At 47.6% G+C, this 125,804-nt stretch overlaps 1 protein-coding gene across 1 annotated transcript; it reads right to left on the bottom strand.

Moving 5' to 3' along the window:
• Positions 1 to 7,180: 7,180 nt before the first annotated feature.
• Positions 7,181 to 62,268, bottom strand: NDRG1 (N-myc downstream regulated 1). The gene is made up of 16 exons (XM_004602444.3): positions 62,131 to 62,268; positions 47,746 to 47,826; positions 44,382 to 44,417; positions 32,833 to 32,938; positions 29,405 to 29,525; positions 27,382 to 27,444; positions 26,557 to 26,617; positions 24,248 to 24,334; positions 22,019 to 22,075; positions 19,397 to 19,500; positions 17,928 to 17,984; positions 16,461 to 16,512; positions 15,291 to 15,338; positions 13,903 to 13,938; positions 12,695 to 12,746; positions 7,181 to 9,092 (listed from the first exon to the last, which is right to left on the bottom strand). Exons 2-16 carry the CDS (start codon positions 47,806 to 47,808, stop codon positions 8,851 to 8,853), a joined length of 1,185 nt encoding a protein of 394 aa, XP_004602501.1. The 5' UTR covers positions 47,809 to 47,826; positions 62,131 to 62,268; the 3' UTR covers positions 7,181 to 8,850.
• Between the last annotated feature and the right edge of the window lie 63,536 nt (positions 62,269 to 125,804).

The raw sequence follows: 125,804 nt of genomic DNA, 5'->3' as shown, positions 1-125,804 counted from the left end.
GATAAATTCACTGCCCAGCTTCTTTGAGGAAGGAAGGGTGTCTTACTCTGCTGAGCTCCCAAACCCAGCCCAGTATGGCGCAATGGTGGCTCAGCAATCTGAACAGATGAGCAGATGGCTGGAATAAGTGAAGGGAACAATACATTTGATATCTTCTAGCCAAATCCCTCTTAAACATTATACTGAACAGGTTATGCTATTATAATAAAGTGAAAGTGAGATCAATTCCAATAATATACAATTGTTCAATGAAATGCTTCCAAGAACACCTCTGTTATGTGGCTGAAAGGTGCCTCATCCAAAGTGATTGTGGGCTTTGCACTCCTGAGAGCCTTGGAACTGTCCCACCTGAGTCTCTTCAGTATCCACTAATACATCCTGATTCCTTTCCAGAAGAGAGAGAAGGAAGGAAGGAAGGAAGGAAGGAAGGAAGGAAGGAAGGAAGGAAGGAAGGAAGGAAGGAAGGAAGGAAGGAAGGAAGGAAGGAAGGAAGGAAGGAAGGAAGGGTGGGAGGGAGGGAGGGAGGGAGGGAGGGAGGGAGGGAGGGAGGGAGGGAGGGAGGGAGGGAGGGAGAAAGGGACACTTCCATCCTGAAGTGTGCTTTTTTCCAAAGTGGCAAGTTCAAATTTGGTCATGGACTTCTATGGATGCCTCAGATTTAGACGAATGTATAGAATTTGGAAGAAATTTATGATGATATCGGGGGCTAAACTTTTGGAAAAACAAATTTGGGATAAATGGCCCAACTATTATTATCATGGGAGCCATGAAGATACAGGTGCAAGAAATGCTAGTGCTAGAGTAAAAGATAAAAATGGTATCACTTAATTATTAGGATAGGCAACCTGATTATTTTACTGAGAAGATAAATAAGGCTCTAGTAGAAATACTAGTGTTCTCTGCTACTCCGCTGATTAAATGAATGGAAATGCAGAACCATCCTCTGTATTTGAGGTCCAAGTTCTGAGTCTGGATTCTCTCCAAATGCAGAACTGCTGGGAAAGCTGACACATAGGTTTCATTCTCTCTCTTTTTTAAAATTTTTATTAGTGAATCACCGTGAGGTACATTTACAAACTTATGAACTTTCGTGTTTGCATTTCAGTCATACAGTGATCGTTTATCCATCCCTCCACCAGTGCACATTCTCCACCACCACTGTTCCCAAAATCCCTCCCACCACCCCCACCCCATCCTCCACCACCCCACCCTGCCTCTGTGGCAGGGCATTCCCTTTTGTTCTTTCTCCTTTTGGGTGTTGTAGTTTGCAATAGAGGTATTGAGTGTCCATCATGTTCCGTCTATGGTCTACTTTCAGCACACGTCCTTCAACCTGAATGGGTCCTCCCAACATCCTCTACTTGGTGTTCCCTTCTCTATCTCAGCTGCATTCTTAAAAATGCCTCCAGAATGCCATAGTAAGCCCAATTTGTGCTTCATTGACTGTTAACAAGTCAATTTTTTATTTAAAAAATAAGGAAGAGGAAGATGCTTGGTTTATTGAGAGCAATGAGATAAATATAAGCTTACCCACAAAAGAGAAGGTAGGAGAATTAAGAATCAGATAGAACATATGGTCTATTAAGTCACTCAAATCTGGGTGGGACTATCTAACAGAAAGACAAACATCCCCACATTCAATAAAAGCCTTAAGGGAATTGGTTCTGGGAACTAACTGATGTTCTCCAATCCCAAGACATCAATAGGTGGCCACATTGATCAGTGAACTGTTTTAAATGGCAGACAAGGATATAATCCATTAAAAAATGGTTGGATAAGACTTAAGAGTGTGTTGGCTCTCTTATCTATGAAACAAGGATAAGGCATCCTCATATACTAAGAATGAGAATGGAAACAAAACCATAATATGCAATAAATTTACTGATATTAGAAGAATTATTCATCTGTTTATTTAATAAAATTGCCCTGCTATGTGCTGAGCACTTGTGTGAGCCATGGAGAAACAAATATAAGAAATGCTAGTGCTGGAGTAAAAGACAAAAATAGTAACAGTTACTTGGAGACCTTGCTACATAAATGTAAGGGGAGCCGTACAAATAGCATCAACAGGGTCATAAGTGATTGGACAGTAAGTGTACACCTCAGATGAAGTAGGCCAACTAGGTTTTTTCCCCTTAAGTTAGACAAAGGCCCAATTGTCTTTGGGTCCAAAAATACCCTCACTGCATGCTTTGTAGATGCTAATAAATATGACTTAGAAGAAAAGAGGCTGATCTGTTTACTAAGCCCCACCTGAATCCCATACCTGCAATAAACCAGGATTTACTATCTACCTTAGAATTCCAGGTGGGACACAACTGAAAGATTTCCATGCAGATTTAGGTGCCTAAGATATATGTAACCAGTTTAAGTGATATGAAGCCATAGATCCAATGACCCCAATCAAGGAAGGGCGGTGAGAAAAGTGGCAAATGAAGGTGGTGTTAGGGTCCCTACAAACCTAATATGTGGCAGGTCCCGGTGCACACTTGGTCTTCCAGCTTGGGCTGAAACCCAAGGTTCAAGGGCTAGAAACCAAAATAAGCAAGTAGAATTGAAATAGATATTCAGCTGGCAAAACAGCCATCTCTAAACAGCATCTGATGTCTACAAGCACGTCTAACAGTCCAATGCCTCCATGGAAGCTTGAGTCAAGTGTGCTGTCAGGGCAGTGCCAGGGAGCCCCCACGCCACACTGCCTAACACCCCATGATAAACATGCCTCCTATTTGGGCTAGGGCGGTGGGCCTTCCAGCTCCAGCTCTTTCTTGTCCTTCCTCTCATACAGGACCCCACACCAACAAAGCACTTTTGTGGAGGTTGGATAAACCTGAACTAGACTCGCCACCCTTGCCCATCGCCCCCTGAATCCAGAGCAGGCCTTCTTCACTTGCAATCCATGGAGAAAACTCAGGTGTTGGTGAAATGGTGTGTGTGTGTGTGTGTGTGTGTGTGTGTGTGTGTGTGAATCAACCTCTAGTTTTTCCTTCTGTATAAATGTGGGTAACAATCCCTAACAGTGCCAGGTGAAACCAGGTGGTTTCTTATCTCCACTGTGGCAGTGTAATCAGCACTTTGAAGTTACATGAAGACCTGCCTCCACCTCACTATTTATCTTACACTGAAGCATGTACCATCACGTGTCCCTTAATGATGAACCCCATATATGACTGTGACCCCCCCCATAGGTCGTAACATGTGAATTCACAAAATAAAATGTAGGGGCTGCTGCTGTGACATGTGCATTAGGTGGCCCAGAGTGGGGATGGGGGATAGGGGACACCACAGCCTGATGGTGAAAATGACCTGTTCAATGCAGAGTTGTTCACATAGTTAGAGAATATCTGAAGGGGCTTGAGGTAAGGACATAGGTGTGATTGATCATTTACATAGATCAACATTTGGCAGAGGAAATTCTCTTGGGGAGATTAACTCAAGGAGACACTCTGTCTCCCAGGGACATCTACACTGCTTTTATCTTTCCCTCTAGTTGTATATGTTATCAATACTTGCAGTTGTGTGGATAAACACAGTGAGAAACAAGGATCCCAAAAATTAGTTCTGTGGGCTCTGAGAGCAAGCAAGATTTCTTAACACTTAGTTCTCTGGGTTCTGAGAGCAAGCAAGGCTTTTACCATAAATCCCAGACTAAGTCCTTAGGTCAGTTCAGCTTGTCCTTCTCTATGGATGTCCTGTCTCTTAAGTCAGAACAGCTTGTATCAAGATCATGCATTTATGCTTTCTAGATTGTCTCATTTTTATGCCAGGGTAGCTTTGCCACTCAACCCGGCTCCATCCAGGGAAGTCCCACGGCGGAACTTCCCTTTTGGGGTGTTAGGAACTATAGCAACTGAAACCTGAGTCAAGTATTTTTGATCAAATATTTATGCTCAGGAGTAGGTATATTTCAGAATCAATCAACTCCGCAATATTAGGAGCAGAGCATTAATGGTCTTTCTGTGTTTAACTAAAGCACATTGCTCTATAGTAAAATATAAAAAGGCTATAGGAGAAATAGAAAAGCAGGTACAAATACACTTCAAGTACAAAGCAGTACAAATACAAAGTTCAGAATTACCAGAACGTTTGAGCTATAAGTAATCAAGACTGACTTGGGGAACTGAGACAATAAGAGGTAAAATACAAAGGAAAGTTTAAAGATAAACTTTAACTAAATTAGGGATGCTAACAAGGGCACAGTAAGCTTCTCTGGGTGAGGAAAGGGGCCAATTCACAGATGAAGCCTAAAGCACTTAGGTTTAGTATCCAACACAGAGGAAAAGCTAAAAACAGATTTTAACTAAATTAGGGATGTTAGCAAGAGCATGGTAAGCTTCTCTGGGAGGAGGAAAAGGGGCAATTTACTGATGAAGCCCAAAACACTGAGGGTTAATTTCCAACAGTAACATATGGCTTAGGTTTGATTATACTCAATGAGGTTTCCACAATGATAAAATTGCCTAAAGACACAAGGCCTTTAAATGACACATGAATGTAGTACTTCTCTCATTCTCTTCAAACATTTGGATAGCTGCATTCCACTGTAAGTGGTGTGTGCATGCATGTGTGCACTTTGAAGTTGCAGTGCTAGAGATTGAACCCAAGTCTCGTGCATTTAACCCAAGTCTTGTGCATTGAACCCAAGTCTCGTGCATGGTTTTCCACTGATCCACATTCCTAGCCCTCAGTGGGTTCTTTCACAATCTTAAGTATTTTATTTTATGCATTTTACAACTCTTTCTGCCATGCCCAACACACATGATCACTGGTCTGGGTAGACGCTACAGGTTTCTCACAAAGATATATCCCTTCTGTCTTCTGTGCTGGTGTTCACTCAAGTCCCCTGGCAGAAACACCTTCTTGATCTTTCTGTGCTGAATTGATTGTTCCTTGCCTTCCCAAATCTGCTGCTGAAAAGGCATCCTGAACTACAGCAATTCTATAGCTGCATGGTAAAACCTTCCAAGTGTTTACCTTTGAGGCTAACTCCACTCACTAACAAACTCTTCGAGGTAACTGAAAATTGTCTAGTGCAAATAAAAGCATGACGGTTTGCTCTTTATTTTTTTGAGGTAGCAATGGTTTGCAAAACTGTAAATGTTTAATTTTCAGGGGCTACTATGTAACCACACAATATTGATCACCAAGAAACCCAGATCCTTCCACCACAATCCTTTTGACCCTCTGTGCCCTTTCAACTACTCCCCTCCCCAGTTGATCACCTCACTTCTGTATTCAGCATCTAAGCATTCATTTCCATTGGGCATTGCCTATTTTACTTTGTTTTGTTTCTTTATATGCCACTTAAGAGTGAGATCATCCAGTGTTTATCTTTCTCCTGATTTATTTTGCTTAGCATGACACCCTCCAGTTCCATTCATGTTGTTTCACAGACAATATTTCATCTTATCTTAGAGCTGAGTCATATGTCATTATTTATAGACCGTAAGTGTATCCACTCATGTGTCAGTGGGCACATGAATGGTTTCCAGATGTGGCCCTGTAAATAGCACTGCAATGAATGTAAGCAAGTGCTTTTGAGTTAGCTTTTTTGTGCTCTTGGGATAGATGTCTAAGAGCGTCGTTGCTGCATCACGTGGCAGTCCTAATAATGAGTTTTTGGAAATCCCCAAACTGTTCTCCATAGGGGCTGACCCTATTCACATTCCCACTAACAGTGAGCTAGAGTTGCACGAAACCTTGTTATGAAAGGCAATGGGCTGCACCTGGCGAATTGTTCAAAGACTGAGTGTGAAGAGCACTACCTTAGCTAAGTGATCAAGCTTAAGTGGATGATAAATCCACTGTCTCACCACGTTGAGAGCGTGATATGAAAAGGAAGAGCACCCCATCCAGGTGTCTTTGTTCTCACCAACTCCCATCTCTAACTGAACCATGAGAAACACACCCTATAAATCTCAACTTGGCAGGGCCTGGGTCTCCAAAACGCCCCACCTGTATGTTTCAAAATTGCTAAGGTCATCCAAAGCAAGGTTAGGAAAAGGTTAGGGCGGAGGAAGTCAAGGAGATATGTTGATTTAATATGATAGGATCTGCTGAATAGGAGTTCTGGGACAGAGCATCAGAGAGGTAGGGAGAGCGGGTGATGTTCCAATCAGCTGGGACCTTAGCGAACAGTAATGTGCCTGTGTTGATTTCTTAGTAGCGGCACAGTTCCCAGTTATGTAAGATGGGAAGCTGACTTCAGGCTATATAGAACTCTGTGCCCTCTTTCAATTGTTGTGTTGATTTTGAACAGGTCTTAGATAAAAATAGAAGACTATTCTAAAGCCTGGTGTGTTTATAATTTTCTCTTAAATTATAGTCAAAACAAGCAAACTCTGGTTGTCAAAGAATGGTCTTTCCACATGCTTTTCTATGATAAATATAAAGTGAGAAAAAAAAAATCCTTCCCTCTAATTAGAGGTTGGAAAGCTTTAACACTTGATCATTGCTTTGTCTGAGCAGTGGGGCATTTGACATGCAACTGGTCTGAATTGAAATGGGCTATAATACACACCAGGCTTTCTTAGTATGAAAGAAGTAATACAGGGGCTGGAGAGATAGTTTAGTGGGCTAAGCACATGCCTTGTATGCAGGAGGCTCCCCGAGTAATACCAGGAATGATCAACAAACTCTGAGCCAGGAATGGCCCCAGAACACATCTCAGAGTAGCCCCATTTAAAAAAAAAAAAAGCAAAACAAAAATTAAACAATTGTTTTACTGATTCTGTCTATGGAATAATCATATTTTGGATGCATTAGCTTTAACTAAATGTATCGCTGAAGTTAATTTCATTTGTTTTTCTGCCTTTTTTCTGTCTTTTCTTTTCTTTTTGGGTCACACTCAGTGATGCCCAGGGGTTACTCCTGGCTCTGCACTCAGGAATTACTCTTGGTGGTGCTCAGGGGGACCATATGGGATGCTGGGAATCAAACCTGGGTTGGTCGTGTGCAAAGCAAATGCCCTACCCACTGTACTATCGCTCCAGCCCCCTTTCTATCTTTCTTAATGGAGCTACTAGAGCATTCAAAGTTCCATCTGTGGCTCACATTGTTTGTCCAGTGGATTGCTTCTCTCAAGAATAGGATTTTCCAGGAGAGGGACAGGCTGAGGGAGGCCCCAGGCATGATATCCATGATACCCATCCATCCCCGGGTGAAAAAAAGCACAAGGCACTGCAAAGTTACAAATTTATTGGTCCAGAAATAAATACAAATATCTCATTAAGAAACTCCTCTGGAATGACTTATACATAAGTTTTCTATCTCCTGTCCTGACCCCTGTTCTTTCGACCCAGTCAGGGGAAATCTCCCAGGTGGTAGGTGGCAGGTAAACTGAGTCACTGTCTTCTAGTGTCCTAAAAGGCCGGACGATCTCCTTCTATCAACTCTAGGACCGCAGAAATCGCTTGGCCCCAGCAGTTGATTCAGCAATGGTCCACTAACTCTGGTCCAACTTCCTCTAAAAAGACCCATGGTTAGCCAAAATGAAAAATCAAAAGGCAGTAGTAGCACAGGATCGGGCAACCTGGCTAATGTTGCCCAGAAATGTCAGTGGTGCCACCCATTCAACAAAAGGAAGTTAAAGGGGAAGAGGAGGGAATAAAAGCCCATAGGATATACATTCCAAGTCCTCACTGCCACTCTTCGGTGTCCCATGTGAATCCCCACCCCTTACAGGAGCAAACGGGGCCATCTGAAGATGGGTCAACATTAACAGAAATGTCCAGCTGTCGAGCTCAGGCTCAACCCCAACTGTCCAAAATTGGAAGCTGGATTTCACGCAGTCACACCAGATTCCTGGGAACCAGGCTGGGCTGGCCTGAAGTCATAACTGCACTAAATTCCATCACCTCTACAAGAATTCCTCACATCTAGGAACAGGAAGATCACTCCCACCCCCATGCCCTATCTCCCAAGGCCCGAACATTTATCACAGCCAAGCCCAGCTGTTCAAAATATAATTCCCCATGTCAAAGAAAGCAACTACCACTATAAATGCTCTCTCTCATGAACAATAAAAGTCACTCACTCATGGACTGGGGGTGGGAAGAAGGGGCCAGGGAGGAGAAGACAGATGAGCCAAAGCCTTAAATCCCAGTGTTTTCCAACCAGTTTCCATGCAGAGCCCGAACACCCTGCTGCATACTTTGTCTGCCCTTCCAGAGGCAGCCAGAAAAACAGACTTGTATGCTTTGGCATAAAAAAGTGGAGAGATGCACCCACTTAAAAAAAAAAAATCTATTATTTAATGTTAACTAAGCGGATTCCAAATACTGCTGGCCTCCACATATAAATTCCATCTTTTCCCAACTTCCTGTTTGGCCAAGTTGAAAGAGTTCCCCCACAATTTGCTGTTCTCCCCCTCCCCAGATCCGAAAGGCTTTTGTTTCCAGAAACTGGTTGGTTCTTGGCTTGAGTTGGAGAGGAAACAGGACGTAGGTGGGCCACACTCTCCAACACATCGCCCATTGAAATCAGGATGCGCAGGTCAGCCTAGCTGAAGTCTATGAAGTGTTGACCGCCGTGTTTCTTGTTTTTGGCAGTGTGTGGGGGTCTCTGCAGGGTGGGGGTTGTGGAGGACAGTAGCTCAGGCTGCTCACTCATGGAAACAGGACACTGAGGCTCCGTTTCCTCTGGTCCACCCACTCATCCTTGCCCCAAAGGGTGCCCTCAACGAACCAAATCTAGCTTTGTTCTCACCAGAGCTCACTCGTACAAAATAAGCTTTGGATTAATACCGAGTTATATGTGGTGTGGCAGGCGCGGGTGGAGGTACAGGAAAGGGCTGAAGGAAGGGAAGCTACAGCAATTCAGAGTTCAGGGGTGGCCATTCCCACAGGTCACCTAGCAGGAGACTTCCATGGACTTTGGCCCAGCATTGTTCCCGGTGGCGCCAGAGTTGGGGGTGATGTCCAGGCGGGCACCCTCACTGGTGTGGGAGCGGCTGCGGGCACCCTCGCTGGTGTGGGAGCGGCTGCGGGTGCCCTCGCTGGTGTGGGAGCGGCTGCGGGTCCCCTCCAGGGAGCTGACACTGGAGCCTGAGGCTGTGCGGGACCGCATCAGGCGGGTCATGCTGGCCGAGGGCACTGGGGAGAGAAGAAGCAGCGAATTAGAGCGGGGAAGAGGCCGGGAGCACTGCAGGCCAGCAGGAGTGCCTGCTCTAGACAGCCCCTGCTCTCACACCCATGTCCTGTCTGTACCCGGAGAAACCCGGGCGCCCTGCTCTCTGCCATTCTGCACCAGCTCAGAGAGGAGCACGGCACGCAGATGAGCAAAGACTCACTGCAACGGACACTGCCCTGGACAGCCCAGCGCAGCGTTTGAGTTCCAGCTCTCTCACTGGCTAAAAGGCTGTTGACTTTGTGAGTGCCCTTCTCTCTAGCCCCATCTGTAAAATGGGAAGATTCAGGTTAACCTCCGAAAGTGCCAATGCTTGGTGGAAGTCCACCAATGCACACTGTCTTCGATCACTGGCGTGGGGAGGGTATTTGAGGAAACTGATCCTCTGGGCTCAGCCATGCAGACCCTGGGTAAAGAGGCTAAGACACATGGTGAGATTGGAGGACAGCTCTCCATTCTCTCCCAAGAACAGAGATTCCCAGAATGATCGAGTACATTCTTTAGGGCTTACTACGCCCTCATGCATGGCAAGTAAACAACAAAAGGGGGAACAGAGACAAAATAATCTTCCCATCTCTACAGGGTGGAAGAGAGTCATCTCCAAACTTGATAACTCTCATGACCTTAGAATGTGGCCTTATTTGGATACAAGGGCCTCGATGAACCAAAGAAGAGGGCATAAAGGATGCAAGTGAGCACTCCAGAGACACTGGGAAGATAAAGACACAGAGCCCGTCACCATAGTAGCCAGAGAATACTGGGCAGCCTCATCCACCAGGAGCTGGGAAGAGGCAAGGAAGGATGCCTTCTAGGACCTTTGGAAGAGGCATGACCCTGCCTACACATTGATCTGAATGTCTAGCTTCTAGAACTGTGTACTGAAAGAGCATACGCTGCCAGAGTTATAAGTTACCCCATTAATGAGAATTTGTTAGGGCAGCCCCAGGGAATGAAGGCACTACTCAACTGAGGCATTGCAGCACATGCCACATTAAATAACCATCAGTGCAGGCAGGTAGCGAATTCACATACATGTCAGGGTACCATTCTGTGCTTGTGGGTAGATGTGGTGGTTCACAATGACAGATACCCACAGACAATTAGGGCTGACCATACTTAATTCTTTCCTCAAGATCTAGATTTTGAGGAGCTGGAGCAATAGTACAGTGGGTAGGGCATTTGCCTTGCACGCGGCTGACCCGGGTTCGATTCCCAGCATCCCATATGGTCCTCTGAGCACTGCCAGGGGTGATTCCTGAGTGCAGAGCCAGGAGTAACCCCTATGCATTGCCAGGTGTGACCCCAAAAGAAAAATAAAATCTAGGGGCTGGAGAGATAGCACAGCGGGTAGGGCGTTTGCCTTGCACGCGGCCGACCCGGGTTCAAATCCCAGCATCCCATATGGTCCCCTGAGCACGGCCAGGGGTGATTCCTGAGTGCATAGCCAGGAGTAACCCCTGTGCATCGCCAGGTGTGACCCAAAAAAGCAAAAAAAAAAAAAAATAAATAAAATAAAATAAAATAAAATCTAGATTTTGAGTCCCAGAAGTATGGGATAAACCCAAAACATATCCTATCTTTATTGACTGGAAATCTGGGTGTTTTACTGATCTCAGCAGACCCTGGCAATGATGAATGCCAAGGGACAGTCCTGCCTAGAGCAGCAGCTACAAGTAGGGACGAGGGAAGTAAGTACAACTGGCTCTTGAACAACACAGGTCTAAAGTGCACAGGGCCACTTCAATGGGGATATTCTCGTGAACAGATGATGCAAATGTGTGGGACCAATAAAATGCAGTCGAATGCTGCAAAGACATGGGTCTCCCTTCCTTATGATTTTCTTGAGAATGTTTTCTTTTCTCTAGTTTTACTGTAGAAACACTGTTTAATACATATAAATACAAAAGATGCTAATCGGCTATTTATGTGACCAGGAAGACTTCTAGTCAACAGCATAAGGTTAGTAGTTAAGTCAACAACCTCCTGTTCTCAGGTTATACTTTCTCCTTGGCTGAGGCCTCTGGGATGATGGCTGTGCATATTGCCTCCCCCAAAACCTTCCAGCATGGCTTTCTGGAAATAGAAGCTGGTTGGGTGGGGGTGGGGGTGGGTGGGAAGAAGACCTGCCTTTCACTTCCTTCCTCTCCAGAAAACACTTTGAAGGCAAAACCCAAAACCCAAGGCAGGTCCAAGACAAACACACTTGAGATCCACAGCCAGGAAGGGACTGTATCCAAAAGGCTGCCTGGAGGTTTCTCCAGTGACTGCTTCGGCACCCCCTGTTCCTAGAGGGACAGTGGCCCTGAAGGTGGGGGACCATAAGCAGATGTTTGCTGCTGAGGGCACCTGGGGACACGTCCCAGCCCCACCTGCCACCCAGCACGGCAGACAGCACCCATCCTGCTCCCAGCCTCACTGAAACTACAGCTGTCCGAGGCCCATCTCAAAACCGCAGTCAGTTTACCAAACAGACTGTTACTATTTTCGACGACCAAACAGTTTAAGTCTCAAGAAAAACAGAAGAGCTTAGCAGTTCAGACTTCCCAGTGAAGACGGGTACACAAATCATAATTGCCAACAGTGGGTGGAAAGAGTCCAAAGCGGTTCTGCAGAACTGGACACACGGCTGGCCTGGGCTGTGGGGGCTGGAACCCAATATTGTCTGCCCTGGTGGAGAGACTGTGTGTGTGTGTGTGTGTGTGTGTGTCGAAATGGGCCGGAGGTGGGCCCCACCAACCAGCTAGAACCTTCACACAAGAAGCCACAAGTCCTTGACTTCTGCTCCTGTTTATCCTTCAACTCCTAAACCAAAAGACTTAGCAAAGACATGCGCTGAAGTATAAAGAGCTTAATCGGCCACTTACACAGAGCTTAGTTTTCAATGACCCGTCCGAGGGCCCAACTGGGCTTCTCACTTAATCTCTCAAAGCCTCAGCTTTCTGATGTATGTGTAAGCCGAGGACGAGAGTACCTTGGAGGATTATGGTGAGGGTAACATGAGAAGAAAATCATTGAATGAGTCATCTTCAGCACATCACCACCATCGTCATCATGAACACCACAACCACAGGGAGTCTCTTGGGCATGGAACTGGGGACCTGGGTTGTGGCTCGGAGGGTAAGAGCAGGCCTACCTGGCATGCAGGAGACCCAAGTTTGGTCCCCTAGCAGAAAGAAAAAAATAATGGAAAAAAAAAAAACAACCCAAGCAACTGGTCTGGAGAACTGATTTAAGGGGCTGCCGCGGGATTTTCACCCTGGAGGCCTGCAGTGAGCCCCAAGCACCACCAGATGTGGCCCCCAAACGAACACCGCAACTTTCCTGCTGTGAAACAATTTCTGTCCAGCAACGGGAGAAGGCAGAACAGGGGCCTCACCCTGCAGCTCGGCCCCCACCCCTCAAGTCAGCTTCCCTGATTCTGCCTCCCTCTGTCTGCCTCCCTGGCCAACGGCTAAAGGCAAGGAAGGGGTTTCAAATATCCATCACGGCCTGGTTCAGAGCTTCACGTTTCCATCTCCCTGCCCTGCCCTGCCCCTTGCCCCACCCCTGCCGGAAACCCCATACTCACTGTAGCCCATGCCCTGCACGAAGTACTTGAAGGCCTCCGCAAGTTTGGCGGGCTGCAGTGGAAGAGAGTCTGGTTAGTCTCCAGAGTGCCCAGTTCCGCTGGCCCCAGGGGGTCATCACAATGGTATAGGTCGTGTGTGCACGTGCCTGGCACATGTCTGAGCCTGGTTCAGGCCCTGGCACCGCCCGTAAGCACTGCCTGGTGCACATCCCTGGAGGCCTGGAAGCACCATCAGGTGTGGCCCCCCGGTGGTCCCTGGCCCTAGCGGGGAGTGGCCCTGGCTCTCTGAGCAACACTTGGGAGGCAAAACAAACATAAAAGGGAGCCTGGCTCAAAACAGGGTCCACTGTGGTGAGAGGACAAAACAGAGGACAGCTATGGTCCTGTCTGGGAGATCAGGATTAGTTTTGGCTCAGGAGAGAGAGTTCAAACGCAGGTCACTTCCAGGGAGCTGCATCAAGGCGCCTGGCTGGTCTGAGCCAGGCTTGCTTGTGAGACCGAGGCAGAGCAAGCCCGCCACCCCCACCCCGAGGGGATCCGTGCAGACGGGGCTAGAGAGGAGAAACACCCAGAGCTCCCAAAAGGCCCAGATTTGACTTTGGGTCTGTAAGAGAGGCTGGGGGCCGAGTTCTGCAGTCCCGTGCTGGGTTGGTGAAAGTGGGGGGCCTAAGGCCGGTTGACGAGCAGCTGAACTTTCCTATGGAGGACACAGAAAACGGGAGACTAGGGGGCTACAGATAAACGGTCCTCTGGGGCCAGGCAGGTAGGGGTGGAGCAGGTTGGGAGGGAAGCAGCAGGGGTGCTTGCAGGGACTCAGGGGCCATCTCGGAGGAGGGACATGTGGGAGGGGAGGGGTATGGAGGTGAAGGGAGGGAGGGAAATGGACACAGGTGTGAGGTTCAAGTATGGGGGTGGGGGCGGGGTGGGGAGCAGGTGAGGAGGTGAAGACTGGTGTGGAGGTGGGGGACAGGTGTGGGAGGTGGAGATGGGGCGGGGGGTGGGAATAGGACTGTGGGTGCAGGAATGAAGGTGAGAACAAGGTCAGGGGCAGGCATGGTGAGGATGAGGTAGGAGGCGGGAACAGGTTGTGGAGGTGAGAATAGGGTGGGGGGCAGGCATGGAGGTGGGGGATGGCCTGGGACGTAGGCACAGGGCACAGGGGTGGGGGTGGCGACGGGCAGATTGGCGTGGGTCTGGCGCACGCTCACCTGAGATATCTGGGGCAGGCCGCCGCAGTCCGCCATCTGGGAGAGAGAGGGGTCGATTAGTGCTGGAGAGCGCATGAGGCAGCTCACCTGGGTGCCACGTGTCTGCTCTAGGGAGGGGACTGGCTGGGTGCCGGCCCCACCTCGTGAGGCCACTTTGGCTAGTGTCTACCCCAGTACCCGGCTGTCTCTTAAGCAATCCCACTCCTGCAGCGCCAAGCATGCCGGACCCCCTGGAGGTCCTGTCCACCAAGTCTCTGTGTCTCCCGGGAGCCCTGGGAGGGAGGACTGTCCTCTCGGAGATGTGACTTCTCTGCCCATCCTCTTGCAGCTAGGAGGGCAGCCTGGAGGCTGCAGAAGGGCTGACATGGGGTGTTTGGGATCTGGACAAAGGGATTCACAGGTCGACCCATGAATCACCCTCTCAGGACTGAAGCACAGCATCTGTCTTGTCCCTATGCCCTTTTCCAGGATTCTGGATGCAATCACACACACACACACACACACACACACAGAGTTAATAAAACATAGGGTGGGAGAGAGCATTAAATGGACAGGAGCACATACTGTGCATGCAGGTGGCCTGGGTTCAATCCCTGGTCCCATAAGCATTGCTGAGAGTCCCTTTCTGGCCTTCAGCTATGAGCGGGGAGCAGCCCCCAGCATGACCAGATGTGGCTACCAATAGCAACAAAGAAATAACACCGAAAAATAAAGCCTCTGGGGTGGAGGCTGCTGAGGGAACAGCAGGCTACAGACACCTGGCTTCCTGGGCCACCTCATTTCAGGCCTGTGCTTACAGGGGAGCTGCAAGGAAGATCCTGGTTTTGTATAGTCTCGGGCCAAGACTGCCCCAAATACTCTCTTGGCTTGAGTGGGCCCCACTTCCCAGCACAATGCAGACCCCAGGCCCGCACAGAACAGACACACAGACACGATGCTCGAATAAGCTCCACACACGTCAGCCCCTCAGTAGCCTTGGGCAGTGGTAGTTCTCCCCTTTGACAGAGCCCAACCGGGACGATGTTCTTGGCTGTTTGTGGGAAAGCCTCTTCTTGGACATTTCAGGGGTCCCAGAGAGGGAGTCTCTCATTTCTGCAGTCAGCATCCACTGGAACTTTGGACAAATAATTATGTTCTCTTATTTTTGGATGCCTTGGTCACACCCAGCTCATTGCTGGGGGACCATGTGGTGCTGCTGGGAATTGGATCCCCACACAGGCAAGACAAGTGCTCTATTATTCACCACCCCCCCGCCTGACACAGAGACAAAACAATGACTTCTAGGGTTCCTGACCACCAGATTTGTCTCAGTCAAGCACTTGTTGCAGGAAACTTAGGGGCTTTCTAAAGAAGACCAAGCCAAATGTCCAGCCCTCCTGCCCTTGTACCTTAAGGAGAGTGGTCTTTGTTGGGTCCAATTTTGAGTTGCATTCCACCTAGACAAGAAAAGTGAGAACAAATTCATTAACTTTCCTGCCTAGACCCCGAAACACACTTTCCCTCTTTTTCCTGACCTTCTGCCACTATCATCAGAAATGAGGGTTTCTATTAGCAGAGAAGGAATGTCGGCCTCGGGAGCAAACACAGATGGCTTTAAAATCCAGCCACACCAAGACTAGACGTGAGGCTCTTCCTCACTGAACTATAGTTTCCTCATCAGTAAAATGAAGATGGTGTTTTTCCAAAAGGGCTGCTATGCTCTTAGCTAAAATGTACAAGGTAGTCTGGAATTACTAGCTAATGAGTGTTCTTGTTTAACCAGTTATCACCAGGGATGCTACAGGTTTGTCAACCCTATGCCTGATACCTTATACAAGCTAATATATTTTTCCACAGTAGCAGTGTACATCCTAAACTGGGCAAAATACATACACATAATGTATTATGTTCAACACACCTACAGGAGAACCATCACCTCCTTTGATCTAGACAATATATGTCTATTGATGTGTCCTATGATTACATTCAACATATTGGAGAATGAAAAGCTCATGGTTCTTCAGGAGACTTTAGGTCTTTGCCTTAGCCATGTCATCTCTCTAGGTCTCTGCTTCATAGACCCCAAGGTGCCACGGGCCCAGTTTGGTGGATACTGGGAAAATAGAATCCTTGTTTTGCCTCGCAACATCACAAGTGAGAATTCGGGGTGAAATGAGCTAGAAAGCCTGGCTTATGCCTGGCTCTCCAGGTGCTTCTCTGCCCTGCCAGACAATCAGGCACCAGCTGCTTCTAAATGCACCCCCTGACTCCCCAGTGGGAGAAGGGTCTCTTGACCAGGAAGCCAGGTGACAAGCACACTCAAAGAAAGAAACTGTGGAACCGGGGGTGGGGCGGGAGGGTGGAGCCTGGAGAGGTGACAGGATCTGTGGGCAAATAGCCACCAGGGCTGGTAATCACCAGGCAGGTGCAGGGGTCGGAGGATGGGCTAATCTGACACTCAGAAGACATCCATGGCCTGATGAAGTCAGTCATACTGTAGACAGGGGGGCGTCCTACAGAGCCAGCCAGAATTGCACCATTGCATTCCACACAGAAAACAGTGACTGAGCTCTACATACCACAGCGTCCACGGCAGGTGAATTATCTCCAACCACCAATAAAGCAGGGCACCTGGAGGACAAGGAGGAAAACAGAGGAGGGGTCAGCACCAGCTCCTTAAGGACTTCAGATTCCCAGGCATCTCAGATTTGGACTGTGGTTTTTTTTTTTTTTTGCCCCCTTTTTTGGTCACAGCCGGCAATGCACAGGGATTACTCCTGGCTCTGCACTCAGGAATTACCCCTGGTGGTGCTCAGAGGACTATATGGGATGCTGGGAATCGAACCAGGGTCAGCCACGTGCAAGGAAAATGCCTTAGCTGCTGTGCTATTGTTCTAGCCCCAGGACTGTGGTTCTTAAACAAATTCTGATTTCCATTTCCTCTCTCCCTTTTGCTCTTGTTATTTTACTTTCTTTCTCCTGTTTGGGCCTTAGGATCAAATGGGTGGGTAGTTATTTGTACCAGTATGAATTTTAGTTAGAGAATTTCTTTGTCCTGATGGATTTTTATTTTTTTATTTTATTCTTCTTCTGTTTATTTTGTATTTCAAGATCCCTCTCCACTAAGAAAGGATGTGTAGGACTTTGCCAATGACCCAATCCAGAGACAAAAAATGACTTGCCCAACAAAGGAAATGTTCTGTGCCAAGTTCAGGTGTCCAAAACTATGGTTCACACAAGGAATTATATAAAGACACAGTTATTTCTGGTGGAAGACAGGGAAGTTTGCATCCGCCTCTGCCTTTGCCTCCTGAGTTTATAGATAACTTTGGGTGGGTCTGTGTCTTATTCCTCTCCAGGCTTGGAGGCAATGCGAGGGGTAGGTGCTTGACAAAGTCTGTGTGTGACTATCAGTCCATCTCTTAGATGTGTCCCACAGGGGTGTCAGGGGCGCCCTAAAAACTTGCACAGGGGCTAGAGAAATAGTATAGAGGGTTACAGTGTTTGTCTTGCCTGCGGCTAATCTGGCTGGATCCCGGGTACCCCTTGTGGTTCCCCGAGTCCCGGCCAGGAGTGAATCCTGAGCGCAGAGTCAGGAGTCAGTCCCAGACACAGCTAAGTGTGAATCACCACTACCACCCCCCCTCAAAAAAAAAAAAAAAAAAAAAAAGAATTGTGCAAAGTGGAAAAGGGAATGGCTTGAGGGTGTTTCTGCAGAAAATCTCCAGTTCTTTTTTTTTAAAAAAAATTATTTATTTATTTATTTTTGCTTTTTTTGGTCACACCTGGCTATGCACAGGGGTTACTCCTGGCTCTGCACTCAGGAATCACCCCTGGCGGTGCTCAGGGGACCATATGGGATGCTGGGAATCGAACCCAGGTCGGCCACATGCAAGGCAAATGCCCTACCCGCTGTGCTATTGCTCCAGCCCGAAATCTCCAGTTCTTAATGATGTGACATCCTACCACAGGAAGTTACCGATCTCAGAAACCTCCACAAGCTTCCAGGGACAAAGCTGAAGTGCACAGGAGAGAAAAGGACTCACTGTAAGGTGACCGTGTGGGTTCCCGGCATGGGCCTCTCGATCTCCAGGTCCCGGCGGCTACAGGCAACAGACGCATCATTAGTGCCAGCTGTCCCTCCCCTGATGCACATAGCTCCTCCTCCTTCTCAGCCAAGGTCCCCAGTCCCAATAAGTGGCCTCCAGGCCAAACTACCACGTTTGGAGGCTTATAGAAGCCTCCAAACTCACTTTGTGGAATCCATCCACTTGGTTTCTGCAACAGTGAGGCTCCTCCCCTTCTTCAGGATCCCTCCTCATTCATTGCCCCCCAGGTGCTATTTGATCGCTTCCCAAATTGTCACTCCCCTCCTGGAACTCCACCCGCCGAGTGTCCAGCCTCTTCCCCAGCTCCTCGACTCAGACCGAGTCTCACTCGTCCTCAACTCAGAATCCTGGACACAGACATTGAAGCCTCACATGCAAAACCAGACCCACTCGCTTCCTTCAAAGCCCCCATACTGCCTGTGTCCCCTGCACAGGTTGCCAGAAAGCCTCCGGTACAAGACACCCTTTCTTCCTTTCTTCAACTCAACTCATAACCTGTCACCGAACAGGCCAGGCTCAAACTAAGCTCCTCATCTTCTAGCTTTGTGACCTTGGCCAGAAGGTTCAACCTTTCTGTGCCTTCACTTCCTAAGCAGGAAGCAAGAGTGCTAAGAGCAGCCGCATTGTGAGGTTCTGAAAAGAACCTATTGTTGCTGATGCTTGGCACAGGGGCAAGCAAGGGTGAGACTGGAGGGTTGCGGATGGTCCTCTGTGTGCCCACTGTCCAGCTGGGAGCCTGATTTGACCAGCTGTGCCCCTGTTTCTTTCCTCAGTCCCGGAGAATAGTCCCACACTCTCCTACACTCCCGGGAGCCAAGAGGAGGGGCCGAGGGAGGTAACTGGGCCCCTGCTCAGCTGAACATGGAGTCAGGTTGTCACTGTGTGAGGACACAGCCACGAGACCCATTTCTGTGCCCGCAAAGAGAGGAGGGCAGAGCATGGGGCATTCGTGGACAGCCTCGTCTCCAGGGCCAGTCGCACGTTGACCTCAATACCAGCCACAATTAGGGTTAATGATACTTCTGCCCCAAAACTGAGAGAAGGTGCAGCTTTATCCTTGTGGATGACTCACCTTCCAGCAGCCTCCGTGGAATCCTTCACGATCAGCTCTCCTGGGATCTAGCCCCACTTGGGGTCAGCCCCGGGGCACAGGAATGTCCTCCCAGCCCTGGAGGGCATGACTGGCCTTACGGTGCTTGCGCCTCTAGTGGTCTGGAGGGGTAGCGCAGCTCCTCCCCAAGAGTTCCCAACACCAGGGTCAGCTTGATGGGATTCCCTATCTCTTTATCTTATTTGCTCAATTTCAGAGGTGGGATCTTCTCTAGCCTCTGCCCGGCCCTGCGTTCCAGACCTCCAGAAGGAGGCTGCTAAGTGGCCGTGGTGTGGCCCCGCGCTGGTGCCCATACCTGTTGTAGGCGTTGATGAATAGGTGCAGGTTGCCGGGGTTCATGTCATGAACAATATGCTGGCGGTAGGTGTGGACCACCTCCACGTTATTCTGCATTTCCTCCTGTGTGCAGAGAGGGGTGGGAAGCTTCATTAGCACGGCAGCCTGGGTCATCACTCTCTGATTTCCCTGACATTGAGGTACCAGTGACAACAATGAGACCTAAATCTCTAAGAAGGCTGTGGGACCTAAAATACCCAGAGACAGACTGAGATTAAATTTTAACTAGGTGCAGGAGAGACTTCCAGGGCATAGCCTGCCCATCAAAGGTCCTGGTTCCAGGAGTTCTGACTGGAAGTTAGTCCTCCCATACTAAGCATGGCCCCATCACTGCCCATCGAGCTGGGCACATGCCCTAACATCCCTGAAACTCATTGCTCCCCAAGACACCAAAAAACACATTCCTGTTTCATTAAATGCTGAGATTTAACAGTCATTCACTTTGGAACAAGTAAAAATGCATGCAACAATTGGCCGGTGTTTGCTTGTTTGTTTGTTTTGTTGTTGTTATGGTGGCTTTCATGGGGACACTTTGAAGAGATGTTTTTCCTGCTTGAAAAACAAAGCCCACTCCAATAATGGAAAGTAGCCAGAGTTCGGAATGTAATCACCATCCCCGGTACCCTGGGGGGTCTGACCTCAGCTGCTCCTCTCCTGGGCTTCTCTCCGAATATGATTTGGGACAGAAAAACAAGGTAGGGGCTTGCTCTGTTTCTCATTTGGACACCAGCAGACACTGTAGGTTTTACAGACTAGCCTGGTGTCAGGAGTGGCTGCAGAGCCACGCTGGGCGGGAGCCCCGCTAGCCCATGCCAGGCTCGGGCCACCTGGTCCAAACAGCCCCGATCATTTCCGCAACAAAGAGGAAAACTCATTATTAAATGGCACAGGGTGGGATGGAAGGTAGTCCGGGCTGGAGCTTCCGAGCAAAACACAGCGGGAGGAAGCTGGCATCAATCCCCAGATATCCTGGTGGTCTGAGGGACAGTCATGCCTGGTTCCGAATCTGACACCCCTCCTCTGTTTTTCTATATTCCTATCAGACACTCAGTGAGGAGAGAATGTATCACATGCCGTGAAATGAAGCATGGAAGAGGGAAGGAGACTGACGCCGGTGAAGGCTAACGCAGAAAGAGGCAGCACCTGGAGACCATGGACATGGCACATCCTGGCCCAGTGCAGGTGAACTCATCTGGACAACAGTGGTTGCAGGTAGAAGGGAAGCATTCTCAAACCACAACACCCAACAGGAGAGAGAACAAAAGGGAATGCCCTGTCGCAGAGGCAGGGTGGGGTGGTCGGGGTTGGGGTGGGGGTGGTGGGAGGGATACTGGGAACATTGGTGGAGGAGAATGGGCACTGGTGGAGGAATGTAAACCAAATCCAAACATGAAAGTTTATAAGTTTGTAACTGTACCTCATAGTGATTCACTAATAAAAATTTTTTTTTTAAAAAAGGGAAGCATTCTGAGAGGGGAGATCGTGGTGAATTTTCTCAGTGGGTCCTAAATCCAATGGCAGCAAAGCAGGAATGTGAGACTGAGGAAGCCAATGCAAGCTGGAGGCAGAGATGGGAGCAAGCAGCCAGAAGTCCACGAATGGCTGAAGCGCCTGGAAGCTGGGAGAAGCCAAGAAGAAGCTTCCTGGGAGCCTCTCAAAAAGCACAGGCAGCCCAAGCCAAGATGGCAGCGTCCAGACTACAGAGGGCGGAAGAACCCACTGTAGTGGTTGGAGGCACTGAGCACCTCCCCCCGTAGGTGCAGGAAACACAGGTATGCACCCTCCATAGCAGGCACTCAAGAATATCTGTCTCAGGGCTGGAGCGACAGCACAGCAGGTAGGGCGTTTGCCTTGCATGCGGCTGACCTGAGTTCAATTCCCAGCATTCCCTATGGTCTACCAAGCACCGCCAGGAGTAATTCCTGAGTGCAGAGCCAGGAGTCAGCCCTGAACATCGCTGGGTGTGATCCAAAAAGCAAACAAAAAAAAAAAACAGAAAAGAAAGCACAGCACAGACTGTGTGAGCTGCTTGTATAAAAAGCTAGGAAAGGCAAATCTGACTGAAAGCGGGAGGAGGAAGAGGGTGACCTCAGGGCACAAGGTGGGAAGTCCCCAAGCAGAGCTCAGTGAACCTAGGGGCCAGATGACTCGATAGTTGGACCCATAATGAGGTGCAGCAGAGGTGCTGGAGTCTGCCAGGGCCACCTCAGTGCTGTGCAGGGGCCCGTGTATGGCTGCAGATGGAGCCCAGGGCTTTGCTCACTCCAGGCATGTGCTCCCATTCTTTGAGCTCTCTCCTGACCCCCATCATCTTGGTTTGGGTGATAATTTTTTGGGTGTACCCAGGTGCTCAGCTTTGTCAAGTTCTACACTTTCAATGTGTGCATTTGTATTCAGTAACGTCCTTTGCAAGTCTGAAGTGATAAAGGATGAGAGCGTGCTTCGGTTGTGAAGCAATAATGTCACATGTGCATCAGCGTGTGGCACCACCAGTGTGTATCTTGCTGGCCTCTCTGTCCTGTGCGTCGGGCGGCCACAGCCGCTCAGTGTGAAGAACAAAAGACCAGGCCACGGGACTCACCTTCCCAAAGAAGTGGGACACCACCATGTCCGGAAGAGCCTGGGTCCATCCGGAAATCTGCAGGACAAATCACAGAATTGGGAAACTGGGGTTCACTGAGAGGCAAGCTCTCAAATCCAGGTCAAGAGGTAATAAATGATATTTGCTGGACCTGGGGTCTCTGGAGGTCAGCCCCGCCTTATCCTCAGAGGTCCACACACAGGGCGCAGACAAGAGCAGGCACTCAACAGAGATGCGACTTGTTACTAGCTTTGCCCCTTCCGGGTACACTGAGTCCTCAGTAAGGGAGGCCCACGCTCACTGTTTCTGAGCACCTGAGTCTCCACTTCTGGCTCTGCTTACCTCAAACTAGCCTTTAAATTTTCCCCCTCAAGACAGCTTCTCTCCGAATAAACTGAGTTTCCTGATGACACTGCAACGTTCACTTCTCACCTCTCTTTTGTGACAATGCTAGTCTACCACGAAAATTCCATAAATATTAGATAGACCATCAGAGAGTCATAAATATGAGGTATGCGTGAAAAATGGATCAAGTTTACATATGTTTAATATGTGATACTAGGCACACAGCAGGGGCTCCCGAAGTACTAGGCATGCACCAAGAGCATTAAGTGTGTGCTGACTAGTTTGGCTCACGCAGGATCTGTTGAAGGAGATGACCTTCAATTCTAGACCTCCATGTTGCATTTGATGCTGCCCTGGTGCTGGGGCTCAGAGCACTGGAACAGGAGTATGAGGAACTTCAGAGACAGAGCCAAGGAGAGCCTCCCTGGAAGCACTGTGTGCCCTAGGATCTGACCCAGGGGCGGATGCATCCTTGACCATTGCTGTGAGTCTTCCCTCTCAGAACTGGGGTTAAGCAGAACATTGGGACAGATGGTGGAGCCCCGTTATCACAGGTCAGTCCCATGTCAGCCAGTGGTTTGCATCTTCTGCCCTCTGCACCTGGCTCAGAATATCTGCCCAGGAGCCAAACAAGCTGACCGGCACACATTACTTCCCATGCTGGAGAATAAAGTGAAAACCAAGTGTGCCTGCTTCAGAACTTGGCACTCATGTGGCAGGGAGGGCTCTAGGTGGGGACGCAATACTAGGATGGCCAAAATGCGATGGGGTCAGAGGGGGGCCCAGCCTTTCAAATCCTCTGGCCTGACAGCCACTGCAAACTTGGCAAAAACACACTTCCAAATTGAGAAGCCAGGATCACCCCAGCTGAAAGACTTTGTCTATTGCAGTTGGAATGGTGTTCCTCTTTTCTTGGCAGATACCAGGGCCTTTATGAAAAAAAAAATCATCTTTGAAATGTTGAAAGGATAAGCATGGACCAAGGCCAGCGGCCAGAGTCCAGAGCCCAGCTTCCCAGAACACAGGAGCCCTTCCTCTCAGGGGCCTTGTGGCCACCTCCTGCGCTTGGTCAAGGCAGAAAGGAGGAGACGGGGCAGGTGGGGCACAAGTGTAAGGGCCACCGAGGCCCAGGAGCAACACTGGGCCCAGGTCTCCCCCTGGATGTACCCCTAGATAGCTTTTTTAACTCTGCTGAGCCTCAGTTTCCCCCTCTGTAAAGCAGTCACAGCCACTTTCACCAACTGGCTCTGCCACAGACTTAAACAGGTCATGCATATAGAGCCACGGAGAAATACCACCTGTTAGACAATCAATAAATGTTAGCTAATTATTACTGTCCCCTACACTAAGTGGCACAGATGGAGACTCAAGTGATATTTCTTTACTCATGGCTAATTCCTGAGATTAGAGAATACTGTTTATCTTCTGAGTCTCAGGCACTTCTTTGGGGGGGAGGTGCTCCCTAGCAGTGCTCCAAGAGACCCAGTTTCCCTCCCAGCCATACTCGGCCCTGCTGTGTGGGTTCTATTGGCGCTCAGGTGTGGTGATGTAGTTTTGCCTGTCTGGGAACCCTGTGGAGTTGGGGATGGAACCCCAGGACTGGTACGTGCCAGGCATGAACTTCATTCCTCTAAACTATCTCTGTGGAGCCAGCAGATACTCCTGAGTATCTGCTTATCAAAGCTGACTTGGGGATTCCGTCTCTCTGGAATCTGACAGCAGCCTCCCAGTGACCTCTGAACAGCAAACAGTAGAGGTCATTTACTTCTCCAGGCAATGCTGAGAGCACCTCCTCTCTTTGTGGAGGTGGGGACTAGGGGACTGTGAGGGTGGAGTGTGCAGAGGTCTCTAAGCACAAAACCCCACCTGACCACGGTTCCTCACCTTTGAGGCAGCCCAGTCCATCCAGCCTTCTGCACACGGGTTCACGTTGATGAGGACGAGGCCCTCCACCATCTCAGGGTTGTTCAGCTGCAATTCAAGACAGAAGGTAAGAGAGGAACATGGCCAAGGGAGACATGGTGAGTCTGAAAATCAAACCAGGGGCTGGGTAGAGTTCAAAGAACTCAAGCATATGCTTTAAAAGTGGGAGGTGCCCCCCTTCTCCCTGCATTTCTGGTAGACTACCCAGTCACACCCAGGAACTGGCTCTGGTGCTATATAAGTTCATTAAAGTCCATGATCCAGAGACTCCCAAATAAGTCTCTCAGAAGGGAGTAACACAGAACAATATGCCATAGAGATGCCTCCGGACCCCAAAGTCACCATCCAGTTAAAAAAAAAAAATCTTCACACACATTCTTCGAAGGAAATTTTTTTGGATAATTTGTAGTGGATTATTCATAACAAGAAATACAAAATAAATTATTTAGGTCCTGCTTTGAGGGCAGGGTTTGGAGGCCAGGGTGGAAACATCCAAAATATGGTGATGGGTAGGTATAATGGTGGTTGGAATATTAAATGTAGCAAATTATTGTGAACGACTTTATTAAAATAAAATAAAATTACAAAATAAATAAATAAATACAGGTGGGAGGTCTGGGTTCCATCCCAGGCATTGCATGGTCCCTTGAGTGCCACTAAGAGCACCCAGGAGCAGTAGCCAGGAGTAACTGCTAATACCCACCATTTATGGCCCCAAAACAACAACCAAGAACCCTAAACCAAAGATGGAGAAAAGACCCCCGAACAGGGCCATGTACGGTCCCCAGAGCAGGACCATATAGGGTGCTCTCAATAGTACAACTCCAACCCTGTCAAACTGAGACTTCAGTTCAACAGCTACAAGATGGAACTGTGAGGAGAGAGGGAGAGGCAGGTACAGGATAAGTCAGGAACAAACCTGCTCCACAGACCTTTGTTGAGCAAATCAATTCAACTGTCAAATGGGTTGAATTGACAGTTCAACCCACACCTCCTCAATCAGACAGGGCACATACACACTCTTTGGTTCTCAGTAGAACTCAATTACTCCTAGGAGATTACCTAATTATCTGTGTGCATATACACATGTGCCCATGAGCGCGCACACACATGCAGGCATGCACACACATGCAAACATGTATGCAAGCGTACACACACACACACACACACACACACACACACACACACACACACACACACACATACCTAAAACAGAGTTGGGAGCCATGATAGTCAGGTGGACCCATTTATCTTCATTCATCCCAGCAATTTCTACCTTGCATAAAGCCCAGCAAAGGACACAGTAAGACACAAGTCATATTACTACAATTTGGAACAACTATGTTGGGAAAATACAAAATGTCATGTAGCACCTGACTTGGACCCTGGTCATCTAAGTGGCAACCAGCACAGGGATCTCTGATTCAAGTTCAGAATCAGTCAGGATCCAAAAATTCCTGATGATAACAAAAAGCGGAGCCATCATATGGAGAAGCCTTGCTGGAAGACTCCTCCGGGACATGAGAACTGTCACAATGTCGTACTGTCGTTCTGTTGTTCATCGATTTGCTCGAGCAGGCACCAGTAACATCTCCATTGTGAGACTTGTTGTTACTGTTTTTGGCATATCAAATACACCACAGGTAGCTAGCCAGGTCCTGCCCTGCGGGTGGGATACTCTCGGTAGCTTGACAGGCTCTCCGAGAGGGACAGAGGAATCAAACCTAGGTTAACTAGGAGCAAGGCAAATGCCCTACTCACTATGCTATCACTCCAGTCCATGAGAACTGTAAAGACACCAAACTGGAGACAAAAGAATACATCCAGGGTGGTAGTTTGGTGAGAAAAATAACAACTTACAGTATCTGCATGAGTCCACATGTGGGCTGGAGAGACAGTACAGCATATAGGGTGCTTGCTTTGCATTCAGTCAAGCCATATCTTATCCCTGGCGCTTCATATGGTCCCCTGAGTCTGACCAAGTATGATCCTTGGGCACAGAGCCAGAAGTCCTGAGCACCACCAGGTGCTGCCCCCCTCAAAAACAGTCCACATGTTTATACACAAGCACATGCATGCTCATCGACATACATGCACACAGTGTAGCACCAGGGCTACATATAAATCTACACATGTGCACACATCCATACATGCAACATGCACATAGGTCACTGCCTTCTTTCCTTTGGTATTTTCAAATTCTTCTTTTATGCTATAATAATCTTATTTAAAACATACTCTCTTTTTAATGCGAAAAAAAACAAACTCACAGCAAATCGAGTGAGGATGTAAGCGCCAGCCCCAGTTCCCATGCCAATAACACTTTTCAGTCTGGAAGCAGAAAGAAAAATCCATGTCACAGAAGGCCTGAGTGATGAATTGCCTAACAACCACCTTAACACCTCCCCACTCTCTGCCCCAAAGGTGTCCCATCTCCTAGTATTCTAGCTGTATTGGGTGGGGCTTGCGGGCAGGGGCAGGACCTGGAAGCTGCATTAGGCTTTATGGCTTGAAAAAAGTCATGGTCTTCTCCACATATCTCCTCTTCCCTTCCCCCACTACTGTTTCATCCCAGACTCTAGAGACCATCTGATAATTCAGGAAGGTCCACGATTGCATCCCTCTCAACCACTCTTTAGCCTTGAGCTCTAGTTCAAACTTGAAGAATTGGGATGAAAATTAATTGGGCAAAAGCTCTTGGAGGCACAATCCTCATACAAAATCTCAGGGAAGAAGATGAGCGCTGGAGAAATAAGGGCCTGGAGACAGGCACTGAGGGCTCAGAGACGCCTATTCTAGAATGTTCCATTGGAAAAATAAATCAATGGGAGAAGAGACAAGGAAAGCACAGGCAGGTGGGTAGCAGTGATCAGGTAACAGATTCAGTTAAGATGAAAATCCTTAGTTAGAAGATAAAGAACTGAAGAGACCATGTGAGAACAGTGCTTACACAGGGGACAGGCTCATTTTGTCTCTGAGCTGTAAACTTCAATCTAAACTCCAGAGGTAAGGCTGAGTCAAAGCCAAAGGAGAAGCGGAAGTGAGAAGTCCCCCCTTCTTGCAGGCTGATTAGGGAGCCATATCCTTGATCTTACCCAAACTGGTGGAGGACTCCAGGAAGCATTTCGGCCAGTTGATCCATGGAGGGGTACATGTACCTTGGGAGAAACCCAGCAGAGGAGTTAGGTAAAGCTCAGACCACAACAGAGATGAGTGATGACCACAGGAATGCTCCAGAATGCAGAGAGCCTGTGTCCACACATCCTAGCCCCTACACCCACTCTCCAGTCCGGCCTCCCCAAAGCGCATGTGGGTTTGCTCCACTGGGCCAGGATGCCCTCACTACTAAAGTTTCTCCTTTTGCTCCGTGACTGATCGATTGCTGGCTATGTCCTGGGTCCAGCATCAAGCTTTGGATGATCATGATAGACTCATTTAATCCTTACCCCAGCTTTCAGAGGTTGCTATGATTTCCTCCTCCATAAAGATTATAAACACCATCCAGGCTCAGAGATAAACCTCTTGGCTCCACAGACAAGCAGGAACTTGGAGTCTTATCTTATGTGGCCCTTGAATTTGTGTCTAGGCTCACATACCCTAGAGTGGGTACTCGCCTTCTGCAGATCTACTTCCAAATATTTAAGTATCCCTGACTGTAAGAAAGTTCTTTCCTCTTATCTCCTCCCCCAGAGATGCTCTGGCAAACCTTTGGTAAGTCACTGATGAGCTGGACACAATGGTCTCCATCAGCTTTGGACATGGCTACTCAGGGGGAGACTTCAGGCCAGAAAAGTGTGAATTCATACCTCTTTGGGGACACACCCACTCACAGGGGGCATGGCTCTCTCCACCATTCAAAACTGGACCCCAAAATCAGGAGATGAGAGCCTTGAGGATTAGGGATTAGAAAACCTGTGTCTGTGCATTCAAGGTTGAAGTCAGGAATCAAGCGTTTCCTACCTGCTCCTTAGCAAGGCTCAGAAGACATCGTCCATTTCTGCATGTCCACTCTTCTAATAGTTATACCATCACGAGCCCCTAAGACCACCAGGAGCCACTTCCCTGAACAGCTCTATGTCCACTTGGTCCCAACCTGCCCTTACCCAGCCCATGTTTCTTTTTCTGGATCATCTCCCCCTTGTAGTCCTTTGCATAAGGTATCCCCTCCAACTTTTCAAAAGTGAGTGCTAACCCTCCCCTCCACTCCTGCACTATCATTTTCAGAGAGGTCCAGGGCCTCCAGGGACCATCAATGCTAGCCTGAGTTCCTCCACAGTCCCTTTGCCTTACTCCAGGAGGACGTCCAAAAATTGCCCTGTTCAGAGAGTCCAGATGCCATCAGTGACCTTGGCTCTTTTCATTTGTTGGCTTACTTATTTGTGGTGATTTTGTTGTTGTCTAAGTGAAGACATATTATTAAATATATAGTGTAGGGGCTGGGGAGATACTAAGGGGCTAAGGCATCTGTTTTGCATGAGCCTTATCCATGCTCAAGCCCAGGCACCTAATCATCCCCTGAGTAATTCTGGGTTTAACCCCGGAGACCCGAAAGTACATCAGGTGTGTCACAGAGTCCCCCAAACACCACAGGAGAGTCCAACTGTCAAGGCACAGGGAATGGGGAGCTAGTGTTTTATGGGGATGCGGTTTCACTTTGGAGGTAATGAAAGACTACCAGAAGTGGGTGGATTCTGGATGTACCACAGTGAATGTCCCGAATGGCACAGTTGCACACTGAAAAACGGCTCACATGGGATCATTCTTCATCCCCCTGATGAAAATCAGGGAAAAGAGGGTTCAAATGGTAAATCTCAGACAGATCTTCCTCAACTCACAGTATCATGCAGCACCCCGTTGTGCACTGAAGTTTGGCACATGAAAACACTAGCTTGCGGAAGATGTGACTCATAGCTATGGCCCAATGTCATATCACAAAAGAGCATCCCTACCACTATTTCTTCTGAATGCAGATACCACGATAAAGTCCCAGAAGTGATGCCAGGAGCTATCTGTATACATCTCACAGCAATTAAATGTAAAGTCTGTCTCAGCCATTTCTTCCCTACCTATTTGAACCCTGCATGACGAAAGCCCGGGACAGGGGCTCCCCCTTCTTACCCAGCAGGGAAAGATGCAGCGCCATCCTGCTGCCCGGGGGCATCCACATGGCAGACCGAAAAGTGCTGGGTGATCTCCTGCATGTCCTCATAGTTGAAGAGGGGGTTGTAGCAAGTTTTGTCTGAAGAGCAGTCAGGACAGAGAAGAAGCAAAGAGAAGACACATTAGGGTGCTCAGTGACAATCTGTTTCATTTTGTTCACTTACTCCTAGTTAGCAGCAGGTGTAAAAAGCTCATAAAGAACCAACAGGTAGGGCCAGAGCAAGGTAGTACAGCAGGTAGGGAGTTCGCCTTGCACGCGGCCTACCCAGGTTGATCCTCGGCATGCAATACGGGCCCTGGGCAACACTGGAAGTAATTCCTGAATGTAGAGCCAGGAGTAACCCCTGAGTATAAGTGGGAATGACCCAAAAAAGCCAAAAAATAATTTATAATAAAACAAACCCAAACCGAACTAGCTGGCATTGTAACTGTAACTGCTGTCCTATCACTCAGGGATACTAGCCAGAAAACATGATTATCAAACAAAGTGCAGAGTAACAATAGCACAGACCTCCCATGACTAATGTGGCATGGATGCACCTCTAAATGGCTAAAGTATATGACAAATATGGCCACCAGGTCACCAGCAACACATTTCCCCTCTCTTCCTGGACACAGAATTGAACTGTATTTCCCGGGCTCCCTTGCAATTAGAAGTCATCCTGACCAACAGCATGGAGTTCGCCAATTTTCTCACAACTCAACCACCCAATCCTCCAAGTCTCTCTTTTGTCACCCACTTGACAGATGTGGAGATACCAGCAGAAGCCTCTCAGGCCCAGGGAATGACATAACCAGAGATGACCGGAACCCGGGTCTCTGAATCACGGGTGGAAAAGTGTCCCCCAAAATGTCCACTGATAGTTATCGAGCGAGAAATAACTATTTTGTGAAGTCACAGAGGAGTAACAGTCTCTTATAACTAAGACTAAATCTTTCTAAAAGGACAGAAAGGCACCTCTGCATGAGACTGCATTTCCTATTCAGAGGTCTATGGAAAAATAGGAAATATAACAAAGCACTTAGCATGGTATCCGGGGTAGGGTGTGAGGGGGTGGGGGCACCAGGGAAAGAAATGAGACAACAGAAATGATAGTGAAGGAGGAAACAAATGGTTTTCAATGACGGGCATCGTCAACAGCCTCAGTCTATGAATAAACTGTATAGAAAGAATGCACTGTAGCATTGTAGCACTGTCGTCCCATTGTTCATCAATTAGCTCGAGCAGGCACCAGTAACATCTCCATTATGAGACTTGTTACTGTTTTTTTGGCATATTGAATACGCCACAGGTAGCTTGCCAGGCTCTCCGTGCGGGCGGAATACTCAGGTAGCTTGCCAAAATTTCCGAGAGAGACAGACTAATTGAACCCAGGTTGGCCTCATTCAAGGCAAACACTCTACCCGCTGTGCTCCAGAGAAAGAATGCAAAGTAGGCAATTTGTTGATCAAAAAATCAAACAAGTTTTCACTGTGTGGCACTCAAGTTTATAGAGATAAGGGGACCAGGAAGGTCTAAAAGAGACTTCTGAACTCCACAGAAGGATTTGCTGAATTATGTGTCATTCTATTTTACTTCATTTTATTTCTTTGGTGGCTAGGATATTGGTTTTATTCATATTTTTATTTTTAAAAGGTTTAATTATAACACCATGATTTGCCAAATTGCATAATATAGTTGGCATTAAATATCCAACACCAATATCATACACTCCACCAATTGTTCTAAGTTTCCCACCCACCATCCTAGCCTGTCCCCTTAGCAAGCACAAAATTTACTTCATACTGCTTGTTACAAAACAAAGGCCAATGGAACTATCAAAATTTAGATCAATGAAAGTTAATTTGTGATCATTGTTATAACACACAAAGGTGTTACTGAAATCATTGAGGTTGTTGGTGCTAGCTAGAGATATCATTTTAACATTCAGTAGATTGTTTTTCCTTTCCTAACTGTGAAAAGTAAGCATCTTTATAGGGTAACACTTCCTGGCACTTTTAAGAATGCATCAGTTGAACACAGCAGCATTACTCAGAAGAGTCAAAACATAGAAACTATTTAAATGCCAATCAGATAAAGACTGCAGAAACTACTGTGGCGGATCCACACCACGGAGTATCATTCTGAGAAAAGAGAGTCAAGTGCTGGCATAGCTAAAACATAGAGAGACCTTGGAAAGATTGAGAAGTTCACAGAAGGCCTCCTGGAGTGTGAGTCCACCGAGATGATTCCTGAGAGACAAACAGGAAGTTACTGACGCAGGTGAGGCAGAAGCTGTGGCAGCAGGCCTCTGTTCATTCGAGATTCCCAGGTTCTTCAATATTCTCAAGAATGGAAATACTGAATGATCAAGATGTTCAGACCCAGAGTTGGAAAATAGAAAAGTTTATTGGAAAGTCGAAAAGAAATGAAACTCCCCAAGGGGGAGTGAAGTGGCCACAAGTCTGAGCTCAGTTGCCCACTGAGACACAGAGTCAGGACAGATATTTCAAGGTTTTATTCCCACACCAAAGCACTCATACAAGGGACTCACATTGAGGGCTCTCATGCAAGGGACTCATTCAGAAGCTGGGAGCTCTGACTAAGCTGGGAACCCTGATTTTCCTCAGGGAGCAATTTTTAAGTCCTGGGCCCTCCTGACTATGTGCCGGGTGCAAGCCTGTCTGGGTGTCCCCTTACAGGTGCATTCTCATAGCCTTGAGCAAGCAAGCGAAGATACAGACGCCAAACAGAGCAGTTAACACAACTTGTGACTTTTACTCGAACCATCCTTGTTATCTGTGGCCAGATATCTGGCCACTGATGTCCATGCGCTTGGGGTCTGACTTGTTTTTCTTTACTAGGTTGCAAATTCAGGATCCTGAGGCACAAAATGGAGTCTGGCTTTCTGCCTCGCTGGCAAGGGGAAACTGAGGCTTCCTATTTTGTCATCAGTGATTCCCAGGGCTGGAGTGTGAGATTATGGGGTGATGGATATAGGGTATAGGATTAAATAATTATAGGTATAATAAAAAAAGCTCTACAATGGCTAGGGTTGATGGTTGTCTGATTCTAGGAAAACACTTAAAAACAAACAAACAAACAAACAAACAAAAAAACCTGACATGAACTAAAGTCTGGGTCAAATCCAAGACGGTGGAGTCTCCCAGAGCAACCAGCACATTCTGGCACAGAGATATCTCCATGTCCCAGGGCCGTGCTTTCCAGACCCTGCCCGTCTGTACAAGAGCTCTTCCAAGAATGGTTCCAGGAAGTGACAGAAAGGAGAGACAAGGACAATGCCACCACCGACACCGTCCCCCGCCTCCCCCCCCAGCTGGCTCTTCCCACCTTCGGGAGGAACAGGTTCAGTCTCAACAGTGGACCCAGGCTCCTCAGAACTTACGGTTCATGCCAATGTCATGGTATGTGAGGATGACGGGCCGGTTTCCCTTGGGCGTCCCGCAGAGCGTGACATGAAGGGAGCCATGTAAAGTCTCGATGTCCTGCTCCTGAAAAGGACAGAAAGCAGAGAGGGCTGTCAGATGAGCCCTGTGGCATAGGGGCGGGGGGGGGGGGCTGTAATTACAGGATGAAGAGTCCACTCCATGGGGCTCAGGCATGTTTCTCAATCAGACTGAGGGCTCTGAGCGTCAGGCAGAGCCAGGGCCAGAGCCAGAGGAAGAAGCAGAGAAGGAAGAGGAAGGTAGAGGAAGGAAGGCTCAATCAGGAGGCAGAGGAATCTGGGCTCAGAGTGTGCATCTGACAGTATGAAGCCCAGAAACGGCTTCGGCCATAGTCCCCAGGGCTCCACAGAAACTTGCGTTTCTCTCACAGGAGAGCTCACACTCCTCTGTCCCTCTAGCCAGCCACACAGGTAACGGGCACTGGATGGTTTAGGGCATCGTAGAATTTTTTTTTCCTGCTTCCCCAATTTCCTGGGTGAACCTGATGAGGAGAGTCTCCTGCCCACACTTCAACCAAGCTAACACCAGAGAGCAGGACCTGCCAAGGCGCGACATAAGAGAAGCACGGAGTGCATTGGGGTGGCCTTGAGATGGTCTGAGTCTCCTTGGTAACCTGTGAACCTATGCCAAACGTGCTCATGTTCTGGAAGGGGCCCAGACCCTTCTTTGCAAAATAACATGCTTTGCAGTTTCTTCTTCCTTGCTCTCCTACCAGTTGCCTGAAAGTGTCCCAACTCCCATCAGATAGTCTAGAAAAGCGTGTTTTTGCCTTCACTTTGAACCCACTTCTGGAGTACGAGCTCAACTGGCCCTGCTATCATAACATAAGTGTTTTTCCATTCCTCAAGGTGTGCTGATTGGGTTTTTTTCACTGGCTTTCGGTAGGAATTTCTGCAAACCCATCCTATCCACTGTCATTCCTGGTAGATTTGTGATTGTCTTGAGATCCTTTTTCTTAGTTTCACGGGCAATATCAACTTGGAATGGGAAGGTGGACCTTCAGCCCCTTGAGGTTAACTCAAGGGACTAAGCATGCGTGTGGCATGCAGGAGACTCAGGGTCCAAACCTGACACAGCTTGCTCCCCAAAACACCACTGGGATTGAGGCCCGCCTCCCAATTACAGGACAGATTCAGGGAAGGGCAGTTGAGTTAGGGCAAGCACAGTCAACTGCACTCATGTCCAGCTCTTGGGAAATAGTAGATGGGACTTTGATCCCGCCATGCTGAGAGGACTGGATCTGTAGCAGCCATGTTATTACAAGGAGGCAAGGTTCTGTCTGATAACACAGAGCAACAGTTGGGAGAGGGAAAGAAGAGAAAGGCAATCTGAGTGGTATATCCACCACCTCAGAATTTCAGTTACACAGACAAACAACTCCTAAACGACCTTTAGCCACTGAGTTGCCAAAAAAAAAAAAGAAACAACCCAGATGGTACCATATCAACCTCCCAACTGTCATCCTTTCTCCAAAGGCCAGGTCAATTATCCTATCTGCGTTGTTACACTGGTTCATCCAGCCAGTCCACCCCACACCCCTGGATACCAGTAGACGGTGACATACTGGCTCTTGGTCTCGCTGGGGACACACCCAGCTGGTCAGGCTTGGTGCTTCCCACACATCTCCTTCTCCCTCCCATTTTGAGACACTAACAAAGTCAAATCCTCACACCCCAGAAGGCCAGCCTAAGTCAGTGCTCAACACTGATTTTCCCAAGAGCACAGGGAGCAAATATATATATAAAAAACATTTAAAATTGATTATAGGACACTTCAGATTCCAGTGAACCCACTTCTGGGAGCCAGCTGGAATGTGAGGGGCTGAGTGATGGGAGAGAGAGGGTACATGTTCACTCCACCTGGGAGGAAGAGGAAGGATAGGTCCACCTGACGTGGAGTTCTGTGGACCTGTATTGTTCTAGGTCCTGGGACTGCCTGGGACACTGGGAAGCCGAAGGACACAGCAGGAGGGACTGTGCATGCCATCCCTCAGCAAGCACCCCGCCCCCCGCAGAAAGTCATTTCTGAGGTGGTGTGACATAGTCACTATCTCCACACACTGGGGAACCAAACCCCATCTCTGCTGCTGCTTTCTCATGAAGTTAAGCCACTTTACCTTTGGCTAGCCCACGGTCATTAAGCAATCGTTGTTAGATCCCTTCCTACCTACCTGGAGGGCTGGAGAAGGGGAATACAGAGATGGGAAGAGGAGCACTCATTAGACACCAGGGGGGTCGTGGGCCCCAAGAGAGAAGTAAAACATGGCCAGAATTTGCTACAGACATGCAAGGTACTCTGGGAAAAGTAAGGAAGAAGATCTTACCCATGGGGGGGGGGGGGAACAGAAGAGGGGCTGCAGAATTGGGGAGGAAGGAGACCAGGGCTGGGCCCCATCTTCTGAGATCAATGGCTCACAATCACTCAAAGACGAAGGGAGCTCAAAGGACTGAGCTTGTGTGTGGCATGCAGGAGGCTCAGGCTCCCTCCCTGGCACTGTTTGGCACCCCCAACACCACCGGAGCGGGGGGGGGGGGTGAGGTTGTTGCCCAAGCAACAGAGTATCTCCTGAGCATCTCTGGGTGTGGCCCACAAGCCCATAAAGTTATAAAATGCACCCCAATTCACAGTGCTCCACCCAGAGCGGGCAAACACAACACCTGCCTTTCTGAGTAGGAGCCTCTGCAAACCAGCCTGGGAGAGGCAGGCAGGGATTCCTGATCTTTGCTTTGAAGACGCCCAGGAGAGCCAGTCTGAAGAGGGGCGCATGTCCCCAGCCACCATTATGCCTTAGAAACGGGAACTTCACCTGTACGTGGAAATGCACTTGAGGGTGCTCCAGGGAACAGCAGGAAGAGGAACCCCCTACCCTCATGCCCCCCAAGGGTCCTCCTGAGCACCCCATTATTACACCAACAAAATGCGTCCCCTGGCACTCTCTACAATGCCCTGCACCTCTCCTGCCTCTAGCAAACACTGGAAAAATCCACAGAGGATGGAGCAAAAGCCCCGCATCCTGCATCAGCTGCTGGGCTGAGCCCCAGCCCTGCTGCCACTGGAGAAACAATAGTCCTTTGTGGGGGTCACATTCTCCATTGTCTCCCCAGCTGGCCCACATGGCGCCTTCTAAAAATAGCACAAGCCAGGCAGTGCCCCCACCAGCCCGGGGGCACCAGGGTTCAAATCCAAGTTGGGCCATTCCTCGCCCCTCCGAGGCCCCAGGTTTCTCCACTCCGGCTCCTCCAGTGAAAGGGTCGCCTGGCAGTGGGACACACGGGAGTGGAGAGCGGGGGACTCTGGCTACAGGGGAGCAGGCGGTTGAAGGTGATTAAAGGTGGTGTCGGGGCAGGACTTGGGGAAAGCTATAAGACTCTTGGGCCCAGCTGGGACCCAGGATGTCCCTGGTCGGCCCCTGGAGGAAGGGAGGGTGGGGGTGGTAGATACTGACTCATCTCCACAGAACCCTCAAAATTATGAACCAGACTCTAAGTGTTGGAAAAGAAAAGGCTGCCCTGGCACCTCTGCCTGCTCAGGGGGACCGGGCTCAGGGTCTGCCACCCAGAACCCCCGCCGCTCCCCACTGAGGATGCAGTATCCGTTGGAGTCAAGTCTCCCAAGACCTTAGTGAAGTGATTTCTCGAGGAAGTCCAGAGTCCTGAGGGGCTCGGGCTCTGCTCTGCTGTCTGATGGGCTGTGCTCCCCACAACCAATGTGTCATCTCCCAGGACGGCAATAGCCGCCTGGAGCACAAATACCTCACACTCACAAACATCCTTCCCCCTGCCAGGAATACTATGACGGACTGGAGCGGGAGCCATAGTACGGTGGGTGGGGCACTTAGGGCACTTGCCATGGGCCCCACTGGCTGTACTACTCAGGGCTTACTCCTAGCTCTTGCTCAGGGATCACTCCTGGAGAGGTTTGGGAAACCCTATGTATTCCCAAGACCCAAACTTGGGTCATCTGCATGGAAAATAAGTACCCTACCTGCTGTGCTCTCTTGCCACCCATGTAGATTGACTTTATTTTTTTTTTTTTTGCTTTTTTTTTGGGTCACACCTGGTGATGCGCAGGGGTTATTCCTGGCTCTGCACTCAGGAATTACTCCTGGCGGTGCTCAGGGGACCATATGGGATGCTGGGAACCGAACCCGGGTCGGCCGTATGCAAGGCAAACGCCCTACCCACTGTGCTATCGCTCCAGCCCCCATGTAGACTGATTTTTATCAGCCCAGTCTCTCCCAGGACCAGAGCTCCGTGGTTGTATAAGACACAGAGAAGAGCCAGCACCTGCCTTTCCCATTCACCCCTAGCCCACCCCACCCCAACCCACCCCCAACTCCCAGGTGCCTCGGCAGGTGTGACTGGTCAGAGAGGCCCAGTACACAGGCTCAGGTTCTTCCTGCCACAGATGGTACACATGCTCTGTGTCCCTCCTTCTCTTCCTTATAGCACCTGCCACAATGACAAATAACTCTCCCAACTGCCTCTCTGACCCGCCTGCCAGCTCCCAGAGGTAAAGGCTGGCCCAGTGCAGTGCAGACAGGGTCTGGCCCAGTGGATTCACGCTGAGATTTATAGTTTCAAGCGCCCAAAAGGCAACAGGGGGTTGTAAGCACACCAACTGCTAAGTAACCCTGCAAGGTTTCATCTCCTTGGCTGCAGATTCTGGCTCCAGAGCTTTCTAGACTGTGGCAAACGCCTGGGTTTGGCCTTGCAAACACTCAGAGCTCCCTTCCTTCGGGTGGAACTCCCAGCAGTGAGCCTGACCAAACTTGTTCCTCCCCAGTTTTCCTGGTAGCCCAGGACAGGTCCGCAGATTTAGTTACAGAGCCTGAGATGTCAGCAGAACTTGCTGGAGCTTGGACAATGTTTTGGGTTTTGTTTTGTTTGGTTGTTTTGGTTTCTGGTTTTTGTTTTTTCAATAAAAAGGTCATACTAGGCCTTTTGATTTTCTTTTCCCCCTTTCACTCTTGCACCTGCGTCTTATCTAGAACAAGCATGGGAATCTCTGCAGTTCTGCAGCCACTGTCTGAGCACGAGGACATTCCCAAAGCTACAAGAGAGAGTAGGAAGCTGTGGAAGGAGCAAGGGGTTAGGTGACAGGTGTCACCCGCTAGGCAGGCCTCCAAGGTACGGAGGGGAAAAGATAAAACATTTGCTTGCTGAGGGCACTGTTGGCTGGGTGATATCATCTGATCTTATACCCACCATGTGCTCTTGGCCAAGGGACCAGGCATGCCTGAGAATCCCTTCCCTCTGCTAGAAACCCGGATCATTTACTAGCCCATCTGCTCAGGGAGCTGCTCCCAAGACTGAAACTGCAGCACAGATGGTGAAGTTGTCTGCAAACTGTGGCGCTTCCCTTCATGTCGGCTGTTTTGGGTGCCCGTCCCAGACAGGAGAAGCCACAAAGGACTGACCGCAAGGGCTTTTCAACCCACTGGAACATCCGGGGGTGCCCGGAGCCTGCTGTTTCCAAATTCCAGCCCAGTCTCCCAGCTGGGAGCCAGCTCTAAAGGAAAGCATAGGGAGCAGCCAGCTAATGAGCCCAACGGGCCACACCTCGGCCCCTGCCCTCTCTAATCCTTGGCCATGGCCCAAGACAGATGCCAGCTCCTGAACTGGTGAAGAAAGTTGATTTCAGACAGTTGGGATAGCATTCATTATGCTAGGACGGGACAAGGTGAGAAAGGCAGATACTGTGGGCAGAGGCTCCTGAGAAAACCCCGAGGCATATAGTCCCACCACCATCATTGCGGGAGATAATCCCCACTGCCCCATACTCCTGGTTCAAGTGCTGTGGGGCAGGGAGGCAGGGCCCTGGGTCTACCCTCTTGAAGAGCAAAACAATGAGAGTTGGGAGGAAGGAGCACCCAGGGAAAGGGAGTGAAAAAGTATTTTCATATAAAGCAGCCATCTTCTTCTTAGACAAATACAACAGAGGCCAGTCTGGGGCTATGGGACAATCACGGCACAGAGGGAAAAGCCGTCCTGAACCCGAAGCCCGGCGTAGAGCTGCAGGCTCGGCCAGGCATGGTTACAGAACTGCAGGCCAGGAGAGAAGAAGCTAAGATTTCAGAAGGAGGCTGAGGTTTTGCTTCCAGGACTCCCAGCCCAAGACCACGCCGGGGCATTTGGAAGCAAGAGGACCACTGAGAGAGGGACCAGGTGCTATGGCAACACCCTCCATGTTTCAAGCTTCTCTCTGCTCCCATCACACACTGAGAACGAAGGGGGTGATGAGAAAGGTGTTGTGGACGGAGTGTGACCCCACCCCACCCATGACACTGGAGCCCAGACCAAACAGGGCAGTTCTGGGTGATATCATCGGATGAGAGAGCTCCAAGGAACTTCCTTCTCGGGGGTGGGAAAAGCTATGAAGAGGGTCATCCAGGGAGTGCTAATTTCCGTGAACTTTATGTCGGCTGCGCTCCCAGGAATGGCAACGCACCCAGAGTTGTTTGTGGACTGGAAAGCTAATCCCAGGAGGCCAGTCCAGGGCACAAGACTGGCAAATACAGGGGTGGCTCGGAACATGGCAGCGGTTCTGGGACAGGCACAGTCATCTGCATTAGATCGGTCTCAGCTGGATGGACCTGGGGGAACAGTCAGGTCCCCCTGCTCCTGGAGAGGCCAACTGGGCCAGGCTTCTCCATCTCCCCGCCTGGATGACATTCCAGGAAAAGCCACCGGAGGAGGGAGAGGAGGCCATGGCTCAAAGTGTCCTGATCCAGATGTTGGAGCCCTGACACCACCTGCCACTTGGGCTTTGTGCTAAGTGTCCCCTGGCTTCATGAGGGCATGAGACTGGGGCAGGGCGCGGGTGGGTGGAATGTTTTCAAGCCTCAGAATTCTGCCCACCTTCAGTCAGGAGGCACAGAAACAAGAAGCCACTCTGGAAAGAAGGAAATCAGTAGGTCACTATTTGCATTTTCCCTGGGAGCTGATGTGCTTATAAGGGAAAGAATCAGGCTCCCCATCTGCACCCCCACCCCATTCCACCCCACAGGATCAGATTTTCCCCTGTAGTTCAGCTCTAAGTGGGAACCAAACTCCAGGAGCCCCTGGCCCCTCATCCCAAGTCCCCACCTTGGTCCTGGTAGACAACGTCAGTTCACCGTCCAGAGAAACTGAGTACATGCGCAAACCCACTTTCTCATTTCTTGGTTGGGGAACCAAACCAAGGGACCCTCTGAAGACTAAAGTTTCAAATGGGAAAAAGGTCAGAAATGGCAACATGCAACAGGAACACTGTGACTGGGGGGCCGAAGAAAGGGACCAGCCTGGGAGAAAGGAGTGAACTGCAGTGCTGCTCCAACACAGCTGCCCTCCCACCAGGGCCATCTGAGCTGAGACACCTGTCCCGGACACTGAGTTAGGCTTCAACCATCCCTGTGTGATGCTGAGTACATCCCTCAGAACGTCTCAGAGCCTCTTGCCTTCAGCAGCAGAAGGAAGGGGCATGGGGCCCTTCTCCTGCCATGAGGCTAAAACAAGATGCCACAGGAAGAGAGGTCAGCACAGCTCCTGGAGCAGCTGGTATTAGAGAGATACCAGTTATTACAACGCCTGTGATTAGAACCGATTTGTGTTTTGGTTTGGGGGCCACACCCGGAGGTGCTCCAGCTGGTGCTTGAGGAACTGTGTGTCCCTGGGAGTGGAATCCAGCCTCTGCATGCAAAGCATGTGCTCCAGCGGGCTGAGCTATCTCCCTGTCCAGATCAGGAGTCAGCTATGCTGAAATCTGGAACTTTCTCAGTAGAACCCTTTGGCAAGTTTCTTAACCATCCACACTGATTTTTTTTTTTCATCTTCCTAGGAGGGCAACAGTCCCCACCTCAGCAAGAGAGCCTAAGGAGGAGGAGGTGGATGAATGTTTCCTGACTACCTCCCCCCGTCCCCTTCCCCAAAAATCTCTGAACCTGGAGTGGAAGGGGTTCGGCAGGATACTAAAGCTTCTGCCAGCTCTAGATATTCTTGAATTCTAGCATTCTAGCCAAGGAAAATAATAAGCTGGAACCCAAAATCCTCCCACCTACTCATGCATGCAATTTGCAAACACAACTGCCTAGCACTGGGTGCCAGAACCTTCTCTGCAAAGCCAGCTCAAATTCCTGCCATCACAGTGCCTCCCCTGGCAGCCCACCCGGCCCCAGTGTTCTAGGGCCTTCTCCAGAGCAGGCAGCAACAAGCGGCCCAGTCACCAAATGATGTGCTCTAAAACGTCAGCAAGCCAAACAAGCCAGCCATCGGCCCGAGAGTCCTGTCAGCCCAGGACAGAGAAGGCCTCTGCCCGGGCAGCTGTCTCTTGAGACAGGCCAAGCAACCACGCAGGCAACAGACTCTAGAGAAGCTTCTCCCTGTTGAATTCTGCGCTGTTTAATATGTTTGAATTTGGGAAGGGGGGGAACTTGGGTGATAAAAATAGCACAGGGTTAAGGCCCTTGCTTTGCATGCAGATGACCCCGATAGCTGGTACCACATTTGATCTCCTGAGCACTTTCAAAGCGTCCTGAGCATAGAGCCAGGAGTAAGCCCTGAGCACCCCCTGAGTGTGGCTCACCCCCTTTGCCCCCTTCCCCTCCCAAAATATTTTTTAATTAGCAACTACTTAGGGAGAAGAAAAGAGAATCTGCCCAAATTCATCAAAAGGCTTCAATATCAAATTTTTCAGGAATTAACACTGGCTGCTACCAGACACACAGCAAGACAGCTCAGACACCTTAAGCTTGATTTCTAAGGAACTGCCCAGATGAATCAGACCCCGCAAAAAATGAGCAATAATAAAAAAGCAACTAAAGAAACAGATGCATGCCAAGTTCGCAGCAGCCAGACACATAGACACTCAGGCCCAGGAGGGCCAGAGTACTCTCACTGAACGCCAGAGACCCAAGTTCAGTTCCCAGCAACAATCAACAGCACATCCTTCTCTGAGCACCACCAGGAATGACCCCTGAGGGCTGAGCAAGGAATACCTTTCAAGCATCTCCAGCTAAGGTCCAAAAACAAAATAAAATAACCAGAAGGAAAAAGACCAAAGGGGGTCATATTGTCTCTGGAGTCCTACATCCTACATCATTCACCTCAGAGACTTAACCTAACGCCCACCAAAGCATCACTCAGATCACCTGCTCAGCCACATGCACGCCTGGGGGGGGCGGGGATTGCACAGGTGAACGGGAATCTAGTTCCTAAGAGTTCCATCTAGTTCCATCTGCAATGTTTACCCACAGTGATGCAAACTGATTGGGGTCTTAGCTAGGCTTGGAGTTGGGTTCAGACCCTTTCAACAGGCTTCAGACAGCACAGCGCATAGCGACTGCCTGAAAGCAACTCACTTTACAGGAGGTGGGTCACAGAGGCTCAGGAAAGACGTGCACTGAGCTCGCCTCCCAAAGGATGTGTAACAACCAAGTGAGAGCCTCTAGTGGTGCGTGCGTGCGTGCATGGGCCTGAGGAAGGAGCTCCCGTGCTGGGCAGAGGGGAAACCACCCAGCTCACAGTGTTCTTCTCAGGCCAAGACTTGCCACTCTTGACTAAACCATGCATGGCATGGGGTGACCATTGGGCCTGTGCTTCTGCTCTTGGCCCATGGAGATGGTGCTAGGAGGATGTGAGAACAGCTTAGTAGGATTCAACACCTGGGCACAATTCCAGCCCCACAGGAACTATGAACCTCGCTGAATGCCATCTCCTTCGCTTTTAAAAAGGTGTGGGGGAGGGATGGGGGAGTGCAGGTGTGTCTCAAGGCTGGGAAATGGTACAGTGGGTAGGGAGTTTGTCTTGCACGTGACCAACCCAGGTCCAATTCCCAACACCATGCATTGTCCTCTGAGAACTACCAGGATTGATTCCTGAGTGCAGAGCCAGGAGTAAGCCCTGAGCCCTGCTGGGTGTTTCCCTCCCATCACCACTATCATAGTAAAATTTTTTTTAATTTAATAAATAAAAAGAGAAAATCCAAACCTGATTACAGCTGATAAGTGTTTGCCTTGTGCACAGCCAATGATGGGTCTATTCCTAGCACCATATATGGTGTTCCAAGCACCACCAGAAGTGACCCCTGAGCACAGTGCCAGGAGTAAGCTCTGAGCACAGCTGGGTATGACCCAACCCTGCAGCACCCCTGACACACAAAAGAGAGGGTATAGGAAAATAAGATGGCAGTTAGGATTAATGCATGGCATAAAGCCAACCATAGATCCATCACTGGCACCACACGACACCCCAAGCATTACCCAGTATTGCCCTAAAGGTCCCCAAACACTGCTGGGGTGGCCCTGGCTGGCCCTGGCACTGAGGGCCTGAGTAGCTTTGCATAAGGTGTGCATAGCAAAAAATCACTTGGAGTGGCACCCAGGTCCCTGAACACTGCCTCAAAGGCCCCACCCCTAAAAGGAAGAGAGACAATGATCTCCCTTCACAGGACTATTAGAGTTTAATAGGGTGACACTGGGAAGTAAAGGTGCTGGATGCCTAATGACCTCTGGGACCGGGTACATGGTGGAAGATCATGTCTGAACATATCCTGGTAAAACTGTGAAGCATGCTAGACTCAGAGGAGGTCAAATGGCTAAACAGAACTCAACATCCTAGGGACCCTGGCGGAAGGAGGTGACCAAGTACAGCTGACGTACAGCCTGGATGACAGGAAGACCCCAGGGTGATGGGGAGACCCCAATCCCCGGCGTAGTGCCTGAGGCATCCAGGATCTTGCACGGATCGATGCCTCTGACCCCTCCCCCATTTCCCTCTTGCTTCCAAAATCAAGGCTGAGATTTTCAGGTTCTGCCTGCGTGGTGGCCAATCACAGAGTAGGGAGATTCAGGATGGGAATGGAGCCTGGGGGGCGAGCACAGACAATGGGTAGCAGAGCCCGAAAACAGTGGATGTGGTGAGCAGGGAAGGTGCAAGCAAGACTCTGTATTTTTCTCCCTCTTCTCTAGGAAGCCCACAAGTCCTGATGGGCTTCCTCTCCTCCCTCCAGGGAACCCCACACCGGGTAGGAAGATAAATACAGGATTTGTAATTCCTGAGGTGCCAGCCTTGCTCTCAGCAAAGGAAATCCAACCTGCTCATCCACGAGTCTGTCCTTAAAATTCTAGCTACTTCCCTTCTCCCTCACATGAGTCCAGAGCAGGGATGAAGCAGTAAACCCAGAGGGGGCTGGTTTCCTGTTCCCACACAGAGCTAAGAGCAGAGGGCCGTGCTGTGTGCCCCCCTCCAGGGTCCTGGCCCACACGCCTCCCCATTCTCCGCCATGCTCCCCACAGTACCCTCGATGGCTTTGGCTCTGTCGGGACTTGTCAGAAGAGTGAGCAGTTTCTTTAGCCAGTACTCAAATCTGTTTCTCTCTGGGGAGACGAACAAAACTTTCTCTCCCCTGATCCCCAAAGTCTGAAGGAGGAGCTAGTTCAAGAGAAAGGAAGGAGGAAGGAAAGAAAGGAGACAGAACTGGGAGGGGAAAGGCAGTGGTGTCCAGTACTTACCTGCACATCAAACTCCTGCAGGAGGCCTGTGATGGTCTGTGGAGAGACAGGAGATGGTCAGTGCCATTAATTTCCTTGGGTAAACAAATACTGTGCGCCCGTAAGGCCCCTACGAGTCCTGTTCTGAATCCACCCTCTTTCCCTTGGCTCCTATGCAACTTTTATTTATTTTTTTTGCAGGAATCACACCCAGCAATGCACAGGGGTTACTTCTGGCTCATGCACTCAGGAATTACTCCTGGCAGTGCTCGGGGGACTATATGGGATGCTGGGAATCGACCCAGGTCGGCTGAATGCAAGGCAAATGGCCTACCCACTCGCTGTGCTATCGCTCCAGCCCCTGCAGCTTTTCTAATTACTAACAAGGAGAAACTTTGCAACTCAGAGTCTAGCAAAAATATATAATGCATTGGTTGAATTTGTTGCTGATTACAGTCTAGTTTTAAAACCTCATTCAAGGAACTTTTTTTAAAAAACCTCCTTGAGCTGGGGAGATAAGTTAAAGGGCTTATGCATATGCTTTGCATGCTGAAGGCACAGGTTTGACCCTCAGTACCCCACGGTTCCCCAAGCACTGAGTTGAAAGTGACTCCCAAGCACTGAGCTGGGAATACTCCCTGCATAGAGGTAGTGTGGTCCCCAAACAAATAGCAATGACAACAATGAAAAGAACTGAAGGTCTACACTTACCTCAAACTTAAACCCAGATATGCTACTGCTGAGAATTCATCCCAGAGGTGCTCTTGTATGAGCAGGAGACGGTGGGCACAGAGCCCATCATCTCTGAGGGGGACTCAATGCCAGGTCCTTGTGCAAGCTCCTGTCAACTCCTGTTCCCTCCCTTGCTATGTTCTATGTAAGCAGCTGTCCCCAGTTGACAAACAGGATGCAAACACCCTGCAGTGCTATAGAGAAGTCAACGGGTTGGGAAGACTCAAGGGTTTTTACAATCAAATTAATCTGATGGGATATCATGAAGCTAGAAAGAGAAAAGCAAATGTTCCAATAACCAATAAAGGAAAGATCTTCTGTGGCTTTAAATGAACAATTTAAGAGTACCAGACAACGTTATTTGGAAAGCAAGAAAATATTGTCATACATCTTTGTTACCGAGTGGTTCTAGTGTCTGTTTTCTTATACTGTGTCACAGATTGAAGAGACATGGGTTGAGAGCATGCACAGTGAACATGATGAACTGGCCAACTAAAGCCCACCAAGTGATGTGTAAATAAAGTTTTATTTCAACACAGAGTAGCCATTTGTTCCAGTTTGTCTAGGGCTGCCCCCATGCTGCAATTGTAAAGCTGAACAGTTGCCCTAGAGACTGAAGAGCCACAAAGTCTCAGATATTTCCTCTCCAGCCCTTTAAGGAAAATATTTGCAGACACAAAATATGGAACGAGAGGCATTCTGCAGCTCCCTGGGGCCTGATTTCTAGTTCTGCTTGTCCTATCAGAAGGAACCCAAGCAATTCTCTTCCCAGTTTCTGTTTCTGCAACATGGGACTGGAGATAGTTGACTTATGATGAGAAGTCCATGAAATCACAGCACTTAAACAGAGTAGTTACATGCAGAGTCACAAAGGAATGAAACTAAGACTGTTTATCATAGGCAGCTGGTCTGGGCTTGGCCCCATGTCCCACAATTTGAAACTATATGACTGAGGAAAAATTTACCTCCTTGAGACTTGGTTTCCTCTTAGGTAAAATGTGGGCAATTCTAAAAAATAATACCTCACCAAGCACAATCTAACACCTTTGGAAAGAAATACAGCGTTCCAAGAGGCCAGGATGCCGTTCACAGTTCATACACAGTTCATGATTATTATTTTAAGCATTTGACTGACCTTGGGACAACTTCACTTTTGAATCTGGGCTTCTACATTTTTAAAAAGATATATCATCTCAGGCAGTCAAGCATCTCGATGAGAATGGGGATGAATACAGTTTTGAAATCCAGGGTCAACTGTGCAAGCATGAAGGCCAGAATCACTAGTCCAGGAAAGATCATGGCAGCCCAGGGAGGTCTTGGTGATAAAAAGAGTCTGACCTCAAAACTGATCATTCAAGAAACAAGGGTTTCCCATTGTTCATGTCCTCCAGGGGAGATAGATTAATCTGGTCCATCCTCACCCTGGTTCTGTGATGTGAGTCCTTGCGTCTTTATTTTATAGTTAGAGCTTAAAGAGGTTGAGGGATCTGCCAGTGGGAATAAGTCCCCAGAGTGTCATTGCCAGGACACATGAAGGCTAGACCCAGTGTAGGCGTCCTTCACCCCACAGGTATGGGGGATGCAGAGCCCATAGATAACAGGGCTTCATGTTGCATACTCTAGAACAACAGGGTGTCACAGGTGGGTGGGCTTTGTTCCCTCACTTAGACCAAGGATAATATGACACCTACGAGCTAGCTAGAACTCAAATTGGGCACTCTCATCCATTTCCATCACTGGACAGGTCAAGGTATGAAAATAAAAGAGCTGTGGACACATGCGTGTATATATATGTGCTCATGTACCCATGGGCATTCAAAATGGGCATCTGTTGCCATAATTATGCTGCCAGACCCCGCGCCAAGCTGTTTCACTTGGGGCACCCCAGAGGCGGGTAGGTGAGACCCTTCCCTGAACCAAGGGACCCAGCTCCGGCAGCCAAAAACCTCCAGAACTCAACTGCTACCATGCTCATGGCTGGTCGGGCCAAGCCTCACCCATGAGTGAACGTATTCCTGAACCATGGTGGGATTAATGTTCGAATATTAAAAATAATCAAATATTGTGAACTACTTTATAAAATAAAAAAATTATAAATGTGCATGTGCTAGAATGACTGCACTCATTTGTGGAACATAAAGTAGCATAATATGAGACTGACACCTAAAGAAATTAGAGATAAGGGCCAGGAGGATCACACCATGGTTTGGAAGTCGGTCCCACATGCTGGGGGAAAAGGCAGTTGGGACGGAGAAGGGACCACTAAGTAAATGATGATTAGAGGGATCACCCAGGTTGGGAGATTCGTGCTGAAAGTAGACCAAGGACCCAACACTTAATATCTGTATTGCAAACCACAATGCCCAAAGTTAGAGAATAAGAAGAACTGTACCTGCCACAGAGGCAGGGAGTGGGGTAGGGTGGGGTGATGGGTGGGACACTAGGAACAATGGGGATGGTAAATGTGCACTGGTGGAGGGATGGGTGCTCAAGCATTGTTCGAATGAAACACAATTATGCGAGTTTGTAACTGTATCTCATGGTGATCCAATAAAATTTGTTTATTGAAAAAAAAATTGTGCATATGTGCGTGGCCATGTGTGCCGATGCATCATGGTGACTATGATGAATGCACAAGGAACTTCTTACTCACCTCTCCTTTCTCCACCAGAGGCTTCACCTCAGCAAGGTCCACGTCTTGCAACTCCCGAGACATGTCCTAGCTGTCACCTGCCTGCAAAGAGACAAAGGCCAGGAGGTCAGCCCATTCTGCTGAGAGAGGGGTCCCACAGGAAGTCTGTCAGCTTTACACAGCAGCCCGCACCTCCACAATCAAAAGCCCCTGGTTCAAAAGCCCCTTCTGCCCCCAGCTCCAGCCCACGCTCGCCTCTTGGGCTCAGGGTAGGAGACTTCTTGGACCAGAAAACCAAAGCTCCTGGACACAACGAGGCTCCCCATTAAACGTTTACCGTGCACAGAGGATTCAATGTCAGGTCCTTGTGAAAGGTGCTGTCAACCGCTGTTCCCTCCCTTGCTATATTTTTTTCTTTTTAGGGTCACACCTGGAGATGTGCAGGGGTTACTCCTACCTAGCTTTGCACTCAGGAATCACTCCTTGCGGTGCTCAGGGGACCATATGGGATGCTGGAATCGAACCCGGGTCGGCCACATGCAAGGCAAATGCCCTACCCACTGTGCTATCACTCCAGCCCCCCCCTTACTACATTTTATAAAAACAGCTGTCCCCAGCTGACAAACAGATCACACACACACACACACACACACACACACACACACACACACACACACACACACACACACACACACACACCAGTGCAGGGCTTTCTAGAACTGGGAGAAAGGGAAGGGATGTAGGTGAATCTCCCCTGACCAGATTGAAAACTCAGGAAGATTTTGAAAGAGACAAGATCATAGAGAGCAAAGCATTTCATGAACCAAAGCAGCGGGTAGGAGCAAGAGCTGGGTGGGAAGAGAACTCTCTTGGTTGGCATCTGCAGGGGGTAGGGGGGCCGGGCAAGGATGCCAGAGAGTGAGACAGGGGCAGAGGTGGGGAGAAAGGGGAGATACCTTCAACACCTTCCTAGGGAGCCAGGCTGAAGCACTGACATGTCTGAGCATCCTTTGGGAGCTTAATCTAGGAGCCGGAGGTACAAATAAAAGACAAATTGGGAGATCAATGGGTCCACCCTCTCCATCCAAGGGAAGCCCCCCCTCAAAAAAACAGAATAAGGGGTAAGCATTACAGGCAAAGGCCTGGAGGAGCCAGTGATGGGGAGCTGGTAACTATGTCCCCACGGTCCACACACTAGTTCTTCTGAAGGAAGAGCCTCATACGAATAGTCCCTGGAGAGGGAACTGGGACCAGGAGCTGCCCAGGACCCCAAGAGTCAGAGTGAGTGTGAGAGCCTCTGAAATTCCAGTCCAGGATGCCTCTGAAGACTCAGCTCCGGAACCCACAGAGTCCTCTTTGTGAAACACCTCTGGGCAGTCAGCTGGAGACAGAGCCGGGTGACCCCCACACCCCGCTTCATGCCAACACAGGGCATTCCGAAGGCAGCCCCCAGGGATGCTCTGGTTGGAGGCCTCAGCCCAATTTTCCTCAGTAGATAACCAGCCCCACAAGGATGCCTTTATGCAGCTTCTGGAGGCTATACTCCAGAACATTCCAAACACAAAGTCGGTTTTATATTTGTGAGCATTCCTGGGCGGCCGCCAGCACGGAGGCAGGAGGCAGAGAAGCCAAGGTCTTGCTAATTCAGCATGTTCAAGGTCCCGAGACCCTGGCCAGTGGGACACCTCGCCTACACACCCCAGGGAACCTTCCAGACACCCTGGCAAGGCCATGCCCCTTGAAAAGAAGAAAAGCTTTTCACATTTTAGAAAGGCCCCCTGAGAACCCAGCTGTCTGTGAGTGGGCTTCTACAGGCCTTCTTCAACCCCACCTGGCGTTTCTGCTGGACAGGTACCCCAGATGTCTCATTCCAGCCCTGCTGGAACACGACTTGCTTGCTGCAAGGATTTTGAGCAGCTTATCAACTGTGACATATCTCGTAAGTGATGATGGCAATAAAATTCCTTCTTAAACCATCACTACCCCACAGAGAAAAATGTTTAAAAAACAAGTCTGCGAGTACACGGACCCAGCAATGGCAGTTCTACAGGGCTGGAGTGGCACTCTGAGGCTTCCAGAAGCCCTTGATCAACTGTGTCCTCACCAGCTCAGAACAGAACAGAAGGCCTAGTCCCAGACTTTCCGCTTTCCCACACATGCCAGTGCAACCTCGCCCCACACCTCCATCCTTCTCAGGACCTCTCAGCTTTCCAGACTAGTCAGGCAGGAGGTCGAAATTGGCCAGTCTCCTCCCACAGCGAGCACTGGGGCAGCAGGGGTCCCCTACAGTTCAACCCAGCACCAGTATGCCCCAGGCCCCAGTGGAGCAAGAGGTGTGATCCTGAGAATGCTCACCGGATTGTCTCAACTCTCACTTCTTTTTTTTTTTTTTTTTTTGCTTTTTGGGTCACACCCGGCAATGCACAGGGGTCACTCCTGGCTCTGCACTCAGGAATTACCCTTGGCGGTGCTCAGGGGACCATATGGGATGCTGGGAGTTGAACCCGGGTCAGCTGCGTGCAAGGCAAATGCCCTACCCGCTGTGCTATCACTCCAGCCCCAGCACTTCTTTTTTTTTTTAATTTAATTTTTTTATTAGTGAATCACCATGAGGGTATAGTTACAGTTACAGCTTTACAGATTTCCGTGCTTGTTTCCATCATAAAATGTTCAAGAACCCATCCCTCCACCAGTGCCCATTCTCCAGCTCCAATGAACCCAGTATCCCTCCCACCCCCCAATCATATCCCCCCACCCCACCCCGCCTCCTGTTCTCTCTCTCTCCTTTTGGGTGTTGTGGTTTGCAATAGGGTTATTGAGTGGCCATAATGTTCAATCTATAGTCTACTTTCAGCATGCATCTCCCTTCCCGAGAAGGTCCTCCAACCACTCTTTACTTGGTGTTCCCTTCTCTATCCAAACTGCCTTTTCTCCCAGCATGTGAGGCCGGCTTCCAAGCCATGGAGCCAACCTACTGGTACTTATTTCTGCTATTCTTGGGTGTCAGTCTCCTATTCTGTCAATGTGTGTTTATGTATAAGCAGGAAGTGTGAGTGGAAGTGTGTGTCTGCATGAGAGAGAGAGAGTGTGTGTGTGTGTGTGTGTGTGTGTGTGTGTGTGTGTGTGTGTGTGTATGTTTGTGTGTGTCTGTGTGTGAGGCCGGCTTCCAAGCCATGGAGCCAACCTCCTGGTACTTATTTCTACTATTCTTGTGTATCAGTTTCCTATTCTTAAACTTGGTCCACTAGGAGGATTCTGGCCTTTGGTTTTAATTTCAGTTTATAATGAACGATCAGTGAGTGTTTGATTTATGTGCCTATGGGGTGCAGATGAAGGGGACGGTGAGGAACACCCAGTGATGTTCAGAGGTCACTCCTGGCTCTAGAATTGCTCCAGGCAATGCTGGAGGAATCAGAACTTCAAGGGAAGCCTAAGCTCAGCATCGGGAGCTCTCCCCAGTACTTGAATCTTATGTAGCAGGATCACAGAAACATTTCTGCAGCAAAAAGAGGTTGCTAGTAGGATAGTGCGGCAGGAAGCGCATCTGCCTTGCTGTCTTGGCTGACCTGGGATCAATGCCCAGTGCTGCACAGGGCCCCCTGAGCACCTCCAGGAATGATCCCCTGAGCCTAGTCAGGTGTGACCCCAAGCCCTCCTCCCACTACAAAATCATAAACAAAACCAGAAAGGGGTCGAGTGGGAAAAGCTTAAGCAAACTGGATCTGAGGGAGCGCTAGGCACACAGCAATGTCTGCCCACCGATTGGACTATCAGTAGGTAGGGGCCAGAGACACTGCAATCTTCATGACACTGAGCCCAGCTCAGTCCCCAGCAGAACTGTCAGAAGCCAAATATGCCAGCTGTGCTTAGGGCTGAGACACAAGCGCCAGTCAGGTAGTAGCCTGGACCCGAAGTCCACAGGGAGATAGGCTGGACCTCTCATCGTCCTTGTCCTGGCGGGGGGAAGAGGAGTGCTCAGAGGGACAGGGCCATTTGCAGTGGATCAAGGTTCATGTGGGCGGAGGCAGCAAGTTCCCCCGGGACCTGGAGGGCTCAGCTGGCACCCCAGCATATAACCGCAGCTACCACGAGGGCTGCAGAGGGTGCCGTCTGCACCTTACCCCTGCCCCACACTGTAAAATACAAAAACAAAACAAAAAAACCCTGAAGGTCAGCCCCAGGCATGCAGGAAGACCAGGTTGGTCACAGGTAGTTTTATCCACTTGGGCAGCAGACAGCCTGCTTGACCTGCCTCTGCTTGCCGAGACGAAAGAACTCTGCCAATTTTCCTGGAAACCACTGGTCTAAAGGAGATTTCGTAAGGAAGTCTAACAAAGAACCAGAGATTTCCTGAGAAAAAGAGCTGCGGACAGGCCCTGGAACTCCCGCCACCAGTGCATCCTCCCCCTGGCTCCCACCTCCCCAAGAAACCCATTGCAAGCCACAGGACCTCACAGGCCAGAGGAGTTCTGGAAAATGTGTTTGCAATAGTGATTGGGCCTCAGTCGCCCAGCTCTGAGCCAAGACTTTTAAAAGTCCCCAATGCAGCTTTGGCGAAGGGGCCTAAAGAGATGACGGTGGGGGGGACAGGGCCACGAGCAAACAGATGCCTCCCAAAGCTCATGGCCTTGCGGGGTGGTTTACCTCTCCTCCAGCCCCAAGCCCAGTTCCTCCTCAGTCTTGCAGGTGAAGTGACGACTGTCCTATCCCCGAGATCCAGGCTGGTGTATCTTTCTTGAGGGGAGAGCCACTGCAAGGCTCCATCTGGAGACGGCCAATCACTCCCTCACCTCACCTCAGGAGCAAGAACCAAAAGTGTCCTGAACACAGCCAGGTGTCGTCAGGTGGGCAAACCCGCCTTTGGTGGGAACCACTGAGGACACATGATGCTGCTGAGTATAACTCTTCAGTCTAGAAGCATCTGCACACGCTCAGGCGTGTGTGTGCAAGTGTGCACACGCGTACATATGCTCTCTCTCTCTCTCCCTCTCTCTCTCACACACACACACTCTCATGCAGACACACACTTCCACTCACATTTCCTGCATATGCACAAACACACACTGACACATGCACAAACTCACACTCAGCCCAGCCCCACCGCAGTCAGTTTCCGGAGGAGGCGGGCCTGCTTGGGGTCCGGAGGAGACCAGCAACGAGCAGCTGGTATTGGAGAGGGCGGGAGACTAGGGGGCATGAACTCTTCACCACCTCCCCCGCCCCCCAACTTCTGCTATGGAATTTAAACTCACAGCACAGACCCGGAAGTCCGTTTCAGGCCATGGATCTGACGTGGATGCAGCTTTACACCCAATTCACCAAGAGAGGGGGGTGGGAGTGGTGAGGTGAGCCAATTCTCCTACTTCTCCCCTGGGGAGGCATCACTGCCCCTCCCCAGTCCCTCCTGGAAAGCCCCAGCACAAAAAGTCTGAGTGCTGAGTACTAAGTACTGAGTTGGGTGACTTGGATGACAGGGCTGGGCCTCCCAGGGCTAAGTCCTCATCTTCCACTCCACCAAGCACAACAGTGCAGGGCCTGCAACCTGTACCCCTAGACGCATAAACTGAGCCCTTCCCCAGCTCCATGAGGGAGAAGACTCAGCACAGTACCTACTGCCAGGCTGGCCACCCTCCCCTGAGGAAGCAATTCAGACAAAACCAACCTCAAGTGGACCAGGGAGCTGGGGCAGCCCTGCGGTTGGCGATAGGCGTCACCTTGCCTGAGGCTCTGTTAAGATGGACAAGTCATCTGTAACTTCAGTTTGCTCATCTGTAAAATGGGTTCCAACAGCACCTGTCTTCAGCAAGAAGCCACTGGACCTCAATTAAACTCTGGCACGTGGACAGTGGCCAAGTGTTATTTTTCTCTGTCAGAACACTTTCCTTTCCCAGTGGCCTCAGGCACTGGCCAGGAATGTGTGTCTGAATCACTGATATCCTCCATATTCTTCGCTCCCCCAGGCCAGCAAGGAGGGGAGCGTGGGAATGTTCCGTGAATGTGCCATGAGGGATTTCAGCAATCACATCCAGAGCACTGAGGCTGGGCCCTTCCCTCACTGGCCCACACAGGTCCATAAGCCACCAGGGCTCCCGTGGGGAAGGCAGGCAGCGTGGAACTGGACTTCCCGGGTTCAATGGGAGTCAGGATTGGAGCCAAGATTTGTGTGGAGGAGGAAAAAGGGTGCCCGCGGGCACTGGGAAGGTAGTGAACAGAGGCACTGTCCACCCCCAGATCACATAAGAATTGTGAACAGCCTCCAGGGTTGGGGTTCAAGAAGCGTGTGATTCTCGCAAACCAGGATGGGTTCTTACGGTCCTGACCCGTAAGAACCTTGAGAACCCTGCCCTGTCCTGCCACATGACACAGACTAAGTGTCTCAGGGCCTCAGCGTCCTCGATTCTGAAATCTGCATCACAGAGGCCAGCACGTCAGCAGATCTGTAAGGAACGTGGGGCAGACGGGGCTCAGGGGGGACACTGGCACACAGACCAAGGGACGGGTCCCCACGCGCTACCTGCTAAGCTTAGCTCTGCAGGAATCAGCCTGGGAAGCCAGAAGGTCCTTTTCCCGCATCTCACACCCCTTCCTCTCTCTGTCTAAAGGCTCCTGCGAGGCAGGGTAGAAGGGACACCCATGGGAGAAACACCTGGGATTGAATTGGGAGTTCCAGCAGCCGAGAGGCCACAGGCAGGGTGCCAGAATATCCTATGTAGACGTGCCACCACTCGACCCATGGGCACAACTTCTATGGCACTTCCTGGAGACCACGGTCTATCCTTTCATTGTGCTTGACAGCAACTCTAGCAGTGAACACAGGTTTAAGCAATACTGGAGAGAAAGTTTGACTTGCAGCATCAGCTTGAGCTCACCACACACACACACACACACACACACACACACACACACTTCAGTACACATCAAATATCCTGAATATGGGACCATCAGGGGGCTGGAGCAATAGCACAGTGGTAGGGTGTTCGCCTTTCATATGGCCGACCCGTGTTTGATTCCTCCACCCCTCTCGGAGAGCCCGGCAAGCTATCGAGAGTATTGAGCCCGCATGGCAGAGCCTGGCAAGCTACCCATGCATACTGGATATGCCAAAAACAGTAACAATACGTCTCACAATGAGAGACGTTACTGGTGCCCGCTCGAACAAATCGATGGGCCATCAATGGCCTGGAGGCTTTCTTCAGAGGTCAGCTGAGAGACACCATGATCTACTCCTACCTGCACAGGCCCATCAGACCACCATGATTAGGACAGGCTTTGGGCTAAGTCCACATTATAAACTATTTCTAGTCTCTATTCTTTCAGATTTTGATGTGCGTGGGGAACACGCCCAGAAGTGCCTGAGGTTTACTCCTGACTCCAGCATTTGGGATCACTCTTGGAAATTCTGGGGATTAAGCCAGAGTTGACTGCATGGAAGTCAAGCACCTGAACCCCTAAACTATCTGCCTGGTCCCTAACCTAATGCTCCCACGTTTCTCTCTCCTCCAGAGGACCTACAGCAGCCAATCTCACCCTTTGGAAGAGTGTTCCCAGTATCGTTCTGTCCCTTCATCCAGGAAGCCCCTGGGGGAAGGTGGACATCATCATTCCGGCCTTTAGATGCATCACCTGAGGCTCCTGAGATTCTGGCTGTCCACCCAGAGAAAGAGGGCATGCTCTGTCCTTGGGCAAAGGAACAAGAAGGGTAGAGGTGCAGGCCGACTCAACCTCCCTGAGCCAATTAATGAAGCCTGGGAAGAGGCCCTCCCCTTCCAGGGACTGTTGACATTTTTGCATTGATTGTGACTATCCACCGGCAACTGGCCCAGATTTTGTCCCCGCCACAACATGCCTGGTTTCAAAGCCACGTGGAAACTGTATTCTTTCCAGCACACAGGGCTCTGTAGAGGAGAGAACTGAAAGGGTGAGAGAGGGGATCGATGCACTCCACTGTTGTCTGGCACAGCACTTCTGGAATCCAGCAATCGCCAGGCGGCTCCAGGGAACAGTCCCCTGTCAGCATGAACCTCAAAAATGTGGCCTCGGGCAACCCTGGATGCTCCACCTTCCTCTGCAAGTGCTCCTTTGTCCCTGCCTTAGCCAAAAAGATTTTGATGGCAAGCTACAGGGATTTTCTTGTTGCTTTCTAGACCTTCTCAAACACATCATTCTGGAAAGAGGAGCGGGGGGAGTGGGCTGCTTTAACTTTTGATATTTTTATTGTGTAATCAACCCTAACAAACAATGAGAGGACTCCCTCGACCTTCAATAAAGTCCCAATATACAGGAAGGAATGGAGGGATGCGAAAACAAACAAAACTCATGGAAGGTAGGAGGCAGCACGACTAGGAGTGTCTAAGGGGCTCCTGGCACTTTGAGGGGCCCTGAAGGTCAGGCAAGGGTGGGGGACAGGAAGCAGGGTGCAGACAGTGAAGCTTCTGAAGCTAAAATTGAAATGGAAAATGGCTGAAGACAGACAAGCCCCAGCTGCACTGGCTCCCTGGGCATGGATAAGGAACAGAACGTCACTGTGTTCGACCGGAACCCGGAGCAGAGGCGGGACAGAGCTCAAGAGGGTCTGGAACACAATAACAGGAAGAGGGAGGTGTCAGCAATCTGGTCACTACACCCCCCTCCCGCCCCCCGCCATACTTCCACCCTGGCCCTTCTAGTAGATTCTCCATTAAGTTTTAGTAGCCCTCGGGAAATCCATTGGTCAGAGAGCAAATGACCTGCTGAGGGGAGAGACCAAGTTGCAAGTCCAAAGCAGGAAACTGCAGACTGAAGGAGCTTCTGTGAATCTATGGGACCGGCAGGCATGGCATGATTTATTGAACTCACACAAACAGGGCCAGTGTTAGCCTGGGATGTGGAAATAGATTCTGGCTACAAAACCCTTTGTCCCCAAGATGGGATGATTGCCACACTGGCTCACCAGGTCCTTCCCCTGCCTTGTCATCCCAATTCTCCCAGAAGGCCTTCCAATCTTTGCAACACAAGCTGGAGCAAATGATGGTCTTCCTGAGTGAAGGTTCCCTTTTGACCAAACTTCATGGGATTTCTCTGCCAGTCAGACAGACCATCAGGCCTGACATGGGGAAGTAGACTCACAGCCCTTAAGGCTCAGGGGGGAGTTGTGGGAGTTTCATTGGGACCATCAAATCCAGAGTCAGCCCAAAGAGGAAATTAGTGGAGGCAATCCAGAAGGAAGTGGAGAGATCACGCTTAAAAGGAGAAGAGAGGGAGGCGTGTGTCCACATTTGGAGAAGGATAACCTGCTCTAACAGGTGGAGCTAGGGTGAAGACAGGCTATCGGGATGAAGCCTGGTCTCCCATTCAGGCCGAGTTGCATGTGGGTGTAGGTAGAATGTATGCCGATTCTGGGGGCTGGAGCGATAGCACAGCAGGTAGGGCGTTTGCCTTATACCCAGCTGACCCGGGTTCAAATCCCAGCATCCCATACGGTCCCCTGAGCACTGGCCAGGAGTAATTCCTGAGTGCAGAGCCAGGAGTAACCCCTGTGCATTGCCAGGTGTGACCCAAAAAGAATAAAAGAATTTATGCTGATTCTGAGGTTTCCATCCCTGGAAAGGGGAATACTATATAGGAAAAAAGAAAATCCTATGCCAAGATTCAAGATCCCCCAGAGCAGCAAGGAGCCTCATCTCTTAGTCCCTTCCTCAGCAGGGGAGCATCTTGTTAGACCAAAACCACATAGAGGGAGAGAGTGATAGAATAGCAAAGGGTACTTGCCTTGCACATGACCAATCCCGGTTCAACCCCTGTCACTTATATATAGTCTCCCAGAGCACCAGCCAGGAGTGATTCCTGAGCATAAAGTCAGAAGTAAACTCAGAGCACCCCTGGGTGTGGCCTTCAAACCCAAACAAGCCCAAATAAATAAACAAACCCCAACAAACTCATAGATACTGAGTCCAGGGAGCACAGGGGTAGGATGGTGTTTGGTCAGTGCTAGGGGGGAAAGTCAAGCTGAACCAGAATCATGCATGTGGCCCTTCATCTCTTCAACAGTCCCATGCTATGAATCAAATCAGAATACCCAGGACATTCTCCCAGCAGCCTAGGACTGTTCTCTGGTCAGTACCCCTAGTATTCATGTAGCACATCCCCTAACCCACATCCCACCCCTAGCACACCCACCTCCAACACACTTGTGCTGGCCCAGCGGGAGGTCCAGTGAGTTAGGAATCTGACTGTCAGGGATTCCATTTCCAGATACAAAGAGGAGTTGCAGGGAGACAGCAAGGCGACCTCTCAAGAATGTAGGATCATGTGCATAGGAAAGAATGACAACCAAGAGCATATCCCAAGGAAAAATTCAGAAGTATCTGGAAACTCTAGAAGAGAGGTTCCACATAGCTCACCTGAAATACAGCTCTAACCATTTGCAGCAAATTGCCTGCCCAGGCCTCAGTTTCTGAACTGCGTAGCGGCAAGTGTCTGTTTTTCATATAGGAGGCACAGAAGTCGCCAGGCTGGTAAGCCAGATCAAAGGTATTGACTGAGCACTCACCCTGGCTGCGCAAAGGGCCCTGGCCCGTGCCTAGACCAGGACTCTGTGAAACAACGTAGACCGAGGGCTCAGCTCAGACCTTCTCCATCAGAAAAAAAGAGATGAGAGTTTTGAGAGCAAATGTCAAAAACCAAAAACCTAAGCCTGCAGTGTTTTGACTGGTCTTGCAAGGTTTTGCATGGAAGTTTATGACGCCAAAGGCTACGGAGAATGGCACCTTTGACAATGCCCCTGTGCAAAGTAAGGGCATCAAATACCAAATGGTATTTTCTGGCCCTGGTACTGTCCTCGGCTCTTGCCATGAATTAATTCATCGATATTCATACGCTCTCACTAGACAGTGAGTCTCATTTTACAGTGACAGAGACGGAGGCACAGGGCTCTAGACTATCCCTCCCAATTCAAATATCTGAATAACATTGTCTCCCCCAATGATATTTCAGGAGAAGATAAACATCCTGGCCGACGAATAATGTTATTCAAGCACTGCTTTGGTGATTAGTTCCTTGGCTTAAACCTTCGACTTCCAGGCTGGGAGATATAGGAGGCTCATTGTGGGGTGGGGAGCTGGGGGCAAGAGTGAAGCCCTGCGTTTGACCCCTGGCACCACAGACAAAGGTTCTCACTCATTGAGCCGTAGCTTCCAAGAACCTAGCAAAGACTTCAAGCAAGGACTTAACTACCCTTTTTAGTCTAGCCTTCTTGCAGTCCCTCAGCATGTCACCCAGGAAAAGAACTCAGCTTCTGACACTGAGCACACAGGGATCAAAGCCCAGGTCCCCCCTGGCTGGCTGAGTGTCTTGTCACTCACAGCCTGGGCCTTCGCACCTGCTCCCTCCTGGTTCATGAAGCCGGCACGGGTCAGGCCGAGTCCAGGCAAGGGGAGAGGGGAAGAGGGGCTGCAGCAGGGAGAGAGATTCCGGCCTCTCCCTGCCTGAGTCAGGCCCCCTTCCCTGGGAGAATCCAAGATGCTGATTCATCAGCCTGGCTTCCTCTCTGCGGCACAGGGACTTTGAGTCATGCCTTGGATGGGATTCCCTGGATCTGGGTCCCAAACAAGAACTGCAGCTTCAGGCCATCCGAAAAACACAATGTCATCTTTCTTTCCTGCCCCTGCTGAGGCCAACCCAGTCAGAGATGCCTATGGACCCCAAGGGTGGAGACAGGGGGCCCCAACTCTTCAGGTCTGAGGTTGCACCTGAAGGGGGCAGCGGGAATCCAGGCAAGTCAAGCTAATCACAACGCTGGGAGGCTGCAAACGTGCTGGCATACTGGTTTTGCTAAATGTCTCTAACAGCTGATTGACACTGGAAACAAAACAACAACAGAAAAAGTAAAACGATCAGTCTGGAAAGCTTCCTCCCTAGATACTCAATGAAGAATCAACTTACTTTTTGACCCTCCATTAGCAAAAAGGCTATAGACCAAGAAGAGACTGCCTTTCTCACCCCCATTCCCTTCCAGGTGACCCCTGAGAGGAGTCTCAAGATCCAGCTTGCCCTGGAAAATCACTCCTGTGTCTGGGCCTCAGTTTCCATCTATCAAATGGGTAGAAGTTCAACCAGTAACTTGTCCGTCTGTAGTTACATTTTAAATTATCAAATATCAGTGAGCCTGGGTTTGCTTGTTGTTCAGGCTTTACAACAAAGAGGCAGAAGGGAAAGAGGGTTCATTTCTTTTTCTTTTTTTTTTTAATTTGAATAGTTGTTTTTTCTTTAATTTTATTGATTCACCATGAAATACAGTTACAAGCTTTCTTGTTTGAGTTACAATCACACAATGATCAAACACCCATCCCTCCACCAGTGCACATTCCCCACCACCAATATCCCCAATATATCCCCACTTTTCCCACCCTCCCCCTGCGTCCATGGCGGACAATACTCCCCCGTATTCTCTCATTCTCTCTCTCTCTCTCTCTCTCTCTCTCTCTCTCTCTCTCATTCTCTCTCTCTACTTTTGGGCATTGTGGCTTGCAGAGCAGATACTGAGAGGTCATCATGTTTGGTCCTTTATCTACTTTTGGCACACGTCTCGCATCCCGACCGATTGTTTCCTCCAGCCATCGTTTTCTTAGTGATCTAGAGGGTTCATTTCACTGAGCATGCATCTGAACTGCCTCATCCAAAGCCTTCCTCCACAACATCCACAGGAGGGGTGTGGGGGCTCAATTCCACAAAGATTATGGGAGGTCAGCTCCCATAATCCACAAAGATTATTGGGAGTTCTTTTCATTAGCATTAACGGATCCCTGCCCCACCCAGTACCACGCAGAGCTGTGGTTTATGAGGTCACCTGTCACTTGCACTTCTCCATGTTGAGATCCCCCTGAAGGTGGGGCTGGTCTATGGGTTCTCTGAGCTTTGCTGATTTCAACTCCTGTTGGTGAGATTCGGGCACACTGAGTTTCAGAATTCCTGGGCAGTGGCATGGGCTGCCTTGAAACTGCATCCTGGTTGCAAGAATGCGTTTGTTTTTAACTACTTTCTTCCTCTGGGAAGACTTGGGAGGCTGAGGGGTGATGGACATCAAGAGGAGACCAGGGCTCCCCTGTGTCCCAGCTGCTGGCTGAACTCTCTCTGAACCTTCAACCATCCCCAGAAATTTAAAGGAACTCAACCCTCCCAAGACCCAGGCAGACGTCGGCAGTTGGTCTTGGGTACTTGCCCCCAGGGGATGTCTCCCCCCCATACCCACTTCCAGCACCTCTCTCTTTCTCAGCCACAGTCCCGTGCTACCCCTGACCCGCAGGGACTCCAGGCAGCAGAGGTGACGGATAGGAAAGCTGCCAACTCCAGAAAAGATCACTAAATCCCATCCTTATCTACCAATTTCACAGGCTGTGACAGCACGTTTCCCGGGCTGCACATTCTGAGGGTGCTGCCTGCGGCTGAACGGGAGACGGTGAAGGATCTACCAGCAAACAGCGGGCCACCAGCTGTTCCATCCCAGGAGGAGAATTTGAACCCGCCCGCCCGCCCACCAAGGGGAAGGAAAGCGGGGGTGGAGGGTGGGGTGGGTGAAACTGAAGCCACTTCCACCCCCAGGCAATGCAGGACCGCCAGAACCAGCAAGGACCCCAGCAACTCCAGCCCAGCTCTCTCTTGCGCAGCCACAGCGCCCACCCCGGGCGATCCCAGGGGGCGCACCCAGCCCAGAGGCGGCTCCGCTCGCTGACCTTTGGTCCAGGGCGCAAGTTGAGCGCGCTTGGACACCCAGCGGACCCTCGGACCCTTCCCCAAATACACACACACACACACACACACACACACACACACACACACACACACGCACACGCACACGCATGCACACACACATACACATCACACACACTTACCAACACAGCTTGCAGGCTGCATCTGCCCCAGACGACTCAGATGCAAGCCAGCGTAGTCAGGGGAAGCAGACACACCCACGTCGCCGTCTCTCCCGCTGCGTTCGCGCGGTCCCTTCTTTTCCCCAGACCCCCTACTGGGGAACAGACCTCACCCCATCAGACGCACGCGCCCGCCCGCACGCACACACACAGGCACGCCCGCGTCCTTCCTCCGCTGCCCACTTTCCAGCGCACTGGCGCGCCCGCCGCTCCAGCTGTGAGCCGGGCGGGCCGAGGTGGGGAAAAGCCATCTGGACCTTCCCAGGTAGGTTCTCTCGCTCCTTCCCCGAACTCCGGGGAGTTCCCACGGCCCGGGAACGGCAAACCGAGATGTGTCTTTTTTTCCTCTTCCCCGCCTCCCTTCGCTTCTTTCCCCTAATCAAACCCCCTGGTCCCGCAGTGCCCGCGCCTCGCGCGCTCCACAAAGGCTGGGCGTCCAGGCGGCAGGCGCACCCACGACTCCCTCGCTGCTGCCCCGGAAAGGAGAGGGCGTCGGGCTTACCTAAGCAGAGGAATCAAGACGACGGGAGCCCAGGCTAGGTTGGCGGCGAGGCTGCGGGAGCTCAGTGCAGGCGCGGGTTGCCCAGGACCGGGCGGAGGGCGCCTTTATAGGCGGCGGTGGGCCCCGCCCCAGCGCTCGCCCCGCCCCGCCGGGCCCGGCGCGGCTCCCGGCGCGGACACACCCCTTGCGGGTTCTGTCCTAGGGCTCAGCTCCTACTCTCCCCTCCTCGCTGGGCCCCGCTGGCGCCCGCCGCCGCCCGGCCACCGCCTGTTGCGCAAGCCCTCGTCGGGGCGCGGCCGGGAGGGACCTTCGGGGCTGGGCTGCCGGTTGGGTTCTGGTTCCTCCTCCCTTGCTCGGGCAGCCCAGGCTTTGGCGAGTGCAAAGGGCGGGTGTGCACGGGGATGTGTGTCTGTAGGCATGTGCACGCTCTCGTTTGCCTCTGTGTGACCGAGTGCACCCCCCCACACACACACCGTCAGTCCCCACGCCCTGACATCCACGCTTAATAAAGTGCTCATCATCTTACCACTGAAGTAGGATGTACCTTGTAGCTGAGCTCCTTTGCGCCCCCCAACCCTCCCCCACCCCCACCCCTTGACAGGCTCCCTACACTTCTCACCCATCCTCCTTCCTGCTAACATCTGGGATCCTCTGAAACCCAGCACCTGTTTAATCTTGTCCTTCTTTCTCACTCCATCCCGGGCGCCTGCCCTTTCCTTCCACCTCCCCGGATGTAAACTCACGATCCTGACCTTTTACCGACTCAGGTGGTCTTGCCTTCCTCTACACCCTTCCCCAGTCTGGCTAGGAGGGGAGGTCCTCTCCCTCTTCCCCTCCTCCCTTCCAGAACTTGTACCCAGTACCCTTTCCAACCTCAGCTGCCCTTTCCCCGCTGTCTTGTTTTGGTTTAAAGATTGTTGAGTGTTCTCAACCCAGACTGCATATTAGAATCCCTTGTGGGACTTGCATTTAATAGGTGCTTGCCAGGGCTCCACCCGAGGCTAGTTTAATCAGAACCTTCGGGAGTGTCAACCAAGCATTGGGGTGTTTTAAAAGTTCCCCAGATGCCTCTAATGTGCTCTGGAAGAACATCATTTTATAAATAAAGGCCCCGTTTCTGTCCCTGGGCCCCCACCCCGTCTTGGAGATGCAGACACATAGGCTTTACCCATGTTCTAGTCTTCATTCTGCCTGCTGAGGAGCAGAAATCTCTTCCCTCCATCAGCTACTGCTTTCCTCAAGGCGGAAACCTGGTATTCTCCGTACATTTGCCTCTATAAGCCCTGACATTTTACATATCCCATCCTCCAACTACTATTTATTGAGCAACTGCTATGGTTTACATCCTGTATTCTGCCCCTGGAACAAGGCTGAAGTAGTGAAGTCTTCTCCTTGAGGGTTTGCCATAGGAGCCGTAAATCTATGTTTCTCCATCAACTTAGAAACTGTGAAGGAGAGTTTACTCTTTCAGAGGCAAATAGGAATCCTTATAAGTGGTGAGAGGACATCTTGTTCAGATAGGCATTTTTTTGCCCATGGAGGAGGTTTTGGGCAGAGCACTTGAGCAACCCAGACCTGCAGTCAGAGGCATCTAAGGCCCCACCTCCTGCACAGCCATGAGAGTCTGAGTTTGTTCTTGGGAAGCCCCACTCATCCAGGACAGTGGGCAGGAAACAAATTTGACAGGACCCAGGAGTGAGTGACAGAGGCAAAGAGATGGGGAAAGCACGGAATTGATGGAGAGCTAGCTCAGTTGACGTCAGAATGAAAGGAGACTTCCAATCAGTTTGGGAAAGTTCTACATGTGTAATTCAGCTCCAAATCTCCCTTTCAAGGAGGGTCAGCAGCCAGCCTTTCCTTCAGCATTGCAATGAGTGATTTCTCCCTCCAAATGAAGCAATTTTCTTGTGCTCAACCAAGGTAGCTACCCTGTAGAAAAGACTAACCTCAGAGCAAGCCTGGATACAGATGCTGATGGAAGATGCCAAATCCTCTCAGCCCAAGTCAGCTGCAGCCTGAGACAAGTGAAAGGACTGTTGCAAAGAGCTACTCAAATGGATTCTTTATCTCACGAGTCTTCCATAGAATTAGATTTGCTTAGGAAATGGATGTATGTAAATCTACCCCAGGATAAGATTTGATTTGCTGAATCAATGTACCCTGGAAGGTTCTATTGAGCAGTCCCCCAAATTTGATTATAGACTAGCCTAATGAAAACATTCTAGTGTTCCAATGTTATCTCTCAATTCTTCTTTAGAATTCATGGCTTGAAAGAGCTAAGAATTCATGGCCGGGCATGAGAGAAAGAGCACCTGACCTCAGGAACTGTGGTACCTTGACGCTCTGCTCCTCTGGCCCCTTGGCACGCACTCAGAAATGATGGGCCATTAGAACTTGCTACAACAGTTTCTGAGACTATGGGCAGGACCATGTTTCTTTCCCTCGTGTTAAGATGAGATTGTTACCCTGAAAAATGAATGAGATAGAAAGGAACAGGATGATGGTGCAGTGCTGTTAATGAGGACACCAGTGTGGTGTCCTCTATAATAGCATTTTTATAGAGAACTTTTCAAATGTCCCAGCATCTCCCACCTCCAATACTGAGCACTCTCTCTCTCTCTCTCTCTCTCTCTCTCTCTCTCTCTCTCTCTCTCTCTCTCTCTCTCTCTCTCTCTCTCTCTCTCTCTCTCTCCCCCCCCCCCATTCTCTTACAACAAGCACACATTAACACAACTAGTGGCCTTCCTGACCTACCTGGAATAATCTTTCTTTATTCCAGGTATTTTCCCAGTTACTTTAGCCCTATTCCCCTTATCCTTCATCTTCAACCCTCTCTAAAGAGGTCTCTATATACAGGAAGTCTTTCTACTTCTTATTCTATCTTCATTTTGTTTTAAGTGTCTAACAGTTTCCGCATGGGTCCATTTGTATTTCCACCAAGTTTATTAGGCAAACACGTTTTACCCATGAGCACACTCACACATCTTTCCTGTACCTTCCCTCCCCTAGAAACCCCCACCTTTCATCGCCAATTTGTGGATCATCTTGTGTTTCATTTCTGCCACCAACCACCTACTCTGTATCTCTGGGAAAGCTCAATAGTTTGCCACCTTAGCTTTCTCAGCTATAAGGTAGTAAAGTTTTAGGATTAGGTGCATTGTGAGAAATATGCATGTTAAGTGCCGCACATAGTGCCTGATACATAGAACACTCTTGATGAAGGGTTAGCTGCCCCTCCCTCAATAACACCACCACCAAACCATCATTGTCATCATTTCTTCCCAATTCTGCTCTGCTCTTGCCTAATCTCTGATATTTGCAGACACTGAGTAAGTAAAGAAGTGAGTGAATGCAAGTGCTTCTCTCTGAAGTCTCCCTACTTTATTCAGCTCACTTGCTCATAGTTGGAAGAGAGTAGTATCTTCCTCCAGGTTTCAGAAGCCCAACCGATGATCCTCCACCTTGAGCCAATGCAAATAATCCCAGTCCCCCGTGAGCAAGCCTGGCTTATAACACCCAGTTGTGAGAACTGGGCAAAAACTCTACAAAAGGTAAACAATTCCAAATGAGGTTTAGCATCAACTGATGTTCCAGGCTTTGAACACAAATGCAGATGGCTACAGCTCTTGGCCCAAGAAAATCAATTTCCTTTGGCTCCTGGTTTGTAAGTGCTACTGTTGTAAATGACCACAAATCATGTGACTTCAAACAATAGGTAAAGATTTTTCTCACCATCATAGAGGTCAGAAGTCCAGAATCAAGGTTAGGGGAAGGCCAGGGTTGCTCTGAAGGTTGCTTGGCTCTTCCTTAGCGCTGAAGTTGCTGGCCCCATTGTTCTACTCTGACCTTTACCTCTGCCTTCACATGACCTTCCATGGCTCTGTCTCTGTTACGTCTCTTCTAAGGCCACCAGTCATTACAGATCAAGGATGCACCTTACTCCAGGGGGACCTCATCCTGGCCTACAGGGTAACTTACTTCTGTATGCTCCTACTTTCACGAATGGCTGTATTTTGTAGTATTCAGGAGAAGTGAGGGTGGGAGGTGAAGGGGGGACAGAATTCAACCCTGCTAGTGACTACTATTACTGAGAAAACACTCATGATGTACGTGCAGAGACCCTCCTGATCTGCCAGGGCAGCCCAGATCACAGTGTGCTCTGAAGACCCTCTGTAGCGTTTGCCCTGTGTGCCAGTAGATGCCTGTCCCAGTGTGCTCCAATTCCCTTCATCCTTTGCTTGCCTCTAATCTTGAGCAACCTAAATCATAGGTCCTGCCCAATTAAACCTTTTACTGCGAGCGCTGTCTGCCAACTTCACCACCCCTCCCTGCCGTGGCCATGGACACGACCCTCTACAGGTCCAGACTTTTCCCTCCCTCTTTCAGTGGCTGTGTGACTCATGACTTGCCCTTAAATATACCCCTCGTTTTCCCCTTTGAACCTTTCGGCCAGTCTTTGCTCCCTCTGAGACTCTCTCCCATACCCCCTTTGCCTCAGAGGGGTCACTCTTCTGGGGAAAGGTGTTTTTTGGGCTGCCGGGCAATCCCTCCCCTCTTCCACTCTCCTGAGGCTTCCCAGAAGGCCATATGTTGCGTCATCTGTGAATGCAGAGTGGAAGTGGCCTCTGTCGTTGTCAGAGGGACACTCTAGCCACCAGGGAGTGGCTCCTCTGTCTCCTGATGCTCTTCAACACTCCACAGGACAGACTTCATTCCTAGAACCACCTGTAGGGAACAGAGCAAATATCCCTTCTCCAGCCACCTCCAAATGGACATGCAACCACGCAAAGGTGATAACTCTGCTTCCACAAGCCTCTAGGATTCTGAGGGGCTTTGTGCCTGCAGCCCATTGCAGCTCCTACTGACTGGATCATAGTTCTCCAAGGCCATGCCAAATCTCAGCTCTTCCAGAAAGCCTCTCATTCTCTAGCTGGGTTCTGGGTTCAGTTAAGAAGTTAAGATAAATATATATATATATGTATATGTATGTATGTGTGTGTGTATAGAGAGAGATCTCTAGCTGGGTTCTGGGTTCAGTTAAGAAGTTAAGATAAATATATATATATATGTATATGTATGTATGTGTGTGTGTATAGAGAGAGATGTATGTGTGTGTATATGTATGTGTGTGTATATATAGAGAGAAATAGACAGACAGGGATACAGAGACACAGAGACAGGGACACAGAGAGAGTCAGAGAGAGGAAGATAGAGAGAGATAGAAAGAGTACATTTAATGTCATGCCTAAACTCCATCGACATTACATGGAATACTATAAGTGAAGCAACTACCATGACCAGCATATCCATGTCATTACAGTTGTCTCTACATGAGCATGTGAGGTCTTTGGAAAACTTGTTTCCTAAGATTCACTGGAAAAATAATGGAAGAAGAAGAAATATTTTAGAAATGAAAGCTATTAGGTATGATGAGCATAACTTTACTACCTAGTGTTCCTCACAACAGTGAGAATTAGTCTTTATTAAAAGCAGTTAAAACTCCTTTTTTCCCTTTGTTTTGTTTTCATTCTTTTTGTCTCTTGAGAAGGCCACACCTGGCAGTTTTCAGGACCTATGACTGACTCTGGGCTAGGCATTTATTTCTGGCTGTGCTCGGGATTATGTGATGCCAGAGATCACATTCAGATTTCCTATATATAAAATATACCCTCTCCCCCCAGAGCTAGAACTCTGAGGTGTACGTGTAATATGAGTGTAACGTTAAGTAGTATACACAGTAAAAGGCAGGACGTAACCATGAGCTTCTGAAGCAGCGAATTCTCCAGGTGACTCATCTTCAGGTTCAGCTGTATCCAGGAGGTGCCCAGACCTCTGTCTTTCATACACTCACCTCCTCCTCAATTTCATTCCACACTGGCTCTTTTCCCTTTCTTGTTGACATGGGAAAACATTTAGATAATTCTCAGTCAATTAGTTGGAGGATTCTTTGCCAAGTGGGTAGAGTCCTGGGAAATATTGCTAGTTCTTTTCTGAGAAGCCTCTTACCCTTTGCTTATGTACTATCAGCCTGAAATTACAGATCCTTCTTGCCCTGCCCACTTTCTTGGCTTGACCATTTATCTTCTTCGCCACCACCAACTGCCCCATCCAGCCAAACCTGCCTGTTTGCCTCCTGCAGTCACGCTGGGCACCTCCAGTTTGTGCCTTTGCCAGTGTCAGGTGGGGCAGAGTTCCCTGAGATGGGGACCACAGCTCCTCCCTCTGGGCACATCCTCCTCACTCAGGGCAGGCCAGGTTGTGTGGTCATTATGAAGTGAAGGGACAGAAGGAAGAGAAATGGTGGAAGGAAGAAGAAGATGTCAACTGATGGACAGGACTTTGCTGTGATCAGCCACCCTTCATCCAGGTTTCAAAGACCGGAGGATATTTAGCAGGGAACAGCTTCATTTACTTGTAAGCCTGCAATTCTCTACCCCATGGGGTGCTCAGTGATGCTCCCAGCAATCAGATTTGAGTCCCCTCACTCCCCGAGGATGGCTCCCCTACTCACTTTCACCTGTGATCAGTCTCGAGAACGGGAAAAGGATTTTGTAATCCCCTGTGAAACATAGATTTTTGACTGGATGAGAGAATAAACACCCTAGGAACTTGCACCCTGTTTCAAGAAATCATAGGCAGCACTGCACTTTGAAGGACCTAGTGAGAACTTTACATTGGGTCCATTTATTATCCCACCTAGTAAGATTAGTTAGGGAGGCAGATTGAGGCCCCTTTTCGCCCCACTGGCAATGCTTTCTGCTGCTAAACAAAATGACTGTTTGGCTCAGACCAAGGTGTCCCTACCTCACAGCTCAGCAGCCTGCTGCTCCTCTTGCTACCCAGAGATGGACATTTTTGCCTCCCCTAGGCATTTTTTTTTCTTTTTGGGTTATACCTGGCAATGCACAGAGGTTACTCCTGGCTCTGCACTCAGGAATCACCCCTGGCAGTGCTCAAGGGACCATATGGGATGCTGGGAATCGAACCCGGGTCGGCTGCTTGCGAGGCAAACGCCTTACCTGCTGTGCTACCGCTCTAGCCCCTCCCCCAGGCATTTTGTCCATGCTGCCCTTGACCAGGATCGGATGCAAGAAGAGGGGCTTTGCCATGGGACCCCCATGCTGGAGAGTGAGGTGCAGGCCAGATGCCTTGCAGGCTTCAAGGACCCAGAGGACAGACAGACACCCATTGTTACAAAGGAAGGTGGGCTAGAGGAGGAAGAGTGAACAGTCACTGTCTGCGGAGACATGACAGTCCATGAAGAACAAGGCAGAGTGACCAGATTTCTAAGGAAAACGGAGTCCTGGCTTAAAACACACGGTGTTCTCCAGGGCACCAGAGAGGTTTGCAGCTAACTTTCTTCTTACCAGAACAGAACCCTGTAACTCCAGAGGGAAGCCCCAATTATCTTGTAGGCATTTTGCCCCACTTCACTAAAGAGAAGCCTGAGGCTGAGACCTGATCCGTATCACAATACAATCTAACTGGGTTGTGGAAGGGAGGTTGGGAGGTATCTCAAGTAATGCTTAGGGTCGCACAAACCATCCCGTGTGATACTCAGCCAGGTTATGTGAGCCTTAGGGTTCAGTGCTCAGTCAATGAACTTGATACTGCTTGAGAGGTTGCTGAGAGGCCACCAGGGCCATACGCAGCAAAGCTCTCTCCTCAGACAAAATGTTTCCTGGCATCACTAGAAAGGCAGCCCAGTGACCCGAGACTGCAGGAGCAGACTGTTGGGTCTTCAAGGACTATCTAAGCATCCACTGTCTCTGAGAGAAGGAAGCACAGACAATGAGAGTCAGAAGAGAAAATCTGGCAGTCACATTGACGGTGTCTCCAGGCTCTCTCCGGACCAGTCCAGAATTCCCCCTTTGTGAATGTTTGCCCATCTGATAAAAATGAGAGGTAGTATCTCAATGTTATCTCAGCACATTTGCATGCCTTTGTTCCCTAGGGCAGAGAATGGAATCATCTATTTTATGTATTTACAATGGACTAACTTCCTGCTCCTCCAGCCCAAGTTGGGAGCCATTTAGTTTGACTCCGAGCCTTGAAGCCAAATTTGGTCTAGTCGCTTCACTTAAAATCTTGTCTCTGCATACAAGAAGCTAACTGTGAAAAGTGGCTTAACAAGCCCTCCCCAGCCCAGTTCTGGACTAACAATTACCATCTGACAATGCCTTCGCAAATGAGAGTATAAAGTACAAAAGAATGATGAACTATTCTTCTTCCTTCCTTCCTTCCTTCCTTCCTTCCTTCCTTCCTTCCTTCCTTCCTTCCTTCCTTCCTTCCTTCCTTCCTTCCTTCCTTTTTTCCTTCCTTCCTTCCTTCCTTCCTTCCTTCCTTCCTTCCTTCCTTCCTTCCTTCCTTCCTTCCTTCCTTCCTTTTTTCCTTCCTTCCTTCCTTCCTTCCTTCCTTCCTTCCTTCCTTCCTTCCTTCCTTCCTTCCTTCCTTCCTTTTTTCCTTCCTTCCTTCCTTCCTTCCTTCCTTCCTTCCTTCCTTCCTTCCTTCCTTCCTTCCTTCCTTCCTTCCTTCCTTCCTTCCTTCCTTCCTTCCCTCTTATAGGCTGCAGTGCTCAGGACTTAGTACTGTCTCTGTGATCAGGGATCACTCTTGGTGGTACTTCGGGGACCATATACTGTACCTGGGATTGACCCATAGTCTGCTGCATGCAAGAAACTGCCTTAACCCCTGCACTATCTCTCTAGCTCTTGGACTGTATTTCTTGAAAACAGCGACTACAGAACACCTATAATATGCTGTATTAATATAACACAGCATATGTCCATGTCCAATAAACTTTATTTCCATCAGGAGGACCATGTAGAGTTGGTCAAGCACATACATTCATGCCAGGCACACCACACACTGTGCCTTGTCATAAGACCATGCCAGGACTCAGGGCACATTGAATCAAACACCCAGAAACAGAAGGGAAGAGACATTCTTCTTCTGGTGCCTCTCTTCCTCTCTAGTCCTGCTGTCACCAGCTATCATGTCTTTTCCTTTCTGAGTTCTACCTTGCAGAGGTGCTCCTAGGTAGGAAGGGAGTATTTCTAACTGGGGAGCTCTTAGAAGGAAAGAGAGGGAACTGGAGAGATGATGCAATGATAGGCACACAGTATTGCTCAGAAGACCTGGGTTCCTTCCTAGAATGCATAGATGTTCAGGTCCCCTGAGCATAGATCTGGGAGAAGCCTCTGAGCACTTTACAATGTGAAGCCAAAACAAGGAGGGAGGTAAGGAGAAGGAGAAGGAGAAGGAGAAGGAGAAGGAGAAGAAGGAGAAGGAAAAGGAAAAGGAAAAGAAGAAGAGAAGCAGAAGCAAAGAAGGCTTTCCTTTTTTTTTGTTTTTTCTTCTTTTTTAAATTTTTTAAATTGAATCACCATGACATACTGTTACAAAGCTTTCATGTTTAAATTTCAGTCATAGAGGACTTTTCAGTTATGAAATGGTATGCTAATTCTGCTTTAGGCTTTTGTTTTGGGAAGTGCTTGGGATTGAACCCAGGGTCTCACACATGCAAGGTAAATGCTGAGCAACATGCCTGGACCCTACACTAAGGTCTTGACATTTATCAATCATCTCATGCAAGTAACCATCCAAATGCTCAATGTGTCACTTCGTCTCCATGGTACACAAGGGGAAGCTGAACCTCAGGTAGGGAAAGTGCTAGGCCAAGAGCTCACAATTAATGAGAATAACTAGAACCAATTTCACAAGGTACAAAGGACTGTTAGATACCATTTTATGTAATAGTCATGTTTTTTTTATCACATCTCCAACATATAAAATCCTATTTTTATCATTTCGACTTTATAAATGGAAACACTCAGGCAGTTTTAAAAAATTATTTCCCCGGAGATGATGGAGCAAGATAGTGGTACAGCAGTATATGAAATAGGCATCCCAGCTCAACTACCTACCTACCTACCTACCTTCTAACTACCTAACTACCTAATGATTAATTTCTCCTGATGGTCTCTAAATGTATATTCTTCCTCCTAAGGCATCATGTACCTTTTAAAAAGAAAGGGTTCTGGGGTTGGAGAGGGGTTGGAGAGAAAGCTCAAAGAGCATATAGGAGGCCCCGTGATCAATTTCTAGCACCACATGGTCCTCTGACCAACCTAGAGAGCAACTTTCCAAATCCATTAGATAGGGAGACTTTGAGCACCATCATCTGCCCCCCTCTAAATTTTATTTATTTATTTATTTGCTTTTTGGGTCACACCTAATGATGCTCAGGAGTTGCTCCTAGTTTTGCACCCAGAAGCTACCACTGGCGGTACTCGGGTGACCATACAGGATGCTGGGAATCGAACCCGGGTAGGCCGCGTGCAAGGCAAACACCCTACCCGCGGTACTATCACTCTAGCTCCACCCCCTCTAAATTTTAATAAAGTAAAATAAAAGGAAGGGGTTCTCCAAGTATTTTTTTTTATGTCACAAGAGCAGAGTCCCTCCTAGAACCAACACTCTCTCTGAATAGCTGGAATGCTCTGGTCACCAGTGAGTCACCCCAGGCCCTGAGTCCCAGGTCTTGTGATGCTCCTTGCAGTCTTCTAGCCCCGCTGGCTCTCACCTCCTCTCCTCAAAGGGACAAAGGGGCCTCCCTCGTGAGTGATGTCACCTCCCCGCTGTGTCCCTCCCCCAGGGGCAGTAGGGCTGTGCTCTCAAAGGAGTGATACCATGTTTAATCATTAGGTGAGTCAGCGCAGGAGGCTTCCTGTGGCTGATCATTAATAGAAGCTGAGGAAGGTGAGTTCAGGGCCCTGCTTGGGAGAGACAGGTGAGCCAGACCTGGATTTCTAAAGTCATCTGGATGATTCAGCCTCCAGGCCCTCTCCCTTGGCTCAGGGCTGAGCAGAGAGCTAAGGTTCATCCACTTGGGACACCCATTCTCAAAAAAAAAAAAAAAATGTGATCTCACTTCCCTTTTTGCTTCTCATTTACATCATTTATTTCCAGGTTGCCTGCAGGAGCTTCCTGTCCAGGGGACCTGGGTTTACAACCTATGACTTTTGGGCCAAACTGTAATCGTTTGAAGCATCAGTACTCTCATCCTAGAAATGGACATGTGACAGAGAGGTGAGCACTAATGGATAATCACAGCAGACACTCAGAAGCCTCCACCTTCGGGCTCAGACATTGCCTGGCAGAAATGCTCTTGGTTCTGGCTTCCCTGAGGGGTTCGCAGGCTTTTTGCCTCACTGTGAGTGTCTTTTCTGGGTTTCTCAGTTTAGCCTCTACACGGGGAGAGACTGTACTATGAGTAGTTGTAGTGTGTTGTAATAGTAAATATTGCAACTAAAGGGGCTGGAGCCATGGTGCAGTGAGTATGGTGTTTGTCTTGCACATGGCTGACCCAGGTTTGGTCCTCAGTATCCCATATGGTCCCCTGAGTCCACCAGGGGTAATTCCTGAGGGGAGTGTCAGGAAGAATGCCTGAACATGGCCATGAGTGGCCCCCAAATAAACCAACAAAATATTGCAATAGGAACTAGAGAGACAGTTCAGTGGGTAGGGCACTTGCCTTCTACATGACTCAACCTGGGTTCAATCCCCAGCATCACGTATTGTCTCCTTAGTACTTCCAGGAGTGAACCCTGAGCACAGACTCAGCTGTAGTCTGTGAGTGAGCTCCAGGAGGTGTGCCCTTCTCCTCCAATTAAAGCATTAAATAAAGAGGACTACAGCTTATTTTTTTTCTCAACAGGGTCCTACAGAAGAAACTTGGCCACTTTTGCTCTCTCAAAACTGGCCAAGTTTCTTGTGTGTGATGATGACTGGGCTCAAAGCAAGATCCAGCCCTTGCTGGCTTTTGTTTTGGTAAAGCCTGAAACAAGAAAAATGATATGCCAAGAATCGCAGAAGGGAAGGAGGGAAGCTTCCAAGTAGAAAGGAAAGAAAGAGGACTGTGTCTGGACCAGGAGAAGGGACTCTGTGCTGTGATTTTGAGATGGTGGTGGTAGGGGTGCTCCTCCACTGCCTCCCTCCAGGGTTTTGGTGCCCGGATCACCCCCACCCCTACTTGTGAGGAGCTTAGTAACGCCTGGTTTCTCCACCACATCATAGCCCTGGAAACATTACCTACTGTTGAGATAGGAAGTGGGGACCCCCATTTACAGGTGAGACTGAATTTTCACAGAGCTAGAAAAAATCAGGGCTCAGAGGAGGTTGTAGTAGAGTTGAAGCAAATCAAGCAAGAGCTATTTTTTTTTTGCACACCTGTCTGCTGCCGGAGGTCTTGGCACAGCACCTCTGTACCGAGATCCCCACTTTCCTAGGTAAGGTGGAGAGTGCCTCACTTGAGGAGCAGTGTCGCAGGAAGTGGAGCTCGGGCGAGTCCAACCAGCATGTCCTTCTCTGTGCCCACACCTGCTCTGCCATGGCCAAGAGCCAGAAGCCACATGTGATTGCTTTATAATTAACTCCAGTGAACCGCCACTTAGTATTAGCCACATTTCAGGGCAAAGGAGACAGCTCAAGGGGCTGTAGCACATGCTTAACAAGGAGAAGCCCCGAGTCTCATTTCTAATACCAGGTGATCTCCCAAACACTGTTTGGGATCCCTGTCCCCAAAAGAGATGATACAAAAATTGCCTCTTGTGAGGGAGTCAGTGGCCCCGTCAGAGGCGATTGTGCCAGCCATGTCCCAGTCCAACCTCACAGAGTTCTGCTGACCAGAATAGATGCAGACTAATCCTTGGCTCCTCCTCACGGTGCATGGGAAACAGACTTTTCGTCTCAGCCTGACAGTGGATGAAGAGCCACATGTCAGGGGCAGCCTGAATGATCTCCAACTGTCAGAATAGAAGAAAAGGCTTAGAATGATTGCATAGTAGGCTGCGTGCAGATTTCAAGCTGTTTTGCAGAAGGATTACTTTGTGGTCATGTCATTCTTGGAGATACCTTTCTCTGGGTCCTTTCATCTGAGGATGAAGTCACCCCCAAGAAGAGAGTCTGCCTCCTCAGGATATATTCCCAGAAGTGGTATTGCAGGTTCATATGGAAGCTCAATTTCTAGTTTTTGAAGAACTGTCCATATTGTTTTCCAGAAAGGCTGGACCAGTCTGCATTCCCACCAACAGTGAAAGAGTGTCCCTTTTTCCCCACATCCACGCCAGCACTGCATTTATAAGAATTTATTTTTTTATAAATGGATAGATATGGAGAGTATCATGCTAAGTGAAATGAGTCAGAACAAGAGGGACATAGAAGGACTGCACTTATCTGTGGAGTATAAAATAATATCACATGAGGCTGACACCCAAGGACAGTAGATATAAGGGCCAGGAGGATCGCCCCATAGCTGGAAGCCTGCTTCATGAGCGGAGGGGAGAAGGCAGATGAAATAGAGAAGAGATCACTAAGAAAATTATGGCTGGTGTGGCTGGAGAGATAGCACAGTGGGCAGGGTGTTTGCCTTGCACGCGGCCGACCCGGGTTCGATTCCCAGCATCCCATATGGTCCCCTGAGCACCGCCAGGAGTAATTCCTGAGTGCAAAGCCAGGAATAACCCCTGTGCATCGCCGGATATGACCCAAAAAGCAAAAAAAAAAAAAAATGGCTGGAGGAATCAGTTGGGATGGAAGATGCATGCCGAAAGTAGATAATGGACCAAATATGATGACCTCTCAGTGTCTGTGTTGCAAGCCATAATGCCCCAAAATAGAGAGTATGGGAAATATTGTCTGCCATGGGGGCAGGGGGAGGGTGGGAAAGGGGTCGTATACCAGGGATATTAGTGGTGGGGAATGTGTACTGGTGGAGGGATGGGTGTTTGATCACTGTGTGATTGTAACCCAACCATGAAAGTTTACAGTGATTCAATAAAATTTGAAAAAGAGAGAGAGAGTCTGTAATAGCAGCTTTAGGTTGAAGCCTCAAGTTGCAGGTTGCAGGTTTCCGGTTGCAGGTCTGTTTCTCTGGCTGATAGTTCTCTGAGAGAAATCCCCTGGTCCCGACCGTGACTCTGGGACTCAGCATACAGCAGGCACTGAATAAATGTTGATAGAATAGACAGACATATTGCTGCCTGGCTGGCAGGCTCAGGCTGAGTTGAGGGGAAAGTGACTAGTAAGGTTCTCCAACATCTGGTTTTAAAATCTCACCACTGGGGACCAAAGGATAGCACAGGGAGTTAGAGTTAGAGCACCCGCGTTATAAACCTGTGGTCACAAGTTCAAATCCCTGGTGAACAGCCCTGAGCATGTGCTGTTGAAAACTGGTAGTTCTTGCTGTCTATAATCCCTGGTACCGCAAGTCACCTCCAGCTGACCCACAGCCAGGTGTGTGTAAACACCACAAAAATGAGACCCTGTCAGCACAGCAAGAGTGAAGAAAAGTGAGAGCATCATAGCTGAGAAGCATGACCTCTGGCAAACATGGACGTGGGCACTCTAGAGACCCCAAGTGAAGAACACAACCCTAATTTTAAGAGGGTGTGGATTTGAGGCCACACCCAACAGTGCTCAGGGCTTGTTCTTGGCTCTGTGCTCAGAGATCCCTCCTGACACTGTGATGGACTATATGGGGTACCAGAGATCGAACCCGGGTCAGCCTCATGCAAGGCTAGCACATTACCTGCTCTACTATCTCATCAGCCCCTGCACAATCAGCTTTTGATAGTAACTGGCATCCCTCAATGAAGAGTGAGTCTTTGTGAGCACTGCAACAAGAGAGAGCCTCAGTGACCAAGTGCAAACTTCAGAAAGCACCTCATGTGCAGGACTCCCCCCTGCTCCCCACAACCCAACCCCTGCGCCTCCAAGCAACACAACTAAAAGCCTCAAAACACATCCGTGTGTGTGTGTGTGTGTGTTCAGAATCCCCAGTGATCATCACAATCACACCCACCAAGATTTTTATAATGAAAAAAATAATTAACATTTAAAATTAAAAAAAAAAAACACAACTCTCATCAGTGCCAGGAATTCAGGAAATCGTTGCCTTCTACAGTTCTTAACTCTGAACCAAATCTCGTGCATCTCAGAGCCCAAATAGCTCTTTAGTAATTCCAAGATTTCTTCATTGTTTTCTTGGTTTACAGAGCTGGCTTGGGTGTAACAGAAGAGCTGAGAGCTTGGTGCCCGGAAAATGGGAGGAGAGGGGGGTTACGGGGAGGGACAGGGAGATTTGACACTCGGGGGATAAAAGAGAGCGAGCGTGCCCTACGTGGGACCAGCGGTTCAGTCTGAGCCTAGCAGGGGCGCGCAAGCATCCGGACACTCCCCGCATCTCCGCCCCGCCCCCCCCAGCCCGAGCCCAGTCACGTACTCCTCGTCTGCCGCATCGCGCGCGCACACACCAGGCAGCTGGAGATTCTAAGGCACAGGTAAACCTCTGGCAGGGACCCAGGTGAGGGTGCAAGACTCTGCCGGCAGGCAGGAAGGAGTTCAGGAGTGTTAGCAATCATTGGTCCCCGTGCCCTTCCCAAATAAAAGAAATCCTCCACTTCTTTCCTCTCTTCTCTCCCTTTCCCTCTCCCTCTATCTCCCTCTCTCTCTCCTTCTCCCTCTCTCTCTCTCCTTCTCTCTCCTTCTCTCTCTCTCTCTCCTTCTCTCTCTCTCTCTCTCTCCCTCCCCCCCCCCTCTCTCTCACACACACACACACACCACACACGTACACAGGCAGGACACCTGGGTTCCATTCTCTGTCCCACGAAAAACCAAACCCAAGAGTGATTTTCTGGGAATATTAGAAGCAGCATTCATTCACTTATCACGCAGCATCCACCCATTTGCCAAGTGTTGTTCCCTACTGTGAACAAAGTGCTCCCTGCTGCTGCTGAATGCTAGGGGTGGCCATGGTCAGGAAGCTCTGCCCTGACGCTACAGGTCCACTGAGGCAGGGGGCAGGTGAGACAGCCGGCACTCACCTGTGCTGTTCCCAGCAAGGCCCTGTTCTAAGTGTTTTCTCAGGACAGACAGGTGCTGGGGCCAGAGATAGTACAGTAGGTAGGTGCTTGCCTGGCACGCGGCCAGCCCAGGGTGCAGTCATCCCTGGCATCTGTACCTGCGCACCGCCAGGAGTAAACAGTGGGCATACTCTGGTCCCAACGCAAGCAAGCAAACAAACAAACAAAAAGGAATAATCTTGTGAGTGAGAAACAGCCGCAATTGTTTTATTTAAAATTAAAATATAGGGGGCTGGAGTGATAGCACAGCAGGTAGGGCGTTTGCCTTGCACGCGGCCGACCGGGGTTCAAATCCCAGCATCCCATATGGTCCCCTGAGCACCGCCAGGAGTAATTCCTGAGTGCAGAGCCAGGAGTAACCCCTGTGCATCACCAGGTGTGACCCAAAAACAAAAAAAAATTAAAATATATATATATATATTTGGGGAATGAGGAAGAGAATGGGACAGGAACACCCCAGAACAATTGGGAGACCATGGGTGCCTGGGATTGAAATCAGTGTTCTTGTACACAAAGCTTGCCTTCCAGCCCTTCGGACCATCTATCCAGTGCAACTCCAGTATTTTGGTTTTCTTTTATTAGGGGGCATGGGGGAAGTAGGGAACTGTACCTGCTGGTGCAGAGGACTTGCTTCTCATTCTGTCACTCTTGGAAGTACCCATAGGACCACCACTGGGGTCAGCTTTGTTCAAGGCAAGTGCATAACTCATTGTACTCTCTCTGGTCCCCAGCCTGTTTTTTAAATCTGGAAAATGAACAGCTTATGCCCCCCAAATATCACATTGTTTATGTTAAATCCCTGGGCCAATCACAGCCTAGGTTGCTTAAACCACAGAAAGGTATTTTCTCACGGTTCTAGGAGACTGGAGTCCAAACTCGGTATGTTCCAGGGCCCTGCCCTCAGGTTTTAGAGGGTCCTCTTCTTCCTGACTCTGAACACTCCCTCTGTGTGTCTGGACCCTGCTCATATTTAATTAGGGTTCCCCTTAATGACCCTATTTTAAAATTAATTACCTCTTGAAAGAGGCTCTCTCCAAATACTGCCAGTCCTCACTCACATCATTAGGTTTTTGGAAACTTTAATGGGAAAGATATTGCAAATCCTTCCAATATCAAATCATTGTTTGCAGTCATTTATTCATTATTTTCTGATCCAGTTATTTTTAGCTCAGGAAGCACACAAGGCAGGGACAGCTCCAGAAGGCTGCTCTTCTCTGGCAGGAAGCAACACACACACACACACACACACACACACACACACACACACACACACACACACACACACACACACAGACTCCTGGGCCCACAGACACATACACTGAGTGTCTCCTGAACATCTTTGGGAGGTCTTTCTTTCCATCAACATTAGAACTAAAAATCAAACATCATTCCAAAAGATGGACAAGACACAATCTCACGTCCTGCAGGATAGGTGAGTGGCCTCTGAATTTGAGACAACTCAGCAATGGAAGCAGGACTTGCACCCAAGCCTGCAGCTCCAGAGTCTACCATCTTGGGCCATACTTTCCCTCCACTGAGCATTGCCAGGGTACGTAATGGCACGACAGAGCTCCCCGAACCTGAGACTGAGGCATGATTCCAACACACACCCCATCCCAAGCGTTTCAAATACTGGTTAACCCATGTTCCCTGAGAGTTCTGCACTTCCTTTCCCAGCTAGAGAAACCTCTGCCCCCTATAGCAGAGAAACAGGCATATAGAACACAGAAACAATACCCCTTCCACTAAGCACTTTGCAGTATTTCCCACAGGACTTAACCCACTCAAATAACAACCCCACAAGCTCAGTATTATTGCCAAAATGGAGACAAAATGGAAGATAGACTCTTTCTGGCTTTTACTATTGCATAAATCTCAGGGTTGTTTCATGCCTGGAGTATTGTAACACATTATCTACAGAAACTAAAACTTGTTTAAAGAAAGGAGGTTCCGAGAATGAGTGCAGTTTAAGAAAGTCAGAAAATACACTCAGGTTGGCTGCTGTATAGCTGATAGGGCCTTGAGCATATGGTGGCTAAATCTGTGTCTATTTTTGACACCCTAATTCCCCAGGATGGAATGCTAGATAAATACAACAAAAGCCCATCAGATATATTTGTGTGAAGAATGAATAAACAATCAATATATTTATATCCAGTCCAACTCCTTCTTTTTACCCCAAATCACTCAAGAAAGAAGAATGAATCCTATCCTTATTATCCTTCATAATAAAACTCCAAATTTTAACACAAAAAGAACCACAGAGAGTAGGATGGTTCTTTGATGGTTGTGCAAAGCCTGTAAGGGTTTTGTTTTCTTTCAGGAAGCAATTTTCATTTATTTATTTTTTAATTGAATCACTGTGAGACACACAGTCACAAGACTGTTCCTGATTGGGTTTCATCATACACTGTTGTAGAAGTTTTTGTTTGTTTGCTTTATTGGGGGGTGGGGTTGGACCACATCTAGCAATGCTCAGGACTTACTCTTGGCTTTGTGCTCAGGAATCACTCCTGGCTGGACTCAGAGGATCATACGGCATGCTGGGAATTGAATGCAGCTCGGCCAGGTGCAAGGCAGGTACCTTATCTGTCATCCTCTCTCCAACTCCGTAAGTCTGTGTTTTATTCCAGATTAATCAGCCTTCACAGGAGTCTGTTCTCAACAGACTCATCTTTACAGAGTCATTTCTGTGCAAGTAGAGGCAAAGCCCGCACTGACTTGGGATTCAGAGATAGTCTTGCATATTCCAGCAGAAATGAGAGAGTTAAGACTGGAGTTTTCTCACCAGCCCCACTGGGCCAGGGCTCTGAGGCACCTGAGCAGATTCTCAGAGAAGTGTACACGTTTCTTTGCCTCTATCACAGGCACCATTTCTTCTGCTGCCTTTGAGTTACTTTTTTTGAATGTTTCCATGCTAACTAAAGATTTGATCAGGGAATAGATTCTAATAGAAAAAGTAGGCTTTTTCTATCATGTGGAAAGGACCAATTGAAATTTCTTACTCTACTTCTGTACGCACCCCCACACATTGAGTTCCCTACACGCTATCATAATAACCACCTTTTTTCACAATTCACTCCTGAGAAAACATATACATAAGCACACTTATTCTATTACCTGCAAGTGTGGTTCTATTATCTGAATAGTGGTTTTTAATTGCTGGTCCTTAGCCCAGTTCAAGTCCTGCCAGTTTGTGAAAAAGTTATTGCCACTTAAGGCGTAGAAGGCCTGGATAGGATTTTCACTCCATATTATATATATATATATATATATACATATGCATATACATATACATACATATATACACATATGCTTCTCAAAGAGCCCAGCGAGCTACTGAGAGTATCCCGCCCACACGGCAGAACCTAGCAAGCTTCCCGTGATGTATTCGATATGTCAAAAACAGTAATGATAGGTCTCATTCCCCTGACCCTGAAAGAGCCTCCAATCATTGGGAAAGGTGAGTAAGGAAAGGCTGCTAAAATCTCAGGGTTGGGACAAATGGAAACGTTACTGGTGCCTGCTCGAGCAAATCAATGAACAATGGGATGACAGTGATGATAGTGGTGACAGTGATTGCTAGATTTAGCAACATGCCTAGGGAGTGGCTCAATGGCCAAAAAAGCACCTGTCTTGCAAAGGCTGAGAGGATGTGAGTTCAGTTCCCTGCGCTTCCATTTGCGCAGAATATGAGCCTAGCAGGTCTGTGGTTTGGGACACCTGGAGCCACATCCAGTGTGTGACCTCTGGAGCTAGTCAGGTGTCTGAGGGTACTGCAATGAAGGTGTGTGAGCCACAGTGAGCACAACCACTGAAATAGGAGCACTATGTGAGCACTAAAGTGTGAGCACTGTGGTAAAATCTTAACCCTAGCAAGCATGGCATGTGGATGAGCATCTCAGTGACCCCTGCTGAACACCACTAGAATGTGCATTAACACCATCGCTAAAGTAGCACAGCCCCCAGTGAGCAAGGATGCAATCACTGAAACTGAGAGAAGTCCCTGCCCTAGCAAGCATCACAGTCCAAACTTCTGGACACTGAACAAGAAAGGGAAGAAAGAAAGGGCAGGGAAGGGGAAAACACAATTTTAAAAAGAGCTAAAAGTAATAGACACAGTATTATTCTTGGGGCTGGAGCAATAGCACAGCGGGTAGGGCATTTGCCTTGCTTGCAGCCGACCCGGGTTCAATTCCCAGCATCCCATATGGTCCCCCTAACACGATCAGGAGTAATTCCTGAGTGCAGAGCCAGGAGTAACCCTGTGCATCACCGGGTATGACTCCCCCCAAAAAATAGCAAAAAAATCATATTATTCTTATTGTTATTGTATTTCTGCCTTAGACATTTAAAGAACATTTCTCTCATGTGAACCTGTAAAGGATTGAAGATAAGGACCAGAGACATCGTACAGTGGGTAAAGTGTTTGTCTTGCACATGACTAACCCTCATTCTATCCCCAGCACTGCCAAGAGTGGTCCTTGAGCACAGATCCAGGAGTAATTCCTGAGTTCTGCAGGGTGTGGCCTCTAAATAAAAATGAAACAAACAAACCCAAAAAAACCAAAAAGGCTGAAACCCACTACAGATATTCTATCTGGCTGAAGCAGTGGGTTGTGAATCCACGCAGGGTATACCTAAAGGGTCACGAAAAATTTGGCAGCAGTGAAAAAGTTCTGAATGTGCCATGAACATGAGCTGGTTGAAAGTGACATGAACAACGACTAGGAGGTTTTCCTGGCTCTGCTCACCCAGGCTGCGTTTCTCAGAAGAAAGATCAAGAGTGGGAAGAGTCTCAGGAGCCCTAGTTTACAGCACCTTATACCAGGTGTAGGCAGTCTAACAACATATCCCAAAGCTCTTTTCTGGTAACAACAACAACAGAAAGAGCTTCACCTTTTTGACATTGCATATGCACCATAGAATGGGTTTCCAGATTATTTGAGTAGTCTCCACTTGACAGATATTGGGTACATTTCCAACTTTTTTTTTTCTTTCTGAACACAGCGCTGTGATAAGTCACTCAGTAACTGAGCAAGATTGTCACTTGGCTAAATTCCCAAGTACGGGATTGCTGGTTCAAAGGATATGTGAAGGATATGTGCTATTATAATTCTGCTAGTGTTTCCAAATTGGCCTGCATAAAGCTAGTGACAACCTATACTTATATACTAATGAACTACTTTTCACCCAGCTCAGCAACAAAATGCACTGTTATTAATTAAGTTTTCTGATTAATCTGAAAGATGAAAATGGTATTTGAATATTGCTTCATTTATCAAACTACGTGGTATGTCATATATGTTGGGGGGTTAGGTACATGCACAGTGCTCAGGGCTTACTCCTGGCTCTGTGCTCAGCGATTAGTCCTGGCAGTACTCAGGGGACCATATATGTGTTGGGGATTGAACAACATTTGATGTCATTACCCATTGCCATTGCCATTGACATCAACAACATTGATGTCAGTACCCACTGTACTGTTTCTTGAACTTCCATTTTTACATTTTATAAACCAAACTTGCTATTCAAATATTTTGTTCTTTTTCATTCATCTAACATTTTCTTCTCTTTTATTATTTTTTCCATTTTGTAAAATTGAATCACAGTGATATATACACATTGACCGAGTTCATGATTGGATTTCCATCATAAAATGTTCCAGCGCCCATCCCTTTACCCATCACCAATGGTCCCAATTTCCCTCCCACTCTCCCATCCCACACCTGTCACTATGACAGGCCATTTTCCTTCCTCTCTCTCTCTCTCTCTCTCTCTCTCTCTCTCTCTCTCTCTCTCTCTCTCTCTCTCTCTCTCTCCCTCCCTCCTTCCCTCCCTCTCTGTCTCTCTTTCCTTTTGGGCCTCATGGTTTGCAATACAGAAAATGAAAGGTTATCAGGTATATCCCATTACCTGTGCCCTTCACCTCCTCCCCCTAAACCACACTCTTTTGTGGCAAGCTTCCAACCTGTCCTCCTGGCCCCTGTTTACCCTCACTTTGGATAATAATCTCAATATATATTATATGCATATATATATCCCACAAATGAATGCAGTCATTCTATACTTGTCCCACTCCTTCTGACTCATTTCACTCAACATGATACGCCTCATGTCAATCCATTTATAAGCAAATTTCATGACCTTATTCTTCCTAACATCTGCGTGGTCCTCCCTGCATCCATGTCAGCATTGAATGCTTTTGTTCTTTTGGGTGTGTGTCAGTCTCTGTTGTGTAGTATGATATCCCTTTGTTCTTTTGCTTTGAATCTCACTGATGATTAGTGATATAGAGAATTTTTTTCATGTGTCTTTTGGCACATGACGATTTGAATTTCTTTACTTGAATTTCTTCTTTGAGGAAGTTTCTGTTCAATTCCTCTCCCCAGTTTTTGATGGGATTGGATGTTATTTTCTTGTCAAGTTCTGCCAGTGTCCTATATAACTTTGATATTAAGCCTTTATCAGATGGGTGTAAATAATTTTTCCCATTCAGTGGGTTGTCTTTGTATCTTAGACACTGTTTCTTTTTAGGGGCAGAACCATTTTTGTTTCCTGTAGTCCCACTTGTTTATCTTTGCTTCCACTTGCTTGGTCAGTGGTGTTTTATCTTTGAAGATTCCTTGGACTTCAACATCATGGAGGGTTTTGCTTATATTTTCTTGTGTGTACCTTATGAACTCAGTCAGATATTGGTGTCTTTAATCCATTTTGATCTGACTTTTGTGCATGGCATTAGAAAAAGGTCTGAGTTCATTTTTTTTACATGTAGCTGCCCAGTTTTCCCAGCACCACTTGTTTAAGAGGCTTCCCTTGCTCCACTTCATATTGCTTGCTCCCTTATCAAAGATTAAATGTTTATATATGTGAGGGTTTGTGCCAGGATATTCAGCTCTACTTCGTTAGTCTGTAGATCTGTTTTTGTTCTGATATAATGCTGATTTAATCACTACTGCTTTGTAGTACAGTTTGAGTTGGGGAAGGTGATGCCTCCCATCTTCTTTTTCCCCAGGATTGCTTTAGCTATTTGTGGAGGTTTATTGTTCCATATAAAATTCAGGAGTTTTTGGTCTATTTCTTTTAAAAACATCATGGGTCTCCTTATAGGGACCACATTGAAACTATGGAAATGCTTTGGGGAGAATTGCCATTTCCACAATGTTAATTCTCCCAATCCATGAGCAGGGGATGCATCTTCATTTCCTAGTGTCCTCTTTTATTTCTTGAAGTAGCATTTTGTAGTTTTATTTATATAGGTTCTTCACCTCCTTAGTTGGGCTGGAGGCTTCACGGCAGAGCCTGGCAAGCTACCCGTGTGTATTGGATATGCCAAAAACATTAACAATAAGTCTCTCAATGAGAGATGTTACTGGCACCCACTCGAACAAATCGATGAGCAATGGGATGACAGTGACAGTGACCTCCTTAGTTAATTCCAGAGTCCAACATCACAAAGTTCTACATTACCTGGGTTCCATGCATACAGTCATTCATTTCCCATTCCCTCTTATGGTCTCTGAGCACCACCAGGGGCCTCTCCAAAGGAAAGAACCAGGCCTAGTCCCTGAGCATAAAGCCAGGAGTAGCTCCTGAGCACTGCCCAGTGTTTGCTCAACCCCTTCCACCCGCATTGGAAGTCTGGAGAGAAAGCTCAGTGGTAGAGCACATGTCTAGCATCTGTGAGGCCCCATACGCAATTCCTGACACTCTGAGCCCCAAGCACTGCTGGCCATGGCTTTCCTGACCCTCAGCACAGCCAGCCCCCAAGCACCATTCAGTCAGGCCCACACTTTGGGAATAGCCTGGGTCCCCCTGAATACCGAAAGATGTCACTGTCACTGTCACTCCGTTGCTCATCAATTTGCTCGAACGGGCACCAGTAACATCTGATTGTGAGACTTATTGTTACTGTTTTTGGTATATCGAATACACACGGGTAGCTTGCCAGGCTCTGCCGTGTGGGCGCAATACTCTCAGTAGCTTGCCGGGCTCTCCGAGAGGGGTGGAGGAATGGGACACAGTTCTCCTTGCACTGCAAGATGTAACTTCTATAAAATGTAAAAAATCATAGTTTCTTCTAATATGTTCTGAGTTGAAGAGATAATATGTAAATTATGGCACTAGTCTTACACATGGCCACCCTGTGTTCCATCCATGGCACCCCATAGGGTCCTTATGCACCACTAGGAATGATCCAGGTCCAGAAGCAAGCTTTGAGCACTACAGAATAAATGTTCCCCCCCCACACACACACCCAAAACACCATAACATGTCCATGTTTATCCACCATAACATGTCCATGTTTATCCAGAAGTTGTGTATGATTCCTTCAAATATAAATAAGAGTCTAGCTGGGTAAAGTATTCTTGGTGAGTTGTTCATTTCATTAAGTATTTTTTGGAGGGTCTTTTTTAGCTGGTACCCTGAGACTTCTTGGATATTGATGCCTGTGTTTTCCAGGTCTGGGAACTTTTCAGCGATGATTTCTTTAACAGCTGCTCCTGTGGCTCAAAAAGTCAACTATTTTTCTTTATTTCTGAAAACTTTTTACTTAATAGAAATATTTAAAGCTTAGTCTGTAAGATGAGTTGCAGATAATTTGCTTGCTTTGTTTTTCTTCTTTTTAAAAATTTAATTTAATTTTTAAGGTACTAGAATATTCTTAATGGTAGGGTTTCTTGCATAAATCATTCAGGCAACACACCTTTCACCAGAGTGTTTGCTTCCCTGCACCATTGTTCCTGTGCCCCCATCATACTATCCTCCCTACTCAGAGGTAAACTTCCTGTCTGGTCTCAGTTTCTTTGCTTTTGGACATTTGTTATTACTGTTTCTTTATATCCCACATATAAGATCATTGTTTCTGTCCCTCTACAGCTGACTCACATCACTCAGCACTGATACTCTTCATATCCTTCCAAAGAGTGATAAATTTCATGATTTCCTCTTTTCTTATAGCTGAGTGGTATTCCACTGTGTATATATGTACCAGTCATATGTTCTCAGACACTTAGGCTATTTCCAGATTTTGGCTACTGTGAGTGGTGCTGCAGTGAACATGGGAGTGAAAAAGTTCTTTTTTTGAAGAAAAAACATTTTTTTTAAGGCCCTTGGGGTAGATCCAAAAAAGTAGAATTACTGGGTCATATGGGGAATTGATTCCTGGATTTTTGAAGCGTGTCCACATTGTTTTACAAAAAGGCTGGATCAGTCAACATTCCATCAAGCAATGAATGAGGACTCCTTTTTCCTCACATCTATGCCAATGCTGTTGTTTTGTTCTTTGTAATATGTACCGGTCTCACTGGTATGAGATGATATCTCGGGGCTGGAGTGATAGCACATTTCCAGCATCCCATATCATCCCCTGAACACTGCCAGGAGTAATTCCTGAGCACAGAGCCAGGAATAATCCCTGAGCATTGCCGGCTGCGACACAAAAAGCAAAAAACAAAAAAAAAAGATGATATCTCATTGTTGTTTTTCTTTGCATTTCCCTACTGATAAGTGATACAGAGCATTATTTCATAAATCTTTTGACCATCTGTATGTCTTTGAAGAAGTACATATTTATATCTTCCTCCAACTTTTTAAATGAGATAGTATCAAAGTTAAAGTGATTGATTACTTTGCACATGGTTTGATCCCCAGCACCACATATGGTACCCCAAGTACAGCATAATGAGTACTACCAGGACTTACCCCTGAGTAGAGTCAGGAAAAACCCCTGAACATCGATGGATGTGGTCCACCCCCCAAATTTGTATTGTGTACATAATAACATTTATAAATTAACTATTATATAAATATTGGCTCTTGAATCACAGATAGATTGTTTCATTTATTCTATATTTTGGTATTTTTATGGTTTAAATTATCTTGATTAACATATTTTATCCAGCTAGTGTCTATTTTATGGATTAAGATAGAGCTAGAATAATAGTCAGTTATTATACTATCCTTTTTTTCTGTTAACTTGAGATGCCGTTTTTTATTAACTATAAAATTATATAATGCACTTTGCCTCTATTAATCAACTTCAGATGCTATTTCTTTCTTATTTTCAGTTTTTTTCTTTGTTTCTTTTTATGAACTTTGGAATCACCTTGTCTCGTTCTCAAATTTAAACTAAAACTTGGCATCTTAATTAATATTACAGTAACTGTAGTTATCAGTTTAGAAAGAATCCTCATTGTCTTGCTATTGAATCTACCTAATCAAGGTCAGACTAGGTCTTTTTGTCATATCTATCATTGTTTCTTTCTAGAGAGTTTTGTAGTTTCCTCCATTATAGGTCTTGCTTATTTCTTTTAATATTTATTCCTGGGATTTTATCTTTTTATTGCAACTGTGTTGGCTGAAGTGATAAAACAGCAGGTAGGGTGTTTGCCTTGCATGTGGCTGACCCAGGTTCGATTTCTCCATTCGTCTTGACAACCAGGCAAGCTACCAAGAGTATCCCGCCTGCACAGCAGGGCCTGGCAAACTACCTGTGGTGTATTCAATATGCCAAAAACAGTAACAAGTCTCACAATGGAGACATTACTGATGCCCGCTCGAGCAAATCGATGAACAATGGGATGACAGTGCTAAATCTTTCTAAGTCATTACAACTGTAAATGGCTTTATTGTTGTATTATATTTTTTATGAATTAGTCTTCATCAATAAAAAGGAACTGCATTATATATTTTAGTCTGAGGGAACTTAATATAGGACTTTGTTTCAAAACTATTGGGAGTGCTGAGGAGTGAGATAGACTGAGTTATCACTGTGGGATCAGAGAATTTTTCATACATTCCTCACAGTCTGACCTCTTCTACTTGCTAGAGACCCCAAGGTGGACCACACTAGATCCACGAAGGAGATGTCTGGCATTTGGGTCCCTTGGAGTTCTCTGTGCCCCACCTGTGTTGCCATTACTGCAGAATAGCTGCCAAAGATGTCTTTGACTTTTTCAATGACAGTCTCTTCCTTTTATTAGCAGAACCTAAAAGTCCACTACCATGGAACTTGAAAATGGTAACTGTTAGTCTTCCAACTCCCCAAATCTAGAACAGAATAGAGAAGAGGAAACGGCAGGAAAACAAAAAGGTATGTATATCTACTCATTGTATGCAGATATGTATAAAGATATTCTTTTTTTATATAATTTTGCCTCATTATTAAATTCCTATAATGTGTGTTGTGGCTGTTCATTTGAATGTCTGTATTTTCCAGTATTGCAATCATATTTTTTGTCATTGATTTACTGTTTTCTTTACACAATATCTGTACATATTTTAGGAAGTTTAATTATTTAATCAATTTCTAGCATGTATACTAGGGTGTTAAATAAAATTGTTGACAATAAATATCCATTACCTTCTTGTTGCCTTTAATAGAAATGCATCTATGTTTCTTTTTAAGCCAAGTATAACGTTTTTCCTTATGAGGAAATATTCATTTTTAAAATTCAAGTTGGGTTGAATATTTTTTCTTTTTGGGTCACACATGGCGATGCACAGGCTTTACTCCTGGCTCTGCACTCAGGAATTACCCCTGGCGGTGCTCGGGAGACCATATGGGAAGCTGGGATTCAAACCCTGGTTGGCCGAGTGCAAGGCAAACGCCCTACCCGCTGTACTATTGCTCCAGCCCTGGGTTGAATTTTTTTTGATGGAAATAATCCTATGATTTTCTTCTCCTAAAATTTAATTCTATAACTTTTATTAAGAGATTGTACAATGATGAATGCATTCTTTAATTCTTGGATAAATTTTACCTGATCATGATATGTCACTCCTTTAATGTCCTTTCATATTTTATTTGTTAAGATGGTTTTTAAAAGTTTGGCCTTCACATCTTTAGGGAACCTTATCTATTTTCCCCTTTCCTTTTCATGAAATCAGTGTCAAGTCATATGTTGTTTTTCCTATATTGTGAAAGAAATACAGAAACTTTCCTTTCCCAATGCACTGAAATATAGATTGAAATGAAATGGTTCACTTTTTACAGATTTACGTGTGTCCTGTGAAAACATTCTTACCTGGAGTTTTGCTTGTTTATTTTTTTAGGTTTCTGTAGCAGATATGGTTAGCTTTTGGAGAACTTTATGTACTCTCTGGCAATAAGAATGTGTAGATTTTCATTATCTACTGGGGATCAGTTTAGGCAAGATTTGCATTTTTCTACAAAATTTTCCATTTCACCTGGGTTTCAAATTACGTATTTTATAACTATTGTGGATATTTTCAGACACATCAAATTAGAAGAAAATAGTAAGTAAGGTTCCTGGTATCCAGGACCCAACAATGATCAGTCATAGTCCATTTTATTTTCCTTCCAATACCTACCTTATTTTAAAGTCTTGGCTCAGGAATGTACTGTTCTGAGCAAATATCAGACACTATTCATTTTTTTTCACCAAAAGATAAGAATTAATATCTAAATAAAAGCACAGTCACATAAAAAGAAACAACATTAATGTGATCAAATATTTAGCTAGCATAACATTGTTGCATTTATAGCATATTCATACATAAATACAATTTTTGCTTATTTGTTCAAATAATCATCTAAATAAAGTCTGCAGTAGGCAATTACAGTTGGCAGATATTTATTTTTAGTTTCTTAACGGATAGGATTTCCTATGAATACTAGCTCCTCCACCATTTTTTCTTTTCTAAAAATTCATTAATTGAATAAACTGGTTTGCGTTCCTTGGAGATTTTTAGCCATCTAGATTTTGCTGGCTTTATCTCTGGGGGTCCCTTAACATGCTCTGATAATTCCTATAGCTTCTGTATTGTTGTAAGATCTCGATGCTAAATCAAACTCAGTTTCAATTGTATCCCTTTTTTGCTCAGAATCAAACTCAGCCTCAATTGTTGTCCTTTATTGCTAAGACAGGCTGGAGTGATAGCACAATGAGTAGGGCGTTTGCCTTGCACACAGCTGACCCGGGTTTGATTCCGATTTCTTCGTCCCTCTCGAAGAGACCAGCAAGCTGCAGAGAGTATCCCAACTGCATGGCATATTCTATATGCCAAAAACAGTAACAAGAAGTCTCACAATGAAGACATTACTGGTGCCCACTCGAGCAAATCAATGAACAACCGGATGACAGTGCTATAGTGCTATTGCTAAGACTATTCATAGCTGTTATTTATCATTTTGTTTTGAAATCTGAGTAATGTTGTTTGCTATAGCTCATTTAAAGTTCTTTTTTTTTTTCTGGAACTGGAGAGATAGTATACTGGGGTAAAGCACTTGCCTTACATCCAGTTGACCATGATTAGTTCCCTGAGTAACACCCAGCACCACCCAAAGTATGAGAGCCTGGAGTGAGCCCTGAGAACCTGGGTGTGCTCCAAACCTTTCCAACCCCCAAAGAAAAGTTCTTTTCTCTGTATTTCTTTCCTACTTGTTTCTTATTTAACCTTATTTTTTCCTTTCTATTTCTTAAGCACGTAAAATGGTAGTTTATCTAATTATTGTCTTTTAAGTATTTTTTGGTGTCACATACTAATTCACTCTCTGCCATTAACTTGAAAAAAAATCCCTCTATTTAACTACTTTATTGCTCCCCACCCTTCAACTTTGTCACTGGTATTTAACTTCTTTTCTCCAATTTAAACATACTTATTCGGGTTTATAAACTTATTCTTTCAGTGCAATTTATTTTTTTTTGAAGTAAAAACAGATTTTACTTGGAGGTTTTTAGGAGAGAAAGTGAGAGAGTAACAAGTGTCATTTATTTCTGGTCACATGTTCTGATGTGGGGCTTTTCATAATCATTGCTCTCTAGACATTGTGATTGGTTTTGTATTTTCCTATTTTCTTCTTAAGCAAAGGGTTGTTTAAAATGCTTCTCATAATGTCATAGCAGAAAGAACTTTTTGTTTTCATATTTTATTATTCACTTCTAGTTTTATTGCACTCTAGTCAGGGAATGGATTTTATTGTTTTTGCATCTGGGACTTTCTTGTGGTTTGATTTGTGGCCCAGTATGCTCTGTTTTAGAAGATGTTCCAAAGACACAAAAAAGAATGAGTAGTCTCTGTTTTCAGGGTTCAACATTTGATGCATATGCCAAGAATAGGATATAAATTATACTGATCCTTCTCTGTCTTGATTTTTGGCTCTATCAGATCCTGAGTTAAAAGAAGTGAATTAATTTTTTCTAATTGACAATGAATTTTCGTCTCCTTTTAGTTCTCATAGTTGGCATTTTATAAGTATTGCTTCTATGATGTTTACTCATCAATGTTTGAAATTATTTTAGTTTTACTATTAGTTCCATCACCTGGCATTATATGGTTATCTTTATGCCATTTAATGCATTTTTGGGACAGAGTTCCACTTTCTGATGTATCTTTATGACTGTGCTTTCTGCTTTGTTGTTATCTGACAAATAATGTCTACCCTTGTATTTCCAATTTGATTGAATTTCTTTGTTTTAGTTGGAATATATGTGGCACACTATAGCTTTAATTTTTAATTCAATCATAAGACTTTTTCCTTTTCTTTCCCCTGGGAAACAGGGAGTTAGGCCACACCTGGCCATGCTCACGGCTTGTACCTGGCTCTGTGATGAGGGATCACTCCTGGCAGGGCTTGGCGGGGGGGGGGACCATATGGAGTGCAGGGGATCAAACCCAGGTGTGTTGCATGCAAAGCAAACACCCTGTCCTCTGTACTATCATTTGGACCCCAGAACTTTTTTTGTTTTTGACAGGCAGGTTAACTGCCTTATTTTTTGTTTGTTTTTGTACCACACCCAGCAGTGCTCAGGACTTAGTCTTGGCTGTGTGCTCAGAAATCACTACTAAGGAGACCAGATGTCTTGCTATTGTTGACCTGAGTCCAATCCCTGGCACTCCATATGGTTCCCTGAGCCCAGTCAGTAATGATCTCTGAGCGTAGTCAGGAATAAGCCCTGAGCACAACTAGGTGTGGCCCCCAAAACAAAAACATATGATCTGGCAGAAAGTCTATAGTATAAAAAGCCCAAGCAGAGAAATGATTTAGTCATTTTATTTATAAAACTAATTAAATTACAAGTGCTCAGGATTACTCCTGGTGGGGCTCAGGGGACATCTGGAGTGTCAAATGGGATGCTGGGGATCAAACCAGTCTGTTGCTTCTGGTGGTCCATGTGCAAGGAAGTACCCTACCCTTTGAACTGTCACTTCAGCCCCCCAAAATAATTTATGAAGCATGTTTGTTAACTTTCTTAGTCTTCATTTCAGCCTCCCTGGGGTAAGTCAGCTTATAACCCTCACTTTTTTTGCCCACTAAACTGAGGACAAATCAAAGAACAAATATGAAGAAATTCATATTTCAGAGGTTTGCAGTTGTAGGCTTTTGAACACAGAGCACATGCGTTCTGAGTCATTTCATGGGAGTAGAAGAGTGTGGACTCAAGTTACCCTTGAAATAATGACCTTGTCTTTCTATCATAAACCAGCCACTTCAAAGGAGAGAAAATAATGGACTTGCACACTCAGATGAGCCTCATGCATGAAGGAACTGGCAGAGGAACCCAGGTGTGCAGGACCCAGGGCTGAGATCTCCAAGCCTGCTCAGGACTGGACCTCCTCCACCCAGATCCCCCATTTTCCAGTAGCTAGACAGTCACACCCAGAAACTGCCCCCAGTGCCATGTAATCCCATCGACGGCCAAGATCCAGAGACTATAAAACAACGCTCCCGGACCTCCTATTGTCCAGTTCTCCCTCTTGGAGAACCCAGCAAGCTATCAAGATATCCTGCCCACACAGCAGAGCCTGGCAAGCTCCCCATGGCGTATTTGTATGCCAAAAACAGTAGCAATGATGGGTCTCATTCCCCTGACCCTGAAAGAGCCTCCAATGCAGCACCATTGGTAAGGACAAGTAGAGAGAGGCTGCTAAAATCTCAGAGCTAGGACTAATGGAGACATTACTGGCTCCCACTTGAGCAAATTGATGAACAATGGGATGACAGTGCCACAGTGCTACAGTAGCTTCTTTGATAAGAGTCGAACAAAATTGAGATTCTCTCTCAGGAATGAGCCACCTGTTATCACCTCTCCTCAGTGTACAAAGGGGAGAAACTTGAGAGAGGAACCTCTAACCATTGGAGGAGTAAAATTCTAAAGACAATTGCTATTGATAGAGCACTGAGAATGCATCAGGCCCAGGTGAAGCTTTGTACAGAAATTTACATGTCGAGCACTATGAATGTGAATCATTACGCTATCTTACAGGGGAGTCAGAGATGGTGGCGGTGAAGTGTCTGGAACAAGATCATCAAAGCAATTAAGCACAGTAGCATCAAATCTGGTGCTAAGGGATTTAAATCAAGTGTCCTAAGGTCAAAAACCATACTTCTAGTCACACCCATGGCTCTCCCGCAGATGTCAGTTAAGATGGCAAATCGTTTGGATAGATTTGAAGTCTAAAATTGGTATCAGAAAATCTGGATTTGCGTCCAAATGTGTGTCCTGGGGCAAACTCCCTAACCTCTTTAGGTCTGTATGTGTCTGTTTACGAGCACCAGTTGGGTGCCTCTTTTTTGTTATATTTAGTTCAGGTGTGTGTGTGTGTGTGTGTGTGTGTATGTGTGTGTCTGTGTCTGTGTCTGTGTGTGTCTGTGTGTTTGGGGACCAGACCCAGTAGTATTCTGGGGCTACTCCTGGCTCTGTGCCTGGGGGGAGCATGAGGTGCCAGGCATTCAACCGGGGTTAGTGCTATGCAAGGCAAGTGCCTTAACCCCTATGCTCTCTGTCTAGCCCTAAGAGGTTGCATATAAAGATAGGGTGGAATAAGGCCCAGGCTTGTTATTTGGTTGGATAAAGAAAAACCCAATTTGTTCCTGTTAATTCTACCACTTTGGGGAGATAGTCTAAGATCTCCTCATAAGAAAGCCTTTTAGGGTAAGGATGGGACGACTCTTGTGTGTCATTCTCTGCTATGGTTGCACAACAGTCCTGGTGGTGACAATAACAGCCATGCCCTGGCCCACTCCCTTTCCTCGATGAGGACTCCATGGCTGCCTCACAGGTGATGAACTCCTTTCTCACTTGTCCTGTTTCCCAAGCCCCTTTCTCAGTTGTTATCACTCTCTGCTCTGGGTTCCTTGGCCAGAATTTTGGCAGGTCCCAATTTTCACCTAAATCATCCTATGCCCAGACAGAGGATCTTGGATCTTGGGCAAACCAGGTGCTTCAGGGGATTTGACCTAAGGGTTTTATGAAGCTGGTGTCCCACCCACCTCATCTCACTCTGGAGTGATATGCCGTCACACCTCTTCTCTTCCTCGGGCCTATTCCCAGCAGCATACATCAGTCAGGTCTGCTCTGTTGCCCTAGGATGCAGAGATTTGGGGAAAAACTTTTGCAGGCAGCTTTTCAATCTTCCTGGGAAAAGGTTGAGTCAGACTTGGAAAATCTATTCTGAGAAGGGCTCCAGGCTAGTGTCTCCCCAGGTTTTTCTGCCTGCAGTAGGTGGGTGTCTTGGTTCCCAGTAAATCCTCCTCCCTCGTTGCAGGGCTGGGGCAGGGGAAAGAGACGCTCAGTTCTTGCTCAGTTCCCGATGAGTGGAGCCAGGACCTCCATTCCCTGTTTCAGCACTGAGAATCTGCATGCTCACCCCACGGGACTTCTGTGGGCAGAGAGGGCAGGTTTTCCGGTTTTTTAAGTATTCCATCACACTCAGCACTCTGATGTTGTGTGCTGACCATGGTTAGCGCTGAGAACCCCAGAACAAGGACTGCATCTCAGCAGGAGTAGATGCACAAGACAATGGTCAGAGATCGGAGAACCATGAAGGCTGGCAGGGAAACCAGGTCTGTCTTTGGGAGGTTCTAGCACCATGATGAAACCCCAAGAAGATACCTTGTCTTTAGCATGGAGGTGGGGAACAGAGGAAGGTTCTGAAGAAGGAGTGGGTGGAGCCAGAGGAGGGACCAGCTGCAGACCTGGTTGAGCAGGGGTTGGAGTGAAAAGAGGTTCCCAGAGTCCGTGGTGGGAAGAACCCCACAGGAGGGCATTTGACTGCAGTACTGAGAGATCCTGGCAAGGCTGGAAAATCCCAAATGAGTGGCGAGGCCACCAGCTCTGTCCTTATACTCAGTGACATTGGCAGCTAGGACCCACTCACTTGGAGGGAAGGGACAGTGCCGAGGTCTGTTGTAGAGAAGTTCCTGGCCATCCAAAACACAGCTGGTATGGAGTAAATGCTCACGAGAACATTCATTCCCTCTCTGAGCGTGAGCTTTGCACAGTGTCTGTATGCAGCAGGAACTGTGGGTGTTTATTGTGCTAAATCAAACACCACACAACTTCCAGAAGCCTTAGTTCCCTCATTTGTCAAGTGGGTCAGACCTTAGAACCAACCTTGGATGTCTATTGTCAAGAGTCAATGACTCAGTATATCAGAAGCATTCAGAATGTTTGCCAACACAGAATAAATATTATACAGTTATACAGGTGGTCGTGACAATAAATTTGTTTTCATTTTCCCTTTCCCCATGTCCCACCCACTGCACCCAGCCTAATCAGTCTAGTGTGAGTGACACAGGCACTCTGCTCTACCTGGCTTGGTTTGCTAGTTTTCTCTACAGCAAAGATAACCCTCCAGTCTATCCTATTTAAAATGCTTCCACTGGTCAGCCGCAAAGTAAAACAGCTTTTTGTTTTTTATAAACTAAGTTCAGAACTTTCTCTTTTGGAGGTGCAGTGGCACATCCAGTGGTGTTTAGAGCTTACTTTTGACTCAGTACTCCAGGATCACCTCTGACAGTGCTCATATGCGGTGCCGGAGATAGAATGGTACCTGAACCCCTGTTGTATCTCTCCAGCCCTAGAAATGAAGCTCTTACCATTTTGCCTAGACACGCAAAGTCATTGTTTTTTTTTTTTTTTTTTTTTGCATGCAACAAGTGTGTGAAGAAAGGGATTTGTATTTTATTGCCTCAGGGATGTTTTCCAGAGTTGGTCACTATTTTGGAAAAATCATCTCCCTCCCAGAAATGCTTTGAGTCACCTGCCACACACCAAAGTGGGTCCACCCTTGGCCCTGGATTCAGGTGGGGCTCTGTCTAGGTGTGTACAGTCTGTGGCTGGGTTCTGTGTTCAAGCTCAGTCGTGCCAGAGTGTCTGCACTGCGAATACACATCACTCCATGACACACCGCTTCCCTTTCATTTCTCCTTTGTATTCAAGTGAGGGCAGCAGATGCATTTTCTGGAAAGCCTATGTATAGTCAGATCGCAGTATGATTCAAGAGAGTGATGACTAATTACATTAAAAGGGGGTGGGGTACAGAATCATTATTATTTCTCTAGGAAATCAGAAGTTCAGGAAGAGGAGGAGGCTCCGGAGAGGGTCATGCTGGAATGACAGACTTGTAAACAGCACTCAGGAAACTTAGTGAATGTGCCGCCATAACTCCACTCTGGCCTGGTGCCCTATACTGTTTCCAGGCCCCTGGGACGCCCCGTGAAAGTTTCTCCTTTATAGTCCCTGGGAGTGAGTTTTTTCACGTGTGTATGTGTTTTTCTGTGTATGTGTGTATGTGTATGTACTGTATGCATGTGTAAACTTGTGTCTATGTATATATATATATGTATATATATAGTGTGTGTGTTTAGTGTGTGAGTGTATTTATGTAATATGTATGTGGTGTGTCTGTGCATCTCTGTGTAGTGTGTATAGGTATATGCATAATGTGTGATGTGTGTACAAATGTGCAGGTATGTGTATAGTGTGTGCAAGAATGTGGGTAAGTGTATGTAGGGTGAGTGGATGTATGTGTGTGTGTAACTTTGGGAGATGGCATTTCTAGCTGGGAGACAGAAGTCTTCAGTTTGAATCTCCTTCCATGGCTAACAGGACATGGCTCTTGTCTGGGCATATTTCCTCATTGGTGAAGTAAGAACATGTCAGACTTGTAAAGGGCTCCTTTGGGGGAACAAGGGTCAGTGGGCCTCTCCAGCAGCACTCAGGGGACCTGAAGGCCACACCCAGCAATGCTGTCCGGCTGTGCTATCCTCACATCATACACTTACATCCACTCACCATATATACACATTTCAGTGTCAGATAACCTGGTTCAATTCAAGAACAAACCATGATCACAGGTTCCCAGGGGGTCACAGCTGAGAGTGTTTGGTAGCTACCATGGCCTTTCCCTGTGGTGCTCAGGAAATCATATAGTTCCAGGGATCTAACTCATGGATCCAGCTGAAGGCTTCTGTATCAAAGGCGCACACTGAAGCCCACTGTGAAATTTCTTTATTCTCTAAGAGGGTAGTTTTGGGATCTAGAACAAGCCCTTTGAACACACGGTCACCTGACTACAACAGTCTCACCCATGGGCACAGAAGAATGGGTCAGGTTGTCCCAGAGCACAAGACATGCTGGGAAGGCCTCAGCTGGCTCTGACCCAGCTTCCACCAAGTTCATCTCTCAGTCTCCCTATCTCTAACACACCCATAGGGTTGTGTCACAGGGAATTACTAATGAAGTTGACAACAGGAGAGTGACATACAGCAATGCCCCTGATCATCAGGGGAGGCCTAAAACCACTGGCAGTAATCCACCTGCAAATATTGTTTTTTTTTATATATATAGCTATAATGAAGTCTAACATTTAACTAGGTTCAATGAGACAGGAACAAGAAATGACTAATCACAAAATAGAAGCATCATAGACATGTAGTATGATAGAAGTTGCACGAATGTAAATCTTTTCTCTTGCGCAAAATATTTTGGGACTCCAACTGACCACAGGATGTGAAAACTCAAGTTGTGGGTGTCAACTGCCAACAGACATTTTTTTAAATTTCAATGTCTTCTGATGTGTGTGGAAGGTCCCAGAGCAGGGTATACTTGGTGATGCCTTTGCCCAGGTGCCTTGAGGAAAACCTGTGGTGCAAGAGAACGAGGTCTTTGATATGGGGTGACACCTGAGAAGGGACCATGTCACCTGAGTCTCTGGACTGTTCCTAAGAGTGGCTTGAGCCTGCCACATTGGTTCTTCAGAGAGGGAAAGTGACTTGCCCAAGATAGGTCCTCCAGGAACCAAACCATCTACCCTGTTAACTCCACTGAGATACTGAGTGACACAAGTTGAGAGGCCCTACCAGAAACTTCCTGCAACCTATTGTGTGTTATCGTATTATGTTTCAGAGTTTGCAAAAGGCTCTTTACTGTTTTGTGGTGACCCCTTGACTGTTTTGTGGTGACCCCCGTGAACATCCTGAGCTATGTTGGGAGAGGAGACAGTCCATCTCTCTGAGGAGAAGTGTCTCTGCTGGCCACAGTGACAGGTGCTGGTGTGATGACATTCCTGTTCTCCTTGCTAAAAACAAATCAAAAGCTTAAAAACAAATCAAAAGCACAAAAGCACAAAGGACACAAATTACTGTCTTTTGAGACTAATACCAAAGGATGGTAAAAACTCGGGCCAGGAGGATTGACCCAGGGTAGAAAGCCTGCCTCAGGTGCTGGGGGAGAGGGCAATTGGAGTAGAGAAGGAACCACTATGACAATGAGAGTTGGAAATGATCACTCTCGATAAGAACTATGTGCTGAAAGTAGTTAAAGGGACAAACATGATAACCTCTCAGTATCTGCATTGCAAACTATAATGCCTAAAAGGAGAAAGAGAGAGAGAGAAACAAAGACAGAGAGACAGAGAGAGAGGAGGAGGAGGAGGAGGTGGAGGAGGAAGAGGAAGAAGATAAGATGAAGAAGAAGAAGGAGGAGGAAGTGGAGGAAGAGGAGGAGGAGGAGGAGGAGGAGGAAAAGTAACTGCCATGGAGGCAGGCTGGGATGGGGGTTGATGGGAAGGAAACTGGGGATTTGGTGGAAAATGTACACTGGTGAGGGGTGGGTGGTGGGACATTGCATGACTAAAATCTGATCATTAACAGCTGTGTAACTGTGTATCTCATGATGATTCAATAAAAAAATTAAAAATATATACATTAAAAAATCAAGGATAGGGGGCTGGAGCAATAGCACAGCGGGTAGGGCATTTGCCTTGCACGCGGCTGACCCGGGTTCGATTCGAAGCATCCCATATGGTCCCCCAAGCACTGCCAGGAGTAATTCCTGAGTGCAGAGCCACGAGTAACCCCTGAGCATCGCTGGGTGTGACCCAAAAAGCAAAATAAATAAATAAAAAACAAGGGTAGCTCCCTATGATAAGACATAACATGCCTTCATATTCACCCCTTCTAGATGTCTCTCCTCTTTTTTCTCTTCCCTTTGGCTCGGGAACTTCTCCTTCTGGCCAACTAGGTCAGTTGAACTGAAAACGCTGCTTGTGTGGTTGGATGCCAAGGTTCCTGGCCTGCTTTCTCCACCTGACATGTGCCCATGCTCTTCTGAGCCCAACTCAGAAGTCCACATCCTTGTGGAGTCCCCCTCACTTCTGGGTGGAGAGCTATTGCCCTTTCCAAATCATCCCCAAGTCCCTGGTGTTATCAGTGTCGGGTTTGTTCTTGAAGTTTGTCTCCAGGTCTTTGAGACCTTTGCCTCTTTCTTCTGGGTTGTGACTATCACCAAATTATTGAGTGAGTCAGTAAATAACTTGACAACTCGATAAGTGAATTTGAAAGATTCTGATAATGAGAATTTCAATGAAAATAGTCTCTGATACAATTAACTTTTTTTCCCAACAATATATTGATAAGGCATACAAATCAGATTTTTAAAAAATAGTGCCTGTCTTTGTTTTAACTACTTCATCATATCATTGGGGTCATTCTGTTCAAAAATATATATAAGTAAATCAAGACAAATAATTATAAAGTCATTTTTATTTCTTTTGTTTGATGTTGCATGATGGGGAGAGTTGCACATCATTCTCTGTCCAGAGATATGCAGAGTTCCTGCTGTACAGACACACAATGGGTAGGTGGGTAGCAAGGGTGACATGATTATCGATCTTCCTACCTCAGTCCTGTATTCTCACTGGTGCTCTGTACTATTTTATCTGTCTTTGGATTTTATTGGTTGACTTCTGGAGAAGAGATGGAGTTGTCAATGTATATCCACCCTTAATATTAACTCTGCGCCTTACTCAAAGTGCTTGTCGTGCGCACAGGAGACTCAGGTCGATCCTGGCATCTCCTGGTGCCCTGAGCATATGCAGGAGTAACCCCTGAGCACACAACTGGGAGTAGCTTTTGAGCACCATTGGGCATGACCCTAAAACTCAAACAAAAAGGAAACATAAGGTTATTTTATTTCCCCCAGATTGTGAACATACTTCCAGGGAAGAATTGTGTCACATGTAATTGCTATTCCCCGATGTGCCATTTAATATGTTCATGGACTGAATGAAGTATTCTTTTGAAATTTACTGACAAATGCCCCGAAAATCAAAAAGACAGAGCTAGGCATGGTTGACAAGCATTTTTCTGATGCAAGGTCAGTGACTTAAAAGCCTAATTCACAGTGACATGGTTTCCCCCTGGCTTTCCCAGAGTGCCATGGGGCATTATTTCCCAACAAATCAATACAGCATTTTATTTAGCTCACTCGATCGATGAATAGTGAGGCTCTTTTCAATCATTTACAATTCTAAACAAATCTGTGCACTTTTCAGGTTCCTTCCATACTGAAAAACTCTGGAAATTTTTATATATGTAATATTTGATTCAAAAGGCTTCATCCTTTGGTTTTTTAGATTCAAATTATAAAAAAATTTTCTCTAGAAGATTTTTCAGAAATTTTTGCTCTATGAATCTTTGGAATACCCTCTCCCATCCTTGGGTAGGGAAAATTTAAAATTGAAATATATAGTTAATTATTGGATTAAACTTATTATTAGGTTGAACTAAATGTGTATATGTTGAATAATGTTTGCTGGCCATTGGTATTTTTTGCACGAATTATTTGTTCTCATTGTTGTCAATATTTCTGTTGGGATTTGCTTCTAATTTTTGCTTAATTGTGGCAAAATGTTTGTTCATTGTGTCCAGTGACTCATATCCCCTGGCGTCCGTGCCTTTACTCCCTTCTCTCTTGAATCAGGGCAGCTCAATGAACTGCTCACACCCATAAAGTAAGGCAGGAGTAATGCTAGTCTCCTTCAGGGTTAAGGCTTCAGAGAGATGGGCTCTCTTGGAAGCCAGCTACCCTGAAATGTGTGTGAGAACTAGGGAACTGTCTCACTGTGAGGACATCTACCCAGATGGAGGGAGAAGCAGGAAGAGGAAAACAGAGGCTCCAGCCAAAGGTCCTGGTTAAACGCCACACACTTCAAGGCACTGTGTGGGCATGAGCAATGGGTCCTGCTGTCTGTTCACTGACCACTGGGCATTTGTTGCTGAGAAGTTAACACTGCCAAACTCTGTCCAGACAAAGCCTTGTGAGCAAACATATTGCTAAAATGGTCATTGTTCTCAGCCACTAGTTTGACGTTGTTCATTCCCCACAAACAGAAAACTGAGGTCTCTTAATCTGTAAGAATTCTATCATATTTCTAGGTGGATCAACTTGGAAAGCTTTATGTTAAGTGAAATGAGTCAGAAATAGAGGGATAGATATACAAAGATTGCACTCATTTTGGAATATAAAGTAACAGAATGGGAGACTAACACTCAAGAACAGTAGAGATAAGTACCAGGAGGATGACTCCACAGCTTGGAAGCTGACCTACATTCTGGGGGAAAAGATAGCTCAGATAGAGAAGGGACCACCAAGTAAAGGTTGCTAGGAGGGCCCATTCGGGATGGGAGATGCATCCTGAAAGTAGAGTATAGACCAAACATGATGGCCACTTAATACCTCTACTGCAAACCACAACACTGAAAAGGAGAGAGAGAGTAAAAGGGAATGCCCTGCCACAGAGGTGGGGTGGGGTGGGGGGAGGACAGGGTGGGGGTGGTGGGAGGGATGCCGGGACCATTGGTGGCAGAAAATGGGCGCTGGTGGAGGGATGGGCACTCAACTACTGTATAACTGAAATGCAAGCACGAAAGTTTGTAAGTCTGTAACTGTACCTCATGGTGATTCACTAATAAAATTTTTTAAAAAAAGAATTCTATCATATTTCCACCCCACCCGCACTTTAATTATGGTGCTAGGGATGGAATTCAGGGTCTCACATATACACAGCGAGTTCCCTACTGCTGAGCTACATCCCCAACCCTCCTATTGGTAAAAATTCTCAAGCTTAACTTGCATACCTCAAAGATATTAAGTATCAGAGGATAATTCTCACAGTTCTTTCACCAACCATAGGCCCCCTGCATTTGAGATCTGATTGCCTTTTTCTCTGCACAGTTTCAGCTTGGATCTAGGCTTAATGTCTCTTTTTTTTTGGGGGGGGTCACCTTGAGTAAGTACAAATGCAGTCATCTCTGTGTATGTTTTGATTTACTTATTTTTATTTGTGATTCTGGATGTTTTATCAATCTCAGATTTAATAACCAGGGCAGGAATGAATTGAAAAATATCTATGGGTATCCAGGGATTTTCCTGGCCATGAGGTCAGAAGAACATAAGAACATGGGAGGAGAGAGGAAGAGCTGTGTGGGATATTGCTGGCTGGACTGGGCCCAGGGTCACCCAGTGGGTGGAAATCATGTCTAAGATATGAGTAACACCACTTGTCTGTGTCCTCTGAGTGTCCTCTGATATGAGCAAGGCCACTTTTCCTTCCCGTACCTTTTGTGGAGGCATTCCCACAAAAACCTTCCAGTGCTCATAGAGTTTTTCAGGAGCACTCCTGGTGATACACTTCACCCACTGGCTCAGTGCTTGGCCCGTGTGATTGATGCTGCTTGGGCCCAGTTGGTGCTCAGCCGTCTCCGGGGTTAACCCCAGACATTGTTGGAGACATGGTGTTAGGGATCAAACTCGAACCTCCACACCTGTAAGGGATTTTCTTGCTCCAGTCCTTGAAGATATGTCCAGGTCCTGCCACCATTTTCCATGACAAAGTCACAAAGATGTTCTTCTATGAGCATAACCAGGCACAGATAATTCTGAAAATGACTAAGATTAGGCCCAACAGGGACCCCACAGTAGGTGGGGGAAAGGGCACCCTGGAAAATTCCAGGGTGTAGGAATATTCATTCCTGCTGACATTGGGCTCACTCTCAACCAGCCGAAAATGTCAGGGAAAAACACAAAGCAGGCATGAGGCCATTTCTCATTAAAAGAGACAGAACAAGGATCGGACACGATGTCCCTCCCCCGTGAATCTGGATGAGATTTTCATGTGATAAGCAACAAGTCTAGAGAAGTCCTGAAAGGCTGTGCTGCACAATTTTTTCCTCACTATGACTCCCTTCTGATCTTGTTTCCTTCCCATATCCCCCCAACCCCAGCCCCCATCTGACTGGTTCCCCTACTTGTTTCATGTCATGGCCCCCTACTTGTACCATTTTCACTTACAGGGTCCTTGAAATATCTTTGTCCACAGGGAGGCTCTATTGTCACTGGCTGAGATATAATGATTTGAGAGACGATTCTGAGCAGTTGAATATAGCCTGGGTAGACCACGATATTAGATATTAAGAATTTATCAGGGGGCCGGATCAATAGCACAGCGGGTAGAGTTTTTGCCTTGCACGCGGCCGACCCAGGTTCGATCCCCGGCATCCCATATGGTCCCCCGAGCACTGCCAGGAGTAATTCCTGAGTGCAAAGCCAGGAGTAACCCCCTGAGCATCTCAGGGTGTGACCCAAAAAGCAAAAAAAAAAAAAAAGAATTTATCATTAATTTTCCTAGGTGAGGGACTTTTTTTCATAGGGCCCAGGTCTCTGAAGCATATGTTAGTACAGGAAGAACGAAAACAGGATGAGAACGTTATTAGGGCCTCCCAAAGAGGAATTGAAAGAGCTGTGTTTGGAATATCACGTTTCACTCAAGTGAGAGAAGGAATCCAGAGTTCCGACCTCCATCGATGATCAAGAATCTGGGATACTGTCTTGTTTTTCCAAGGCGTCAAAAATCAGATGGGCCAGACACATAACGCAATTTGGAGACAACTGCTGGACTAGAGCCATTACCAACTGATGTCACGAGACGTCAAAAGAAGGTCTGACCATCCACTTGGTCAGACTTCTTCGTCAAGACCCTGAATAGACGGTTTGATGCTCTTCATGTTCCTGGAGTGAGCAGGCGCCACTGGGTTACACTAGCATACCACAAGGTTGAATCAAGATGTTACAGGTGCCCACTCAAGAAAATCGATGAGCAACTGGATGTCAAGTGATACAAGTGAAGGTCAGGAGCTGGGTAGATAAAACTGAGGTTAAGGCACTTTCCTTGAATGTGGCTGATCTAGGTTTCGTCCCCAGCTCCACATATGGTCTCCCCAGCATGGCCAAAAGTGCTCTTTGAGCAGAGCCAGGAATAAGCCCTTAGTGCCATTGGGGATAGCCCAAAAACAAAACAAAATAAAAAAACCAAAATACAACAGAACAAAATTTTACCAAATAAAATCACAGACTGTCAGACTGTGGCTATGTGAAACTATGTTTTCATTTTAATTTTTTTGTGTGGTGCTCAGAGTTTACCCAGGTTCCATGCATGCAAGACATATGTATTGCCTTTATCCACACCCTAGGTGCTCTATGTTCTTAATTTTCATATAAAGATAGTTGTTGAAGTATTCCATGATCATGATATGTCTGGCTTTTATTTCCAAATTATTCAAAAAATGAAAGTCAATAGAAAAATTCAATGTAAACAATGTTGAATTTTAGGAAGTAGGCGTAAAAATAGCTATTCTCAAAATGTTCTCAAAAATTATGAAGAAAATGCAGGCGAGGTGCCAAGAAAAATGTGATGTAATCTCTTGGGTTTCTCATTTGGTATTTTATTAAGATCCTTCAGGAAATAACAGCTTGCCTCAGTGGTACTGTAAGGTGTACATTCAGATGAGGATGGGGCTTGAAAGGGAGTTGATAGCATCTCTTGGGTCTGAGCACTGCAGAAAAGCATTATTGTGATGGGAGTTGGCATTAGGACTACACATCCACAAACTAACTCAGGTTGGATCTCAAATTCAATTTATTTGTTTATTTTTGTGGGTGGTGGAGAAGTAGGGGTTCGAGTCACAGTGGTATTCAGACTTACTTCTGATTCTTTGTTCTGCATTCACTCCTGTCAGTGCTTGGGGGACCTCGTGCATTTCCAGGAATCAAACCAGGGTCAGCTGCATGCAAGCAAGTATTTTAACCGTTATTCTATCTCTATGTCCCTCAAATTACCTCTCTGAAGGCTGCACCTCCCCCCCCTGGGGTAAATGGTAGAAAAGGACAGAAAAAACGGTGTGATGCTCCTTTATCCGTGGTGGGTCTTGTTCTGCTCTCTGGAGTCTGGCCCTGTGTCCTCTCTGGTCCTCTCCTCTGCCCAGCCAAGCTGTCCAGTTCAGGAGACTCCCTGTCATGCATGTGAGTCCAGTGATCTATCCAGGGTGTGACTTACAAGGTGGAGCACTGTTGATTGAAGAGGACTAAGAATATTTCCCAGGGCCTGGGAAGGTCATTGGCAGGTCATATATTCACTCACTCACTTATCAATTCATTCAAGAAACCTACTCTAATGGGGCCTAGAAACTAGATAAGACTTTCCCTGCCCTGGAGGCACCCAGCAGCATCAGAGGTAAAAGAAGGACGACAAATGTCATTTAGGAGTACACTTTAGAGAGATCGGCATGCTACAGGGAATAGAAAGAGGGCAATAGACAAGAGATGTCACACCCACCCTAGTGAGGGAAGGGAAAGGACATGGGGGCAGGCAGCCCTTAGGGATGTGTCATTAATGAATATGCTGATTTTTATCAAGGTTCTTACTTATTCACATCTTCTGTGTCCTCACAACAATCCTAAGGCCCCATCCTCACCCCCTATCTTACAGAAGGGGCCTCAGAGTGGAGAGAAACTGAAGATAGGGATGTAGATGAGATCTGAACCTTCCTTATGTCTGCACACTCAGGGGCCAGGAAGATGGTCCAGTGGTCAGGGCCACATGTCTTGCATACCAGACTAACAGAGAGACAGAGACAGAGAGACAGAGACAGAGAGACAGAGAGACAAACTCTCTGTTTAGTCTCTGGCACTGAGGGGACCTCTAAGTACTCTCAGGATTGTCCTGGTGGTCCTCAGCATTGCCATGTGTGTGTGTAGCACTGCATCCACAGCCTCAACTTTGAACCATTCAGTTGGCCTAGTGTCAGCAAGAATGGCCTCCAGATTCCAGACTACTGTTTGAGAGACATCCTGGCCCCCGCCCCACCATGGAAAATACTGCCCACTGAGTACTCAGGGGTCCAGTTTCCACCAGAAAGCATTGCTGCTTTGGCAAAAACAGCGGAAGCAAGGACACATGCAAGGGAGAGCCTCTCATTGAGATGAAAAGTGAGATGGACAGGGCAGGGCAAAGAAATGTGAGGGGAAAGGGCATAGACCAAGAGGGATCAGGCGGTGTTATGAGCTTTATGAATTCATTTGCAAAATGTGAGTGGTGGGAAAAACTCGGGAAATTGCCAATGATGCTATCCTGGTGGAAGGGCAGGAATCAGACCCTCTTCTTGAGTCAAGAACTGTGTCACGGAGCTGGAGCAATAGCACAGCGGGTAGGGTGTTTGCCTTGCATGCGGCCGACCCGGGTTCGATTCCCAGCATCCCATATGGTCCCCTGAGCACCGCCAGGGGTGATTCCTGAGTGCAGAGCCAGGAGTAACCCCTGTGTATAGCCGGGTGTGACCCAAAAAGCAAAAAAAAAAAAAAAAAAAAAAAGAACTGTGTCAAATGATGGTGGCCTGGAGGGCCCTGGCTAACCTTGGTCCCGAATGCAATAAGGCCACTGGGCATGGGAGAGGTAGAAAGGACTCTCTCGGGGCTGGAGCAATAGCACAGTGGGTAGGGTGTTTGCTTTGCACGCAGCTGACCTGGGTTCGAATCCCAGCATCCTATATGGTCCCCCAAGCACTACCAGGAGTAGTTCCTGAGTGCATGAGCCAGGAGTATCCCCTGTGCAATGCTGGGTGTGATCCAAAAAGGAAAAAGAAAAAGAAAAGAAAGGACTATCTCTCTGTCTCTGTCTCTATGTCTCTGTCTCTCTCTGTATCTCTGTCTCTGTCTCTCTGTATTTCTGTCTCTGTCTCTCTCTGTATCTCTGTCTCTGTCTCTCTGTATCTCTGTCTCTGTCTCTCTGTATCTTTGTCTCTTGTAGGATAACATAGCCTCAGTAGTTTAGGTTTATTGGGTTACTCCCGTTACAGTGCTCCTATTCCTCTTTGTTTATTTGTAGCTTCTTTCTTAGTGTTCTGTTGACTTGTAAATAATGTGTTTCTCTTCTCCTTGAGTCCTTTGCATAGTTTATTCAGAGAAAGTCCTATTTGTATGGACACAGGAAGACTTAACAAATGTTATGCTTTTGTAACTTGGGAGTCATTTGACTCTACATGATATTTTCCTCCAGGGCATCTGTTCTCTTGACCTAAGCCTCAGCTGCCCTTACTTCCTAGCACCCCCAAAGCACGGTCCCGACGGGGGACGAGAAGGACCCAGGGCAAGCGGTGAGTTGTGTGCTACCCTGGCATCGAGATGGGCCTGGCCAAAGTGCCTAATGCTTAACTATAAGTTAAGAGCTTGATCATGGACAAATGCTGTCATGATCCAAACAGTGATACTAGATTTGGACCCTGCTAGGGTGAGGAATGATTAATCTGGCCTGAGTGCTGTGGTCTGAGCCTATGGCAAGAAGTTGCCAGGAGAGCTGCCTTGCAAGGTTCAATGTATCCCTTGCTATGTCGATACAAAAATAACTAGTATTAAGATGTTAAGTTCCTGGACTAAGGAAAAGAAAAAAACCTTAAGAGTGAGGAAGGGCTTTGGAATGCCCTGCCCTCAGGAAGGGCTTTCTTATGTTGATTTTGCTACCTGGCTGGGTGTAGCCTAGAGGGCAAGGTGGGAGAGACAAGTAGGAGAGAGGCTGGAGAGAAAGCGGCAGTGGCAGTAGATCCAGAGAGAGAGGCCGGAGATGAGAAAGATGGAAGATTGAATAAACGGTAACTAATCAGCAACCAGCTTGGTCCTCGTTCTTCCTTCGCCTGTCCTTGACCACCGGCCGTTCTGATCCAGTCCACACACTGCGGTTCCAGGGCACCGAACGTGGGCAGTGAGACAGAACCGCCAGAGAGCCCGCGAGTGCACGCGCCCCCTCGGCGAGCTTTAGTTTTTTACAGTCTCTGTCTCTGTATATCTGTCTCTGTCTCTCTGTATATCTGTCTCTGTCTCTCTGCATCTCTGTCTCTCTGTATCTTTGTCTCTGTCTCTGTCTCTGTCTCTCTGTATTTCTGTCTCTGTCTCTCTGTATCTTTGTCTCTGTCTCTGTATATCGGTCTCTGTCTCTCTGTATCTTTGTCTCTGTCTCTCTGTCTCTCTTCTGTCTCTATTCTGTGTCTCTCTGTCTCTCTTCTGTCTCTCTCTGTCTCTGTCTGTATCTCTATTTCTGTCTGTATCTCTGTCTCTGTCTCTGTCTCTCTGTTTTTCCTAAATAAAAACTTAAGAGCAAACGTGCTGCGTAAGACATAAGCCCATGTGTGCACAAGACCATATCCAAATCTGTTTGCTGGGCAGATGGTTGACTCCTCAGGAGATAGGGCCGAAACTGGCCAATGTTTAACTAGGGAGGGGACAGGTACATTCTGGGTTTCCAGAATCCTGCACGTCTCAACGCCAGACCTGACTGCGGACATTCCTAAAAAGTGCTGTGTGAGGAGCTTGACTGCAGCCGCCTCCCCCCTCTCCCACCGCGGTCTCTGGGACTGACTCCTTCCCTGGAACCACACACGGCTCACACACAGAGAGGTGTCTCCTCTCATGAGCACAGCCAGTCTGAGCTATTGAAATTGCCTCCCTTCATTGACAGATGGTGAAACGGAGCCTCTGATAAACAACACCCACGCCTAAGGTCACGTGAGCGGAAGGGCAAAACTTCATTGTGGTCCTGAACATCCCTGCCTGCTCCAGCTCGGGTTCTCCCAAAGCACCGGTGCACGTGGACTTAAACAGCTCAGATGTACTTCTCAAGGCTCTGGAGGCTGGGGAGACCAAGGCCCAGGGCTAGAGGATGCGGTTCCCGGCGAGCTGTCATGTTCTCCTCTGCAGATTTCTACCTTTTACAACAAGTTCTCACAGGGAGAAGGAGGAAGGGAGGTGGGGGCTGATGTTGTGTATCTTCCCCTTTTCTAAGGTTCAAATTCCACCCTGAGAGCCCCAAACAGCTCCCGATGGCTCCGCTTCCAAATTAGCCACACACTGTTAGGGTTAGGAATTGGCGGGGCACTTACTCAGTCCACAGCACCCCCCAAGATTAGAAAGATACTTCCTGTCTCTGCTTCTTCCCCCTCCTGCCCGATCTTCATTCTTCCCACATCCAATGTATTCTGTCTCCTCCCTGGCTCTGGTGCCTGTCCTAAGGTTGAGGAGCCTCTTTCTTCTTCTCTTGGACCCTGGAGCTGGTTCTTGCCTGGCGTGGGATGGATGCCGAGGCAATGTTTATGAATTCCATCGTTTTCTCAGCTACTATATCCCAGATCTGCCCCCAGATGACCCTCTCTGCTACTTTATGGGGGTTGATGTTGGGAAAATGCAGGCAGAGGTTCAGCCTGGGCAAAGGTCCTGAGGCTGGGGCTGAGCTTGGATGAGGTCAGTGTGTTGGGAGCAGAGAGCAAAGGGAAATTAGAGGGCAGTGTGTTAGTGGGATACGGCTTGGGTGAAGGGTGCCACAGACTGACACAATGAGAACTTACAGTCTGACAGTCCTGGGGGCTAACCCTCCAGTTTTAGAGACCTGGGGCTGGTGGAACTTTTCGCTCCGAGGCCTCTCTCCTCTCCTTGGCTTACGGATTGTCTTCTTCTCCCTGTCTTGCCTCACACAGTCATTCCGTCCTGCACCTGTGCACAGTCCTGTTGCATAAGGTTCCACCATAGACCTCATTTCGTTTATTTATTTTTCAGTACTATTTTTTAACTTTTTTTATTTTTAATGAATCACCATGAGGTACAGTTACAGACTTGCAAACTTTTGTGCTTACATTTCAGTCATACAATAATTGAGTACTCATCCCTCCACCGGTGCCTCATTTTAAGTCAATCACCTTTTTCAATGACTCAGGCTCCAAATATGTCCTATTCCAAGGTTCTGGAGCTTTGGATGGCAACAAAGGACTTTGATAGGGTTGGGGACAAGGGAAGAGAAGCCAGGCCCCCATACCAGGGCTTTAGAAAACTGTAGGATCTGAGACAGAGTTTGGACTGTGTTATAGGTTGATGTGAGACCAGTAGAGCAGCGGGAGTAAAGCACTAGATTTACTTTATTTTATTTTTACTTTTTAAAAATGGGAGGGCTGGATCTATCTGTGGGGAAGGATTCCCAAACATAGCTCAGAAGATCTGGGGGCCCACCAGTGATTCTCCACCCACAGGGACATCAGTTCAATACAAGGGCCCAAGCATGAGACTCTGCTCAGCCAGCAGTGCTAGGGGTGACCTGGGCTGCCCTGGAGATGGTTGGCGCCTCCAGTGATGCACCAGCAATGCTCTGGGAGCCTCCCTCCCTCCCTCCCTCCCTCCCTCCCTCCCTCCCTCCCTCCCTCCCTCCCTTCCTCCCTTCCTTCCTCCCTTCCTTCCTTCCTTCCTTCCTTCCTTCCTTCCTTCCTTCCTTCCTTCCTTCCTTCCTTCCTTCCTTCCTTCCTTCCTTCCTTCCTCCTTCCCTCCCTCCCTTCCTTCCTTCCTTCCTTCCTTCCTTCCTTCCTTCCTCCTTCCCTCCCCTCCTTCCTTCCTCCCTTCCTTCCTCCCTCCTTCCCTCCCTCTCTCCTTCCCTCCCTTCCTCCCTCCCTCCCTCCCTCCCTCCCTCCCTCCCTCCCTCCCTCCCTCACTCCCTCCCTCCCTTCCTTCCTTCCTTCCTCCCTCCCTCCCTCCCTCCCTCCCTCCCTCCCTCCCTTCTTCCCTTCCTCCTTTCCTCCCTGATTACCCACTAGAGTACTGCTCAGGTTCACAGAATGCACAGTACCAAGCTCTCTTAGCTGGTACCAGTTTGAGCTCAACTCCTGCCCAGTCTTGCAGTGGTGGGGGGCTTTAGGGAATTAGTTTCATGGTTCTGGTCTTCTGTTGACAATCAATAAAGTGAGAACTAGGAATCCAGACCTCTGGTAGAGCTTAAGTTCCCATGTGGATAGTGTCCTGGGGATGTGAATACAGGGTAATTATCAATGGTGATAGTCCCACACTTTCCACAGGCTGGACCAGAGATCCATTTTTAAGACAGGGCAGCTCAGCCCTGCAGGCAGGCAATCCTTTGGGCCTCACTTTGGTTCATTCCAAAGTCCAGACGCTCTGTTAATTTTTGAATCCCAGGCTTTTCTGTGCTAACTGTCCACCTTTCTTCTGTCTTATCTTTTTTGGGTCACATGAGTCTGTCCTTCCAGGAATGGCTGTTCCTGTTCTGCTCCTGTCCGGTCACTGTGAATCTGACAAGTCAGATTTCTGAAGTCCCTTCCTGGCTCCTAGATAGTGTGTGTGATACAGGTAAATCACTCACTCTGGTCTCTGTAAAGATAATAGTAAAGATATCACAGCCGAGATGGAGATAATATGAAATAATGCCTATAAAATAATTAGCACGGTGCCCAGACAGGATAGAGATTTTATTACCTCAATTTGTTTTTTTGTGATCTATGTGAAAGTCCCTAAAACTGTCTGAAAAAACCTATGTGAAAGTCCCTAAAACTATCTGAAAAAATTCAGATGTAGCTAAGTTGATTTCGTGGCTCTCAGAGCTTTATTGTCTATGACACATTTGCTCCTGTTGACTGACTGTATTAGTGACTGGGGTAACAGTGCCACTAAGGTCCATGTTTTCATCTCCATACTGAGTATGTTCCTCTTGTGGTTCACACATCCTACCTTCTTTCTCCCCCCTTGCTTCCATAGGCTGTCATCACATATCCTTCCCACAAATGCTCCTCAGGTCTGAAGACTCCATTGCCCTCCCAAGACCCCACAGAACCACTTTCTTCTGACACTCAATCACTGCCTGCCCCCCTCGACCTGAGCATCAATGGCCAACTGGGCCAGCTCGTATGGGCACAGGCCCTGCTCATACTGGGGTCTCTGCAGAGAGAAAATTCTCTGCTCTTGTAGTCCTACGAAGAGGCTATGCTCTTGTTGGCTTCTGCCTCAACTTCTCTCCACAGCAGGCCTTCTGAAGCACATGTATTTTTTTTACATTCTATCTTCCACTCTCCCACACCCCCTTCCAAGTACATTGACCATGTCAGAGTGCAGAACCAACAAGACCCGAGTATGTAAGCCAGAGTATGGATCTCATGGAGGTGGAGTAGGGGTTTCCCAAGACAGTTTTCTGAGTCACAGGTTCAAAGCGTTAAGATCAAATCACAGAGCATAAAATAGGTTCTCAAGATAATATCCTAAGTTCCTTGGGGTGCACCAAGGACAAAGATTCAATCTGGGACTGGCACACCTGCTTCTCTGACACTCCTTCTTTCCTTTGCACAGAGAAAGTAGGCGCCAAGAGCACACCAGCCCCGGGGCATCTGTTTCTAGCCAGAAGTTAATATTGCCTTTGCTGGTGACAGTGTTTGTTTATAAAATGAGTTCCATTTATGAGCATTGGAATAGCGTCTCTGCTTATAGCAGCGATAGATCTTCTTTAATTTCTTACATCTCAGTTTCATAAAGGAATCCATTAAGTTAAAAAATATATATGAGGTAGTATACATGTTATAAAAATGTACTTGCATTGTCGCACAAAATCTTGTTACATGCCAAAGACTGTCACTTGGGAAATATTACTGGGATAGTAACATGAATTCGGGCAGGAGAAATGAGTCTGGGCCAAGGACACCCATGAAGTAAATAAGCAGCAGAGCTGGGACCACCTTAAAACTTGCGCAGATGATGCACTCAGTAGGCATCTGCCTTCCTCGTGTTGGCAACTCTCTGCCTCAAGATGGTGTTTCCACGCCTGCCCTCTGAGAGCTCCAGCGTCGCCATTTTCTAGAAGCCAGCAAGAAGCACCAGGTACAAGCCGAGGTGGTGGTGGTAAATCCCAAGTCTCGAGGGACAGGTGAGGAGTGTGCTGGCCTTCCCCTTGCCCTGATGGGACGCAGAGATGATGCCACAGCCACCCACTGTCTACTTAAGCTCCCATGTGGCCACGATCCAGAGGCACACACACACGGAAATCTCGGACCCGGGCAACTTGCGGTAGAGATGGCATGGACTTTGCAATAAGCCGTCTCTGCTGGGCCACTCCAGACGGGGGCAGGTGCCGTCCCACCGCCTGCCCTGTAAGAGTGCCAGCAGGCGCCATTTTCTAGAAGCCAGTGAGAAACACCAGGTCTCACGTGGCCACGATCCACACACAGGAATCTCGGACACGAGCACCCTGCGGCAGCAATTTCTTCAGACCCTAATTATTAAAATCTTAGCATTCCTAGAGCGCGTGGTGGCTCTCATGACTGTGAGACATTATATTATATCCATAACAAGCAATACAAAACACATTGTCTGGCAATTGTGTTTTCGATAGATATGAGGGGAGGTAGGACTGGTCTCAAAATATCGAAGGTAACTAAAGTAGAGAAAGGATACCTTGCAAATTGTCTGCCACACAAGCAGGGAGAGTATGGAAAGGGGGGGGTGTTGGATACTGGGGATTTTGGTGGTGGAAAATGTGCACTGGTGAAGGGATGGGTGTTGGATGATCTTATGATCGAAGTTCAAACATGAAATTTTTGCTACTGTATCTCATGATGAATTAAAAAAAATTTTTTTTAAGATGGTGTTTTCCAGTGATGGTTGTGAATTCCAGGTTTCAGAGAGGTTAGGTGATTTTCTCAAAGTCACACAGCTCCTTGAAAGAGAAGCTGAGTTGGTAGTCTTGTTCCCTGGGCCTGTGTGCCTCCTTCCCTCACGCTTCTCCTCCCCCAACTCCTTTACTTCTTCTCTGTGCCTTGGAGGGCTGAGTTTGTTGGGTCTGGACTGATATTTCTGAGCAAATCTATCCCCAGCACTAACTCTAGCCCGTCTGTACCATCTTAGTATAAAAGAGGTGATTCCCACTTAAACTGACCGGTAGCTGATTCAACAACCCCAAGTGCCCAGCAGTGTCTGCTCTCCTGCGAGAGGCGAGCGTGGCCCATCAGGACATCCTCACTGACTGCACGCCTGCAGGCCTGGGGGTCTTCATTGCCGTCACCTGGCCTGGCCTTGCCCACAGTCTTGCGTGTTATCCTATATTTGCATCTTTGTGGTCCTTTGCAAGGTGCTGTTCCGTTTTGCCATAGTGCAGCCAAGCCCAGAGCCTCAGGCCCAGCATGCTGCCCTTGGCAGTGTCCTTTGTCCACACTCACTCTGCTGGGGAAGGGAGAGCTAGCACCGACATGCCACGGGTCCCGCCTGAGAGCTGCCGTCAGCCCTCCCGCTCCCACCCTACATGGCCGCCTCCTCCTCCTCCTCCTCCTCCTCCTCCTCCTCCTCCTCCTCCTCCTCCTCCTCCTCCTCCTCCTCCTCCTCCTCCTCCTCCTCTTCCTCCTCCTCCTCCTCCTCCTCCTCCTTTGCTTCAGCATCTCCCTATCAGCCTGGACCCCATTCCCTCTGCTCTGCTCTGCCCACTACCCAGCCCCCAGCCAGTGGCATTCACCTCCTGATGCTCTGTTCTGGGCATTTCCTATCACAGTGGGCTCCTGGGAAGGGGGAATTTGGAGTCAGACAGAAGATAAAGAGGCTGGTTCCTACTCGAAAGAGATCCTGCCTCTAAGGTCTAAAGGCCTCTGGCCATAAGGGCAGAGCTGAAGAAAGAAGCTGGCCTGTACAACTAGAGTCCACAACTCAGGACCACTCGCCAACTCCCAGGGATTCTGGACAAACTGTAGTCCCTCAGCTTACTCCTCAGTGAAAGAGGGAGGAATGTTAGCCAATGATAACTCATGCACAGGCTTTCTGAGATCCATGTCGAAGCAATTCTGAAGGTTTTTGCTTTGTCTTGGTTTTGGGGTCTTTTTTTTTTTTTGGTGCTCCTCCTCCACGGCAATTAAAACAACCAATACTTTTCAAATTAAACTCCCGCTGTCCAGTGGAACAAGGTCAAGCTGCCATCACTTCAGGGAGCTTACTTCAGGGACGGTAGCAGGAGTTGACTGCTTCTGGGGGGTGGAGCTGTCCAGTCCTCCCTACCCCCTCACTTCCTGTACACTCCAGCAAAGTGCCAGCTGTGCATGGCAACAGCTAGTTTCATTGTTTATTTTTAATACGGAGGACTTGTCTCAGAGTCTCTATCTCTCTAAAGTGCGGGTATACCTAAATTCCCTTTGGTTCCCTTTCATCTTTATAGTACATAATTTTTTTTTGAGAGGTCATATTTCTTGGTTCTCAGGGAGCAGCAGGTTGCATATGATATTGGAGACTGAGTTCTGGGCCTTTCCCTTGTATATATTCTGCCATTTGGGCTATTTCCCCAATGCCATCAATTTTATTGCTGTTCTTTTAGGGGCAGGGAGTTGTGGATGTGTATGCCTGCATGCACTTATGCACATGTGTAGATGAAAACTTCCTGTTTCTTTGCAAAGTGGGTCCATCATTTCCAGGTGGCTACATGGCGCAGGCCCCAGGAAGCCCTGCGGTTGTTGTTCTGGGCCCGAAGGCCCTGTCCCCCTGGAAATCTCTGCGGCTGCAGATGGCCGAGCACACAGCAGCTCTGAGGGTCAGCTGCCAGGACGCTGAGTGCAGAATACATTGTTTCATTGTGTCATTAAGACAGTGTTCATTTTCAGGGCCAGCTTGGGGAACCAGAGCCAAGAGCATTCCTGAGGGGTCAGAAGGAAGCATGTTTACTGTAAGACTGGAGAAGGGACTTCCTTCTCTAAGCTCTTGGGTAATGAATTCAAGTTCAAACATTCAGCCAGCCCTCGTTAGGCACCTCTTGTGTGCCAAGTCCTGAACCAGTCCTAGAGATGCAGAGATAGCAGTCAGATGCAGTTTTGCCTTTGAAAAGTTTGTGGGGCTGCCGGGAGGCTGATCTGTAAAGGAACAACTCCAGAGTAGGTAAGAAGAGCAACAGCGGCAGGGACGGAGCCTGGAGACAGTGAGGACCCTTGTGCCTGGGTCCTGAGTCCATCCACTCTCATTGAGTAGATCGACATCTTTCCCTCTCCTTTGGCAAGCCCTTTTCTAGCGGGAAGTGTGGGAAATACCTGGTGATAATGTTCAGGGCTTATACCTGGTTCTGTTTTCACAGGTCACTCCTGTCAGTACTTGGCACCATGTGTGGTGCCAAGGACCAAACGGGGGTTGACTATATGCAAAGCAAGTGCCTTTACTTCTCTCCCGTCTCTCTGGCTTTGAACGGCTTCTTTTGAGAACAAGCATTTATTTTCCTGACGTAACAGTAAATTTGTACTCCCCCCATCCCAAATCATTTAATAATTTGAAATAATAAATGAATTTCAAAGATGCCCAGAGAATAGCCAGCAATTTAAGGGAGCTCCCTTCTTTGATGCCTGCAGAGAACATGTCAAGCACTGTTTATTAGCTATTGAATCTTTACTACAATCCCCCTGGAACTGACTGCTTGTGTGCCCATTCTTTACATGGGGAAAAAAGGCACATCCAAGGTCAAGTTACTGGCTCCAGGCCACACAGGAAAGAATAGGCAGATAAAGGAATTAGGGTCAGCCAGAGAGACAGTGTCAGGGTGAAGGCACTTGCCTTGCAAGCAGACAATGAAGTTTGATCCCTCTGAGTATTGTAGAGTATGACCCCATGCCCCACCCCCTGAAAAAAAGAGAAAGAAATAGAGAGAGAAAGAAAAAAAGAGAGAGAAAGGAAGAAAGACAAAGAAAGAAAGAGAGAGAAAGAAAGAAAGAAAGAAAGAAAGAAAGAAAGAAAGAAAGAAAGAAAGAAAGAAAGAAAGAAAGAAAGAAAGAAAGAAAGAAAGAAAGAAAGAAAGGAAAGAGAGAAAGAGAGAAAGAGAGAAAGAAAGAAAGAAAGAAAGAAAGAAAGAAAGAAAGAAAGAAAGAAAGAAAGAAAGAAAGAAAGAAAGAAAGAGAGAGAGAGAGAGAGAGAGAAAGAAAGAAAGAAAGAAAGAAAGAAAGAAAGAAAGAAAGAAAGAAAGAAAGAAAGAAAGAAAGAAAGAAAGAAAGAAAGAAAGAAAGAAAGAAAGAAAGAAAGAAAGAAAGAAAGAAAGAAAGAGAGAAAGCAAGCAAGCTCAAACACAAGGGTCTTGGCTCTGGATCTAAGAAGTAGCTCTGTTCACTCCTATGCTTGCTGGCTAACGCAAGAGCCTAGGTTTGCCCCTGTGCAGTCTAAACTGCTCTCTGCAGACTTCAGCATAGTGATTAAATATATAAACCCACATCAAAATATTATTTACCAGGACAGTCTCTCAGTGAATGGAATTTCCTGTGTGTTAGGAGATCTGTCCTTGTTATTTCAAGCCAATTCTCCTTCACCTTAAGGTCTGTTCAATGTCCAGGTTTGAACCTGGTATTTGCTGATCTCGATCAGCACGATCGACCATACCCACACAGTGACCAAGCACGTTGAAGTTTCGCGAGAGTTCAAGATGCCGCTCTGTGTAATGTTCATCGATTTAAAGAAGGCCTTTGATTCTGTTGAGACTGAAACAGTCATTGAAGTCCTAGCCAAACAAGGCATTCAAATTCCGTACATCAAAATCCTCTGCGAGCTGTTTTAAGAATTCACCACCAGGATCTCACCGTTCTACAAGGAAGTGATCATCAAAATAAAGAGAGGAGTTCGGCAGGGTGATACCACTTCACCAAAACTTTTCAGTGCCACTCTCGAAAACATCATCCAAAGACTGGAATGGGAAGGAATGGGAGTGAACATAGGCAGTTGGCAACTACACCACCTACGCTTCGCTGCTAACATCATTCTACTAACACCAAACATTAGCCGAGCAGCACAAATGCTGACTGACTTCGACTGTGAGTGTGAAAGGGTCGGATTGCAACTGAATCTCACCAAGACAATGTTCATGAAAACGAACTAGTCCCTGACGTTCGATTTGCTCTCAATGGAATGAACATCTCCAAATGCAGCAGCTATGTGTACCTGGGTCAAGAACTCAACGTGAGGAACGATGTGGCACCAGAACTGCGCAGAAGGAAAAGAGCAGCATTGAAGAAGTTGTTAAGAGGATGAAGAACCTCCGGCTCCAGGCACATCTTTTCGATTTCACCTTTATTCCTGCACTAATATACACTTCAGAGACCTGGGCCCTGCGAAACTGGACGAGAATGCTATTAGGGTGTCTCAAAGAGGAATCAAAAGAGCCATGTTTGGAATATCACATTTCACTCAAGTGAGTGAAGGAATCCGGAGTTCAGACCTTTGTCAACGATCAAGAATCAGGGACACTGTCTCGTTTGCCAAGGCATCAAAAATCAGATGGGCCGGTCACGTAATGCCATTTAGAGATGACTGCTGGACTAGAGCTATTACTGACTGGATTCCACCAGACGTCATAAGACCGTGCAGCCGCCCACCAACAAGATGGCCAGACTTCTTTGTCAAAACCCTGAATGAATGGTTTGAGGCTCTTGGTATTCCTGGAGCGAGCAGATACCACTGGGCTACACTAGCACAGGGATGAATGGAGACGTTACTGGTGTCTGCTTGAGCAAATAGAAGATCAATGGGATGACAAGTGATACAAGTGATTACTGATCTCACCAATCTCTTCTTCATGCCCTGTGCGGTGGTTTCTGATTTTCTGCTCTTATATACAATGCTTCCACAGAGAATCTTGGCAGAGGCTTGTGAGCATTTCAGGCTGCTGGATTCTTAGAAGCAATTCTCTTGGGAGAAAAGGACGGTGTGGACGCTTGTGCAGGGTTGGGCCTGCCAAGAGTGCCCCGAGGCACATTGCAGACCCAGTCCTAGGCCGAGATGTTTACATGTCTTTTCCCACAGTAGCGGAGACACTCTCTGACAGCCATCATGCACTTTGCATTTTTTTTTCTTTGTTATTTTGGGTCACACCCGACAATGGACAGGGGTTACTCCTGGCTCATGCACTCAGGAATTACTCCTGGCAGACACTCTAGGGAGCATGTGGGATACTGGGAATCAAACCCGGGTCCGCCGAGTGCAAGGCAAACGACCTACCCGCTGTGCTATCACTCCAGCCCCAGCACTTTGCATTTTTATCGGTGCTCTTGGTCGACTTTGAGAAGGTCATGGTTAAAAGACAGATTGATTGTGTGAATATCACAAAACCTGAGGTGTGGTCAGTGGCTGTCATTCTTAGAAGGACACCACGCTTGGCCTAGAGGCTCGTGAGTTTTGTGAGGGGGCCCCTTTTTCCATGCAGCCCCATGCCAGAATGTAGAGTGAGAAAGCAGAAGGTGGGGGCTGAGGAGGGGTTCTGGCCTCCACATGTGCCCTCGTGCATCAGAGTCTAGCCAACCTTATGTGCTACTCTACTCAGGGCAGTCTGCTACCTTCTCTGCTGCCCCGATTCAAACCTAATATAAAAGTTTCTCCTAGAGGGGCTGAAGCAATAGCACAGTGGGTAGGGCGTTTGACTTGCATGTGGCCGACCCGGGTTCGATTCCCAGCATCCCATATGGTCCCCCTGAGCACTGCCAGGAGTAATTCCTGAGTGCAGAGCCAGGAGTAACCCCTGAGCATTGCCGGGTGTGACCCAAAAAGCATTAAGAAAAAAGGTTTCTCCTAGAGAGAGAGAGAACAAATTGGAATGCCCTGCCACAGAGGCAGGGTGGGGTGGGGGTATGGGATTGGGGGGTGGGAGGAATACTGGGTTCATTGGTGGTGGAGAATGGACACTGGTGGAGGGATGGGCTCTCAAACATTGCATGAGAGAAAAACAAGCACGAAAATGTGTGAATCTGTAACTGTACCCTCACTGTGACTCACTAATTAAAAAATAAATAAATTTTTTAAAATAAATAAAAGTTTCTTCTATGTGCTCTTGCACAAGCCACTTAAACTGTGTGTCCGTTTCCTGCTGTGAGATAGAGGATAGTTATAACCATAGCTACTCCCTGATGGAGTAACAACAGGGAGAATGCAGCTGAACTATCTCAAGCCGTTCTTTACAGGAGCAACATGGTGAAGACAGAATATGTGTTTGCTAGACAGTTAGTGCTCTTTCAGGGTATTTATTAAGGAAGCTAGACCATTCCTCCCCAAGACTCTGTTTTAATTCACACAAAGACTTTTTATTGAAAAGATATCAGATTGAAAATCTGAGAGAATGGAATTGTAATCTGGACTCTCCCCTACTATTCCTCCCCTTTCTGAGATGATCTTTACTTATATCCTCCGTTGGGCTAGCCATGAAGAACCTCAGAAATGTTAATTCTACCTTTTATGGCACCATAAGTGAGTATACAGGAGAAGGACTTGGAGAAGGGATATGGGGAGGAATCCAGAAAGAACAGTTTTAGTTCCATGTGCATTTTTTCTAAAGCCATCACTGATGGCCAGATCTCGCTTTGCCAACACCCCTGAAGCCCAACCCAATGTACATGGGCCTTCCAACACTCTTCAGATCAACACTCTTCACTCTTGTGCCATCTCTTCCAGAAGTTTGGAACTTTTCTCTCCAATATGAGATTGTTCTTGGGAATCTTCATAGCTTTTTAATATAACTTTGCTCCCTGATTTCAGCCATCCATGTAATGCTTCTGTCTTCCCTGGGAGACTAGAAACTTCCTCTATATAGACGTTGGCATAACGCAGGGAATGGGTCTTCGGCTCTGGAATAGAGAGTTGACCATGGCTCTGACATATCCCAACTCCAATATTCTTAGATAAGGCACTTCCATGTCTTCCTTAGCATGAATGTGGTACTGTGGGTGTATAAAAAAGTCTGTGTGGGAGAGTGTATGCATATGAGAGAGTGTGTGTGTGTGTGTGTGTGTGTATGTGTGTGACAGTGTGTGAAAAAGCCTGTGTATGTTAGAGTATAGGTGTGGACATTCTGGGAGGTAGGATAAAAAGGATATGCATGAATATGAGTGTATGTGTGTGTGTGTGAGTGCAGATGCCTGAACCAACCCCCCCCCCCCCGCCACACACACACACACGTTGGAAAGTGGGGAAGAAAGTGCTTCAAATTGGCCAGCATGTTTGCAAATTCTCCACCAGACAGTCTCTGTACTCTTAAACAGCTGGGTTCTACTTCCTCTTCCCTTTTCAGAGAGAAGGAAACTAAAGATTCAGACACAGTCAGATCCTTATTCAAGGGCATAGTATAAGGAGCAGAATTAAACTATAAGTCCAAGCTTGCAAAAGAACCCTTGGGCCACCATGTTCCCCAAAGCCTGCATGTCCCTCACAAACCTGAGGAGAAAATAAGTGGGGCAAGGGACTGGGGAGGCTTAGCAGCCGATAAGACATGACCTGAATAGTTCCCACGAGGATTCGGTTGTGGAGCAACTTGTGGGTTTTCATTCTCTGCTCAGTCTGATGTAGGCACTGGGGTCCAGTTGGAACAAAGGACACCAAACTTTCCCGAAGCATGGAGACCTAGCCCGGAAGACAAGGAGCAGAAGCAGGGGATGTCATGGGATGTGCCTTACCTCCAGCAACACCCTGACTTCTCTTCCCATGACAGAACTTTCCCTCCTATGTTGCTCTGAGAATTCAGAAGCAGCATTGAAAACCTTGAGAAGAATAGAGCCTGCTTAGAATCCAGGACAAGGGGGTACAGGCTTGATGGTAACCCCAAATCTTCAAAGTCTACCCAGAAGTGGATCCCGTTATTGTTATCACAGAGGAGGAAGTTGGAGTGTGTGTGTGTGTGTGTGTGTGTGTGTGTGTGAGAGAGAGAGAGAGAGAGAGAGAGAGAGAGAGAGAGAGAGAGAGAGAGAGAGAGAGAGATCCTTGGATTTCCAACCCAGGTCAGCCAGCCAGCAGGAATTTTGCAGTGCTAGGCATCAAACCCAGGCATCAAGCATGCAAGGTGGGTACTTTATGTCTGAACCACACCCCCAATCCTACACTGGGCATTTGCTTTCAAAATTTTCATCACTGTGATTTACAAAACCATTAATAATAGGGTGCTGTGCAAGTAATGTTCCAACATCACATACTCCACCAGAAGGTCTGCTTCTCCCCAACATGGTCTCAGGGTCCCCTCTCGGCCCCTACTGTATCCTCATTGTAGTAAGCTCAGCTTTGTAGACAAGTTCTCAGGTTCTATCGCCTTTGGCCACTTGTTATTCCCTTTCTATGTTTCTTTGTATCTCACATATAGTAGATACAGTTCTCTGTCTGTCCCTCTTTTTTTTCTTTTTGGGTCACACCTGGCAGTGCACAGGGGTTACTCCTGGCTCTGCTCTCAGGAATTACCCCTGGCAGTGCTCAGAGGACCATATGGGATGCTGGGAATTGAACCCGGGTTGGCCGCATGCAAGGCAAATGTGCTATTGGTCCAGCCCCTGTCCCTCTTTTTATGACTGATTTCGTAGCCCTATGATAGCCCCATGCCAGGCATCTTGGTGGTATTTTTTTTCTTTTTGGGTCATACCCAGCGATGCACATAGGGTTATTCCTGGCTCTGCACCCAGGAATTACTTCTGGCGGTTCTCGGGGGACCATATGGGATGCTGGGGATCGAACCCGGGTTGGCCACTTGCAAGGCAAATGCCCTACTCGCTGTGCTATCGCTCCAACCCCACCAGGCAGTTTTGAACACTAAAAGCTCAACCTCTGCCATTGGTCCCCTTCTCACACCACATGGGGTAATATGAGGACTCAGAAATGCAAAGTCAGGGACAGGCCTTGCCTGGGTTCCTGTCTTTTCCCCAGGCCTCCTGCCTGCGTGTGATGTTACTAGAGTTCATTTCTACCAGACTGGAACACCTGCTCACTCACACTTCAGTTATTTTATGATTTCCATTCAGAAACTGGGCTGGGATCTAATCAGATAAGACCTGACCCAGCACACAGTCCGGATGACGAAGGTTTCTGCTTATCTCAGCAGTCACCATCCTCCGGGGCGGGGGGGGGGGGGGGGGGTTTGAGAGGAAGTTACCACATTTAGCTCATAATAATTTGGTTAGACTTTGTTTTTTTGAATAACTTCTTCCATGTTTCACTGGTTTATCTTATTGAAAATATTTTTGTTGATTGTGATTCTGCAATTACAATACGGTTAATGATGACTTCTCATGCAGTGAAGTCTAATTTCACACCCAGTTGGTTAGACCTTTATATCCCATTCCCATAGGCTAGAGTTGGACTTTTTACCCCATGTCCGTAGATATCACATGCAGCATGCCATGACTTTTTGTTCGCTTGCTTCGTTTTTGTTTGGGGGCCACACCAACAGTACTCAAGGCTTACTCCTGGCCCTGCAATCAGGGATGACTTCTGACGAGGCTCAGAGACCAGGTGGGGTTTGTGGATTGAATAACACAAGAACCCTGCCTTGCTGTACTATCTCTCCAGTACCTACAATGACTTTTAAAGGATTACACACAGTATCTCTGGAGAGGTTGACAGCTAAGGGCCCTCTGACTGGTAAGAATGCTCTTCTCTCATACTGGTGAGAATGCTGATAATGGGGAAGATTATACACGTATAGGGGGTTTACGGGAAATCTCTGTACTTTCTTTCAAATTTTACTGTGGATCTAAAATGGCACCCAAAAAATGTTAAGCCTATTAATTACACATAAATAGTTCACGGAGGCCCTCCCCAGAGTTTCTGGGCTGCAGCTCTTTATTTTACACTTCTGCATGCTGCCAGATGATGCTGACATGGCTAGCTCACACTGGGAAGACTTGTATGGGTGGGGGGCGGGGAAGGAGACTGGTGGAAAGGACCAGGTCACAGAGGAGCTTGGGCAGCATGTGTGAGCATCAAAACTAACTCTGCCCATCTGACCATAGGACCCCCTGTGAGGGCCCGAGGTTTTCCAAAGGTGCCATCTAAATGGGACTAGGAGGATGAGGGTCCACAGAAAAGAAACAAGGTTGGAAGTAGCCATAATTAGAAACAAGGCTAAGACACACTCATCTAGAGGATGCTGATATGTGTGACACATACTGTCAACTTTTCTCTAGGCATCAGGATGCAGCTGAACAGGATGCCATGGGTCCAGTTGGCTGTAAAGTAAGCTTCCTGAAAGAAATGTCTTGTCTTACTCTGAGCACTCTGGAACTTTGACAGGATGGGTTGCTGTGGACCTGACTTCTCTGGTAACGGAGAGTAACAAAGCCTATCCATTGCAATAGAGGACCAACTGCTCCAATAGAAACCAGAACCAATCATGACCCGAGCAAAAGAGACTTTTGTTTTTCTTCTCATGCACTAGACTGGGCTTGGGTTGACCATAACTGAGATGGATTGGGGTTTCTTGTTTTTACTCCTGGGATGTCCCATGGGGCATTGATTCACCCTCAGAATTGAAAATGATTCACATCAGCTCTGATTGATTGCACAACTCCTGGCCACTCATTGAGAAGGCAATGAAATAGTGCTCCTGGGAGCTGTACAACATGAAACTAGAGCCCACCGCTTCCTCTGTGAGGGACAACGAGAGGAAAGGGGTAGGGGGGCAAAGGCACCTTTCCTTCAGACACACCCTGGGAATTACATATTCCATCGCTGCTCACGAACCACCCTATAGGACTTAGTCACCTTATCTGGACCACAATGGAGGTTGGAAAGAGATTTGATTAACACCATCTACTATCATTTATCTCATTCTTACAGTCCACTG

This window comes from Sorex araneus, chromosome 2 (genome assembly GCF_027595985.1).
Source record: "Sorex araneus isolate mSorAra2 chromosome 2, mSorAra2.pri, whole genome shotgun sequence".
NCBI lineage: Eukaryota > Metazoa > Chordata > Mammalia > Eulipotyphla > Soricidae > Sorex > Sorex araneus.
The sequence above is the reverse complement of the archived record's forward strand: the minus strand, read 5'-3'. Positions and strand labels throughout refer to the sequence as shown.

Excerpts from the sequence above, each read along its gene's own strand:
- NDRG1 (XM_004602444.3), bottom strand. The coding sequence starts at position 47,808 with ATGTCTCGGGAGTTGCAAGACGTGGACCTTGCTGAGGTGAAGCCTCTG. Across the intron at positions 44,418-47,745 it reads CTCTGGTGGAGAAAGGAGAG|ACCATCACAGGCCTCCTGCA; the intron begins GTGAGTAAGAAG and ends GTCTCTCCACAG. Across the intron at positions 24,335-26,556 it reads ACATCCTCACTCGATTTGCT|CTGAACAACCCTGAGATGGT; the intron begins GTGAGTTTGTTT and ends CTTGAATTGCAG.